General features: G+C 35.2%; 12 protein-coding genes and 2 pseudogenes across 15 annotated transcripts in view; 8 read left to right on the forward strand and 6 right to left on the reverse strand.

Annotated features, from left to right (window-relative positions):
* Nucleotides 1–482: 482 nt before the first annotated feature.
* LOC129880691 (uncharacterized) lies at nt 483–5,245 on the reverse strand. Its single transcript, XM_055954852.1, has 4 exons — nt 4,778–5,245; nt 3,844–4,072; nt 1,233–1,357; nt 483–860 (listed from the first exon to the last, which is right to left on the reverse strand). Exons 1-4 carry the CDS (start codon nt 5,105–5,107, stop codon nt 777–779), a joined length of 768 nt encoding a protein of 255 aa, XP_055810827.1. The 5' UTR covers nt 5,108–5,245; the 3' UTR covers nt 483–776.
* An 8,833-nt stretch (nt 5,246–14,078) lies between these two features.
* Nucleotides 14,079–14,554, forward strand: LOC129889898 (uncharacterized). The gene has a single exon (XM_055965375.1). It carries the CDS (start codon nt 14,095–14,097, stop codon nt 14,443–14,445), a length of 351 nt encoding a protein of 116 aa, XP_055821350.1. The 5' UTR covers nt 14,079–14,094; the 3' UTR covers nt 14,446–14,554.
* Nucleotides 14,555–17,340: 2,786 nt separating this feature from the next.
* LOC129880700 (uncharacterized) lies at nt 17,341–22,066 on the forward strand. 2 transcript variants are annotated; one of them, XM_055954865.1, is made up of 5 exons: nt 17,341–17,652; nt 18,153–18,267; nt 18,399–19,028; nt 19,394–19,577; nt 21,669–22,066. In XM_055954865.1, exons 1-5 carry the CDS (start codon nt 17,576–17,578, stop codon nt 21,689–21,691), a joined length of 1,029 nt encoding a protein of 342 aa, XP_055810840.1. In that variant the 5' UTR covers nt 17,341–17,575; the 3' UTR covers nt 21,692–22,066. The 2 variants fall into 2 exon arrangements, with proteins under 2 accessions (XP_055810840.1, XP_055810849.1); XM_055954874.1 differs by lacking the exon at nt 18,153–18,267.
* Nucleotides 22,067–22,650: 584 nt separating this feature from the next.
* LOC129880717 (uncharacterized) lies at nt 22,651–29,154 on the forward strand. Its single transcript, XM_055954894.1, has 4 exons — nt 22,651–22,977; nt 23,925–24,019; nt 25,341–25,615; nt 28,128–29,154. Exons 1-4 carry the CDS (start codon nt 22,945–22,947, stop codon nt 28,937–28,939), a joined length of 1,215 nt encoding a protein of 404 aa, XP_055810869.1. The 5' UTR covers nt 22,651–22,944; the 3' UTR covers nt 28,940–29,154.
* Nucleotides 29,155–29,553: 399 nt separating this feature from the next.
* LOC129880708 (cytochrome P450 81Q32-like) lies at nt 29,554–31,489 on the reverse strand (annotated as a pseudogene). Its single transcript, XR_008765482.1, has one exon. The product of XR_008765482.1 is annotated as a cytochrome P450 81Q32-like (transcript).
* Nucleotides 31,490–40,513: 9,024 nt separating this feature from the next.
* On the forward strand, nt 40,514–40,948 carry LOC129889908 (VQ motif-containing protein 31-like). The gene has a single exon (XM_055965382.1). It carries the CDS (start codon nt 40,514–40,516, stop codon nt 40,946–40,948), a length of 435 nt encoding a protein of 144 aa, XP_055821357.1.
* A 344-nt stretch (nt 40,949–41,292) lies between these two features.
* Nucleotides 41,293–45,433, reverse strand: LOC129889916 (uncharacterized). Its single transcript, XM_055965394.1, has 5 exons — nt 45,048–45,433; nt 43,619–43,858; nt 42,218–42,301; nt 41,905–42,034; nt 41,293–41,737 (listed from the first exon to the last, which is right to left on the reverse strand). Exons 1-5 carry the CDS (start codon nt 45,287–45,289, stop codon nt 41,597–41,599), a joined length of 837 nt encoding a protein of 278 aa, XP_055821369.1. The 5' UTR covers nt 45,290–45,433; the 3' UTR covers nt 41,293–41,596.
* A 3,743-nt stretch (nt 45,434–49,176) lies between these two features.
* On the reverse strand, nt 49,177–51,474 carry LOC129889926 (G2/mitotic-specific cyclin C13-1-like). The gene is made up of 7 exons (XM_055965405.1): nt 50,912–51,474; nt 50,363–50,595; nt 50,110–50,262; nt 49,986–50,019; nt 49,740–49,889; nt 49,521–49,655; nt 49,177–49,424 (listed from the first exon to the last, which is right to left on the reverse strand). Exons 1-7 carry the CDS (start codon nt 51,197–51,199, stop codon nt 49,353–49,355), a joined length of 1,065 nt encoding a protein of 354 aa, XP_055821380.1. The 5' UTR covers nt 51,200–51,474; the 3' UTR covers nt 49,177–49,352.
* Nucleotides 51,475–64,622: 13,148 nt separating this feature from the next.
* On the forward strand, nt 64,623–66,168 carry LOC129889936 (cytochrome P450 81Q32-like; annotated as a pseudogene).
* Nucleotides 66,169–70,770: 4,602 nt separating this feature from the next.
* LOC129895016 (G2/mitotic-specific cyclin C13-1-like) lies at nt 70,771–72,429 on the forward strand. Its single transcript, XM_055970644.1, has 6 exons — nt 70,771–70,889; nt 71,383–71,481; nt 71,582–71,768; nt 71,861–72,010; nt 72,104–72,238; nt 72,331–72,429. Exons 1-6 carry the CDS (start codon nt 70,771–70,773, stop codon nt 72,397–72,399), a joined length of 759 nt encoding a protein of 252 aa, XP_055826619.1. The 3' UTR covers nt 72,400–72,429.
* A 7,774-nt stretch (nt 72,430–80,203) lies between these two features.
* On the forward strand, nt 80,204–82,869 carry LOC129880739 (G2/mitotic-specific cyclin C13-1-like). Its single transcript, XM_055954920.1, has 7 exons — nt 80,204–80,719; nt 81,339–81,571; nt 81,656–81,808; nt 81,908–81,941; nt 82,039–82,188; nt 82,269–82,403; nt 82,503–82,869. Exons 1-7 carry the CDS (start codon nt 80,417–80,419, stop codon nt 82,569–82,571), a joined length of 1,077 nt encoding a protein of 358 aa, XP_055810895.1. The 5' UTR covers nt 80,204–80,416; the 3' UTR covers nt 82,572–82,869.
* Nucleotides 82,870–93,632: 10,763 nt separating this feature from the next.
* LOC129880724 (WD40 repeat-containing protein HOS15-like) lies at nt 93,633–115,947 on the reverse strand. 2 transcript variants are annotated; one of them, XM_055954903.1, is made up of 14 exons: nt 115,867–115,947; nt 113,856–114,001; nt 113,522–113,747; nt 98,880–99,073; nt 98,719–98,765; nt 97,800–97,950; nt 97,587–97,650; nt 97,081–97,239; nt 96,840–96,961; nt 96,387–96,461; nt 95,773–95,826; nt 95,582–95,655; nt 94,141–94,215; nt 93,633–94,035 (listed from the first exon to the last, which is right to left on the reverse strand). In XM_055954903.1, the coding sequence occupies exons 1-14, from the start codon at nt 115,925–115,927 to the stop codon at nt 93,816–93,818; spliced, it is 1,668 nt and encodes a 555-aa protein (XP_055810878.1). In that variant the 5' UTR covers nt 115,928–115,947; the 3' UTR covers nt 93,633–93,815. The 2 variants fall into 2 exon arrangements, with proteins under 2 accessions (XP_055810878.1, XP_055810884.1); XM_055954909.1 differs by lacking the exons at nt 113,522–113,747; nt 113,856–114,001; nt 115,867–115,947 and adding an exon at nt 99,775–100,003.
* A 4,691-nt stretch (nt 115,948–120,638) lies between these two features.
* LOC129889943 (cyclin-A3-1-like) lies at nt 120,639–122,053 on the forward strand. The gene is made up of 4 exons (XM_055965426.1): nt 120,639–120,865; nt 120,943–121,095; nt 121,195–121,228; nt 121,534–122,053. Exons 1-3 carry the CDS (start codon nt 120,699–120,701, stop codon nt 121,196–121,198), a joined length of 324 nt encoding a protein of 107 aa, XP_055821401.1. The 5' UTR covers nt 120,639–120,698; the 3' UTR covers nt 121,199–121,228; nt 121,534–122,053.
* A 21,037-nt stretch (nt 122,054–143,090) lies between these two features.
* Nucleotides 143,091–144,179, reverse strand: part of LOC129889952 (WD40 repeat-containing protein HOS15-like) — a 6,694-nt gene continuing 5,605 nt past the window's right edge. Inside the window, exons 13-14 of the mRNA XM_055965438.1 lie at nt 143,931–144,005; nt 143,091–143,625 (exon numbers count right to left, since the gene is read on the reverse strand). Of these exons, the coding sequence (XP_055821413.1) occupies nt 143,409–143,625; nt 143,931–144,005 (292 nt within the window). The 3' untranslated portion in view covers nt 143,091–143,408. The remainder of the gene's footprint in view (nt 143,626–143,930; nt 144,006–144,179) is intronic.

Consider the following 144,179-nt stretch of genomic DNA (forward strand, 5'->3'; position numbering starts at 1 on the left):
TAAGCTGCTTATAAATTGTTTTCAGCTTTTTTTGAGTGTTTGACTAGCCAACTTAAAGTCATTTTGTGCTTAAAATAAGTTTCAATAAATAATTGGGTTTATTTGGATGAACTTATTTTAAGCAGTTTAACAACTTATAAGCCAAAAAAAAATTTGGCCTGCACCTACTTTTTTTTTAACTTATAAACAGTTTTCAACTTATAAGTTGTTTAAAAATAAGTCAATCCAAACAGGCTACTAGTCATTTGTCATAGGCTTCTCCTGACATGTGAAACTAGAGAAACAATAGACAACTATGTCAAACAGTAGCTCAGTTGGTTGACTAACTAAACTTTCACCTTTCACCTTGGTGGTGAGCATTCGATTTCCCACTTTGTAATCCCCAACCCCATTTCCCCTTCCCCTAATAGACCACAGGAAAATGTTGAAATATCAACAGTCCTACAAGCTGCTTAGTCCATAAATACATGAGACCTGAATAGAAGCAGCATAATGTTTCTCTACAGCATTACAAAAGTTGAAAAACACTACGAGAAGTACAGCATTTAAACAATGTAGGCGAAGCATATTATCAACGACTCTTCTTTCGTCGATACACTGCAAATTGAAAATAAGGAAATATAAATGCAAGAATGAATCAAATTGTGACCCTTGAGTCAAGGGCCTTGACCTATTCTACACCATCCTGAGATCATTGTTGATCTCCTCCATATGTGCAGTACTGATCAGCAATAATTTGATCTCAATTCTATCCTTGACCGCTTTTGAGTAACAAACTAAACATCAACAGCTTTCTTTGAACTGGCCACATACGTCAAATATATCGTCCAGGCATATGCAAATGCACTATTGGCCAGTGGCTGCCAAAGAGCATTACCAAAAACATTAACCTCATGAGTGTTTAAAAGACCAGGTTCAGAATAATTGAAGAAGACGAATTGGCAATTTAAATAAATTTGAGATAGATGAAACTAGAGCAATAGATTATAGATGCTTCTCATAAGGGCTCGTACTCAGACCACAGAAGTTGTGGATCATCTGATAATTCTATGTTGCTAGAACTTTTCAAAAATATCACCGGATGCATGTTGGATCCTTCAAAAGTAGTATATTTTGGAGGACCCGACACGAGTGCACCACTATTTTTGGGAGAGTCCAAGCAAAATAAATCTCATTAAACATAACTCACTAGTTGTCCTTACAAAAAAAAAAAGACAAGTGTAACATAGTACCTGCAAATGTACCGGTATTACTTTATATGTCAAGAAATCACACAACGGCCAGTACATAAGGCCATTCATCATTGTTGGGAGCAGGTCACGCTTCAACCTTGCAATGATTTCCCCCCCATTCTCACCTGAATGTGAAAATAGAGTCGAACGATTAAATCATATTGCACCGATGAGACAGTAAATCAAAAGGCAAAGGCAATCATCAGACCTGATGAAGCTGACAAATAATCCTCTAGACCGCACAAGCAGATTTCTTATAGAGAACTTCTAACTCAACAAGGAAAAGAAAGCTACTTAGATAACGATTGCATTGTCATGAAACTCTTAAATTCTATTGATAATTACACTGGCAATATTGGCAGAGATTCACAAGAGGATAAAGCTAAGAAGAAACTGATCCTTAATGTAATATTCAGAACCTCAGCCATTGAATGCAGTAACTTTCCAACTATATCATTCAATCAGTCACACCAACTTAAACATCTCGATAGAAAAATGTTGCATGCAGTTAAGAAGATCATTTCAAGTATTTTACAGGCATCAACTCGTAAAAGCTTTATTTCCTGAGGTCTGGTAGAAAGACACACTAACAATAGGCAATAGCAGAAAAGAAATCACAACTAGAATCTAACATCCCCACCATGTCAATCAAGTTTTCGACCATAATAATGTGTCTTCTTAAGTTTCTCAAGATACAAGAGATCAAATCTGATGAATGAAGGACTTTTAAGAGTGATTGCGATAGCTTCTGTCTATTTACCAATCTATTTGATTGGCTGCCCACACTTCATTCAACACCCGAGGAATCAAGATTGAGAATCACAAGATACAAAATGAATTGACTTTCCTACTCAACCATCATGACCCCATTCCCCTAGCCCCAACCCTTAGCCACTCCATTCCGGCCAAAGAAGTCTCCTTGCAGGTATGCTTCAACTTCCTGCCCACCAACTCCCCATGACAATCGTCTCTAGGTCCCCTCAATCTTCTCCAGGACCTTAGTCCCAGCACCTCTTAGCCTACGTCAGTTTTCTTTTCCAGTCTCAAGACTTCGGTTATGAGGCAAAGTTGTTTACAATGTAATGAGGAAGAATATTAATGCATGCGTTCCTTTCAACCACTATTAAAGAGAGTTATAGTATGGATAATTGCACTTTTGATCCCTAAAATCCAAATTTGTTCCAGTGATGCCACATTTTTTATTACGGTGGTGTTCAAGCTAACTTGCATGTACCTCGGCTATCCAGGTACCCATTACCACCTACCAGCACATGCAATAGGTAACTTTGTTCACCAACGCTTAGACAGATGGGAAGAAATCCCAAAATAAGCATGTTTTACCTTCAATTAATCAAAGGGTGAACTTTTGGTCCTTCCACTTAATGAAAATCCACAACTTTAATGGATGAACTTTGAAAAATAAAGTACCAAATTAACTTTTTTTCATTTTGCAAATGTTTTACAATCCAAGTGACAGCTCCGCATTGACTGATTGATAGTTAATCACTCTTTTCCTAACTGAGACGGGAAGAGACCATGCTCTGTAGAAGAACACCACAAAAATAAAAGCAAGGTTTATTATATCATTACCATACCAGTGCTTGAAAGTTGAAACAATAGCAAGGCTCATCTTGTACTTTCGTGTTACACTAAATCAAGGTTTAAAAGAGTAAAAGACTTGGCGGATACAGATTAACTCATTAAATTACTCTAGGACAAGGCTGCCCGTTCTATTTCACAAATAATACATACCATTGCTTTCTCAAATTAAAAAAATAGATACATAAGGGAAGCATCTATGCAAAGACAAGAATGAAGCAGTTATTAAGCACACAAGAACTTTGAGATTGTGTATATGGTTGACTAAGATTAAACAATAGTTATGAAACATTAGCTTCTTTTTATGAGGTTCCCATATGTCAAATAGTCTTATTCCACTTCCACAACTAATCATTTTTATTGTTTGTTTTTTCCAAAGCTTTTAAGATTCTTGTCAAAAAAAATTGCTAAAACTCCCAGCGTTCAATAGTTCTTTAGTTGGATTTGTGATTGAATAATACTACCTAATGATTAATGTGTAATCATTTGGCAGAAAATAGAATCTATCATTTCTACTATAAGATGTATTATATATATTAAATAACCTTAATACGCCTCTGTAATTTTCCCTGGTGTTTTTGTATTTTGCTATATTTTGCCACGTTCTTTTTACCTTCGGGTATAAACAAAGCAAACATATTGCTTTATACCATACTGCAGGAAGAAGCAAGGTTAAATCCCTCACATAGAGGTGTAGTGCATATCAGTCGTCTAGTGTCCCAATGGTGTTTTCTGGACTCATCTGCGTTTTAAAACAATTTTCCACATGTTTTCCAGACTCAGTATACCTCAGTCCCCTCTGTCATCCTTTCAACCAACATTTCTCTTATCCAATTTCCCATTGGTGACCCCAGATACTGTCTCATACGCGTGTGGCATATCTACTACAAGTGCTTTGGAAGTCACCCACTTTCCAAATTTGTGACAAATAGCATAATTGAGAAACGAATTAGCAACCTAAAGCAAGACTAGACAGAAAGCAAATTGAAAGAGTGAAGAACCTAATGTGTACCTTGAAGAGCAGCATTGAAAGAGAAGAAAACAGAATTAATCAAAGGCCCAAAACCAAGCTGTCCCATCAACAGCTTCTTCAACGTACTAATGATATCCCGCTTTGGCAATACCCTTGCCACAAAGTTAAACCAAAGATGTTGGGCTGTTCCTAAAATCAATAGCCCAAAGCCAGCCATTCGCAGAGTCCTAATTATGTCTAAAGAATCTGAAGGTGACATCGTAATCATCTGGAAAATACAAATTACATAACTCACAAGTCACAAGTCATGTTTAATCAACTTTTATCACATCAAAAAATTCAAGCTTTACAGTTTGTTCGTCTAATCAAAGCAAAAATCACCAGTATATGTTGTGTTTTGGTATGGTGGAAACTGGAAACTGTTTTCCTTGAGTGAAATCATTTTCCAATTTGGTAATTTCGAATTGTTGAAAATATTTTCTCCCAAAAAAGGGAAAATGGAAGTCATTCTTTAAGAATATAACTATCTATTAATGCATCACACTTGCTTCCATCAACATTTAGCTAGCGTGAGAAAATTTTGAAAAGTTGTCTTCAAATATCTGTTTGGCCATGAAATTTGATCATCTTCCAATATTTTCAAGTTCCCAAAAACCAATGTCCACTCACAAAACTTAAAATGCATGTCCAAACACAACTTCAAATTCCAAAAATCACAACTTGCAAAAACTCAAATTTTCAAGTTTCAACTTCAAAATCTATGGTTGCTTAGACATTTACTTCAACTAACAAAAAAAAAACTATCTTGATCATAACCTCCACTTAGAACCATTATCATTAATACCTGATATTCAATCAACCACAAATGGTCCAGAAAATTACATCGCAATGTAAAACATTCTCCCTGGAAAAAAAATTATGCACACCAAAAGCACTTAAATTACAAAAATTAGCAATCGCAATGGAAAATTACCTGTGACGTTACATCAGAAGCAGCATAAATAATAGCCGAAGAAATACTCTTCGTGATAATTGGACGAGATTCTAGAGCTCCTAAATACCATGCCAAAAACCCCACTTGGGTTTTCGCAGATGAAGATGAAGATGAAGATGAATATGATTTTCGAAACAGAAACAAAAATGAAAAAGAAGGGGTTTTAGTAACAGTATTTGTATTGAAATTGTTACTATAAGATTTAGAACCTGTCCATATTCTGGAAATTGAATTCTTGGAAGTGAAACAACGTTTTGAATGTTGAATTTTAGGGCGTTTAGCTAAGCTTCTCAAGAAATTTAGTCCCATTTTTTGGGTTTCTCAATGAATTGAGATTTTTTTGAATGATTTTGGGGGGTTGTGCTGATGTTTTTAGGGCTTTTGATTTGATTCTTAATGATGGCGATTTGCCCCAAAAAGATTTGGGTAATTACACATAGGTCACTACGTTAAGTTTGTGCATACTTTATCATTTTCATATTATATTTAATAAAATTCACTAAATATATTATTTTTTAACATATCACTAATTTTTTTGCATGTATGTTCCTCTTTTTTTTATTTCTTTTAATTCCCTCTTCTTCTTTTTTGGGTCAAAAGAAGCAGATTTTATTTATTCATAACAAAATCTTACAAGGTCGTATTCTATGACTGCGCTACGGCCTCACCAGTTGCTGATGCACTATTTATAACATGTCGACTAGAAGTACTACTAAACATATTACAAATTAAATCTTCAATCTTGTCATCATGCAAAATATCTAATATGGATGGTGGAAATTCTCAAAACAGCTTAGTAGCAATATTATCGGCAAAAATAGTAGTCATGACACTAGTAGCTAAAGCATCAGCTAGTTGGGGATTTTAATTAAAAGAGACTTTTGAGTTATCTATTTGAGGATATAGGACACTAGTTTTAAAAATTGGGTAAAAGGGACTCTAGTATAATTAGGTATTAATGAGTTATGCTAATTTAAAAAAGAATATTTTTATACACCCCAAAGTTTTGTTATTTACAAATAGGTCTAACATATAAGAGGGTTGTAAAAAACACCTAAACAACTTAGGGTTGTTTAAATATCTTCTGGTTGTTTGAACTAAACAACTTTTGATTGTTTAAACAACTTCTGGTTGTTTGAACTAAACAACTTAGGGTTGTTTAAATATCTTCTGATTGTTTGAACTAAACAACTTTTGGTTGTTTAAATATTTTTTGGTTGTTTAAACGACTTTTGTTGTTTGAACTAAACAATTTAGGGTTGTTTAAATATCTTCTGGTTGTTTGAACTAAACAACTTTTGGTTGTTTAAATATCTTCTTGGTTGCTTGAACAACTCATGTTTATATAAACATTTACAACATATCCTCTCTTCTGTTCTCATCTCTTTTCATCAATTTTTTAATATAGTTTTCACAATCAAATCAGAGTGAAGAAAAAAATGAGAATGACAACATCCGAAGAAGAAGAAGATGAAAACACAAAAAGTTTAAACAGAAAGGGAAAAACAGAGAAGGAAAAAAGTAAAGAAGTTAAGGAAGAAGAAGATGAAAGAAAAAGAAACAAGAGCGTTAAAAAAATGAAGAAAAGAGAAGAGAAGAGAGGAGGAAAATGAAGAACAGAAGAGAGAAGAGAAGAGGGAAATAGAGAACATAAGATTAAAAAGTGGAGTAAATGAATGAAAGTTAGGGTTTTATTAAAAGTTTTTGATATTTTAATTTTTACCCTAAACTTTTAAATATTCTAATTCAACCCTATCTCTTCTTAATTAACATCTAATTAAAAATTTATAATAAAAAAAATAAAAAAAAATACAAATCCCCTATCCTTCATTTAACTCTCAAAGGTCCCTTTTACCTTATTTTCCCCAGCTAGTTTATTCTGCTCCCTATAAACATGACGTACGAGAAGGCACTTGCAATTAGCCAAAAGAGAAGAATTAGAATATACAGATGAAGTTAACTGATGAATAGTTGCATTGAATTAATTTGAACTTTCAATTGACAAATCGCATGCGTTTCAGATTTCAAGGATTGGGATCTATGATAAAGTCTCCTAAATCCTAGAATTCAATCACCAGTGCTATTTCTAAAGAGACCTCCTATGGAAGATAAATCCATGGTTATATTGAATCCACTATTCGCATTGAGCATAATTTTATTGCCTGCGTGAGAATTTTATTTCCCATAAAATTGTCAAGTAGATTTTGTGAACTTTGAATTTCTCGCGAGGAATCAGTAGTCAGTCATTGTACGAACAATAATCTTTACAGTAACTTGGAAAGGAATGCCCTTATAGATGAACTTAATCAAAAAGGAAAGAAGATGTTCGAAGATATGTGGTGGATAAAATTTTTGGGAAGTAAAGTCAAAAAGCTACACAATCAATTGAAAGGTTCCATAGATGAACTTACTATTGAAAGAATACGGTCAGTGATCCCTAACTGTAACTACATGAAAACTATTTTAAGACATAACAGAAATAGGTGAGCCAAAAATTCCTCTTCTCCGAAATCACAGAGCACACAGACAGGGGATTGAGTAATGTTGATATGTTGCAAGTCACTCGTGACTCATCTTTGATATGTTGAAGTTCGCTTCTAGACTCTTTTTTGGTAACTAACTTTTTCATTAATCACCAATGTAGATCATTACAGAATCATAGCAATATTTACACAGTTTCCTATCTCAAGAATTTAAACTCAATATAAGCAGCTAAGGGGTCTAAGAAACTAAAACATGAGTAGCTGAATTTTTGCTTTGATTCTTATCGTGTCTCTAACATTGCAAGTGTAAGTAATCTCCTTTGCAAGTTCCTCACATTGTCTTCTCTTGTCTTCAAAGATTCGTCTATTTCTTTCAGTTCATATCATGTACACAAGTTCTGCATAGACCATTTTGAATATTTGAGCATTTAATGATCTCTCCTTCGAATGGAATATAGCCCAGCCTAGGTGAGCCTCCCAAGTTGGTGCAGCCTTCCATTGCCACTTCAACCATGTCATGATTCTACTCCACACCCTTTGAGTAAGGGCATAGTGAACAAATATATGATTCCTTGATTCCAAATGTTGCTGACAGAGTTTGCAATTTTGATCAACAGTTATTCCCTAAGCAACCCGACATATCCTTTTTTAGAGCGTATAAGGGGAAAAGAGCTCTTGCATCCTTAGCCGCTTTTCAGCATTTTTTGCCTGGGTTGTTGACCATCACCTGACTTCACACGGGAGGTCCTGCGCCGAGTGATTCTCCCCCAAAAAAGTCTACATGTGATGTTTCGAAAATAGAAACATGTGATTTAGTAAATTAGAACCCATTGTGGGGTGCAACCAGGGAACAACTATCAACTAGTTTGAAAAGTTATTCCGTTCAATAATGGAAGTCATCCGTTGTCACTTTCTAAGGGTATGGTAGAGAGGCTTGAGAAGGTGGACAATCCTTCAGTGAAGACCTAACGAGAGGCTGAATTCAAACACACCCAAAATTCATAAGAATCGTACGAACATCTATGGAGCGTAGCAAGGAACCTTGTCTTCAGCTCTCGTGACCTCACTCAATCCTACAGCGGAAACTCGAGTCGAGGCGCTGCAAGAGAGCAAGTCTATCAGTGGTTTGTAACCTGTCTTATAATTGAAGTCACAGATTAAATCTCACATTTAGTTTAGCATTGTTGCCAAATAGCAAACACTTCCAGGCCACTCTTGGATTGTTACCTAATAGCTTTTGATAGATAGCTTTAATGTTGATTGTGCTTTGGTGCATTGTTTGAGTTTGTTTTTATGTACTTCGAGCTGCGATAATTTTCCTTATCATCCATGAGGCTTGCAGAGATCTAGGAGCGGAGAATACTGTGTTCGCCTTGCTATAGTATGTATGGATCCATGATTCATAGTTTATCTTGTTTCAGGCATCTAGGAATTTTTTGGTGATGATATTAGTGTCTGACCAAAGAAAGCTCCTGCAGTAAGAGTCAATAAGATTAAGAAGCTCAAATGGGATGAGGATGAGCTGAGACAAATAGGATTGGATACCAAACAAAATAGTTTGAATTAATTGAAATCTTCCAGAATGAGATAGCGTTCTAGTAGTCCATGAAGTGATCTTTGCAACAATTTTCTCTATCACGAGAGTCCATTAAATCAGTTATAGTTTCTTTGTAAGGGGGGAATGCCCAAGAATTTGAAAGGAAGTAGAGAATCCAGTTTGTTGGATGATCCTGTCACCTTCAACATTTGAGACTCCTCCAAAATTTGCTTGTAGTCCAGGGGCTTCAGAAAAGAACTTAAAACATTCAATCAATGTTGTAATAGACTTGAGATCACCTCTGACAAATAAGAGCAGATCATTAGCAAAGCATAAATGGGACACCCATACCTTAGCACATCTAGGGTGATAAGAGTAGTTTTTGTTATCCTTGTGAGTATAAAGTGATTTGCTAAGGTATTTCATGGCTATAGCAAACAAGAATAGAGATATAGTGCCTCTCTGCCTAAGACCTTTGGCAGCATTAAAAGGAGCAGTAGGTTCCCATTTATCACAATTTGGACACATTGCATAATCCAATGAATGAATTTAGCTGGGAAGCACAGTTCAGTTAGGACCTGTTTCAGGAAGGACCATTCTACTAAGTCATAGGCCTTTTGTAGATCTATCTTGATCATATATATTGGGAGATATGTAATAATAATTATATGTAATTCATTTCAATAGCAAAATATTTGGGATAAATCGTAACACGCATTTATATTATGATGCAATTATCAACTACATATCAGAATTTTTCTGTGACCTTATTATTTGGACAATGAAATTTAACTTTTTCGTATAAATTACCTTCTTCACTAATTACTTGGTAAAAAAAAAGTTAAAATGTATATATACAAACAACAATCTTATTTTTAAAATTGAAAAATGGTCTTAATATATGTTTTCTTTATTTAATTCTTTCCGACCAAAAATACCTCACCCTCTCTCAAATTTTCCCCCTTTCTTTATTTATTGTTTCGACAAAGTTATAGCTGTTAATAAAAATTAAATTTAAGTATTAGCGACAATTTAATCAGGTGATTCAAAAAAGAAAAAAAGAAGAAGAGATGAAGATCGTAAATATAGAAAATCACCATTATTGCAAAATAATAACAAGTATTAATATTATATAATGAATTTGTTATATTTGTTGTTATTTTGATAAATTGATAATTAGGTGTCTTTTATGATATGTGAAATTCATGTTTTGAATTTGAATTTGTTTAAAACATTTGAGTGTTAGATTGTTGAATTTTGAGAATAATTTGACCAAAAAAAATATATAACTAAAGTCTAGGTAAAAGTTCGTTCATCTAAATTTCATGCGAAAATATCTAAAGTTATTTAGCCAAATAATATTTGATCCCAATGCAAAAGTGTCTGAAGTTTAAACCTATCAATATTAACTTCAAGTCAAAAATATTTAAATTATAACTTTTCAAGGCCACAACTTCATACAAAAATATTTGAAGTTGGTCATCTAAAAGACTTACATATCGTCATATGTTCTCAATATATTCCCCCATGTCATCCCCCCTCTTCAAGGCTTTGACCTATAATTATAACTCATTTCCGTTTACTTGTGCAATTTCAGTATTTTCAACAAGATTCTCTTAATTAGTTAATCTAGCCAGTATCTTTTTAATTAGCTTGACCCTTTTAATTTTCTTTAATATTAAGATCAAACATTTTTATTGAAGATCTAATGTCATTAAAATTTGAAATTAGGCTTTAATATCATGATTTCATATAAAATGTTTGAAATTAATTTTGACAAATCATATCAAAATTTTAAGTAAAAATATTTGATATTTGATCTTTATAAAGTCATACTTGAAATATAAATAGCTGAAATAGACTTAGATTTTACAACTTCGGATATAAATATAATATAAATATATGAAGTTATGCAACAAGTAGCGAACTAAAAAAAAACACAAATATATATATATCTCTCTCTCTATATATATATATATATATAAAGTAAGATCATAGACAAGGTGATGTGACACCTCTCTATGGCCTCCATTCATATTTATTTTTTTCTCCTTTTTTGCCTTTTTTCTCTCATTTCTTTCAATTATTTTATTTTATAAAATCATCTCCTTAATACATGAATTCTACTCTTAATTAATATTAGTAATGTCCATAACTCCTAGAGTTTCATATTCATAATCCTCAAATAATTTAATAGACAAATTGATGACGCTTTAAAATCACTCTTATAAAAACTATTTTGAAACTTATATGATGATTATTTTATTTTCATTTCTTCTAATGATTCATCTTTTGTCTTTTTGGTTGGTCATTTTTTTATTTGATTTTGCAAGAGAGAGATCTATAATGAAGATTGTTAAATCAAACATGCATAATTTAATTTCATGAGGTAAAGTGACTTGATATGTCTAATATAATTATCCCTTTTTTCTCTATGAGATCTATAATAAAGATTGTTAGATCATAACATGCATAGTTCAATCTCATGAGGTAAAGTGATTTGATATGTCTAATATAATTACCTTTTTTCCTATTGCAATTATACATTTAGTATTATTATTTTCGTAACTTTAAATTCTTATTGAAATTATAGTATGTAATGCCAAAAAAAAAATCTTCATTTGCAGGCTTTAATTTAAAAGGACAAACAATAATTTCACATCAAATTTTTTTTATTAGTGATTTGATTGAATATTATTTAATTTGATAATGTTGGAGTGACTTCATTATATATGACGAATATATAAATTTAATTTTCAATGAGAAAAGGGAATCAAAATGATAAAGAAATAAGAAACAAAGTCATATATAAAATTGAACTACTATTGTATTAACAAAATTGCATATATTTCTCGTGTTTTATATATGTTATTATCATATGTTGAGGACTTTGACATAATTTTAGAGAGCGGAACATGGTGATGGATCTACTTGCAAAAGAAGGCCTAGAAGAAAACTTTTTCAAGTATAATTAAAAATTATTTTGGCTAGAAATTTTTTTACTTTGGCTTGTAATAGTAATTTCACTACACTTATTATATTATGAATGTAATAGTGTAGGTTATTTTTTTTTCTGTATGTCTTAACTACGTAATTATGAAAATTTATGTCTATGTATTATTTAATTATAATTTTTGAATAGTCACGTAGCACATCTCTTATGCAGACAAATCGTTTACCTTTTTTTTCGCTTTATTTAATTTCTTCCCTTATTTTTATGTTCTTTTATTTATTTTTACAAATGAAATCAATACATAATGATTAATGTATTTGATGTCTAATTATATTATACATTTAGATTGTCAGTAACTCATATCTCTTTATCTTCTTTGTAACTTCTACTCTTAAATATTATTCATAATTCCTTTTTTTTCATTTTCATAAATTTTAAGAATATTTATTTAATGTGTAAAAAAATATAGTAAGCACGTGTAATAATAAAGTCACAGTGTAAAAGTTCAAAAGTCTTTTTCTTAAGAAATCAGTGTTTGAATGAAGGATCGTACTCCTACAAAAAATAAAGAAACTTAAAATAAAAAATAATATTTTCAACTTAATACAGTAGATTATTATTTAAAAATATAACCTCTAATTATTTCATTTACTTCACCACTTATATATATATATTATTTTATTATGTACATATGAAAGGTTTGTACTTTAAAAAAAATTATATTTTACATATTGAAGAAAAATGAATGAACTATCATATCCAGGATGAAGACAAAGATCTATATTGTATTCTTTAACACTAACCTAAATATAAATATTACATAATACTTTATTTAAAATAAGAAACTATCAATATATAGAATTTATATATATAAACAATATAATATAGTAATATATTATTTTTTCTTCTAACCGCGCGAATCGCAAATAATTTCACTAATATAAAATAAATGAGCTCCAAAAATAGGTATGTATTCACTTCACCTTCTCAAATTGTGTCCATTTATAGATGTCACTTAATGCAAAATTGACGCAGGATACAATTTGGAGCTAATGTAACGTGACATAAATCATAGTCACCAACCATTTCTACATAAATTCTCTTCAAATTTCCAGCCATTAGTAGTTGCATTTTCTTTATGTGATACACATACAAAGATAAAATTTTAAAAAGAAGCAACTATTCAATTATTCAAATACTTATAATAACATCTGATGTTTATATTTTATTTGACTATTATAAATAAAAAATTTACCCTAAAAGTTATTAAGAATGATTTTGAATTATTATATATCATCTCATATTATTAGGAGAAATATTATATATGCATTAGATTCTGCATAAAGAATATCATGTTTTATAATTAGTTAAGACTATGTATAAAATTAAGATTGTAGTTGGTTAACAATTTAGAAATGTGTATAAATAATATTCCAATCTCCCTAAGAAAAATATTTAAGAAAAACTACTTTTCGCTATTATCCTTTTGATTATTTCCAAACTATTTTATTAGAAAATGCAAAGTAGTTAAGAATATCTTTAAATGAATGATAAATAATAGAAAAAAACCTCAATAATTTTCTTAAACTTTGAATAATTCACTTAATAAGAACTAGAAAGAGTACATGTATAAGTTATGAGGAAATTTATGTACAACTTTATGCAAGATATAAGATGGAATAAGTAACACATTAATAACTAAAATTAGCATAACCAATTTCTACATTAAGCATAATACATAAACATGTTTTTAACTTAGCCTCATCAGAAATCTATGCCCTCGAACTTTGGATGTGTACAAATAGAAACTTAAACTTATATAAGGTTGAACAAATAGATACATGTATTTTATTTGACATCCTACATAACAATTTGCGTCCTGCACAACATCTTACTTGGCGTCTTATGTATACAATACCACGTCTTATATCTACCTATTCAATTATATATAAGTTTAAGTATACATAAATGCCAGATAAATTAAAATTAAATAATATATTTATGCCAGATAAGGTCTGCGTACAATCTACCCTCCCCAGACCCCACGTTGTGGGATTTCACTGGGTTGTTGTTGTTGTTGTTGTTGTTGTTGTAATATATTTATGTATTATACCTGAAATAATACATAAATAATTTTATAACTAATTTATATATTGGTAATATATGCGTAACACTGACTGTAAAACCGCAAAAAAGTTATAACATTCATATGACACGTGCCAGTTGTCACCGACACCCCCTCACCTCCATTTTCCCCTAAATTCACACTCCCCACACTCACAAGCAACTAAACCCCCAAAACTCGTTTCAGAAGGGGGGAAAAATGGCGATTTCAGATAAAGTAACAGCGAATTTAACGACTTTATACCTAGCAATTATTGGTACAATGAAAGCTTACGGCTTAATTACCGGTCGAAACTTCACCGGTTGTTCCGTTCTCATTCTTTCTACGGCTGCCGTTGTTGCGGTGTTGATTGCGAGTTTAACATGGGATATATCCATCAAAGCTAGAAATATTAGGGTTCGTGATAATCCTGATCGGGTTAATAATTATCAGCAGCAGCAGCAGCATACTAGTCATGAATTTTGTCGAGGTGGTATATGCTGGCACGGCGTCGCTGTTAGTTCTCCGGCGTCTCAATTCCGGTTCCGACTTCCTCAGAATCATATTTAATTATGATTTTCAGAATTTAGACATGTGAGTTTTTCGATTAAGAACTGTTGTTTCTGAAATATATGTAAATACATATTTGATCTTTTTTTGTATATACTTAATTTTCATATTTTGGTCGGTAATTATAGTTTTGATTTGCTTTACATACTGCGTTCGTTCCGTGTTTTCGTACTTTTCGAGGGATTAACAGCGGCGGAGTAGGATCTTTAGGGCGTTTAATAGGATAACATGTTATTTCGAGATTAATATTGTTATCGCATTTTTAAATATGGATAAAAAATAATAGTATAACAGTTGGGATAATTAATTTAGCAATTTCATTTGGACCAGAAGTTTCATTGCAGAATCGAATTTTGAAAGTTTAACATTTGTTATCTACTTTATATTTAGTAAACGGCTGCTCCTAATGAATTATTTACTATATATATGAATGACTTGGATGTCTTGATTAATCTATGGTGATAAATTTTATAATGTTAGCCTCGAGAGTGGAGATTTAATTTTTATACGTGATTTTTCTAAAAGCTAATATGTTAAATATTAAACAAATTTATAACATATTTTGTCAAAAACATATTTTTGTTTACTACGTAGCGTATTGAAGTTTAATTTATCGGATGAAATTTTAAAAATTCAACATTTAATAACTAATTTTAATTATTAATTATCAAATTACTAAAATCGAATTTTAAAAATATCGAATACTTCCCCCCACCCTAGCGAGGGGGGTATCAATTTGTACAAGATAGCTCCGCCACTAGTGCTGCTCAAAGTTGTGATGTCTTTGTAAGCCATGATTAACTACTTGCCCTTTGTTAACTAAATTATGAATTTGTCAATGAATCAAAACTACAAAACTAGGATCTTTCTGAATCTCATGTAAATATAGGTTCATTTTGGCAAATGAAACGCTATAGATTCTGTTGTGTCTTTAAATTGATCAAATTTAAAACTTGTTAAAAATGTCTTCGACTTGGAAATTTGAACTCTTTCTAATAAGTTAAGCGCATTTTTTAATTCAGTAGATGAATGGAGGAATAAATTTGATTCAATAGGTGAAAGAAAGACATTTTAAAATCATTTTTAATACAAAATATCTTTTCAGAACCTTTCCCGGTTCTAAAATCAATAACATGAAGATGGAGTAATGGAGTATGGATTTGGTGGGGGTCAAGACTGATGTTCATTGTGTATTTAAAGGTCCCTTTGAGCTATAAAAGAGTACTGTCTTTTATTTAATTAATGTCAAACTTTAATTATAAGATGATTGGAAGGGTCACTAATTGGACATCAAACTTCTTATCTTGGTCCCAGGGAGGCTCTATTATCTCATGCAGGAGGCTCTACTAAAGCTCGACTAATTTTTTAGATATTCATTGCAGATACACAAGATTTATGATTAAAGATAAAAAAAATACTTATTACTTTATCATGAATCCTTATTAGTAAAAACACACTAATCTACTATGTCTACAAGCTAGAGCACAAGGCATCTTATTATGGAGGGCTTTTTAAGACATTAATCGGTATTATCTCTTTTTCTCTTAAAAAAAAGTCTTTTAATCAATGAATTTGACTTTACAGAGTCACTTTTGCTAAAACTCGACTAATATTTTGGAAATTTGCTTCAGATTCGTGAGATTATGGTTAATATTAAAAAATTACCGATCGCTTTATCATAAATTCTTATGCGTGAAAACACACTATTGTACTATGTTTTCAAACTAAAGCACAAGTCATCTTTATGGAGAGCTTTCCAAGTCATTAAGCACCTAACAGTCAATTTTAGAAAAGAAGAAAAAATGATTAATTCCTTGTCAATTGATTTTCACTATAGGTAACCACCACTAAGTGCCAAAAAGTCAGCATCGCATTGTTAAATGCATATGGTAGTCCAAACATCAAACACCATTTACAAATATCAACATCAACTGTATTGAAATGATTAAAATTCTCACTCCTCCTATAATATGAAAATTCAAATCTAATCGACTCTACCATAAATATCAAATATCGACTAAAACAACATTCAAATCTTGAAGTCAAACTTACTCGGACGCCTTATTTTTATGCATACTTATTTTGACCGCACGCGTAACTCCTACGGATAGGTCGTTCAAACTATGCTATTTTGTCGTCGGCTAGCTACAACCTATTGAAAACGTGTGAATCATCTTTTACACAAATTGAATTATTAAGGAATAATTTAATTTATTTATCTTAGAATTACTACATATTTTCTCACATAAAACCAAATCTTGTTTATGAAATAAGCTAAACACGTGGATTATTTTTTTAACGGAACAAAAGTCAACTCATTTTATTATCTACTCTAATATTAAATAGGGTAGTCCGATGCATTTAAGTTCCCGCTATGCACAAGATCCGAGGAAGGGTCCGATCACAAGGGTCTGACCCCGTGACCTCATGATCACATGACAACAACTTGTATTAAATTTTTCATTTATATGTTCAACATTAAATAAATAAAAAATTTATTTACTACTCTTTTTTTTGTACGCTCATATTTTATGTTACGACGTTTGATTAAATATAAAATATAAAATATTTATTTAACTATAACAGTACAAAACGCTTGGAAAATCTCCATTAAAAAAAGATAACAAGAATAATTACATCAACTCCTTAATAATTTGAAATAATTTAGATATTAGTGATGGTTTCAAATTTCGATCGAAATAAAAAATATTGAGCAATTTTAATATACATCTAAATATTGACTAATAGAATTATACCTTACTTGTACGTATATATAAATATAAAAATTATAAACTAAATAAAATAATCTATATGCTCTATTAGTCAGAACAGCACCTTATTATTAAAAAATAATAATTTATAATAAAGTACTTATGTATTTAAATACATCATGCGTTTGACGCAAACCGCTAACCATACCCACCTTACCAAATTGATTAAAAGAAAAAAAAAAGATTCTTCTACTTTAAATTTGATCCAAGCAAATGCAAATTGGTTCACTAACTTTCTTGAAGAATTTTCTGTAGCAATTGTTGATTTAATCAACGGAAATTTTGGGGTTTTCCCATTTGTTTGGGAAAATTTTGTAAAATTCGATTTGGGGCTTTGAAGGAAGTGATTTTTGGAAGATATGGGTTCGTATTTTGATCGATGGGAGAAAGATCCCTTCTTCTCTGCTGCAGAAGAGGTTCAGGAATCTGCCGACAGGTAATTTAATTTAATTTATTTTTTTTGTAATTTTTTTTCTGAAATTTTTGGCTAATTTGTTTTCTTAGGGTTTTTAAATCAATAGTTTGTCTTGAAAGTTCTAATTGTTTACTGGTATTGGAATGAAATGAGCTGTAGTAGAGTGGAATGGATATAGGTAATGGGTAATTAGTTGATTGATTTTTCATTTTGGTAGGTTTTGGATTAGTTTTGTTGAGTTTTTATTTTGATGACCCGTAGTGTTCGGATCAGCTTTCACACGGCCCGACTAATTTATACCTCCCACTACCAACAGGCACTAAGTAACTCTGTTTACCAAGACTAGACAGATAGGAAGAATCACCTAGTGATTTGTCTGATTCGAACTTGAGACCTCATGGATAAGGATTTGTGCGAATTTCTTTATGATTAGTGGTGTAAAGTTTGAAGCTTTTGTTGGTTTTGGTTTGTGGAGTTTTGCTCTTTTCATTGAAACATTTTTGTTTAATTTCCTTTTCAAGGATGGAATCAACTTATAGAACATGGATTCATGCGTTGAAGGATACTTCTGGTCGTTGGAATTCCGACGAGTTATGCAGAGACCTAAGGACTACCCTTGGTACTGCTAAATGGCAGGTACAACCCCCTCCCCTCCCCCCAGAGAAAGGCCAGAAAAGAATGATTAACGAACATGTGTACTCGCATATACGGTGTTGTTGTTGGATTTAAAAGAAAAATAAAAGTTGAATTTCTTAATGTTAATGCAGTTGGAGGAATTTGAACGGGCAGTTGGTTTGAGCTACAATAATACATCAACTGATGATGCTAAAGAAAGGCATGGTGAATTTGTTATTGCAATGGACAATCAGATTAAGAAAGTAGAGAAGAGTCTAAATGAATCAGCTTTTTCACAAGGCAATCAATGGGTGCGGTTAGATGAGAGGGAACTCGATGAACTAGCCGTGTTTCTCTCAGGACCGTCGGCATCTTCTTCATTTTCGGACAAATCCTCCGTAAAATTTGACGAGGTAGAGCAAAAACCTGCTTTGTGGGAAGAGGATTGTAATCAACGGATGCCAGAGAATTCAAAGAGTTTGTCTAACTTAGTGGACGGGAGTAAAGTTGAGACCAAGGATGAGGTGTATTCAGGGCACCGGAAGACGGCAAGTGCTTGTGGTGATATTGGTGCTTGGAAGATTGCAGTTGCTGATGATGTTTGTGGCAAACAACCTGCACCATCCCCTCGCAAGATACCCAGTATTCAAGGACTGTTGAATTGCGTTGAATCTGCCACGAAGTTGAAGTGGCCAAAGAATGGTTACAGGAAGCTGAGGTTCAACTCTGATGATCATCTAGAAGCTGATTGTACATTGCCGCAGTCTCAGCCGTTGACTAGGGTGTGTATTTATTCTGAAGTATCTTACATTGATAACTCCCTCTGTCCTATTTTATGTGACACACCAAGACTCTTTTTTCAATGTTTTTCAATTCTTGTTGATATTACATTAATTAATTCAAGTTTGGAAATAAAACTTGAACAATTAAAAACTAAATATCACCATAATGAATATAGCAAACGATATAATATAACATTTCTAAAGAATCGTGATCAAAATCATATAGTTTTAGTGTTTTACCTCTTGAGGTTAAATAAATTGGAAGAAAGGGATTTGATTTATCAATTGTTCTAAAAATACTTGTATATTTTCTTCATCAACTAAAAATGTTCTTAATTCTTGTTAAATTTGATTTTCTGATGTAGGGCATTAACACATGTTGTGAGAGGAGTAAAAGTTGCCTTGATTGTTGTGATGAAAGTTATCCGAAGCAACTCAATGGTTGGTATGGAGCAGTACAAAGACAGCTGCAAAGGTCTCAGTATTATATGAAATATAATCGACCTGTTCAAATGGTTTCTTCTGTGGTTCTTCTAATTTTCTTTATTGGTGAGTGCAAATCAAACTTGTTTATCCATAACAGCAGCTCTTGACCTTTCACAGTTTTGAAAGAAAATTTTAAAAGCTTATACCTTATTAAAGTAAGCAATAAAAGCTTGGCAGAGTTCATTCTGTTGTTTTAAAAGCTTATTCCTTATTAAAGTAAGCAATAAAAGCTTGGCAGAGTTCATTCTGTTGATTCTATGAGCCCGTTTGGATTGGCTTTAAGTTGGTCAAAACCAGCTTAAAGCCCCTTTTTAGCTTTTGGACGTGTTTGTCTAATGCTGACTTTAAGCCATAAAGTTCTTAAAGTCAGTCAAAAATAAAAAGTTAGAATTCCTAACTTTTTTTTCCAAAGTGCTTAAAGTCATTTTCTTTGACCATGGAAATTACTTTTATATCTCTTATATTATAACTAAATTCCCAAACTACCTTTTTTTATTCTTTTAACCCTAAAATTCACATCATAAGCATTTTTATCCAAACACTCAACTGCTTATTTATAAAAATAACTTTCAGCACTTCAAAGTTCTAAAAGCACTTCATACATAAAAGTTACTTTTTTTAAGCCCATCCAAACGGGCTCTATATATAGTTTCACCGCTGTTGAGGTTTTCTCTATTAATCTCTTTGAATTTGAAAAATTGTTGATAGAGATGGCTGAGTTTTCTTAATTGTAGGATTGTATTTCTGTAGCTACTCTAGATAGGGCTTTGTCAGTACAGCGGATGCCTTTTAGTTTTCTTTTTATTTGTTCTTGTTTTAGGAGGATGTGGAGGACCCACATTAGGGTAGAAGGCTAGTTCATAGTCTCGTTATTCTTCTCTATTCATAGGTGTAGTAGTGCATTACGATCTCTTGCGCTTTGACTTCTGATTTCTGTTATTTCTGTTATTATTTATTACTTTCTATGCTTTGATTACTCAATTTTACCTGTGACGCTTTCATTATTTATTTAATCGTTATTTGTTATTAGTATTTATTTATTTGTATTTATTTGTTATCTATTCGTTATTTGTTTGTTGTTTTTCTCATAAAGCTTTTAATTTTCTATTCTTATCTAACATTTTTTATGCATTTATGCTTTTACTGAGCCGAGGGTCTCCAGGAAACAGCCGTCCTACCTTGGTAGGAGTAAGGTCTGCGTACATTCTACCCTCCCCAGACCCCATGTTGTGGGATTTCACTGGGTTGTTGTTGTTGTTGTTGTTGTTGTTGTTGTTCTTGTTTTAGGCGTTTCTTTTCCTTTGTTTAACCTCACTGTTTTTATCTCCCTCTCTCTCTCTTGGGATGTCTTCTCTTATTTGTTATTCTCTAAAGATTGCAACTTTTTTAACAAACTTTCAATCTAGTCCGTGAGACATATTATCTATAAGTCTGCTTCCATTTATGCTTTTTGGTTGGGGTAATGATTCTTCTAATTTTCCTTTCTTTCTTCATTCTGCTAAATTGAATTTTTTTTACATAAGATATGGAAATAATAAAAGTAAAAGAAATTACTTGTGGCACCTGAATACAGTTGATTGGCCACAGAAAAGTGTCATTCCCCTCAAATAACATATTGAAATGGGTAACTGTTTGCAGCAAAATTCTTGGCAGGTGATAACATCAGCTTTCTTGTGTTCTCTCATCGTCTCTTTATCTTCTTACTTGTTGACATAGAAGCTTGAGTAAAAGCTTCAAGTAGATTTGATGTTTCCGTTCATTTCTTATGACCCATTTTTTATGCTGTCGAACTTTTCTCAATTATAATGATATACAATAGACCCGATGTGCTTCTGCCCTTCCCTTGTCCTGCACATAACCGGAGCTTAGTGCACGAGGCTGCCCTTTTTAGTGACTTACCATTTTCGTGATCTATGTTAAAGATTAACAATTAGCTAGTTTTTTATCCTCTATTTCCAATAATACTACTTGTCTATGATACTGATCTTACCTTTTAAACTTTTTTCTGGTTTGCATCGGGGGAACATTGTATTTCATCTTGCCTTTCACAACAAATGGGATTTTCTTGCAAGAGATAAACATTCATTGGAGTAATCTTTCTTTAATTGGAACTGGCAAATTTTGAAATCTTTTTTTTCCCTTCTTGCTCTGCAGTTTTATTGGGGTTCCATATTTGAATGATGAGCCTTTGTTCCTGCAAACGACGAAAGCTTGCAGGGTTTGAAAGATCAACAAACAACTGCCTGTCAACTGCACCGTATACAGGCAGGTGATTTTGTTGGAGTCGTATGAAGTGAAGCTGGAACTGATTGCACTAGAATTGTTGCAGTAAATACCTTAACCTCTATCCTGCCAATTTAAGTGCCACTAGTGGTGGCTAATTACTGTTGTATTGTAAGATGAATATTATGGATTGCAGGTAATGCTGTTCCAAACCTGCATCCACAGAAATGAACCATTTCAGGTCTATTTGACCCACGGAATCTTGTATAGTGTGCTATTATTCATTAATTGGATGGTAGTCTAAGCCGCCCGCGTCTTCTTCCTGTTCAGGCTTCTCTCACCATTCTTTTGTCAATTGCAGTAACACTTATGTATAACACGATTAGTTACACCAGCCTGGCTTATTTCTGTGTCCCTGGAATTCAATCCATCTTACGTTGGCACAAGTCCAATCCTAGGCCTTGTGTTCTTGTCGTGTCCCTGGAATTCGATCCATCTTACGTTGGCGCAAGTCCAATCCTAGGCCTTGTGGTCTTGTCTTTCACTTATAAAAGCAAGAAAATGTTCATTTTTTCTGTTCTTGTAATCACCATTATAATATCTTTTTCCATTTGGTGTTTTTTCCCCACTTTTCTATGCTTAAAAGACTTTATTACACCCAGAATTTTGGTTGCTATTTATTTTATCATTGCCTGAGATGAATTTTAAATGGAGTAAACATAGTTAGTGAGGAGTTGAATAACCAAAAAATTTGGTTGCTATTTCTCTAAGTCATACCCAACTTGCTTCAGAGCGAGAGCACTTGAAACGAATGTATATAATTAAAGCAAATGACATTATATATGATTAACTTAACTATATAATAAATGAATGACAATACACACATAAGAAATTTTAAAATTTTTAAAATTTTAATCGAAAATATCTAATTAGAAAACTTTATTAGAAGTTTTGAAGTATGATTTCAACAAATTTAGTACTATATCAGTCTAAATAAATATATGAAGGACCAAAATAAAGCAAACCCAATACCTCAAGGACCATTTTGATCATTTTCTCGATAAATATATATTAAAATTCAATAATCCAACTTGACCCCGTTTATTTCAATATATTACACAAACTTGCCAACATTTCTTTCATCAAATCAAATCAGATCAAATACTGCGCCGCAAATTTCAGTTGAAAGGAGCTCACCAGTTGCTCCATGGCCTCGTCCCTCTTCCAGAAATTTCAAGAGGTAACCTTTATTTCTCATATTGCTCAACTGAAACTTCTTTCCTATGTTTGATGTACTGTTCAAAGGTGTAATCTTGAAATTTGGACAAGTATTTTAATGGGCACAAAAGGTTCATATGTAAAAAAAAAAATCCATTTTTAATTCATATGGGGTTTAGGGGTTCTTCCTTCCTCAAAAAAAATTACAACTTTGTTGTTGGGAGAGTCAAAAAGTTTATCTTTAATTACGTCTAACTATAAAAATTGTGAACTTGTGATATATACACAGTATACTCCCTCAGTTTCAATCTGTTTATCTGGTTTTGAATCTTGGTATGGAGTTTAAGAAAGGAAAGAAAAATTCAAGTTCAAGACAGGCTAAGAGAGCTACGTCCAGCAGGGTTGGACTACTTTTAAATCTTATACTCTTAAACTAAAGATATCTGTTTTAATTTGTTTGTCTAGTTTTGACTTGAAACAAACTTGAAACGGACTGTAAGAAAGTAAAAGAAACTTTCAAATCTTGTGGTCTTAAACTAATGATATATAAAATGTATCAAAATATCATTTACTCTTGCGGTTTTAAACATGCCTCGTGGAAAGTTGAAATTAAAAGTTTGTCAAAAAAGGAAAAAAAACATTTTTTTTGAAACGGACTAAAAAGAAAAGTAAACAAACAAATTGAAATGCAGGGAATAGAATGTACTCAAATGTTCTTTAATCTTGCGGTCTTAAACATGCCACGTGGAAAGTTAAAATTAAAAAGTTGTCAAAAAAGGAACGAGACGATTTTTTTGAAATGGACTAAAAAGAAAAGTAAAACAAACAAATTGAAATAGAGGGAGCAATACTTTTTTTTTCTGGTATTTGTGATTATAAAATGCGGTAGGTACTCATTGTATTGTGTTGAATATTGATGTATTTAATCTCTTGAAGTTGAAGTACTTTGCTTCCTGACATGATTTTTAGGCCGTCAAAGTTCTTGCAAAAAGTCCCACATTTGCTAAAGATCCAAGGAGTCTTCAGTTTGAAGCTGATGTAAACCGCCTCTTCCTTTACACTAGGTAAGGATCAAACTCAACACTAAAAGGAAAAAGTAATGCTGTTGTCTAAGATGCTGGTGTTTCCTAGGTGATTCAACTACATCTTAGTTGCGTTTTATTTATAAATCAGTCGATCAACTCTGGGTTTTATCTGTGTTCTTTGAAACTTACTCCAAGAACATAGCTTTATCATTGATGCTTGTACTAAGAATTGGCAGAGCCAAGTTGTTTGGCTGCATTTTTGTACTTTTCCTTGTAAGCCATTTTTAGAAGGAAAAGATTGTCAGAGCCCGTTTGGATGGGCTTAAAAAAAGTAACTTTTATCTATGAAGTGCTTTTAGAACTTTGAAGTGCTGAAAGTTATTTTTATAAATAAGCAGTTGAGTGTTTGGATAAAAGTGCTTATGATGTGAATTTTAGGGTTAAAAGAATAAAAAAAGGTAGTTTGGGAATTTAGTTAAAATATAAGGGATATAAAGTAATTTCCATGGTCAAAGAAAATGACTTTAAGCACTTTGGAAAAAAAAGTTAGGAATCCTAACTTTTCATTTTTGACTGACTTTAAGAACTTTATGGCTTAAAGTCAGCATTAGGCAAACACGTCCAGAAGCTAAAAAGGGGCTTTAAGTTGGTTTTGACCAACTTAAAGCCAATCCAAACAGGCTCTCAGTTTGATTCAGCTTTCTGTATGAGTAATTTGACCAACCAGGATGGGCTCCTTCATGTTAATACAATCTTACAGGTTTGCTTTTCCATTTAAAACATAAATATACAACCTTATAAGATTTGTTTTAACAAGAGAAAGGCAAAGGGAAAGGGGTTACATATTCCATTGTTAATAGATGAAGTTATGAAAGCTTACCTTATTATTTGTGAAAGGAAAGAGGTTTTATTTGGATATTTTACATTTTTTTCTGGTTATCTCATATTTTGTTTGATGATGGAAGCTTAAATTATGTTTGAGTTGAGTAAGGTCTTGTTTCCGTGCTGACAAACATGTATGGGACTGGTTGAAGTACTGATGAATGTTTTCTGCTTTCAATTCTTTTAAGAGCTAGGATTTTGCTTGAGTCATCACCCAACACTCCTTATTCCACATTCTCATTTTTGTTTCTTCTTTAGAGAACTGTTGCTTTTAAGTCTTTAACACTAATTGCAATAGATACCAATCCAGAGGGAGGTTGCAATATATTACCGTCCTCTATGGCACTTGCCTGTAACTAATTTCTTTTCTGATGAATGGCTTTTATGAAACCTATGATGGTAAAATTGCATATATCTTTTGTGCTTTCAGTTTCACAACTTACAGTTTGAACTTTGCATGATTAACTTCACCTTTCAGTTACAATCGTTTGGGGAAAGATGTCGTTGAAGCTGATGCAGAGGAGATCATTGACATGGCTGGCAAGGCCTCCCTAGCTGATCAACAGAAGCAGGTCCAAGAAAATGTGCATTCCCAGATTACAAACTTTTGCAAGTATATGAATCACATATTACAACCTGATCTTAAGGTCAAGGAAAAGCAGGGCACATCATCTTCTGAAAATAATTCTTCTCCTCGTCGCAGTGGTCTCAGTCTTGCTATTGGTAGGACTGCTCCATCGAAGGACCACATCGGTAAGAATCTTAAGCTGAATTTCCATAACACCTTTTAAGTTTGTTACCTTTCTAAAATTTGTTTAGAAGTTTCATGAGTGCCAAACTTTAGCTTACACGCCCGCAACCCTTTGCTATCCTGCATTTGCTATGTTATCAGATTAGGAAGACAAATTTCAACTCCTAGCCATAAAAAACAAAAAAGGGACTCGATGTAATTCTGACTAGACTGGTTCGTGGAATGTAATGCCTGAAAATAGTTGTGTAAATTTATTGTGATCGTTTGCAAATTGATTAGGTGGATGAAATTTAATCCTCAGCTCAAGCCTCTTAGCATACTAGATTCACCAAACAGAGCTGTCTGTATGTAAATTGCTAAAATTTGAAGGAATTTCCCCCTTTTACCTTCCTAATATATGCTTATGTTGAGTTACCAAACAGAGCTGGCAAAAGTTGCAAAGATTGAAGCAGTTGTTCCCGTGAACATTCTAAATTTATGCTGGTGCTTTCTTTGTTAGCTTTCATAGTTTTTCCAATGCCTTCTTATTGTTTAAGCAAGAGCACTGAACACTCCTTTTGAGTAGATACTCTAGATCCGCCCTACCCTGGTGAGGCTAGTTATTATCAAGAGAAGTATTGTACTAATGAATAGCTACTTGCAAGGAATATAATGTTGTTAAATGCAAGGTTTTTGTTCTAATATATTTGCTCTTGTCAAGCTCTCATCTTTGAACATTGCAAGGTTGTTGTCCCACTGTCTGTAAGTGTATGGAACTGCCATGGAACTTTAAGTTTCTTTATGTCAAAATGTGTATTTTTACTTGTAACTTGTGTCTTCCACTATCTTGGATTGTTCAACATCAGTATCAGCTCTTAATATCGATTAGATTGTTATGAGGATCTTCACCCCAAGGTCTAATCATTAAAAAAAAAAAGGGGTTCTTCATCCCTAGGTTAGCTGTCTGATCTTGTAGGGATTCAGTTTACTAATGGCACATTCTTTTGATTTTATGCATTGCTCCCTAATATGGATGACTAATACTGGACTTTATCTAGGTTTAAATATTTTGGTTTCTTTGCTGGTTGATTGGTGATATCCCTACCCAATGACATTATATCTCTTTCTTTTGATGTTCTTATTTCTTGGATAAGCTTCTTATCTATATGACTCGGGTCTTTTGAAGGCCTGTTCCATGATTTAGTTCTCCTAGTTTATTTGCTGTATGAGACAGCTACAACCTTAGCATATACTCCTGTTTTTCTTTTCTAGGGAATCTTGATTTAAGCCTTTGATCATCCTTGTATAATTAAAACCTATCTGTAACAACCATCCTCTATAACTACATTTTGAGTTTTGTTTGGAACAATTGTTCATGTTATATTTTACTACTCTATAGCAGTATCCGACCTATAACAACAGAGGCTATCATTATACCAATACACTCTTTGTAAAATTACTTCAAAAATAAAAATCCCTACTCAAATGTTGATTGATTTTGCTTTCGCTAATAATGCTAATTCTGATTGACAGAAGGGAACCCTTAATGAAAGTTTAGATGAAATTTATTTTCTTTGGTAAGCAACCTGGTGATCTTAACTTGCTTGTTAAATTTATTCTTTGTTCTTGCTGTAATTAGACCATGACTCTTGTAGCCAAAAAGTTTAGTTAGCTTTTTTCTTAATAATAAATTACTAATAATTGAATGCAATATATGTTTGAAAAAAGTAAGTATAATTGTTATTTTCTCTGGTGCTAGATTCTTAAATCTTGTCCTTTATCCTATCCAAAATTGAAGAGAGAGAATCTTTAGTTATTAACAATTTCCTCATAAAGGACCCTAGATTATTTATCAAGAAAGAAAGAGGAAAGAAAACAAGAGAGACTATTAATATAAGTTCTTTCAGAATAACAACAATAGTAGTAGTGACAGTAACACCATATAGTCCTAGTAACTTGCTTATGTTCATTTGTTAATAGATCCACCTTGTACTACTATTTAATTTCTTCATTTTTCTATTCTTTTTTCTTTTAGATTTTGGTAGTCTAACAAGCATTATACTCTTCACATGTTGTTACTATAAATTTCAAATATAACCAGTGATATTGTTTTCATAACCTTTTGGATATGATCATACTTTCATTTTTGTTGTTTGGTTGTTCAGTATTGAGCTTGCGGTAAGTAGAAACAAAACAAATATAATGCTAATGATGCTTTTTTCAGACTTTCTTCAAATAAACTACTTAAATTTGTCATCTAAACATTTTGGTCATTCATAAAAGTTCATGTCCTGAAAATGTGGATCCATACATATTTGTTGGACAGTTCTCATAAGTTGTGTACAATAAACTCTTGAAAAGTGGGTTATGACATAAGATCATTGCTTCAATATCTTTTTGGTGTTCTCACATAGATTATATTCAAGCTTTCCAGTCATCTTGGACAAAACATTTTCTTTTTCCCTGCTAGTGTGGATGACTTGAATTAACTGCATTGCACCCTGGATTTTGATTACTGTTCTGCTTTCAGCACAGCTATACCTGAAAGCAAGCCATTGAAGCGCACAGAGGTTTCACAGAGTTTAAAGGATCTTATGGGCTACACTCTCGAGGTCAAACCTTCTCGAATTCCACACGAGGATGCTGGGCAAGGTTTATTCATACATGGCGAAGCTGATGTTGGTGCTGTGTTAGCATTCTATCCTGGTGTAATCTACTCCCCTGCATACTACCGCTATATTCCTGGATATCCACAAGTTGACTCCCAAAATTCATATTTGATCACACGGTATGATGGAGCTGTGATAAATGCACAGCCTTGGGGTGCTGGTGGTGAGTCTCGTGAAATATGGGATGGGTCGTCTCTTCCTGAACCTAATCACATCATGCAAGCTGATGGAAAGGGTTCTGAGCGAATTTGGAAAATGCTCAGTAAGCCATTGGATGGAACACGTCTAGGAGGCAACCATGAAGTGCTGGAAAGGAGAAACCCTCTAGCCTTTGCTCACTTTGCCAACCACCCAGCAAAAGACATGGTACCAAATGTAATGGTATGCCCTTATGACTTTCCTCTTCCAGAGAAGCACATGAGAGTCTATATACCAAATATTTCATTTGGAAATGATGAAGAAGCTAACATGAGGAGGTTTGGCACCTTTTGGTTCAAATCTTGGAAGTCTGGCAAGAATGGATTAGATGTCCCTGTTCTAAAGACGCTTGTTCTTGTGGCAACTAGAGCAATTAGTAATGAAGAAATTCTCCTGAACTACAGATTGAGCAACTCAAAGCGAAGACCACCATGGTACACTCCAGTGGATGAGGAAGAAGATCGAAGGAGGTGGAGCTAAAGATGATAATGATGAATGGTTCATGTTGAAGTGTACCAACCATGAAATCAAGTGCATTTCTGTATATGACGCCAGGAAAACAGTGAGAACATTTATTTTGGTGACTATAATCTAGTTCACTTTTGGTTTTCCATCTTTTTGAATGGTTTGCTTGTAGCAATTATGGCTGGTGGCCAAGCTAACCTCTTAAGAAAATGATTTGCTGAGCTGGACAACAGAGCTACTATGCTTTGGACTAACGTGAATTATTCTTACATAAGCTACATAATAAGCGGAAAAGGAATCCATCCATTTTATACAAAATATTAAATTTTATTTTGATTGCTTATGAAATTCTAGAGCCTTCATTTTCTTGTTGAAAGTTGGATGATTACTCCAGCTTCCTATGTTTTATATATGTTTCTTTATAAATGGTTTTCACTAATCTACTTTACAGCCACCAAACATTTGAAAGCAATGTTGATTTGATGCAGTCATCAAAACTTTGATGTACACTTAGACATTTGTTTTGTTTTTTAATATATTCTTTCCCTCCTATGATTGATCAAACATTACATACATGATGAATCATAACCACCATAGTATTGAGCTCTTGTTTGATGAATGCTCATAAGTGAGGATCAACTTCAATGCATAAATTGATATTTGTATTCAAGTATTGCACAGAAGGCGTAACATAAATTAGATGTTACTATTTATTAGCAACTAGAAGTTTGGGATTGATACGCAGTTGTTGTTCTGTTAGGAACTATAGAAGAGATGTGCTAGAACAATGAAGCCTGCCCTCTCCAATTATTACTGATCATGCCCTGCAAGCTGTGAACTATTAGCTGGCTACTTGAGATTAGATGTTATTTTGCCTATGTTTCTGTAGTAAGTGTTAATAGACAAATGTATCATTGTTTCTCTAAATTTATTAGTTCTGGCTGAAAAGGGAAAGTGCAGGAGAGCATTGTGATTACAAATGAGCAAGAAGGTTGTCAATATTTTGGCGTGGCCTACATTTTGCTAGCAATGGTATAGCCTTCGGCATATTGAGCCCAGGTCCTCCGGTCATGTCTACCAGCTCTTCACTTACTCTCTCCCATTCAAAGCACTGAATAAGTGATCCTAATGCCAAACCAGCCACATGCATTGCCAAATTTTCACCTGGACATCCTCTCCTTCCATATCCAAATGGCATTAGCCTGAACCCGTCTCGTTGCCCTTTGAAATTGATAAACCTTTCAGGCTTGAACTCATTTAGCCTATCCCACAATTTAGAATCATTTTGTATTGCCCACAAATTCACTAGCAACATTGTACCACGGGGTACACGAAAACCTCCAAGGACACACTCATCGGAGGACTCGTGTGGCACAAGTAATGGACCAGGTGGGCATATCCGGAGAGTTTCGTTTATGATTCCATGGAGATAAGGGAGTTGAGTAAGGTCTAAATCATCAATTAATCTTGATGACTCTCCGATGTGAGTGTCGATTTCATTTTGAGCTTTCTTTAGTGCCTCGGGATTGTTCAGAAGAAATGATAATGCCCATTCCATTGTGCTACCTGTAGTATCAGTCCCTTCTGTTAACATGACTATTCCCATGCCTCTTATCACTTCATCTGTGTAATAATCAGGCTCTGAATCTTGGAGTGATAGAAGAACATCAATCATGGTATTGTTCTTTTGCTCCAAAGAAGATCCCTTTCTGCTGTTCTTGTGCTCTTCAATCAATTCTTGCATGAATTTATCCCTCTTCTCCTTCACTAACTTCACCTTATCCTCAAGATTGTTTACTCCTATCCATTTAAGAAGTGGCACAAAATCTCCTATATTTGTTGCACTACTCACTTGGAAAGTTTCTATCACAATCTCTTTAAACCTCCTACATTCCTCCAATTTCCCAGCAGAACCACCATAGTATTTTTTTCCCAGCAATCATCATCATTAAAATATTCAATGTCATCTCAAAGAAAGCCGCTTTCATATCCACCACGTTTGTCTTATGATCTCCACCACTGGTTTTCCCCCTTACAAGGCGTTGGACCAGACCGCGAACCTCATCTCTATGGATATCAGCAAACATTTGAATTCTCTGAGTGGACAAGATTTCAATAGTAGCAATCCTTCTTAGGTTGCGCCAATGTTGGCCATAGGATGACCAAACAAGGCTGGTGTAGTTGTAACCAAGATGTTTTCCAGCAAGCAACCTCGGACGATTGGCAAAAACAACGTCGTTTTTGGTGAAACATTCCTCTGCAAGAGCAGGGGAAGAGATAAGCAGGACGGGACGCGATCCAAATCGGAGGAAAAGCAAAGGACCATGCTTTTCTGAGATGTTGGCTAATGTTTTATGAAGTGGTTTCTTGAGTAGATATAAATGACCTATTATGGGCAATGAGATATAGGGACTTGGTGGGAGATTTTGGAATTTTCCAAGGAACTGGTTCTTTAGCAAGTAAAGGAAGGTGAAGAAGAGTATGTAGTATGAAATTTCCATGGTTCATGCAAATACAATCAAATAAGACTTTTTACAGTAGCTATAAATAACTAAAAAAGTTCAGCTCCTCTCACTGGATTCCTTATTTTCTGGTTTGAGGCTTAATCATTGTCAGATGATTCACATTTACTACTCTCTTCGTTTTAAAAAGAATGACCTCTTTTCCTTTTTAGTTTGTTTCAAAAAAAAAATAACCCCCTTTTTTTTTTGTAAAACTTTAATTTCAACTTTTCATGTAGCATATTTAAGGCCACAAGATTAAATGGTATTTTGATACATTTGACATAACTTTAATTTAGGATCACAAGATGAATTTTTTTTTTTTTTTCTTAAACTTCATATAAAGTCAAATTAGATCATTCTTTTGAAAACGGAGGCAGCATGTATTTTAGGTATCATCTGTGGACAGTGAGGTGCCACAAATCTGTAAACAATGATGGGTCATAATTAATTGTTGAATTTGACTTATGTGCACTAATAGTGTAAAGTTTACACTATCATGTCAAGATAACTTGCAACAATAAATAACTCAATGATGGTTTGGCAAGGATAATACCAAATAGTTTTGAGATAAATTATAATGTCATTTAATTTGTTATTTGGTGGGTTAATTTAAAATAATTTATTTTATGATTAATAATTAATATCGAAATAAGTTATCCCATTTTGGGTGATATAGTAATTCTGGGATAAAATAGATAAAATGACAAATATATTCCTTTAAATCCTTTTTATTTATCATTTTTCATATTCATTCATGTATATTCACATTATTTTTAATACAATATATAATAATATTCAACTTTCACTATTCCATATTTTTATTATAATTCTTCATAGTTTTCTATTAAAAAATTATACTGTATAAATGTCATTTTAATTTATGAATTTATTTGACTAATTTTTATGTTTGTTTATATTTTAATTTCTCTACAATTGAATTAAATATTTTTAATGATATATATACTTGATGCCAATGCTGTACATGTCATTTTCTTCAATTGTGTGTGCTGCTTCGATAACTTTAACCTATGTGGAATTAATTCAAGATTGTAAGGAATTCTATTACAATAAACTAGAGACAAAAGAAAACAACAAAAATGTTTACTCTAACCAAGTGTTTGTAAGTTGCACGCTTTATTTTCTTTTGTTACTCCCTCAGTTCCTACTCATATGACACTTTCCATTTTGGGACGATCCAAAATATTCGACCATTCTACCTACTTATGTACAACTTTCAAAGTAGGTAGAATCTACATCGATTCAATAGTATATTTTTTGATTTATTCTCTTTAAGATACAATAATTCAACAACGTTGTACAACTCAAACAACTCTGGATTAGTTGAAGAGTCCAAAGCTCCACTACATGAACACCTTCCTTCAACATATAATACTCTCATTTTGTATAATGAATTAGTTGAAGACTTAGAAATATTTTTCTTTGTCTCAACTCTCTTTCACTACACTATCTTTAATATACAAACACAATATGAACTTTTCATATTTTTTCTTTTCTTGTACACTTTCCTTATCCTCAATATAATGTAAGACCACAATTATTTATAGATAAGGAATTCTTCCTTGTATTGAATATGAATAATGTATTAGAGGTTACAAGAGTTTAGAGGAAATTATAGCCACTTTCTACCACTAACTCATGAGGCATAAAATGCCACTACTCCCTCACGTAACTAAGGCAGAGGGAGCTACTATTGAAAACACCACTAACACTGTAGCAGAGGCGAAGGCGATTCTAGAAGCATGTAAACATAGCAGGTAGGAACAGCACAATAATATAATCATTCAAACAGACTCTATGCTATTGTACAAGATTCTAGAAGGAAAATGGTCATGTCCCTGGATAATCATAGAGACGGTGACAGAAATCAAAACATCCTTACAGAACAAACAACATACATTCTAACACATTCTCAAGGAAGGAAATCAACTAGCAGACTACTTGGCAAATATTGCAATTGATAAAGGAGGGTGCAACTATGAAGATTTCAGCAGTTTGAAAGTAGCAGGAAGAAAGATCATTAACAGTGATAAACTAAAATGTCCCTATTTGAGAGTAACTCCAGCAAAGGGATAGAGAGGACAGGGAGGTTCAAAGTGTGTTTTGTTTTTTGGTTGTTTGTTTATTTCTTTCCTAATCGATTGGACCATGTAATGAATAAGCTTTGCCCGAGGTAGTGTAAGGTGGTCTTTATACTCATTACTTCATTAATAAAATATCAAAATTTAAAATAAAATAAAAAAAAGCAGCAAATGAATGGCATTATTCTCAACATTCTGCTAAAAATTCAGTGCGACATTTACCTTTACAATCGAGGATTTGGCAAACAACTACTTGGTGATTCATCTTCCACCTGCATTGCGGCATTGGTTGAGACAATTTGTTGCTTTAGTTTTCATTGCAGCCTCCGTTTTCATTGAGGCCTTGGCAAGATTAACCTTTGGAATAGCCCTTTTTCGATCCTTGGTGAGCAAGTTGGTGTCACACTTCCTTTGAGACTTCGCAAGAGAGACACTTGGAGTACCTTTTTTTCCCACATAGCTCAAGCATGGAGAGAGAAATACTTGGTGTAGCCCCCTCAAACCTCAGCGAGCTAGTTTGCAGAAAATCTCATGCTTCAAGCTTCGACTTGGAATTTTGATCTCTTCCTTTCAATTTGGAGAATATCTTGGAGCAATATTCTAATGGAAACCTTAGCAAAAATATTTATTTTCTGGTGTAGGAGAGATGGAATTGTGAGTTGCTTGATCCAATAGAAATAGAATTTAACGTCCTGCGATATATCAAAATTTCAGTTCATAATTCCCTCCGGATTGTTCAGAATTAATTTCTGAAGTTGATTTCGAAATCTGATATGTCTGTTTCTTTTTTTTCGCTGGAAAGACTTTCAAGAACTGCAATCTATGAAAAATCACAGTCAAAACCTTTATAGATTTGTACACACCACGACCAAAACAGCTTTCAGCGGCAATAAATATGCACGTTAACAAAAAATGCTAAAGTCTTACCGACATTAGTTAATTGTCATTGGATCGAATGTCATTATAGATTTCAGGGACATTTACAAAGAGTACTAATTGCCTCTAAAAAAAATATATTTAGAGGCAATTAATCTATTACCATTAATCGCCGCTAACGATCATTTTTAGTGTGATGACAGATACGTCTTCAGAGTCAGCTGAGATTCTGACTAGGAGCACCATGAACAGTTAGCAGATACTTGAAATTAGATGTTACTTTGCTTATGTTTCTGTTTGTAGTAAGTGTTAATAGACCAATGCAGCATTGTTCTTCAATCGTTTATTAGTTCTGTCTGGGAAGAGAAGTGCAGGAGTGAATTGTGATTACAAATGAGCAAGAAGGTTGACATATTTGAATTTATGTTCATTCAATTTGAAATAATGATAAATTTAATTACATCGCCAATCCAATAAAAAGTAAACTTCTTTCCTCTTCGTATCGGTAAGGGTGCTTGCCAGCTTCCCACTTTTGAGTTGCAGCGGCTGATATTCCCCATCAAAAGCGTAAAGAAGAATGATTAGGACTTTTCATATACATTAAACAATCGATGAAACATTTATTCATTTCAACAGTTGATGATAGATTTGAGTCTCCTAGGATAACTCCATAGCAAAGCATCCACAAATGTTGGGCACTCCATAATCGGCCACATAATGTCGACATTTAAAATGTCCACTTGTGGTGTAGCAACTCTGTGGTGCAGTTTCAAATCCTTCATGTTGATTTCATTGCATTTGGAAAAACAAAGGGAAACTTGAGACGAAGAGGTCAAATTTAATAGAAATTTCCTCAACTTACTAAACCAAGTAGCATTTAAGAAGGATTTTTGAGTGCTTCAATTGTCTTGATTCACTTGCCATTTTAAGTTTAGGAATTTGACTTCCCAAGTGATACCAAATTTGAAGAATAAATATTCCTTATGCCCGGACAAAAATCAATCTTCAAGACTTGCAGGGATTGAGATTTAGAAATAAGGTTACGGAGATATACATCAGATTCTGACATTCAACAACATCCAATATTCCCAATGGACAACCAGAATAAGACAAGTGTTCAAGAGTTGGTGCTTGGATTTTAGTATATTTGTTTCCAATAGCCGTTATGGAAATTGACTTGAGCTCTTGAAGATTCAAAAGCTCAATCTTTCTCAACCCCCAACAATGTTCAAGGACTAAAGAGACAATCAAGGGACAACACCACTAGATAATGAATTAACATGCATAAGATAAGATCACAACCACTCAGAACCAATTCTCTTAAAGATTTTGCTTCCAAGACTTTGATAATAGGAAAAGGATATGATCGAATCAAGCGGTCATGAGGATCTTCATACACTATATCTTTTGCACCATTCTGAAGAGCCATGTCAAGCCACTTATCAATCCTAGGGAAAAATTGACCACTAGAATTGGATGTTGAACAATTTGAGAATTCAAACTTGTCCATAGGGATTTTTTCATCCCTATATCTCTCCAAGATTACGTCCACTATTTTTGCGCCTTCGAAATTATAAATTGTGAATTTTAAGTTGGGAAGAGTCAACCAGGCTTGTAGCCATTTTTTGGAGATAATTCTCATTCGAAAAGCTTCATCATAACTATGATAACAAAGTATTTTGTGAATGAGGCAAACAGACAATATGTCTGCTGTGGCACTCTTTCTTCTAGTTCTACCCATGTTTTGAATGATTGAAAGAACCCTAATGTGAATTATGACAATTTATAAGACACATATTATGAGAATCCTACTTCTAATATAAGGCGGGTTACATATTTTTGGACAAAAAGTGGTATCTTCGAATGTGGGGGCGGCTAACGTACATATTATAATTGGACTATGTTCGTCAAGGTAAAAGTTCAATTCAGAACCCATAGGTTATATCGTAAAAGACATAATGTCGATGGAGATAAAATTTCAGTTTAGAACCCACAAGTTATGATGCAAGGGACACAAATTAGTAAATTTTAGCTAAATCCCATGGTGATTCTCAATTACACTCTATCCCTGCTTTTTTATAAATTACCCAAAATTTCATCTTTTTTGGTCACTTTCGGATACATCACATATGTCTTGATACATCACGTAAAGTGATGTATCCGACTTCTCGATACATCATGTATAGTAGTGATATATCTGAGAATAGGAGAGAGTAGGAATTTTTTGTAATTTTTTCAAATGGTAGAGAATTTTAGTGAATATGGTAAAATAAGTTGTATATTTAGGTAATTTTTTCAATAAATTATTCTTACAAAAATTATGTCGAGGAAGGAAAATGTTCTCTAAACTTATACCGAGCGAATTAGATTCTACGTGCACAATTTATGCCATATAATTTAATTCCTACAAAACTTATGTCAGACAAGACAAAAGTTGTCTAAATTTATGTCGGGCGAAATTAGGTCATAAATAAGGGTACTTTGGCCCACAATTTTTCATTAAATGAGCAACAGAGACAAAAATTAAAGATCATCATATTTGAGGCCAAAAATTAAATACCGCCCCCGAAATAGGGATAGTCCATGCAAAAACTTATAGAAATAGCGCCTAGATATCACTTTTCAAACCAGTTTTCGAATAATAGCCACATTTACATGTGGAATTCAAAATTCTATGATAATGACTATTTTTCAATCGAAAAAGAATTAACATATCGTTAAACTATGTGAAATTAAATAAAAATGTCTTTCGTTAATTGTTTGATTTAGAAATATTCTTATCATTAATACTTTGATCCAAAAATGATCTTGTTGGAATGTATGCGTCCGCTATACTATGGGACCAGGTTCCAAAACAGAGTAATCAAGAAATGAACAGCGAATGCAAGTAATAACAAGACAAGAGTTTTACGTGGAAAAACTTCTTGCTCAAGGGAGAAACAACCACGACTTGTTCCACAGGATTTCCCAATCAATCTTCACTAGATGCAAGAGCAAAGATATCTATTACAACCTATGTAACTAGATACTAACCCTCTTCATCTCTCGGCTTGCAATACCTCTATTACAAGACTTAGAGCCTAACCAATATGACAATTGCCCACTACACAAACTACCCTTAGTTGATGTAGACTTTCACAACTTGATTCAAGGTTGACACCTAACCTGGAAACAAGCACTACAAATACACCCTGCTGATCAATATTTCTTTATAAATCAGAAACTGATCTTACAATGATTACAAGCTCAAATACAATAACACTTAAAGATAAGACTCTACTAGACGTGCTTGATCAGGTCCCTTAAGTGCAAATATTGTATGTTGCTCCTTGAGAGAAAATCTTGATAGATTCACTTTTTTTATCTCAAAAAACACACCTTTTGTTTGTGGAAAGGTTTCCTTTTAATTGCTTCAATGAGAGAAACCTCGGTATCTCTCATTAGTGCAGCAGTACACAATTTGCAGAGCCGGCAGACACCTTTTCACCAACCTTGTCAACATCACAGCGGACTTGCATTTCGGCAGGAATCAGTTGAAGTTGACGCGACTTGATTCCTCTATTAGGTCTCATGATTTGTTGATCATCAAAACACAAAACTACAACTCCTATTATTACTTGGGTCTAAAATATCATAATAAACATATTGTTATATATTTTTGGACTAAAAGTGCTAGCTCTAGAAAGTAAGATGACAGTACTATGGATTAATTTTCACATACCACTTTTGACCCTGTTTTCAAATAAAACCATATTTTGCTGTGGAATTCAAAACTCCATGCCCCGTATTCCTGACGATGATCGTGTTTAGTCGAACAAGCGTCATAAGTCCAAGTCATTAAAGTGATGAGCGAATAGAAGAGGGATAGAGTTTTTTCTATTTGGGTCGGGTCTGTAGGGTTAAAAAAAGGTGAGGTAATTTTTAAGATTAGTTTTAAGATTTTTCAAAATCAATAAATATAGTTTAATTTATTAACACAAAAGGTGAATATGCAAAATTTGTTAGACAATAAGGATATATGTACACCACATCTGAGAGGTATATTCTCTCTAAATCGCAAAGTTGGAGAGTATTTTGTCTTTTTCCATTTTCAGTTACAGATTTACATGGGATGAAAAGTTGATATTTCTATAAATTTTACATGGCAATACCACCTCTTCTATGAGGAAAAAAATGTAGAGTCAAACTTGATGTATCAATTTGTGCAGTTATTCTCAAAATATCTATTTCAAAACAAGAACCGTAATTTACTATTAATTAATAATTATAATAATTAAAGTATTGGCTTTAACTTTTAACACAGCCCCTTTGATACTATTAACTCAGTCCCTTTTCATTTAGATTACTGTTTTAACTCAACCCCTTTTCATTTTCCATTTAGGATACGGTTTACATTATAGTAATACTATACATACGTGTGCCTTAGTGGGATCACAATTCACACACCATAAAAAAATAGTAACAAATACTAGTCAAGTAATACTAGGTTGGTCGTCAAGTAATGAATAAAATTTGTGTCAAAGCTAACATGAAGATCACCATGCATGAAGCATGATCACCATGAAGGAGTGATCAAGCTAATTAGTGACCTAAAGTTAAAAATTAATTGGAGACCTTAAACTTTTAATTTTTTAAAGTTTTTATGGTCTTAAACTAATGATATCTATATATATATATATATTTATATATATCAAAATGTCTTTTAATCTTGAGGTCTTAAACATGTCAAGTAAAAAGTTAAGTTTAAAAATTGACAAAAAGGAAGGAAAAATTCTTTATTGTTTTGAAACGATCTATAAAAAGTAAGACAAATAAATTGAAACATATTTTTTTATGCAAATTTTTTTTATAATAATTCTATTATTACTGAAAAATGGGATCCCTCAAATTTGAGTTTGTGTGATGTATATAGCTTTGGAATTTGCTTGTGAGAAATGTACAGTTATTTAGACCCATAGTCTGAACGCATTCTCGTAGTAAAATCTCACATTAAATTTACAAGGTAATTACTCTCTTTTCATCAATTCGTCAGTTCATTAAAAACTTGATACATTATAAATATACATATACTAACAGTATAGCAAAGAACTGTGATACATATTTTATATGTCAACTCAAATTGAGTAATTGTTTAGAAAATTTCAGGATCGAAGGCCCGAGATATCAAAATGTTGTCCAACAGCATTATCAGCTATTAAGGAATGGAGGTGGGGGATGAGATCTCTTGACTTTTTGTAATTTGAATAGAAGAAAATAATTATTCGTAAAAATAAAGTTATCTCGTAAAAAGAACATAAAATTAATTGTTTTATTTTTTTTCGTAAAAGGCTAGAAAACAATTTATTAGGGAAAGCGGTCAAATATTCAACCGTTGAATGCTATATATATGTTGGAAGTAGACCATTTTAAGGTTCAAAATCAGTCAAACTCCTTGTTAGACGCTCTGAATTCAGTTTTTCCCTCCAAATATTCTATTTTTGTTTCGTATTTAAAAAGGTTTTCATCATTCATAATTCTTAAAACTCTTTTCATCGTCGTGTTATTGTCATGCTCGATTCCTCTCAGAAACTTAATTTGATGTCCATGTTCATAGCAAAGGTGCATTTGTTAATTCTTTTTCATTTTATATTCCATTTATAATTTTTTTAAAAATAAATTAGAATTTTATGAATTCTATCTGGTAATCTATATAACTAAAGTCCTATTGCTTTACACTTGTTCTAATTAAAGTTTTATTGAAATATGTTGTTTGAAACAATTTTCGAAAACCATTGTTATTAGTCTATTCTGTTTTGTCATATTTAGCCAAGATGATGTTTAAATTGTTCCCTGTCGAATTTGATATTAGTCACGCCTAAAATATCCCTGTTTTTTTATTTTCATACCTGAACTATCAGGTATGCGAGTTTTCCACCTGAAATATCACCATCATTAGGTAATAGTTCAGTAAGAAACTCAAATAACTGATAATTTAAGTATGTAGCTCAAAAGATCGAGATACTTCAGGTGTGATTTTTGATCTTTCTTTGACATATGTAAATGCTGTGACTGTCATTGGAAGCCTAACTAATTAGGAAAATTGTTTTGCAGATCAAAAATCAGTGAACACAATGGAAATGACAACGATTCGTACAGGCTTATCAAAGGAGATGACAACATTTGTACAGGCAGACTTAGCTTGCTTTCGAGAAGTTGTTCAACGATTAACTGGCACATCTGAATGTAGTGATGGAAATCTCAAAAGTGCAGCAACAACAAAGACTTCAAAAGCACAAAAGCAGTCTATATCAAAACTCCATCGTAGACAATGCCAAAGACCAGACATAGAGATCACTAATTCCCAATTTCAGCCCATCATCATCCCAAGTCCCTCAACTCGTCCGAATAAACGAGCTTCTCCATCCATTGAGATGATAAATAAAGTGGAAGAAGAGAAAGCCATCAAAGAAAGAAGGTTTTACTTGCACCATTCCCCCAGGTCAAAACATGGAAATGCTGCAGAACCAGAGTTACTCACCTTGTTTCCTTTAATTTCCCCTCGTTGAAACAATGGATCATGACCAATGAGTTGAATGATTTTGTTTCTTTAGCTAGAAACTACTTATTAATAAAGTTATTTTGCAGTTCTTGCTCTTAATTTCACATTTTTCAGCAAAGACATGCAAAGCATGTCTTTACTTGCAGTATCGAGAAAAAGGAAGAAACTTTTGCTCATGAATTCCATTCAAAGTTATAAACTTCTTCATGAGAAATGAACATCCAAGAATCAAGTGAAATTAGTATTGTGATACTACAGATGATTTTTAGAGGCAAGCAAAAACCTGTCGTATTTTTTCTTTTGTAGGATTCGAGGCAAAAGTAAGACTGTTAAGATAATGCTCAGTTATCATAATCAGTCAAACATAGATGCAAAATAACCACGAGCAAAATACAGGCTTTTCCCACCATTGAAATGCTTACAAAATGTTTATATCCAAACAAAAAAGATTGCTTACTCCTAAACCAAGCTGATTTAGTAATATATGCTTACATATAGGGCTCTTTCCCACTTTCAGTCTTTGTCAGGCAAAAATCATTCTTATCTTTTATCATTGTTTCACCCGTTGTCATCTTCTTGATCACAATATTCATCACCATCGTCAAAGTGTGTGTTCTCCCCCCTTCAAAGTTTTGTTATCATCAGTTTGAGAAGTTCAGAGAGTATTAGTGAACTCTCTGAATGGCATTACACTCTTTCTGGAAGGTGAATCTGCAGAGCTTAGATCTTCCTGGTCACTATGCATACGAGTTTTGACAAGGTAATGTGCCACAGATTTGTAACCAAGACGCAGTACCTGGAAACATGTTAACTTCCTTAGAATTGAATGCTGCAACCCCGAAAATCTCTCTCTCTCAAACTCAAACTTATATGCATAGAAAGAGAATTCTTCGTAATTATCAGGCAAGAGATCTAGCCTTTATGGTGGAATGAATCAACAATAAAAAGGCCAAAGATGTTCACCTTTCTGTAAATTGAACCAGTTGGTGCATACCCTTTTTCACGCCTGCATCGACTGCAATTGCATATTCCTCGGCACACAGGGCAAATCCAGTTTGCATTTTCATTTGTTTCAATGACATTCTCTCCATACCTACATAATGTGCAAGCTCAAATATTAGATCCTCGGACATTTCACATGGGAATGGGAATTAAGATCATTGGAAACTGTAGTTTTGAAGTAATTGCTATGGTCATATGAATTCAGGATAGAAAATTAGCAACTAAAGGGAATACTACAGAAAAAAAGGCTAAGAGGATATCAAAGAGTTATCACCTCATGTACAGACAATCTCCACAGAATTGTCCTTGACCCAGCTTGCAAGTGCTGCATGCAGTGTGTTGACCAAGAGTTTTCTGCCTGCAATTGTATTGAATATTATTAGGAATTCACCTCAAGTAATAAATTGAAACAACAGAAGGTTAGATAGACTGCAATTTGATTGTAGAAAGAAGGATGTTTTTCATGAAATTGGAACAGAACTTATTGTTTTACAAAATTTTAAGTGCTTATAGGAAAAAGTAAATGCAGAATCAGAGTAACACTGCAAAAATGCATTAATGATGAACACCTATTTTGCTATCTCTTTAAGACAAATATCATGAATAAAATGGTCTCAACTCTAGATGAATACAACACATTGGAATATTCAAGTTGATATACATGCTTGTGGACAAATTTCTTTAACGATATTCATGCCAGAAGTTCAAAAACGAAATTATATTCAATCTAAACTAACCACATGCTTTCAGCTAGCTTCCACAATGGCAAGAAAAGCTTCATTATTCATTCTAAACGGAGAAGAGATATTTTGATCAGACAACATAGGTTTGGTTGTCTTCATTATCCCATGAAAGGAGGCCTAAACTAGTGATGTATTTTCTAAGAAATTGTGCTCAGCAAACAGATATGACTAAATGATAATTCACCTTAGTAATCTTAAGCAGCAGAATCTGTCTATGTACTTGTGTATTTACTGAGAACTTTTTACTTTGAGAGCTTTTGCATTTGTAACGGAATCAAATCAATCAGAAAATAAGCCAATGAATATGAATTTAGATTCAATTTTCACCTGGAAAGCTTTCATGAACATGCTGTTAATCGAATAATTTCTCCACCCTAAATGTTTTTAGCTTCTCACATAATGTTGACAGTATGAGTGTCCAAGACAGTGATTTATTTTGGAAGCACATGAGAACTTATAAAACTACTTCAAAGATACCCCATTAGATGCAATTTTTTCGTGACTTACACATTGCTACATGCAAAAAAGGTCCACAATTCGCCAAATATTTTTAAGAAGTTAAGATGCATAACTTCTTACTGTTGGGATAGAAATTACATGTTACAAAATGCTCTTAAACTAGAATATCACTGAAGGGTGAACACTGCTGACTTAGGTTATCGCCTCGGGTGAACAAAGACCGGGAATGCTATATAATCCACATATAGGCAATAAGATATTTCCTGTTCTTTTTTTCCTTGAAGCACATTTCCCCCGCTTTTATACAATACACACTCAATAAAACTCCAAATTATCTTCAGGAAAATCCTATCTCATCTTCAAATACATCACAAATGCAAATTGTTTTCTATGTATTGCGTAAATAGGCACCTTAAGAAAGAAATAAGCAATAAAACTGCATAAAACAAACGGTGAGAACAGATGTTTTAGACCTGCACTGATGGCATGACTTGCCATTATCAGGATCATATATACGCTGGCCATCTTCATCATAACCATCAACATAGAGAATCCAAGCATTCTGGCAATCACCTAAAAGCTTTTCATGTTCCTCTGTGTAGAATTCAGGGTTTTCACCTTCTCCTATATTAATCTCCACATCCTCTGTTGATATCTTATCCGTCTTGGGAATCCTCTTCTCTGTGTAACTAACTGCAGGCTTATCCTTCAACCTAAAAACATGTAAACACCATTTGATAAAGAACATCTTTCACAATTAGGAAAAGAAAGATTTTACTACAATGAAAGACCATCTCCACGAGCACATTCCATGAAAAAGGTGAGTATAGTTAAAAACAAACCATACACAAACTTAGCATAAGCAAGCATTTGTTTGGTTTCATGGAATATAAACAGAAAGTTTAAGAAAAATACAGAACTTTGCAATTTTTTTCCTTTTTCTCGATGAGTTGAATATATCTATTGTATTTCGATATGCTTAGGAGTGTATACCTTTATCACATCCTAATCAGACCTCAATGGCAAAACTATCACTGGTTAGTAAGTACGAAATATTTTCCTCAGAGAACTATTTCACCATGAAAAGGAAACATTTTCTTCACAAGTATCACAATCTTTTTCCACCTTTCACATAAAGAATATGGTCAACCTTTGATACTCAAAACCTATGTTGCTCGGACTCTTTAAAAAATATTGACAAGTGCGTGTCAGATAATCTAAAAGTAGTGCATTTTGGAAAATCTGACACAGGTGTGGCCAGGGGCGGACCCAAGGCAAGTTCAGGGGGTTCCCTTTTATTAAAAAATTATATTGTATATATAAGATAAAAATTTTAATTTATGTGTATATATTTAACATTGAACCCCTGAGCATAAGACAAAGGACTAGCTCAGAGTTCAATATTTTGAACTTAGTTTGTATCAGCTCGCGGGTTCGAATACGAATAAGCACATTTTTTTCTGATTAGCGTATTTAATTTTTTTTGAAGCCACTTCATAAAATTAATGGGTCCACCACTGGATGTGGCAATAATTTTGAAGAGTCCGAGCAACATATCTCAAAACTACCACCAACACCGCCCCTGCTCATACCATATCTGGAATTAAGAGTTGTTATTTACATTTATTCCCAGTCAAACTCAAACAGCAAAATATCTATGACTAAACATTCTTCAGCTTATAGAAAATATTTTATGTTACCCAACACATTCTTTTCTCCTACTTTTTTGAAAAATCAAAATCAGGGCCGACCGGCCAGAGGGTCAAGCCACTAAAGCAAGCCCTTTTTTGGGGTCCCAATTTTTTTTCATCAGGTGTTCGATACATCACTTAACTTCGATATTGAGACACCCAAGGCCGATTATAGAACTAGGAAGATTTCTTTCATTTTGAGAGTGAATACCTAAAAGAGCGGCGAGGTGGGTCGTCAGTTGACAACGCCGAGCGGCTGATTCGGGGAGTGATGAGTTTCTTGGAAGGGGCATTGTTGAGATTCTTGGTGAGTTCGAGAATGCCAAGTTTGTGTAGTCTCTCCTTGTTCTCTTTAATTCTCTCGGCTCTTTGCTTCTCATAATCTACTGCTACTGCTGCTGCTCCCGCTCCCTCATTGGCTGCTGCAACTCTCTTCCTTCCCGCCTTCACCATTGTTAGCTTTTACGGCCCTTTTGTGTTACTGAGAAGATTTTATTGGATCGAACCCAAAATAGGGAATGGTGAAATGGCACGCCTGACCATTTTATTTTGTATTGAAATCTTACGAAAATATTATTGCTCCCTCCATTTTGAGTTTCCCTCTCTTTTTTTTCCGTTTTTGGGGTACTAGGGCTACACTTGGAAAATCACACTCTAATTTAACGGTGGGCATTCGATTCTTTGATTTTCAATTTTGAAAAAGTGTGCATTGAATATTGAATTCGGTTTGATATTTTAAATTTTTTTGTCGATGTGAATAAAAAATAAAATGAGGACAAAATTAAAGTATAAGACACTTAAAAATTTAACGAAAAATGGTCAAAATTATCCTCGAACTATTTGAAATAACTTAAATATACTCTTCAACTATTTTTGGGATCAAATGTACCCTCATCGTTACCAAAAGAGACCATAAATACCCTTCAACTTAATGGTTGACCATTAAAGATGACGTGGCAGTACCACATGGTAAAAAATATAAACTTGGTTGGCCACGTCAGCCTCTCTCCCTCTTCCACTTTAGTTCAGGGTATTTTTGACCTATTTTTTTATAATTTATTTTCTAAATTTTCTACACCACCACATACCCCCTCCCTCTACAACCCCACCCATTTTTTTTAATTATTATTTTTTAAAATTTTCTACAACACCACATACCCTCAACACCCCTTCCCCCGCCCTCCCCCCGCCCAAATTTGTTTTAATATTTTTAATTTTTTATGAATTTTCTAAACCACCACATACCCTGCCCCTCACCCCAAAACAATTTCTTTAAAAAAGTTTTAAAAGTTGTTATTTTGAATTTTTACGCCACCCACCCCCATGACCCCCTCCCCCTCCCACACCCGACCATGCTTTCCAAAATTTTAAATTTTTAACCACTCCAACTTTTAATTTTTATAGCTTTTTTTATAAAAGTTAAATTAAATATGAAGTAAATTGAATTTTTATTTTATTTTTTACCCCACGACCCCCTTCCTCCACAATCGATACCCACCGCCCCTCCAAAAACAACGTTGAGAAGTTTTCGTTTTTGATTCTCTATACCCACTTTCTGGAAAAAAAAATGTAAAACTTTAAAAAACAGTTTTTTTTGCGGGGAGGATTGAGGGTTGGGGGCGGAGGGGGGGAGTATGTGATGTTGTAGAATTTTTTTTTTTAAAAAATAATTAATAATTAAAAAAGTGGATGGGGTTGTGGAGGGAGGGGGTATGTGGTGGTGTGGGAAAATTAGAAAAAAAAATTAAATTATAAAAAAATGGGTCAAAAATACTCTTGAACTAAAGAGGAAGAAGGAGAGAGGCTCAAGTGACCGTCCATGTGGTTATCTTTTTTATTTGGCACTTTGACGTCAGCTTTAACAGTCAACCGTCAAGTGGAAGGGTATTTGTGATCTCTTTTGGTAACAGTAAGGATATATTTGATCCTAAAAATAGTTTAAGGGTATATTTGAGCTATTTCGAATAGTTCGAGTGTAATTTTGACCCTTTTTCAAAAATTTAAAACTATATTTGTCCCTGTCAAGAACATTATGTCTCAACTATTGCTGATGAAAACAAAGACGAAGACGGGTTCTTTATCATGACATACATCAGCAAAAATACGTTTGGGTTATATATATAATTTTTATTTTTAAAAAAATAACAAAAGTTCGATTATTTGGCGCACTGAACCAAAAAATTGAACTTTAAAAAAAACGAAACTGAAGAACCGATTTAGAGCCCATTTGGATTGGATTATAAGTTACCGAAAAGCTTTTTTGAGTGTTTTGCGGGTCAATTTAAAGTCATTTTGTACTTAAAATAAGCCCAAAAAATAATTAGATTTATTTGGCTTAGCTCATCTAAAAGAACTTATAAGCCAAAAAAAAAAAAACTAAATCAATGCACCATAAAAGCAAAATAATTACAAATAAATACTCATTTACAATTCATATCCCCCAAATCATGAGATTCGAGACCACAATACAGTCGCAGTATTAATATACTGATATGGTATCATTAAGGTTGTTTCATTCCTTGATTATACCACCATAGTATATCTATATACTGTCATGATATCTTGATGTCTACTTCAATCCTTCAGCTACATCTCCATGAAACCATTATATACTGACATGGTACCATTAAGGATCATTTCATACAAATGCTGAATGATACCATCACGGTATATATATACAGTGATAGTATCACAAAGATTTTTCCAAGTCATTCGATATTAAATGAATGATACTACTACATTATATTCGTATATTATCATAGTATTAAAAATTCTTAATGAGACACTTTTAAAATCCTCAATGATACCATAACAATATATTGATATCTTGTCGGTATCATATAAGATTGAACTCTTTTTTAACAAATAAAAATAAAATAATTGAGAAGAAATTATTAAAATCACAATCTTATTTATTCAACTAATTAGTAAATATATTTTTTGTGATACTCCGTCGGTATGTTAATACCATATCGGTATCCTATAGGACTGAGCTTAATTCTCTGTGATATTCTATCGATATATTGATACCCTATCAGTATCATGTAGGATGGGCGCTGACGTCATGCTAGCGTCAGTGCACAAATTTAAAAATAATTAAATGGGCTACAGGGATAATTATTTGGGCCGAATTGGTATTGGAAGGAATTACTTTGGAGTGGGGTATGAGGTGGTAAATAGTTTGTTTAAAGGGTCCATTTTGTGTAGTTTTTCCAAAAAAATAAGTTGAGATAGGTTAAGTCAAACAGAGACTTAGTTCGATTCAGTTCGATATTTTGATTTTTCGATATTAATACTCATCCCTACACCCTATAATTAGATAAAATCTTGTATATTATTTTCTATGTATCAATTTGTTTGTCTAATTTTGATTTTGACACCAAGTTTAAAAAGTAGATCTGTATGTGCACCACATTTCTAGACATTATTTTTCATCCAAAATTGTTTTTTTTCCTTCACTCAAAAATTCAATATGTTTCCATCTTCATCAACTCCCATTGTTATTGAGTTAACTAAAGATGTGTAAGAATGTTCCAAAATACCTTTTAATTTTGTATTTTTAAATATATCATATAGAAAGTTAAAATTAAAAAGTTGTCAAAAAAGAAAATAGACATTTTTCTTAAATTGAATTTTAATTGAATAATTTGAATAATTTTTTTAAACACCCGGTGACCATCTATTGGTTACAATTTAATTATTTAAAATTAATTATTAATTAAAATTTATTACGAAAAATGGCCTAAAATACCCTCAAATTATTGAAAATGATACAAAAATGTCCTCATGCCCTTTTCCATAAAAGAAAAGGTTATTTTTAAACCTAAAGATGAATATCAAGGACATTTTAAACCCAATAAATGGATGAAGAATATTTTTATACCGCTTTCAATTATTCAAGAACATTTTAGGCCCTTTTCCAAAAAAGAACATAGGACAATGATTTGAAATGGAAGGAATTCTAGTTATTGGCTTATTGCCCGATTTCATCTATATTCTTCTAGTTTATTTTGTTTTAACTTTCGAGTTCCAATTTAGCAAAAAGTTTGTCCTCTTCGTTGTTGGATTGGAAGAGTACATCTTAAAAGGGTGTTGCGATTGTCAAAATCACTCCAAAAGCTGAGGAAGAAGACAGATATTCAAGCCTTCATAGACTGCATTTGCATATTCCTCAGCAGATGGGGCAAATGAAGTGTTGTACATAATTTGTTTACTCAGAGATTAAACAATTTTTATAATCATTGCCTCAGTTGATTTTTTTTTCAATCAATAAAATCTATAATCTTGGTTAAGATCAACAATATCTCAAGAAAGATTGCAGGATTTCAATGCATTGCCAATTCATTGAGCAAGCTTTCCAATATGAAGAAACCAAAAATGCAGTTAGTCTAACTGCTTCAGTGCTTGAAAATGTACATAGTTTGGTCATTAATAAAATATACTGTTAACCAAAAACAAAAACAAAAAGAGCCAAGAATGCAGTCCTATTCTGATTCCCAAACATATTGCCAAGTAGTCATTGTCTTGTATCTTCAAAGAATGAATCCGGTATTTCCAGAGGAGAAGACAATGTTGAGACACTTTTGAACTGTTACAGGAAAATCATACATTTCACATCAGATTACTGAACTAAGCAGGTATTTACAACAAAATCACCAATTATCAACAATACACAGATTGATACCTTATGCAGCTTGTATTTTTCCCTCACAGCTGCCAAAGTACTTCCTCTTCTACTTAATTGCAAGTCGTGAATGATACAAACACATTCCTTTAATTCTGATGCTCTATATCCCGAGCAACGTTGAAGGGCCAGACTCTACAAAATGGATAGACTTAATTCAGCACTTCGATGTATATCAATGAACCATATATAGAGTGAACATTGGATCAAAATCCTCACCCAAGGATGTGACTTTGGCTGTATTGTGAACCTTGAAAGGAATACCACAGCAGCAGCTACCAAAGAAGGCAAGAATTTCACACAGTTGTAATCCAATAAACTTAACTCTGCTAGGTAGTAGCTGAGAAACTCTAACTGCAAATGGTCTTTCTGAAAAAGAGAGGAAAAAAATAAAATAAGCAAACATTTAACAGAAACACAATTGAATTGAAAATCATAATGTTCATGTCATATTCGTACACTTACTTTGTAATTTTCTTGAGCAATTTTGGTAAATTGTCTGCATACCAAAGAAAAAAGAACGGTCATATCAGTCGAGAAACTTCTTTAACAAATGCACGTCTAGTTATTTTGCAAAACAGCTACCTACCCGAGAAATGTTTTGATTGTGGGATTTCCCATTTCAAATTTGAGGCATTTTAGCACATCAGCCTCCATCTTTACCATCTCTTTCTTTGAATATGTATTGTCTGTAATATAACAAAAATCCCCAACATCTGGAGGGCTGATTTCCTCATACTTCCTGATCATAATCAACAGATTATATTAGATTCGCAAGCAAAATTACACAAAAAGCACATTGCCAGGGGGAAATAAAACCAGTTGTTGGCTCAGGTACTTACGCAGCAATGAGCATTGAAGAAACACCTAAAAGCTGAAGTTTTTGCCTAGGGATGACATTCACTGATAAGAATCTGTCAATGTAGGAAACGGTATGATACAATGTGTCCGAAAGAAGCTTGTATTCATCAGTAACTTCGACGAGCCAGTCAACTAAAACCCCTCTCATATTTGCACTCACATCCTTCTGAACCTTCTCAAGGTAATCAGGCAATGGTCTTCTCTTTTTCTCAATCTGATATGAAAATCCACAGAGTTGGTCAAAAACCCAAATATCAAATCCAATCAAGATTTGATAATTCAATGATATTAACCACAACCCAGTTGCCAAAAATTCAATCTTTAGAGTTCCCATTTGCAAAATCATCCATAAGAAAGCAAATCAAGCTCTATTAGGTAAGACCCAATTAAATCAACTAACTTGCTAGCAATATATAAAACACTTCCTAATTCATCAAATGCACTTAATCATTAAGATCTAAATCTTTAAAATTCAGACAACACACAAAAATCATTGGAAAAGAGTAAAATAAAAAAAAATATGAACTAACCTCCATTTGATGAAGATAATCATATATATCAGAAACATAAGCACTACACATCTGTGGGTCATCAGACTTTTTCACCTTCCTCTTAGTAGTCAGCTTAGTTTTGGGTTTCAGAGGCTTAGAACCAAATACCTTGTCCTCAATCTGATTGATACCCACATTGGACAAATCTTGAATCTCACTCAACACAACTCTCTTCTTGTTGGGCTGTTGCAGGTGCTGAACCATTGCTTCTGCTTCCCTTTTCTTGGCCAATCGAGTTACTCTAACAAAAATTTCTTGGTCTGCCATTGCTTGCTTGCTACTCTCTTTCTCTCCCGTTTACTCTCTGTGTGTGTGTTGGTGGGGGAGAGAGTGAGTTGAGGAAGGGAAAGAGAGATGGGTGTATGTATATATATGGCGCCATATTCAGCAGGAAAAAAATTCAGTTTGGCGCTGAATGGGTGGCGTTTGGTCTTTGAGTTTGAGATTTGGGAATTGTTGGCTAATTGTTTTTTCAGATTGAATTTTGAAAAGTGAGATTTGGATTTCCCTCCATTACACTCCATCTTTGGGAAATCAGTGTTAAAGAGAGAGGTGGGCTTTTTGTTCACTTGGGCCAGTGTTTCTGTCCTACATAATTTTGGAAAACATTCCTACTATAAATACTAGTGGAATTTTCATAAATAACTTAATCCTAAAACTTAATAGGCCGAAATAGCTACCGTTTAGGTAGTTACATTTCGTAACTGTAGTTATAGCAGTTGTTTGTATAATTCGCTGTCAATATACAAATTTGTTTGTATAATTCGCTGGCAATATACAAACAGGGTAAGTATATACAAATTCTGTATTTATATATTTTAGGAATTTTTCAAAACTTATATAAATCAAATGTATCAATATTATAATTATATACATGATAGGGTAAACATATACAACTTCTGAATATATTCAATTAGGAAATTCTGAATTTATACAAATAAATTCTGAATTTATATAATTGGAGCTTAATTATACAAATTCCGGATGTGCCCCTAGCAACTATAGCTATGTATATTAATTACTGGAAAAGGTTAGTGGTGAGTAGGAATTAACTTAAACTATGAGCCCGTTTGGATGGGCTTAAAAAAAATAACTTTTATGTATAAAGTGTTTTTAGAACTTTGAAGTGCTGAAAGTTATTTTTATAAATAAGCAGTTGAGTGTTTGGATAAAAGTGCGTAAATGAGGAAAATGAGGTGAATTTTAGGGTTAAAAGAATAAAAAGGGTAGTTTGGAAATTTAGTTAAAATATAAGGGATCTAAAAGTAATTTCCATGGTCAAAGTAAATGACTTTAAGCACTTGGAATTTTTTTTTAGGAATCCTAACTTTTCATTTTTGACTGACTTTAAGAACTTTATGGCTTAAAGTTAGCATTAGGCAAACACATCCAAAAGCTAAAAAGAGGCTTTAAGTTGGTTTTGACCAACTTAAAGCCCATCCAAAAAGGCTCTATAACTATGTATATTAATTGACTAGTATATGTTTCCTAGTCCGTGTGATTTTCCCTAAATACTATTCTACTCTATAATTTGAAATAATTAAATGTTATCTCACTAATTAATAATTTTGTAGCACCACATTTTCAAATTTCAAGTCTTCAGATTTTCCCTAGTTTATTGCTTTCATAGAATAATCAACATACCACTAGAGGTAAAGAATAGAGTAGAGGTCTTCTCCTTTCTTCTCATTCTTGGATGTGCAGGTAGGCGCAGATATACAATAGACCATCCAGCAATTGGAGGCCCATTCATGGTTGCAACACACATGCAACATCCCACAACAAGATCACCAACAACCAACAACCTATAACACCTTGATGAATCACACAACACCAACAACAACCAATAGGAATCTGCAGAACACCATCAACCAATGGAGTGCAAGCCTACTGTTTGTTTTGTTGATTGTTTCTTGTTTGATTATTTTTGTGCAGGTGTAAAAAATCCATCAACTTCCAACAGTCAGCACTCACTATGGCTGTTTCTCAACAATGCAACTACAGCAGATGAGGAAACCAAACAACCCTTGCTGGAGCAACTGTTGGAACCAACAAGAGCTCACTACTCTTGGACCTCCCCTTTGTGTTTGCTTGTTTGTTTATGCAGGTTGCTGGAGCATCAGAAGCTGCAAACTCTAACAAGCTGCAGTTGCACAAGCCATGTACTATAGCAGCAGCAGCTGACCTGGAAGATCTTCAACCATTTCCAGCACACAACAACAACCACCCTAAATCCCTTGCAGATACCAGAGCAACAACAGTAGTACTTGTTTGTGGTCCAACTGATTCTGCAGGTCACACAGAAGCTCCATATGCATCAACCATTCAACAGCATCAGCAACAACACAAGCCAAAAGCAACACACAGTTCAGCAACAATCAGCAAAATCTCAACAATATGCATCATGCAACATCAAACTGATCCCACATGTTATAGTATGATAGCATATGTAGCAACTATAGACCTCAAGAAGTCACAACCCAAACGAATAACTGGAGACGTTAGTCGAGCGACCTTGAAAAAGTTAGCCGACTGAAGACTCATCAAATAAAATACATCCATATGTCACCAAATATGCAACACCATGCACTGACATTGCATGAAGCACTCGCATCTCATGGACAAGCTCGGTATGAAAAAGATTAAGAAGGTGAAAATGAAATGAATGATCTCGATCCATGGAAATTGGAAGTTTCATATACTTGTTCTTCAATTTAGCTATGTTTTAATGTAGCTTAGTTGAATAGGACTAGTATAGGTTTTCTTCTTGTATTGACATGGAAGGGGAGAGTCTCCCTCATTTACGTTTTTCTTAGTTTTATTGTATTGAGAGGAGTCCTCTCATAGGTTTATCGCTTTCCATCTACCAATGGAGATGAGCTGGCCGATCTTAGTAGGCCGGCTGACTTATGAACCATCTTAAGTTCGGAGGTAAGGTTTATGTCCCCCTCCGTGTATTTTTATTTTTTTTTATTATTTTATTTATGTTAAGGCTTGGGGGTGTTGCTCAACCCCTGACTGTGCACGAGAGGTGGGAGCCTCGTGTAGGGTCTATTCCCCCCCTCCCCCCCCAAAAAAAGTCTTCAGATTTCAAGTCAGACACATATATTAAAGATACTAGGTAGATATATCAAAGATACCAACTACATAGGGAGAGAGTAAGAGAGGGTCATTGTATCTCAGATACATGCAAGTTACACTAGTTACATGTATTTGGGATACCAGATACATTTTAGATACATTCTAAAAATACAGATATATAGAGAGAGAGGTGAGGAGGGAGGGAAAGAGGCGACAAAAAGAGAGGAGAGAGGGTTGAATGAGATAGGAGTGAGACGAGTGAGAGAGGAGAGATACAAGTGACGATAGGAGAGAGGTGAACGAGAGAGTTAGTGTAGCCCAAATACATATGAATCACATTTGGATATAATGTATTTGGGACAAATTACACATAATTTGACCTAAATGTATCTGAGATACATGTATTTAGCGAATAAAATATGATACGGAAGGTAATTTTGAAAATTGAACGCACGTAATTAGGCCCTAAACTAGATATCAAATGTTTGAGCTATTAGATATAAAAAAAATGAATGTGAGATTTTTTATGCCAAAGTTTAGGCCACGTTATGATGACAAAATTCCTATTTTTTTTAATGTGGTTTTATTTTTCTTTCTATCTTTTGTTATACATCTTGTTTAAAATATATTTTCCTCTTTCATATATTTTATGACTCATTAATTATTAATTCTCCTAATCTTATTGCAACCTCCGAGTCTAACAATCTAGTTTTCTAGACTTTTAGCTTTTAGAATCCTCGTGGTATTATTGGATTCGCTTGCAAACAACACTTCTCTTCTCGCCTATTCCTTTCCATTAACTATTGAAATATATCACCATTTGCAATTTCTTGCGGTGTACATCTCACCCAAAACAAAATACCAGAAAACATACGTTGTTAGCTCATATCTATCTCCGCCCCTCTATTGAACAAAAGCCTTTACTGGAGCGGAGCGTAGACGAGTGAGAAGAGCCAAGAAAAGAGGAAAGCCCATCATAGAGCAGTCGACTAGAAGTAGAAGACTGTTGGCCTGAGAGAAGGTGATTTCGTTTTCCTTTTGTTAGTTTATCAGTCAGGGTTAAATCTTTCTCCCTAAAAATTCCTTATTTTCTTTCCTCGGCGAGTGAAGTTTCTGTCTCCATATTGGATCAAGAACAGTATCAAAAACCGCTAATTCAAAACATGAATGTTTTTTTCTCATCCGAGAGTTTTATCTCCTTACTCCTTACTGCTTTTCAAAGAAAAAGATAAGGGGGTCAATTTAGGGATGTTCAGATGATCCTAATCAGAGCCAACAAGTAGGTCGAACTGACATAGGAGGGAATTTGAACCCTTTTTGAATGGAAGGCCGGGTCAAAAGGACCTACGATCCGTATTATGTAGAATAGCCCGTCCCTTGAACGCGGAGCCCTTGATCTATTCCGCTCTCTTTAATATCCTTTAATTTATTTATTTTGTTTATCATAATTTAAGTAAAATTTATATAAGGTAAAAATATTGCTTGCAAATTCTTAAATGTTAGGATTTTTAATAAAGTTCAAATAAGGTGATATTTAAGAAGAAAAAATTTAGTCAATTTTAAAATACTAAATATTAAATGTTCTTAGCTATCACAAATAAGTAAAATTTAATAGCTATATCTTTATTTAATTTTAAAGTCCTAAATATTCGAATAGATTAAATAGCTAGTTTAGTGTATGTTATATCCCAAAACTTTTTAAGCTAAGACCCAAGCCATTCTTCTTATGCATATAGGACTGAGCCCGATGACTTCTAATTGTATATGTTTTAGAATCAATTCCTAGGTATTTGAGGTGTATTAAAGGTGAATTAGGGTCATAAGAAACCTCTAGTACTAAGTCGAGTTCAAAAATCCTTTACCGATTGAGTTTTCATATAAGATCATATGAGGGTCAACTTCAAATGACCATATCTCTCAGAATATTAAGAGTTAGGTGGACCTTCACCTATCAAATTAAAGATCTATGTGTCCTCTTTTCAAAGCCGCAAAGTTTGCATCATTTCGAGTTTGGAGTAGAAAATTATGACTATTTTACTAAAGCATGTCCAGATAGGATAATTTGGCGAGCTCACCAGCCAATTTGGCAATTTGCCGAATGGTTCAGCGACCAGCCAATTTAGCTCACCGAATCTGCTCAAAACCCTCCAGAAACTGCTATTTTAGGTGATCTAAAGTGCCCTTTTGGCGACTCACAGAATAGCTCGATGAGGAGACCTCCAGCTCGCCGATTTGATGAACGAGACTCATTAAAAGGTCATTTTTCTCAATCTTACAACCAAATAACATTCTTATACGTATAGATTGTCACGCCCCAGGAGGGTACCCTAGGCGTGGCCGGCACTCGAAGGCCATTTCTGACCTTCGAGCGAACCACCTGGTCCAGTCACACCTTCATTCAATCATATTTTCTTAGCGGAAAACTCAAATAATGGAATACTGATCATATATATATATATAGGGGCCGGAGACCAAACATTTACAACCCAACAAGACAATAAAACAAGACTCCTCAAAATAACAGTTCGACCTCCCCACACTCCAATCTATGAAGCCTCTATCAAAGTCTAAGAGGTGCCAATGACAAGTCCATGGCTACCAATAATCAAAATAAGAGAAAGGGTAACAGACTGTACATGAAGGCTCAACATCCTCCGGAAACTAGGAGGACTCACCAACTAGCTGAGGGTGTATGTAGATCTTCAATGGAGCGCCGGTTGATAATCTCTAGCACCTGTTTCTGCATCATGAAATGATACAGGCCAAATGGCGTCAGTACATGGAATGTACGAGTATGTAAAATGGCTGAATACAACGAATATCAAGGAAGAATCAAATCAACTCGGAAGCTCAACTCAAGAGGGATACCAACTCAATCAAATGTCCTAAGTCTAAACAAGAATATGATTTAGACGGGACCAATCATATACAATTCAACTCAATCTGACTCAGAGTACTATCAAGACCTATTTGTGAGTTTCTTTTATCCGATAACCATCACTTATGAGCCAGTGAAGGTACAACAAAACGACGTTGTTGTCGCGCCCATTCATACTTTGCCAGGGTATGAATGAATTAAACACTCATGGATACAATCCAACCAAGTCCTATAATGTCAAGACAAATCTCTCGAGGAAGCATCCGACTTTAACGGTTCAATCCCCCCTACGTTTGGCAACATAGGTATTGGGTTCGAGTATGGACTATACTCTTGCCCAATTCGGTACTCGATACTCCTCCCAAGACTCAATGCTCATAAAACTCCATCCAATCATCTCAATCAACTCATATCGACAAGTCTCATTACAACCTTGTCATCTCATCAACTCTATCACAATCAAATCTCTCTCAATCATACTATCCGATCAATCTCAAGCATATCATTCAAAAGAAATTAAATGCACATATATAGCATCGTCTAGATATAATCAATCATTTCTTTCATCCATTTGAGAAATCTTTGAGGCTTATCCCAATTTCAAGACTTTAAATTGACATTTCATATTGAGCAACATTCTCAAGAAAATAACATCCTTTATCATAATCTACATAGTAAGAAGATAAATAGAACATATTTCACAACTCATTTCTTCATCACTCATACTCAACTAAGGGCTCATTTTTGGAACCTCTTAGCTCAACAACATTGACACCTATAGAATCAAATAGATAGGCGTGACACCCCAAAAATTTTTTCACAAAGACTCGAACATTTCTTCATGTGTGGGTAGACTCGGACTGGAGGACTTGTAATTCTACACATGAGTTAGGATTAATTCCTAAGTATTTGAAGTGTGTTAGATGTGTTTAGGGGTCATAAGGGATCTCTAACACTAAGTCGAGTCCAAAGAACTCCAATCGATTAAGTTTTTGGACGAGTTAGTTTAAAGGTCAACTTAAAACGACCATATCTCCTAGGATATAAAGAACTAGGTGTCCCACGACCTACCAAATTAAAGGTCTTTGAGTCTTCTTTCCAACGCCACCAAGATTGAAATTTTTGGAGTTCGGAGTCAAACATTATGGCCATTTTACTACGGACTAGTACTGCAGGAATATTCAAGCCTGGGCGAAATTCAAGCTTGGCGCTCCAGTGGCGCCCCACGCCACTATAGCGCCAGAAAACAGCCTCAGTAGTTTGGGGCTTGGCGCAACACACCACTATTAGGTGTGCAGGGTTTTAAGCCTATTTTGGCTTGGCGCTGCAGTGGCGCGATGCGCCACTATAGCGCCAGCAAGACTTTTGCCCAAATTTCCAGATTTTTGGAAGAGGAGCAACTTGGACTTTTTCCAAATTATATATACACCATCCTTGAGCATTTTGGACAATTATTTTCAGCTCCTCTATCTCTCTAAAAATCCCTAAATATTTTCCTTCTCTTCTTCTTCTTCTTCTTCTTCTTCTTCTCCAAATCCATCTCCAACAAAGGGTGCCTTCAAGAGTTTCAAGGATTCAAGTCTTCCATTGAAGACCTAACATCAAGTTCCTTCAAAGTCTTCAAACAAGGTATGTAAGGCTAACCTAAAATATGGATTGAGTTCTTCCATATGCCCATAGATGTGTTGGTTAGGAGTTGTGAAAGAGTTGCACCTTCTAGAAAGGTTTAAACTATGGAATGTTTTTAGATACAAATGGTTGATTGATGATTTTAATGACTTGAGTTACTAAATAGTTATTTTTCATATTATTAACTACAAATGTATCTTTGTATATAGATTTATAGGTATTGACGATATTTTTGGAGTTGAGTTTTGTTGAGAGTATGAGTTCATGTTTCATTCACATGAACCCAAGATGAGATTTCTTGTCATAAATGTCTTGAGGTTGAGATGAATAGTTGTGTGTATATATGTATTGATTGGAATGAAAAGAACGAATTGGTTAGTTAAGAATGTCCCTTTGCTTCTATAAAATGAACATAGGACAAAAATAAGGACTTTGGAGTAGATGTTAGATGATTGATGTGATGATGATACTTGACAATGATGTGATGATAATGTTTGATGATGATGTAAATGATAATATATGATGATGATGTGATGATGATGTTGTGATGACGATGTGAGTGATGACGTGAATGGTGCTTATTTAATATGTGTAGAATGATTGATGTAGAGGTATATTGATGAGGATGTTATGTGATGAAGTGGATTGGAGTCTAATGTGATTATGTGATATGTGATTTACCTAATTTGATGTGGTTGGAGTCTTATGAGCATTTTGAAAATAAATGATTTTGAAACTATTTTTGCATAAACTATTTATACACTATTTTGAGTTTAAAGGGTAATTATTTTTATCTATGATTTGAAAAGAGTTTAAGCATGAGTTGAGTTTGAGAAGTCTTTTAATTATTTTTGAACACGAGTATTTTGAGTATAAGTGAGTTGAGTATTTTTACTTTAAAACGTCGATTTTTGAGATTGTATAGATTTTAAAGAGAAGAGTTTGATGATTTGAGATGAGTCGATTTGAAAGAAGGTCCAATGAGGCCAGATTTGATTGAGTTTTGAAAAGAGTCCAATGAGACTAAATGAGTTGATTTGAAAGAGTCCAATGAGACTGAATGAGCATTTTGAGTATTTTACTCATTTGATAGATATGAGCATATTGAGTCTTGGGAGGAGTATCGAGCACCGAATTGGGTAAGAGTATAGTCCATACTCGAACAAATAAACTACGTCGCCAAACGTAGGAGGGGATTGAACCGTTAAAGTCGAATGCTTCCCCAAAATGTTTTTCCTGACATTATAGGACTCGGTTGGATTGGATCCATGATTGGTTGATGCGTTCATACCCTAGCAAGGTATGAATGGACGCGGCAACAACGTCGGCTTGTTGTACTATCACTCGCTCATATGGTGATGGTTGTCGGTTAGAAAAACTCCCAATTGAATGGATTGTGCTTGATCTGATTGGTTTGATTGTGATTGTAGATGATTGAGTTGAATTGTAAGACATTGCATAACTTAATTTGCATATTTATTGAGTTGAGCCCTTTGAGTTGATTGTGAGTTGATTGCATTGATCGGATTTAATTAGATGAATTGTGATTTGATAGTGTACGATTGGACTAGATTGGATTAGATGATAGGTTGATTGGGTTGAATGGAAGGATATATGATTAGATTGGATCGGATCGTATATGACCGGGTTGAACCGATTGTATACGATTGGATTGAATCGGATGATATATGATTTGATTGAACTGTATCGTGTATGATTGGATTGGATTGTATGATGTGTGATTGGTCTTTGTCTAGAAATGTATTCTTACTTTAGACTTATGACGTCTTATGTGAGTCTCTCCTACCTTTCTGATTCGAGATAGTTGATCCGATGTTATTCTTCTTTGAGGTATATTTCATTCTGCCATATTACATACTCGTACATTCCACGTACTGACGTCCATTTGGACTTGCATCGTTTCATGATGCAGAGACAGGTTTAAGAGATCGTCAATAAGAGCACCATTGAGGATCTATACACACTCAGCGTATTGGTGAGTCCTCCCCTACATTCGGAGGACACCGCTTATGTAATCTTGCATCGAGTTAGCCCTTTCCATTTTTATTTGAGGTAGCCATGAACTTGTCATCGGCACCAATTAGATAGTAGTGATAGAGGCTTCATAGACTAGATAGTGATGAGTCGATTGAGTATTTTTATCCTTGAGTTATTCTTGTCAAACTACTTTTAAATGACAAATATTTTAGTTGATCTGTCGGCCCATGGCCTTTATTCTTTGAGTTGGATGGGTGATTTGAGTTGCCCGCTAATTTATTCTTTATTGTTAAACTTTCCACTGAATGAATGAATGAACGGATGTGTGATCAGGATATGTGGTTCGCTTGGGAGCCAGAAATGATTTTTGAGTGTCGGTTACGTCTAGGGTACCCTCCCGGGGCATGACAATAGGGAACAAAACTCATTCAACCATAAACCATACCAAAGAACTCCATTTTTATGAACATCTAACCTCAAGCAAGAGTAGGGCACATGGGTGGACTTAACCCATGTTTTGGATAGCCTTACATACCTTAGTGAAGACTTGAAGAGAGCCTTGTGGTTGGGTCTTCAATGGAGAACTCAAACCTTGAAGCTCTTGGAACTCTTTTTGTTGGAAATGGAGAAGAAGAAGAAGAGAGATAGAGAAGCTCCTAGGGCTTTTAGAGAGAGAGTGAGGGATTGAAAATGATCCCAAAATGTGTTAGGGCTGATACATATATAATTTGGGGAATTCCCAAATTTCCCCTTCTCAAAAGTTCTGAAAGATAGGCAAAAATGCACCTGGCGCGATAGTGGCGCGTCGCGCTATTGCAGCGCCAGACTGATTACGCCTAAAACCTACACACCTTGTAGTGGCACGCCGCGCCAGAGACCAAACTACTGAGGCATGTTTCTGACGCGATAGTGGCGCATCGCGCCCTTATAGCGCCAGGGCCAAAGTTTCTGGGTTCTGGAAATTTGGCCTGAAAAACCCTGCACAACTTTTAATGGCGCGTCGCGCCAAGGACCAAACTACTGAGGCATGTTTCTAGCGCGATAGTGGTGCGTCGCGCCCTTATAGCGCCAAGGCCATTTCCCCAACAGTTGCAACCCAGGCCAAAAATGAAATTCATGCCGCGCTAGTTCGTCTTAGGAGCGTCATATCTTTCGACTTCAAACTCCAAAATTTGCATTCTTGGTGGCGTTGGAAAGAAGACTCAACGACCTTTGATTTAATAGATCGTGGGCCATCCAGATCGTCATCTATCAAAAGATAGGGTCGTTGGAAGTCAACCCCTCAAGCGAACTCCTCCTCAAACTTAGTCACGACGAATCTTTGGATTAAATTTGGTCCTAGGGGTCCTTCATGACCCCACATCACCTCCAATGCGGCAACGTTTCTCAACAACTCATCTTACTCACGCGAAGGCTCCACAATACTCGAGTCCGACCCTACCCGAACACAAGAAGGGTCCGAATCTTAGGGAAAATATTTGGGGGGTGTTACATAGATACTCTCAAAATCCCTAATTCTCCTTCTGCCAAAGATCAAGAACTTCAAGAAAGAGATTTCTCCAATATTGGAAGATCTAAAGACTTCAAGTTCAAGATCTTCTTCACAAATCCATAGAAGGGTTTCTCAACTTCAAGCTACAAGGTTCCAAGCTCAACACTTTTATCCAATAAGTCATAAGATTCAGGTATGTAAGGCTAATTAAGCATGGTTTAAGTTCTCTCATGTGCCCTAAGTATATGATTGGTTGAGTAGTGAGTGATATGAGTCTCATACGAATAAATCTTTGAAAGATCACTTTAAATCCTAGTATATTTTTGCATAACTTTGCATGATTGATACTTTTTCATGAATTAAACACTTGAAATAAATGATTATGTTTCTCCTTACATGAACCCTACTTGAGTATTAAATTTCGATGTTTTACACAATGATTGAGTTAAAAAGTTTGATTGGTGAATGTTGAATGAGAAAGACCGAACTTGAGTAAGATAATAGAAGTCTAAATGATTGTTGATTTGGAGTCTTAATGAGTCATGAATGAGTCTTGGAAAAAAGTCTTAATGAAAGGATTGACGAATGAGATAAGGAGTGGATTGGAGTCCAATGTGACTACATGATATGATTTTCATAATTCGATTTGATTGGAGTCTTATGAGCATATTGAGTTTTGGGAGGAGTATTGAGCACCAAACTGGGTAAGAGTAGTAATAACTCGAATCCCATGAACTACATAGCAACGTAGGATGGAGGGTTAAACCTCTTAAGTCCCAAAATGATGGATTTTGATTGATTGTGGATCCAATGATAGTGATTCGTCATTTACCCTGGCAAGGTATCGAACGGGTGTGGCAATTACACCGCTTCATTTTACATCATCGGCTCATAAGTGACGGTTGTCGATTAGAGAAACTCCCAGATAGGTCATGACAGTACTCTAATAATTGAATTGGATTGTATATGATTTGTCTCTGTCTAAATCTTATTCTTACTTTAGACTTATGACATCCTGATTGAGTCTCTCATCTGTCTGATTTGAGATATTTGAACTGATATTATTCTACCTTGATGCATATTTCATTTTACCATATTATATACTTGTACATTCCACGTAATGACGTCCATTTGGGCCTGCATCCTCAATGGTGCACCTGTTGATGATCTGTCCACATTCCGTTGATTGGTGAGTCCTCCCCTTCATTTGGAGGATACCATTTATGTCATTCTTGCTTTGAGATTAGTCTTTTCATTTTGATTTGAGGTAGCCTTGAACCTGTCATTGGTACCATTTAGACAGTAGTGATAGAGGCTTCATAGACTAGATAGAGATGAGTTCATTGAGTATTTTTATTCTTTGAATTGTTCTTGTCAGACTATTCTCATAACATAGATTGGAGTTTGATTTGTTGGGTGATGGTTTTTCTTCCTGGAGGTAGATTGTTGATTGGATTTGCCCACCTATTTGTCTCTTTATTTTAAGTCTTCCACTGATTGAATGAATGAACGGATGTGTGACAAGGCCAAGTGGTTCGCTTGGGAGCCAATAATGATTTCCGAGTGCCGGCCACGTCTAGGGTATCCTCCCAGAGCGTGAAAGTGTATGTGCATTGCATGGGTATATACACTTAGAAGCTATAAGTCACAAACTTATTAAAATAACGGGAAAGATGAATCCTGAAATCTGGATTCAAAGTTGTTGTTGATAACTAGCACATTAAAACACATTATTGAATAAGCAACAGAGAAAAAGGATGATAATTTATAATTATGAGCATAAGGATATACAAATTTTAATACAAGCTAATGAATTTTATTAGGTCATGAATGAATTTCTTACTTGTAATAATAACATAAAGGATCTCAATACTTGGCATTATAATGCTAAATATTTAGAAGAAAAAAATATTTGTGCTATTAGATACCAAAAATAAAATGTGGGCTATTTTATGCCAAACTTTAGTCCACATTTTATTGCCATCAAAATATTCCTAAAAAAAATATATTTGAGCTACTAGATACCAAAAAAAAAAAAACATGGGCTTTTTTATGCCAAATTTTAGCCACTTTATGATGGCAAAATTCCAAATTTTTCTAACTATCTTTCGCGATGCATCTTGTTTAAAACATATTTTTTCTCTTACCAAATATTATAGGCCTCTTTAATTGTTAGTTCTCCTAATATCGTTTATTATATATTTTAGAACTCCTCAATTTATAAAATATATTTTTCTCTTTTCATATATTTTAAGTTTCTTTAATTTTAAATGTTATAAAGATAATTAAAGAATAATTAGAGAATAATAGTAAATGATAATTTTATCTATTGCATAGTCTTTTAATGAAGGGCAAAAAGTCCAATAAATTTTTCTAAAGACCTTCAGACTTTAAAAGTAACATAGATGGTGATGATGATCAATACACTATGAAAACTCAAGTAAGGGTACTATGGCCCTAACCACCCATAACGACTGGACGGGTCGTTACAAAGACCTTGCACAAAATTTGCACTGATCCGCCAAACTTTTGCCTAAGAACCAATTAAAAAGTGAGCAATTTTTTTGTATTTCAAGTTATTTATAGTTACTGTGAAAAGCATTTCTTTGATTGTATTTGCATCAACCATGGAAATTTCATACTACATACTCATCTTCACTTTCCTTTACTTGCTAAAGAACCAGTTCCTTAGAAAATTCCAAAATCTCCCACCAAGTCCCTATATTTCTTTGCCCATAATAGGTCATTTATATCTACTCAAGAAACCACTTCATAAAACATTAGCCAACATCTCAGAAAATCATGTTCCTTTGCTTTTCCTCCGATTTGGATCGCGTCCCGTCTTGCTTGTCTCTTCCCCTTCTCTTACAGAGGAATGTTTCACCAAAAACAACATTGTTTTTGCCAATCGTCCGAGGTTGCTTGCTGGAAAACATCTTGGTTACAACTACACCAGCCTTGTTTGGTCATCCTATGGCCAACATTGGCGCAACCTAAGAAGGATTGCTACTATTGAAATCTTGTCCACTCAGAGAATTCAAATGTTTGCTGATATCCATAGAGATGAGGTTCGCGGTCTGGTCCAACGCCTTGTAAGGGGGAAAACCAGTGGTGGAGATCATAAGACAAACGTGGTGGATATGAAAGCGGCTTTCTTTGAGATGACATTGAATATTTTAATGATGATGATTGCTGGGAAAAAAATACTATGGTGGTTCTGCTGGGAAATTGGAGGAATCTAGGAGGTTTAAAGAGATTGTGATAGAAACTTTCCAAGTGAGTAGTGCAACAAATATAGGAGATTTTGTGCCACTTCTTAAATGGATAGGAGTAAACAATCTTGAGGATAAGGTGAAGTTAGTGAAGGAGAAGAGGGATAAATTCATGCAAGAATTGATTGAAGAGCACAAGAACAGCAGAAAGGGATCTTCTTTGGAGCAAAAGAACAATACTATGATTGATGTTCTTCTATCACTCCAAGATTCAGAGCCTGATTATTACACAGATGAAGTGATAAGAGGCATGGGAATAGTCATGTTAACAGAAGGGACTGATACTACAGGTAGCACAATGGAATGGGCATTATCATTTCTTCTGAACAATCCCGAGGCACTAAAGAAAGCTCAAAATGAAATCGACACTCACATCGGAGAGTCATCAAGATTAATTGATGATTTAGACCTTACTCAACTCCCTTATCTCCATGGAATCATAAACGAAACTCTCCGGATATGCCCACCTGGTCCATTACTTGTGCCACACGAGTCCTCCGATGAGTGTGTCCTTGGAGGTTTTCGTGTACCCCGTGGTACAATGTTGCTAGTGAATTTGTGGGCAATACAAAATGATTCTAAATTGTGGGATAGGCCAAATGAGTTCAAGCCTGAAAGGTTTATCAATTTCAAAGGGCAACGAGACGGGTTCAGGCTAATGCCATTTGGATATGGAAGGAGAGGATGTCCAGGTGAAAATTTGGCAATGCATGTGGCTGGTTTGGCATTAGGATCACTTATTCAGTGCTTTGAATGGGAGAGAGTAAGTGAAGAGCTGGTAGACATGACCGGAGGACCTGGGCTCAATATGCCGAAGGCTATACCATTGCTAGCAAAATGTAGGCCACGCCAAAATATTGCCAACTTCCTTCTTACTCATATGTAATCACAATTCTCCCCTGCACTTTCTCTTTCAGACATAATGAATAAACACAGAAAAGCAATGCTACATTTGTCTAATAACATCTTACTAAGCAAAAACTAAAGCAAAAGTAACATGTATTTCCAAGTAGCATGCAAGGAATGATCAGAAATTATGCTACATTTGTCTAATAACATCTTCCTTTGTAGCTAATCTTTTCTTTGGTTGCTAATAAACCTAATACTAAGTCACTGTCCCAAACATTTAGTAGCTAATGAATAGTAGTAACATCTTATTTCTGTTTTGGGGGTTTCCTTAATTTTGTGTAGTAAGTGTTAACAGAACAAATTATAAGAGAGGTAACTTCAAATTTCACAAGAAAGGATATCACGTGCAATACTTGATTACAAATACTGTTCAACTCCACTTTAACATCATAAGAATGCATTGATGAGGTAACTTCACAAGAAAAGATGGTTAACAGGAATGAAGTCATCCATTCTGCTCTCATTTCCTTCTAATGTTTATGATATTTTGTACACTCTAGGGGCACAATTGGAAGGGTTGAGTCAAGTTTGGGTGGATCATAATGGGTTAAGACAATAATTGGGTAAAGACCTAATCCAACCCAAATTTTTTTGGGTTAAAATGGGTTATATAACGGGTCAAGACCTAACCTAGCCCAATTTTTACTAAGCTTAATTGTTTTATTTATTTTTTAAAACTATTTTAGTACATAATAAAATTATTTTTTCTTTGTTATGGCTATATATAACATATCAAATTGGAAAAAAAAAATTAAAAATTTTTTAACAAGATTTCTCATGAACCAATTCGGGTTACATATCAACCCAATTTTTAATGGGTTGAAATAGGTTGAGCTAATGAATGCAGGGGTCAATAACTAACCTAAATTTAAACGGATTGGACGGGTTGAACGGATTGAATTTGATTTTGCCACCCCTAGTACATTAGTATTTCTTCTATGAAACAGGTCAAGTTACGTGTTTCTCTGTAATCTAACCATAAAAGTAATGCAATGGAAAAATAACGAACACAGTAATTTTTACGTGGAAAACATGAGGATCACAAAGGTTAAGAACCACAACCTCCATCTATGTAGAATTTCTCCAAACTTCACTAAAACAACGAGCCTCAACAAATTCAAATACAAGAATTGCAATCCTAGGAACTAACTCTAATTCCTAACTTTCAATCGTCTCCCAAACCATTGAACCTCAGTTCAAGTTAACCGCAACTTAAAGTTTACACAACGCAATATTGTTCCCTAAATTAAACACAATTCTCGAAAAGCAATAAATTACAACTCAATTGAATTTTCTAATAGATAGTGTTAAAGATATTGTCAAAGAGTATTTTAACTATTAAATTGTATGTAAGATAATAGTCAAATATAGTAGGTAAATGTGTAAGATAATAGTGAAAAATTGTAGGTAAAATGCATGATCTCGGGGATATGCTCTTGACCTTTCTTTGTGTATATATTCTAGGTGTAATCTATCATTTTAAAGCATGATAGTTCTTTCATATCAGCTGCACTTTAATCTTCAGTCAGAACTCTCTCAATTATTGCCTTTGCTTATGTGATTGTGTTCTGCATTTCTCTCTCAATGTAAAGTGTGTAAGTCTCGTTGAAGAAGACCTGGTGTATTTATAGCTCTTAGTAGTACCTCCCAGAATGAAGGTAACTCAAGTACTCAACCCTTTAGCAACGTTCAATCAGTGGTGAAGCCAGAATTTTTGTAAAAAGTGTTCATATTTTAGAATAAGTAAAAAAATAAACTGAAACTAAAAAAAATTAAACAAAACACCTAAGTCTAGGCTCAAACCCAAGCCACTAAAGCAACCTTGTACAGTCTTAACCATTGAGCTATCTTTTTTTACTATGTCAAAGTTGTTCAACAATTAATATATATATCCAAAAATATCGATATTTAACATATATACTTACAAAAAAATTTCGACGACGACCACCCTTGCTAAGGTATATCTCTGCCCCAGCGTCCAATGCAAGTTGAATAATAGTATCCAAAGACAGCTTCTTCATTGTGTATTTGGGAAGATAGGAAAGTGAAGAGTACCTCCACCAACATATTCTACAACAATGCAACATCCATTTAATTACTACACCTTTTTGACATTTCATTTTTATCTCTGACATATTGTTTCTTTTTATAGCTCCAATAAACTGCAGTCCAAAAATAATATATTTAATAGTGATCAACTAATTTTGCATTACATAGATGGAAACTTTAATTTACTTTGCAAATAAACGAATAATATTATAAGGAAAAAGAGAAATTAATTATGGAGTATCAGTATGTACGTACCTTGGCGATATTGGAGTGTTGAAGAGTGCACCAAATAGATACTTCTTGTATGAATACCTGTTACGTTCCATCAATTTCTTTTTTCCTTCTGTTCATGAATTCTTCTTTTCATCTCCCACGTCAAATATTATAACTGAAATTCATTGAAAGAATAAGTATTAATTAAGTCACCAAAATTTTGATAAATGCATAGTATTACTTTTTAAACCGACAATTCTAAAAATATAATGACAACAATGGTAAAATCGTAAAGATTAAGGGTCTGTTTGGAAAGCCACCTAGTAATTAGAATTGGTGTAATTACCAGCCTAGTAATTACGATGACCTGTTTGTTTGTCACAATGTAATTATAGTGTAATTACAATTGTACTGTTTCGTTGCACAAGTGTAATTACAACGTTATATTAAATTTTAAAAATAAAAATTAATTATCTAAACTTAAAATTTATATTAGACAAATAAGGGCCTTTATAAATGATATTAAATTAAATATTTAATATATAAATTGTTTTTTGAAAATATATTAATTAATAAACATACGTTCTTACTAATATTATAAAAAATAATTGATTTATATTTTTTTAAAATTAGTATATTTTAATTAATTAATCATAGAAACTAAAAATACAAGATTTCTTTGAGCATCATGAAATGCACTTTTAATAAAAATATTAATATTATAAATATAATGCCATAAAATTATTAGAACATTTGACAAAAAGATGATCTATTAAGTCTAACTAAAAAATAAATGACTTGCAATGTGAAATATCAAATCAATACTAATAAAATAAATGAAACTGAAAATACAACATAAGTTCTAAATTCAAAATAAAATTTTAAACACAATTCTACTCTTATGTCAAATTTCAACATAGCGTACATAAATATGATTTAAAAGAAAAGAAAAACGTAAATTTGTAACTTTATTCAATATTGACTTCTACTTTAATTTAAAAATTAGATTACCAGCAAAATTATGCTAATGAAAATAATAAATATAGAATTAAAAAAAGTAATACAAAAAATTGCATAAAATCACATGAAGTAAAAGTCGAGAATGAGAAGGAAATGAAATTTAAATAATAAAAAGTATATTTTTAGAAAATATTAAAATAATAAGAATTTAAAAAATATTAATAAAAAATAAATTAAAATAGAAAATAATAAAAATAGAAATAAAAGGAAGAAATTAAAAAGTAATCAGCTTGTAATTACACTATGTAATTACACCAATTCACAGCCTCCCTGAAAATTATAGAGTGTAATTACTCCCTGCCAATTACACTTAATTAGCTGCTGACCAAGTAATTACATGGTCAACCAAACATGTTAGACAGTGTAATTACATTCAATTACACCAAATCTAATTATCATGATGGCTTTCCAAACATGCCCTAACTGAACCCATGATCAGAATGTACTTAGATAGGGTTAGAACTAATTTTTTTTGGTTATCAACATATGGAAACTTTAAAAACAAACTCTAAGGGATCGTTTGGTAGAGTGTATAAGAATAATGCTGAATAAAGTGTATTAGTAATGCAGCATTAGTTATGCTTGCATTAATTATTTCTTATGTATTGTTTGATTTGGTGTATTAAAAATAACACGCATTGCATAATTTTTTTTAAAATTACTTATTTACAAAAATACCCTCCACAAATGTGGTGGAAAAGATGTAAAAAAGCTTTTAAGGGGCAATCCATGCTGCATGCATTAAATCTCATTGCATTACTAATGCCTAGAAATTCATGGTATTAGTAATACACACTTTAATACACAATAGAGTGTATAAGCATTAGTTATACATAACATGAAAAAGTGTATCAAATAAGATGCTACTAATACACTAAATTAATGCATGCATTATATTTGATAATGCACTCTACCAAACGACCTCTAACTTCATGACGTAATTGTTATCTTAGTTACGTACGAAGAAGCTTCTCGAATGAGAATTTTCCATAATTCACATTAGGGTTAAATCAATCATTCAAAAACATGGCTACAAGCCTGGTTAACGCTTCCTAACTTAAACTATACAGTTTAATATTATTTCGAAGACACGAAATAGTGGACGCAATTAGTGGTGAAGCAAATTTTTTTTAAGAGTGTTCAAGATTTAATATATACCTACGAAAAATAATTTTTGGCCTATATATATATTTCGTATAATTTTTTATATATAATATAATTTTTTGACGAAAGATGTTCGACTGACCAACCTTTACTACAGGTGGCTACGCCACTAGACGCAATCTTGGAGAGATACATGGATGACATAGACAAGTTTGAATTCTCAAATTGTTCAAGATCCAATTCTAGTGATCAATTTGGTCGGATCGATAAGTGGCTTGGCATCACTCTTCAGACTGTTGTAAAAAATATAGCGTATGAAGATCCTCATGACTTGTTCAATGTTTCAATATCTTGTTCAATGATGAAAATTTAAAAATATGTGTTAGAATATATGGTAATATATTCTGACAGATTTGTAACAAATTGTATATATTTAGTTTCCATATATAGATAGTTAGTTTACTTGTATTAGACGCTTGTATTAGGTGTATATATACTTATTATGTTAATAAAATAAAGCAAGGGGATCAATTTCTTTCATGGTATCAGCTGTCTAGGCAAATTCTCTCCTTCTTCTTCTAGGTCTCCCGCCGCCGCAGTTCCCCTCGCCTTCCTCGTCCTCGCTTTTTCACCATGTCTACCTCCAAATCTTCTTTTCATCCTGCTCTTGCGGTCTCTAACATCAAGAACCATGTTCCCATTACTCTTGAGATGGAGAATGTCCAATATTCCACTTGGGCGGAACTATTTAAGATTCATGCACGATCCCATCGGGTAATTGATCATATTATTCCTCTGACGGCAGGAACGGAGAAACGGCCTCAACAGGAGGAGGACAAAGAACTGTGGTCCACCCTAGGCAAAAACTTCAGCTTTTAGGTGTTTCTTCAATGCTCATTGCTGTGTAAGTACCTGAGCCAACAACTGGTTTTATTTCCCCCTGGCAATGTGCTTTTTGTGTAATTTTGCTTGTGAATCTAATATAATCTGTTGATTATGATCAGGAAGTATGAGGAAATCAGCCCTCCAGATGTTGGGGACTTTTGTTATATTACAGACAATACATACTCAAAGAAGGAGATGGTAAAGATGGAGGCTGATGTGCTAAAATGCCTCAAATTTGAATTGGGAAATCCCACTACCAAAACATTTCTCAGTAGATTTACTAGGATTGCTCAAGAAGATTACGAAGTAAGTGCAAATATGACATGAACGTTATGATTTTCAACTCAACTTTGTTTCCGGTAACTGTTTGCTTATGCTATCTTTTCTGCTTTCCATAGAACCTCGATTTGCAGTTAAAGTTTTTGGGCTACTACCTAGCAGAGTTAAGTTTGTTAGATTACAACTGCGTGAAATTCTTGCCTCCTTTGGTAGCCGCTGCTGTGATGTTCCTTTCAAGGTTCACATTACAGCCAAAGCCACATCCTTGGGTGAGTATTTTGATCCAATGTTCACTTATAGTCATAGTTCATTGATATGTATATATCAAAGGGCTGAATTAACTCTATATATCCATTTTGTAGAGTCTGGCCCTTCAACGTTGCTCGGGATATAGACCAATGGATCTAAAGGATTGTGTTCTTATCATACATGACTTGCAATTAAGTGGAAGAGGAAATACTCTGGCAGCTGTGAGGGACAAATACAAGCTGCATAAGGTATCAATCCGCGCAATTGGTGATTTTGTTATAAACACCTTCATAATTCACTTCAGTAATCTGATACAAGCTGTATGATTTTCATGTAACAGTTCAAATGTGTGTCAACATTGTCTTCTCCTCTGGAAATACCGGATTCTTTCTTTGAAGATACAATCTAATGATTTATCAGGGCTGGTTTATACTGATTTGAGGGCATCATTAACCTTAGTGTTCATTTTTATAGATTTGTCTATAACATGTATGAAAGTTATAACAGGTAAGCTAGTAAGATAAAATCTTGAAATTTTGTAGCCTAGTATAAATGATGATTCTTTACATGGTTGTATTGAGTGATGTTTAGAATTTAATACAGATACATTACATTATACTTGTAATAAGATGGAAACAACTACCCGATACTAGTGGCAATAAAAAGTTGTGAATTTATAGAGTATGTCCTTTAAATATTGTGTCAAGTCAAATGGTGACATGTAAATAAAACAGAGTAAGTAGTATTTTGAATCAATAAGTCAAATGGACTCTATATCATAAGTATTAGTAGTAAATAATGGAGAATTACTTAATCTCATAATTTGTAGGGTAATTTATTATTTTGGTACAAATTTGATTAGACTAGTTTAGAGTACGTGTTTTGCACGTGTGTCTCACTTCAATCAATAAAATTGTACATATTTTTTTCTTTCATATTTTATCCTCAACATTAACTACTTATCCTCCAAATCATTTTCAAGACCTAAAACCATACATTAATTAATATATACATATTCAGAATCAAAATAATGACTTTCAGATGTCAAGAATTAAATTTTACCATATTAGTACTATTTTTGAGCGCCAACCAGGGGTGAATTTAATTAATTTCAAAGTCCTAAAATATTAGGATAATAATTAAATAATAATTATTTGAGTAAAATAGTAAATGAAGATTTTAATTATGGTAAAAAATTAAAGTAAACCTTAACAAAAAAACTCCTAAAACTTGGAAAAAGAACAAAAGGTCAAGAGACTCCTAAATCAACATGGTACAACAAAATAAATAAATATGTTTCTAAAGTACGTCCTATGCCTATTAAATAATATGATGACTATTCTTAAAATTAGAATTAAATAAAATTAAATACTATTTCTATATATTAGAAAAATAGTAAAATACGATTTTGTTTAAAGCGGAGTCTTTTAATGAATATAACAACGTCAGAGGAAATCTCAACAATATTAAGATCAAGATTGTAATATAGTCAAGTCTTTTTGTTTATGAGTTTAGACTATAAATTTGACTTTACAATAGCTTTGAATTGGAAATGGAATTTGTAAGACCATGATTTCACATTGATAAAATTCTTTAAGGCAAAGGCATGCCTGAAACTATCTTCTAAGCTGCAGCAATGTCTTTTAAAGCAAATGTCATATTCTTAATGAGTGATTTGGTTAATATCCAATGTTTTTTGCAGCGTAGAATAGTCTCTCTTTTTGGTCATGCTGCTTAAGTTTTTGTGAATTTTACTTATAGACATCTTCCAGATCTTTAAATGGCCAAGTAACTAGTGAAGAGTTAAAATATAAGTCAGCCCACACCTATACAAACTTAAAAGCTCCTAATTTGAATCCTAAAACAAAGAAAAACCTAAACAAAGAATCATAAACAAAAACATCTAAACAATCTAATGTAACGACCCGTTAGGTAATTTCAAAAAAAAAAAAAACTAGCCCTTCCTTTTTTATAAAAGACCTTTTTCGTATATTTAAGTTGAAAATTTTGGACCTTTAGGTAACTTTGGTTAATTAGTTGAGGGTAACTTTAGGTAACTAATCTAATTGATGGACTAACTTATTAATTTAGTTAATATATTATACCATTTATCCCATATTTATGAAAATTAATTTGTGGTAAACGGAGGTTACAATATTATTTTCATACTCACGGCGCCGCAGCAGAGCTCTCTCGACAACAGGTTCTCCTTTACATAATTTATTCCTACGATTTATCAATACCAACGAGAGGGTGATTGGAAGTTAGGCTGTGGGAGTCGTGTGCCTTGTTTATTCTTTCAAGTGTCTTTAAAAGTTAATAGGAATTTGGATAAGAATGATTGTCATATGTGATAAAATTGTTTATGGCCATTAATCAAGGAAACAATACTGATTGTAGCGCATGCCTGCAATGGTATTAATTTTCGTGCTAAAGGTTTTGTACATTAGTTCATAATAGTAGTTTCAGTTTTAAATTTTTGTTCTTTCTAATTATCACATTATAATTCAAGTTTTAATATGTTGAGATAAGTAATTAAATAGTAGGTGTATTGTACTATATGAATACCATTAAATTTATGTTATTGGAGGAACTAAGACTTAACCCTAGGCTTGAGATTTAGGGAATGAAGTATAGATTTGGATGAGTTTTTGGTACTAGGCTAGACATATAGTAATATAGGTGTTGTTAGTTTTGAAACCTTATTGTAATTATCTATTTGACTAGATTACATTGATTTGGAGGCTCAACGAAAAGGGAAGGCTCAAGTCCCGCAGTAATTGCTTGATTAATTAAGGCAAGTGAATTTCTAAACCTCAGTTTAAGCTTATAGATGCTTGTATTTCCGTGTCATATATACTAGGAAGTAATGAGAATTGGACTGGATTATTGACTGTATGATTGACCTTAAAAAACGGAGATGAGGGGTATAAAATGGTGATCTAATGACATGTATTGGTGGAATTGATATGTTGTGATTTTGGGCATGTGAAATGACTAGGTTGATGTGAGATAGGAAAAATTATTGTTGTTGTCATGTTATTATCGTGAATTATATGAACATGAATTGATTGCATTGGTTCTGACATATTGTGTTGAGATTGAAAATGATATGAAACAAAAGGGGTCGGGCCACACGCTCCGTGGCAAGTATTATGAAATAAAGGGGTCGGGCCACACGCTCCGTGGCAAGATATATATGTTGAGGGGACGGGCCACACGTTCCGTGGCAGGTTACATGGACAGAAATGTCCCCCATGGGTTCCGGACTGTGATTCAGCGGATGTGTACCGATAGGACAGACATGCATCATTTCATTGCATTGCATTGCACCTTTCTGACATTTGTGAATTTGTATTTACCCCTATATTGCTCTGTGTATGTTGAACTTGACTTGGTATGATTCATTGATGAGAATTTGTGGACTGTATTACTGTTGTTATCGCACAAGTGTAGAGTTAGGCTGATTTTATGCAGGTTGTAGTTAAGGAGGTTCGGATGGGAGGACAGGAGTACTTGTATCTATTAAGCTTTGCTTAGTTTTAGTTATCCACTTGCTGAGTACCGTGTTGTTTGGTACTCACCCCTTGCTTCCACACTTGTGTAGGTTGTGAGGCCGGACTTGTTTGATCTCCTAGTGTTTCCACCACATCTGAGGCTATCATTTCGAGTGTTGAGATAGCTGTTACATCCATCTAGCGGACACCTCTTACTCTTTTATTATGTTTTAGTCCTACTCTAGTGACAAAGACATTGTGACTGTATTTTCTTTCGTACTTCGGTAATTTATTAGTGGCTTGTATACGTGACAACCAGTCTTGGGGGATTTTGGAGATTATTTATTTGTTTTTGACTAATTTAAACCTTATTTTATCTCAATTACTTCCGCATTTACTTTTCATTGAGTTTTAGGCTGACTTGTCTCGGTGGGTTGAGATGAGTGCCATCACACCCGGATTCGGATCGTGACATCTAAACACGATAGGATAACTAATTACAACAACTTAGTGCAATTAAATAATAATTTAAAAAAATAGTAAATGATAATTTTGTCTATTGTACAATCTAAGAACAAAAAAGTTCAACCAATAATTTTAACAAATAAATATGTAGTGTCTATAAAGTAATAAGGTTTAATAGTTAAAATTGTAATTGATTTTAAAATACTAAATGAAAACCTAACCTTAAATCACATGTAAATTTATCTCTACTATCAAGATTTCAAAAAAAATAATAATTCTCAATTAACAATTGTCTATCAAAAACATGATATTCTATTATTGTAATTTCAAGAATATTCTAAAATTTTAGAAAAAATACCTCAAATCACAGGCAAATCTCTTTAATCAAAGATACTATCAAGATTTCAATTGATAAAAAAAATTTATATACGTGAACTTATTTTTCATTAAAAAAATTTCAATTAACAATTCTCTATTAAGAATAGATGACAATTTATTATTACAAACATCAAGAACATATTAAGATTTTAGAAAACTTACCTTAAATCACAAGCAAATTTGTCTCTTGAAGCATCGATACTATCAAGATTTCACAAAAACACTTCTCAATTAGTAATTGTCTATCAAGAATACAAGATAGTTTATTATTGTATACTATGAGAACATACAAAATTTAGAAAACTTACCTCAAATCACAAGCAAATCTATCCCTTTAATCATAGATACTATCAAAATTTTAATTGGTAAGAAAAATTTATATCTAAACTTGTTTTTCACAAAAAACTTCTCAATTAACAATTGTCTATAAAATATTCATGATAATTTATTATTATAAACTTCAAGATTATACAAAACCACAAAAACTTTTCAATGAATAATTATCTATCAACTATACATGATAATTACTATTTAAATATCAAGAACATAGTAAAATTAATAAGTAGAAGCAAAAGAAGTTGTCCAAAGTCCTAACTCCCCTTTTCAGACGTTCAACATTATTGTTTTCGTTTGTTTCTTCTTTTATTTTATATTTTACGTGTACTCTTTTTCGTTTGCGGAACAACATATATAGGTTGTTAATAATTATTTATTTTTTTTAAAAAATGAAAAATCACATTCTTTTGCAAGATAGATGTAACAACTTTTGAACTATCATAATTATTAATTTTCTTAATAATTCTTATCATATATTTTATTGTTAATTGTTATTATATTCACAGACATTTTTAGTTCTAAACCTCTCCTTATATAATTAGGATTCATGAAATTTTTCATTATTTTAGGATACCCTAATAAGCAAATAAGAATTTTAGTTAATTTTAAGGTCCTACATGTATTCGGATATCAATTAAATGATAATAATTGGAGGAAAATAATAAAAAGATGATATTGTATAAAACAAAGTCTTTTAATGAAGGACAAAAAATTCAATCAACATTTTAAGGTTTTTCATGCTTTTAATATAGTATAGATTAACTTAGTGTTTTAAAATTAATATTTAGTTATTAATATTAATATAGTGATGAAAAAATATATAATTTAAAATATTGATCAAAGTTTATATTGTTTGAATTTTAAAAAATAAAAAAGTACCATGTATATTGGGACAAAGAAAGTATTAGTTATATCTAAAAAAAATTATACGACCAATCAAATACTACGTTATGCGACATTGGTCAAAAACGTATTTAGGTTATCAACTTTTTGCGAGTTACCTTCCTAAATTATCATTTTATTTGTATTAAACACACTTTGCTTCTAAATTGACTTACGCGGTTATTATAGATTGAAAATAAATATTTAACCAACTTAGTTTTGAAATGTGTTTAATATTGAAAAAATAATTTAAATCCAAAAAGAAGAGTTTATATTTTTGACTAGATTCGTTCTTTTAAGATCATATTCATGAAGTCTTTGATAACTATATTATTACATTGTAGTGTCTTTTATCAGAGGTGTAACGACTCCTTTATGTGAATTAAAACCCTTTTATTAGCCATTAATTACTCCTTAAATACAAAAAAATGTATAATAAACTTTTTATAGCAATTAACAATAAAATATATGATAAGAATTATTAAGTTCTCCTCCGATAAATACTTTTAGGATTGTTTGGTACATTGTATTTAAAAAAAAAATAATATATGCATTAGCTTTGTTTGATATATCAACATTATTAATACACTATATTCAAAACTAGGCTTACACAACATACCAAATGACGACCCCTTGGTCTTTCCATATGGTGGAAGAAGAGAAGATAAATGAACACAAATTCTTCCTCTCATATGATATTGTGTTGGGTTTTCTTCCTTCAAGAATCTTTGTTAGTTTTTGTGTTCCTAGTTTTATACTAGAAGAATTTATTGAATTCTGGAGAATATACCTATATTCGGTGAAATATACTTGAGAGCAACATCATTAACACGCCTCAAACTATGAGAATTCTCCGCATGTTTCGTGATATAATATTTTACGTAAGATTTGCAATATTTAGTTCAAAGAAAGTGATAGTTTAGATAGATAAATGGAATAGTGAGTATTTAAGGTATGAAATTCATGAAAAAAATGATAGTTTAAATGTATTTTTAACTATTAATTACACTCTACTTTGTGACACATTATTTCACAGTATGTCGTATTGTATTGTATCATACTATATTATTTTTATGAATACAACATTCGAATAGATTGTATCATTTTTTGTCATTACATAATGCCATACACAATAATTTGAGGATAATCATACAAGAAAAGTAGGATATAGTAAGCTATTATAAAATACAATTAAGATAAGGGATAGTATGATTATTAAATAATAAGCAAAGATAAACCGAGGAAAAAAAAAGGTAAGACACATTCACACCAAATTGATCATTATATAAATGAGACTTTTTCACCGTTTTCTAATATATATTTACACAAACTCTTTCTCTCATATGATATTGTGTTTTTTTTTTCTTACAAAATCTTTGTTAATTTTTGTGCTTCTACTTTTATACCAGAAGAATTTGTTAAATCCTGAAGGATGCACCTATACCATGTAAGATATTCTTATGGTCAGTGTCATTAACACACCTCAAAATATAAGAATTCTTTATAGGTTTCGTGGTGAAATATTTTTCGCATTTGCAACATTCAATACAAAGAGAATGGTAATCTAGGTAGATAAAGTAAACATAGGTAAGATATGAAAATTGTAGGTTTTGACCATTAATTACACTTTACTTCGATGGTTGTTACACATTATTTCATAACATATCGTATTATATTGTATTGTATTGTATTATATCATATTCTATTGTTTTAGTGAATACAACATTTGAATAAATTGTATCATTTTTTCTTGTTAAATAATGTCATACATCAACAATAAGGATGAACTTACAAGAAAACTAAGGTACGACGTAGAACTACTATAAAAGATAGGATAAAGAATAACATCGTTATTAAATTCGAAGTAAAGACTAAATGAGAAAACAACGATAACGGCAGTCAACATGATCATGCCAAATCGATCATTACATTAAATGAGACTTTTTCGTCATTATCTAACGATACAATAAAATAAAATTCAAATAACAATCAAAACAAATATTGTTATATCAAACTAACACAACACACAACAATCCAATAGGTAACAACCAACTAAACATAATGTAAAGACATAAGCTCAGGGGATTGTGAAGATGTTCTACTAAAAATATTCTTGTTATTGCTTCGACTTATATTCCACAAAAAGTGGATTTCGCGCTCTAATAGCTCCGAATAAATTAAATACGTGCATTAAGATACGAAGCCTTCATATTCTACAATCGCAAATACATAAATGTGTCATTTAACTAGGCTGTAACTATCATCTATATAATCCGACTTTGAGTATACACAACTAAACACTTAAACTTATATAAAATTGAACAAGTAGCTAGACACATGCGTCCTACATGATATCATATGTGGCAATTCACATTCGATATGGTGTCCTACGTGTAATATGCTTCGTAAATTATATGTGTCTACTTGTTCAATTTTTCAATTTTATACAAAGTTAAATATCTATTTGTGCACACTCAAATTAAAATTAAAAAAAACATAAATATTAGCTAAAACCAAATTAAATGACACATTAAGTAAGAAAATAACCTTTTAAGTTAGAGGATAGCGAAATATAATTAAAGAAGCGGGTATATATGGAGGGAACCTAAAACTCACTTTTTTGAAATTCAATGTGAATAAATATCTAACAAAAAATTTGCCGCAACAAGACGACCCCTTAAAACAAAAATTCCCAAAATCTCAAACCCAAAATCTGAAAATTTCCCTCAAAAACTCTCTGCTGAATATGGCGCCATATATATACATACACCCATCTCTCTTTCCCTTCCTCAGCTTACTCTCCTTCTCTTACCCCCTACCCCCTTCCCCCCTCCCCCCCCCACACAGAGGGAGAGAAAGTAGCAAGCAATGGCAGATCAAGAAAGTTTTGTTAGAGTTACAAGATTGGCCAAGAAAAGGGCAGCAGAAGCAATGGTTCAGCACCTGCAACAGCCCAACAAGAAGAGAGTTGTGTTGGGTGAGATTCAAGATTTGTCTAATGAGGGTATCAATCAGAAGAAGGTCAAATCTAAGCAGACTATTAAGAGGAAGGTGAAAAGATCTGTTACTGAGAAAGATAAGGAATTTGACGTTGATGCTAAATTGGATGATGACCCACAGATGTGTAGTGCTTATGCTTCTGATATATATGAATATTTTCATCAATTGGAGGTTAGTATTTTTGCTCATTTCAATAAATTTTGTTGGGTTGTACTGGAGTAAATGAATTAAGAAGTCAAATGTTTAATTGTATGTTGCTTAATAGAGTGTTTCTTATTGATGATTTTGCAAATGGGCACACTAAAGATTGGATTTTGGCAACTGGGTTGTGGTTAATATCATTGAATTATCAAATCTTGATTAATTGGGTGTTATTTAATAGAGCTTGATTTGGTTTCTAATTGATGATTTTGCAAATAGGCACTCTAAAGATTAGATTTTGGCAACTTGGGTGTGGTTGATATCCTTGAATTATCAAATCCTGATTAATTGGGTGTTACCTAATAGAGCTTGATGTGGTTTCTTATTGATGGTTTTGCAAATAGGCACTCTAAAGATTGGATTTTGGCAACTGGGTTGTGGTTAATATCATTGAATTATCAAATCTTGTTTAATTGGGTGTTACCTAATAGAGCTTGATTTGGTTTCTTATTGATGATTTTGCAAATGGGCACACTAAAGATTGAATTTTGGCAACTGGGTTGTAGTTAATATCATTGAATTATCAAATCTTGATTGGATTTGATATTTGGATTTTTTGAGTTTGACTCTCTGCTGTTTTTCGAATCAGATTGAGAAAAAGAGAAGGCCATTGCCTGATTACCTTGAAAAGGTTCAGAAGGATGTGAGTGCAAACATGAGAGGGGTTTTGGTTGACTGGCTGGTCGAAGTTGCAGAGGAATACAAGCTTCTTTCGGACACATTGTATCTTACTGTTTCCCACATTGACAGATTCTTATCAGTGAATGTCATCTCTAGGCAAAGACTTCAGCTTTTAGGTGTTTCCTCAATGCTCATTGCTGCGTAAGTAGCAGAGCCAAGAACTGGTTTTATTCCCCTGGTATTGTGTGTGTTATGAATCTAATATAATCTGTTGATTATGATCAGGAAGTATGAGGAAATCAAGCCTCCACATGTCAAGGAATTTTGTTACATTACAGCCAATACATTTACAAAGAAAGATGTTGTGAAGATGGAGGCTAGTGTGTTACAATCTCTCAAATTTGAAATGGGTAGTCCCACAACCAAAACATTTCTCCGGTAGGTCTCATGTTTCATGAGAAAGTAGATGTGCACTTGTTAACGGACAATTAAGGTTCCTCGACTGATATGTCTGTCCCTTTTCTCCTTTATATGCAGACGATTTACTAGAGTTGCTCAAGAAGATGTTAAAGTAAGTGCATCAAAAGGAAAATGAACATTACGATTTTCTATTCAGCCGTGTTTCTGTTAAGTGGTTGCTTATTTTATATTCTTTCTGCTTTTTACAGAACCCTGATTTGCAGTTTGAGTTTCTCGGCTACTACCTAGCCGAATTAAGTTTATTGGATTACAACTGTGTGAGATTCTTGCCTTCTTTGGTAGCTGCTGCTGTGATATTCCTTTCAAGGTTCACATTACAGCCAAAGTCACATCCTTGGGTGAGGATCTTGATCCAATGTTCACTTATATTTAGTATCTTGATATATGGTGTACTGAATTAACTCTTTCCATTTTGTAGAGTCTGGCCCTTCACCGTTGCTCGGGATATAGAGCAGCAGATCTGAAAGAATGTATCCTTATCATACATGACCTGCAATTAAGTAGACGAGGAAGTACTTTAGCAGCTGTGAGGGACAAATACAAGCTGCACAAGGTATCAATCCGCGAGTTGTTGATAATTGGTGATCTTATTGTAAACACCTGCATAGTTAAGTATTCTGATGTGAACATTTCTATGATTTTCTTGTAACAGTTCAAATGTGTATCAACATTGTCTTCTCCTCTGGAAATACCGGATTCATTCTTCGAAGATACTATATAATGATTTATTGCTCATGCTTGGAAATTGGTATGAGAGTTACAATGATACCTGGAAGAGATGGAACTGCCTTCTGTATGCTGGCTATTGCTGCTTAAAAGGACGTCATTTTATTTGATTTGGTACAGTCCTCATGATGTATAAAAGTTATTGATATAATCTTGAAATGTCTCTGCTTGTCTAGCTTAAAGATATGGATAGTAAAAATAAATGTTTCTTGTAATAAGCTGGAAATAACTTAAGATTACTATATTATATGAAAAGGTATGAATTTATACAGTATTACTACCTTCATTTGCAAGTACTAAACCCCTATTGCATTTCTATTTGGTTGCCTAGTTTGAAATGTTTCTAGTATGTATTTGTAACACTTTTGTGTAACAGCCTTGTTTGTTTAAGAGCTTTGGTGCCTTTCATAGCGATTGGTTATTGTACATCTTGAACAACATTTGACATTTAGATTTTTTTTCCTTTTTGTTATGCACGGGGAGAGGAAATGGGAGGAATTTACAATGTGGGTAACCTTCACCAACAGGTGAAACATTAGGTAGTCAACAAATTAAACTACTAATATCCCTCGACATTTAGATATCATTTGATTGTTCTACCAAAAAAAAAACCAAAAGTCATTTTTTCATTTTGTTTATGTTATAAACGATAATTAACATTGACTAATTTTTTATTTGTCTCATACAACATTAATAAGATGGAATGAAACATGACAGAATACAAAAAGTCCCCAACGTTATCTTTTAATTAGTGTGCAACACTAAATTGGTCCAATAATCATTGAAACGAGTCGATGCTTGTAAAAAACATTTAGTGGAGGGATCATGGGCTACATGTATCATTGCGCCTGTAGTTGATGAAGTTAATTTGCTCAAAGTAGTTAGGTCGGCTGTCTACGACATATTTTTGGGGTGCAGTTTTTCCTTAAACTATGCTAATATGAGATTATTACTTTTTTGTTTGGTTAGTTTATGCGTATCTCAATTAATTTCACAAGATACATGTTATCTCTCATTAGCAACAAGAATCAAATAACTCTAACCATCAATAATAGAACAGATAAAAAAAATTGAACTCGAAACCTCAAACCTCATGGTGCTCAATTCTCGACTCTCGGCATTGATTACTAGGCCACACTTTGACTCTCGGCATTGATTACTAGGCCACACTTTGAGTGCAATTACATGGCCTTACTGTGTGCCGACGGTTGCCACCGTCGACACCTTCCTTAACACTATCTGTACCATTTCCAACAAATAGATCCTCTTTCACCAAAGCTAGTGGCTCCTCCTTGATAGACCTCTTCACCACCACTTTCGGTATCGAAGGTTTTTCCGGTGAACTCCCCATCGGAGCTTCAGAAGGCTTATTATCCTCCAGAGTGAAAGACGCCGTGACACTGTTGGTCAGCAGTCGCCGTCGACGTCTTCGCAGCTTGGAGACAGGTTGCTGGTCTCAGATAGAGAGGTAAGTAGTGTCGAGGATCTGGATCTGAACTCCACACTGAGAATGTAGTTGTGCATCTGGAGAGCACACTTCTGAAGTTCGATTGTGGAGCCTAATTTTGCTATCAGATCCAAACAGCGCAGCAAGGAGATCAAGCTCACCTTCATCAGATCTAGTGGCATATAGGTTTCCGGCGTGATACGGAGAAAGCTGTGGCGGCAGAGCTCGTCACACTACCGCAAGATTAGGGCTGCATATTTTGGTATATTTTCTTTGTTGCTACTTTTATGATATCTGTTATCTTGTAACATTTTGTTTTATCTGTTTGTTGGGTTTTGGCTTGAGGAGTTGTAAGCTATTTAGCCTTGTTGATTAAGCCATCATGGCCGTAGCCACCGCCGGTGGAACTACCCCACCGGAGGAATTTCCACCCTTACCTCTGAAAAGCAATCCAGATCCACAAAATACTAAACCTAATGAACCAAATAAAGCCTAGTTTGCCAATAAATCAAAATTGACCATCACACCACATATTAGTGTTCCCCCAAACCTGTAGTAATGATTCATGAAGAACCAAATATCACTTGGAAAGCATCGGAAGTCAGATTTCTTATCATTCAGGAAAACCTACAATTTGCCATTATTGGCAAATTCTCGTATGGTAAACCTGACATAATGGAGTTGAGGCGAACAATACCGAGTCAATGTGAAATTAAAAGTGAATGCACGATTGGCGTTTTGTACACAAGACATATCTTAATCAGACTCACAAGTTTGGAGGACTATGTGCATCTGCTTTCAACATCAACCTTCTATGTGAAAGTGAGAGAGAATTATTGGCAGATGAGAACACTAAAATGGACCCTTGGTTTGAACTAGATGTTGAAACAACGATAGGAGTAGCATGGATATCCTTTCCAGATTTTCCACCTAACTTTTTTGCGAAGGAGACAATTTTCTCTATAGCTGCAGCAATAGGTAAGCCACTAACGGTAACGAGGAATCAGAAGAGACCTAGTTTTGCTAAAGTCAAAATAGAGGTAGATCTGACTACGAAGTTGCCACAAAGGGTTAGAATAACGGAAGAAGATGATGTGATAGGGGTTATAAAGTTTAAGTGGATTAAAATGCAATATGACTACCTGTCCAAATACTGTAAGAAATATTGCTTACAAGGACATGACGAACACAGTTGCTGGAAAATCCATCCAGAATTGTATGATTCAAAGATTGAACAAGAGTAGAATCAAGAAGAAAAAGAACTTAATAATAAACAAGGAGCGAAAGGGGAAGAATGAAGAACTTTGACGAGTGGAAAGATTGTGGGACCACAACACAACAAACATGAGTGGATGGTTCGAAGGAGGAACAAATATAAAAGAGATAAATATGGACATATAAAAGGGAGGAAGGACGTACAAGATGACAATATTTTTGCGGCATTGAGAGAAGACGAAGAACAATATGAGAAAACTGATAACACAAATAAGTTTGACGGAAGCACGAAAGAATGGGTGACAAGGAATTTTGGGAGACAAGAAGAGAGGCAATAGGTGATAATTGTAAAGGAACAAGAGGAAGGAGAATCTGATACACGGGAAACTCAGACACAACCAGAAAACCAAAATGGCAAGGTGACAATTGCAGAGGAACAAGAGGAAGGGGAAGTTGATGCAAAACAAAATAAAGAAGAACAAGATCTAAAAGAGGGACAAAACAATGAAGAAGAGGAAAAGGCTGGAACCATTGTGATTTATGAACCAAGTAATGAGGAAGTAATTCCCCTAGCAATCCAGAAGGTTAATCAAGAGGGACGTATTGAATCAAAAGGGTTGAATAATAAAAAGGAAGATATGACACAAAACGTAGAGAAGGTAGCTATAGAAGGGGATTTATCCTCTAAACAGATAAGCAGGCTAAAAGGATCACATACCAAGCCAAAGAAGCAAGGGGGAGGAGAACTCAATGCGGCATAAGCTTCTTCAAGGTCTAAGAGAACGATTATCAAAAATACTAAATATCAGTGAGAGCTTTAATTTGAAATATTAGATCAGTAAACACTCAAAAGACAATTAGTAGGCTTATTAATCTTTATAAAAGAAATCAATTTTACTTTGTGGGTCTTTCAGAACCGTTTGAGAAGAAGCAAGAACTATAGATTTTCAGAAGGAAGCTAGGGATGAAACATGCAGTGGCAAATGTGAATGGCAAAATTTGGGCATTTATTGATGAAGCACTGAAATACTTTATAAAAGGAGATGAAGAGCAGATACTAGCACTCAAACTTCAGAATCAAGGGTTGGGCACAAAAGTGATAGTATCAATTGTAAATGCTAAATATACGCAAGGTGAAACACAAAGGCTATGGGAATCCATGGAGGAGTTGATAGATAGTATCAATGACCCTTGGCTGATGGGGGAGATTTCAATGTAATAAGCAATGAAGATGAGAAGCTAGGGGGTCTACCAGTATTCGAAAGGGAAGTCAGGGACTTCAATCATTGTATTAATGTGTGTAATCTGGAGGATAAGGGATTTAAAGGAGGTAAATACACTTGGTGTAATAGTAGAACAGGTGCAAAATGCATTTTTAAAAGGCTAGATGGGGTGATGGGCAATGACAAATTACAAGATCTCTTCCTAGTACTAGAGGTGGAGCACTTAGTGAGAAATGGATCAGATCATACACCTCTTCTAATTACCTTCAAAACCACTGAGAAGATAATAGTGAGACTATTTAAATTTTGTAATTTCTAGTTAAGAGAAAGTTCTTTTAAGAAGGTGGTAAAACAACACTGGAAAGCAGTTTTTGAAGGAGATCCTTTTTTATTCCATTATAAGCTAAAAAGATTAAAGAAAGCTTTGGCCAAATGGAGTAAAGATACTTTTGGGAATATATTTTAGGAGATAATCACTTTGGAGGAAGTCATTAAAGTTCAGGAAACTCAATTTCCTCAATTTTGAGATAGACCCATCAGAAGCCAACAGGGAAAAGCTTTACAAAACTCAAGCGGAGCTTAAAAAATAACTTTCTAAGAAGGAGAAATTCTGGAAACAGAAAGCAGAAATGGAATGGTTCAAGGACGGGGAGAGAAACACAAAGTTCTTCTATACAATAGTCAAGGGGAAAAGGAACAGACTTAGAGTGAAAAAAAATCCAGAATGATGATGGGGAATGGTTAGAGGATCAAAAAGACATTGCAAAGGCAGCTGAAGAGTTCTACATAAAGCAGTTTACAAAACAAGCAGATAGGGATGAATTTGAAATGCTGAATGAACTACCAGTGGTGATTAGTAAGGAAGAAAAATAGCAACTTCAGGGAATGCCTTTAGTAGACGAAGTCAAAGAAATAGTCATGGGACTAAATAAGGATAGTGTAGGAGGGCCGGATGGAATGACTGAAGTTTTCTATCAGCAAACATGAGACATTACTGGAGAGGACATTTACAGTATGGTCAGGGCTTTCTTTGGAGGGGCTGAGCTGCCGAAGTTTATAACCCATACGAATTTAGTGCTTATTCCTAAGAAAGTTAATGTGAATACTTTCTCAGATCTTAGACCTATTTTTCTTAGTAATTTCGTGAATAAAATCTTTTCAAGAATTATTCATGAACGACTTAAGGCAGTGTTACTTAAGATTATTTCTCTGGAACAAGCATGATTTGTTCAAGGAAGGAGTATAACAAAGAATGTGATATTAGTGCAAGAAGTCATTGCTGAAATCAGAAAGAGAGAAAAGCCACCAAATCTAGTTATAAAACTAGATATGATGAAAGCTTATGACAGGGTAGAATGGATATTCATGACTAAGGTATTAAGAAGAATAGGTTTTGGGTAAAAGGGTTTTTGATATGGTGTTTAGATTAATTAGTAACAACTGGTACTCGATTCTACTAAATGGACAGCCAAAGGGATTATTTAAATCATCTAGAGGACTTAAACAGGGTGATCCTCTCTCACCTACCCTGTTTATATTGGCAGTTGAAGTTATGTTTAGATCCCTAAATGCTCTTATGGAGAAGAAGGACTTTAAGAGGTTTGGAATGCCAAACGGTAGTCTCAAAGTGAATCATTTAGAATTTGCAGATGATATAATTATAATGTGCAAGACAGAAGTGAGAACAGTGCAGATGATTACATATATTTTTAAGAGATATGAGGATACTTTTGGACAGAAAATAAATAATGAGAAGAGTGCTATTTATATGCATCATTCTGTAGTAGGAGGAGAAACAGTGATAGTTGAGGTAGCAACAGGAATCCTAAGAAAGAAATTCCCTTTCACTTACTTGAGATGCCCTATGTTCTATAAAAGGAAGCAAAAAACATATTATCAGCAGATCTTACAAAGGATTGGTTCAAAAATTCAGGCATGGAAAGAAAAATTACTATCATATGGAGGAAGAGCTATTCTAATAAAATATGTGCTCCAAAACACTCCCATTCATTGCCTGTCAGTCATGAATCCTCACATGAATGTACTGAATCAACCTCAAAAAATGATGGCACAATTTTTTTGGAGCAGCTGTGTTGAAGGAAGAGGAAGACATTGGACAAAGTTGAGCAATTTATGCTTGCCAGAGAAGGAACGGGGACTAGGATTCAGACTAATGGAAGATGTATCAATGGACCTATTTTGCAAACTTTGATGGAATTTTCGAACAAAACCATCAATATGGAGTGAGTATATGAGGAATAAGTATTATCGAAAGGAGCATGCAAATGAAGTGGTGTGGAGAATAGGGAATGTAGGATCACAAGTATGGAAGAAAATGCTACAGGCTAGAGATCTTATTGAGCATCAAATCTTTTGGCTTCTAAAAAAGGGATCAGCATCAGTGTGGCATGATAACTGGACGAGAATGGAGAACTTGTATACCATTACAGGAGAAGAATATGAATGGGAAAATAACTACAAAAGAGTTGATGAATTAGTAAAGATGGGAAAATGGGACATAGACGTTTTGAATGATATACTGCCACAGGAGATAGTAGAGTATATCAGTCATAATATTCAACCTCCTGGACAAATGATTGAGTCAGATAAGCCAGTATGGAGATGGACAATAAAAGAACCTTTTATGTGAAATCAACTTGGCAGTATATAAGGCATAAAAAAGGAGAAAATAAAATTTAGAAGTGGATCTGGAAAAAAGGCATCCCCTTTAAAGTGGCATTTACAATATGGAGATTATGAAAATTAAAAATACCTGTAGATGATAGAGTGACAAGATGGGGACTGGAAGGTCCATCTAGGTGCTGGTGTTGTGAAAAACCTACTCAGGAGACACTTGCTTATGTGTTCCTGAGATGTTTTTTTAGCTAATGGGACTTAGTCCTATTTTTATTCTTTTGCAGGTTTTAACATTGAAGGACTGCACTTGAGGGAAGTGACAAAGCTATGGTGGGAGACGGATGTTAAAAAAGGAATGAGACCATACTATAGAGCTATCCCTAGCTTTATAATAGGGGAACTTTGGAGAAGGACGAATATAATGAAGCATGAGGAAAGTAAGACATCAATTCAGAGAGTTATTGATAATATTACTAGGAACATTTTGATGATGGATACAAATGAGGAATCCTAATATGAAATGTCCTAGTAATTAGCCAGATATGATTAAAGAATTGGAAGGTTACAGTCCTAAGATAAAGGTAACATGATTATTGTGGATTTCCACCAGTAGGCTGGCTAAAATACAATACAGATGGGGCTTCGAGGAGAAATCCAGGTATAAGTTCCTATGCCTTTTGTTTGAGGAATGAAATAGGGGATTTACTGTATGCAGATGGAGCTACTATTGAAAACACCACTAACACTGTAGCAGATGCGAAGACGATTCTAGAAGCATGTAAACATAGCAGGCAGGAATAACACAATAATATAATCATTCAAACAGACTCTATGCTATTGTACAAGATTTTAGAAGAAAAATGGTCATGTCCCTAGATAATCACAAAAATGGTGATAGAAATCAAAACATGCTTACAGGACAAACAAAATACATTCCAACACATTCTTAGGGAAGGAAATCAACTAGCAGACTACTTGGCAAATATTGCAATCGATAAAGGAGGGTGCAACTACCAAGATTTCAGCAGTTTGAAAGTTGCAGGAAGAAAGATCATTAACAGTGATAAACTAAAATGTGTCCCTATTTGAGAGTAACTCCAACTAAGGAATAGATGGGACATGGATGTTCAAAGTGTTGGGTGTTTTATTTTTGATTGTTTGTTTATTTCTTTTCTAGTCGATTGGGCAATATAGAGAATGGGCTTTGCCCGAAGTGATGTAAGGTGGTGTTTATACTTATTACTTCATCAATAAAATACTAAAATTTACCAAAAAAAAGAAGAGTGCAATTACATACATTAAACTATCATGGGATATTTTGTTTACTGAGTTGTTCTTAATTGATCTTATATATCATTATTTTTTTAATTATATATATGTACTTTAATTGACGGTTTGAAAAATGACTGCCAATTTTTCCGAATCAACTTCACCACCTTAGTCGGTCATGTACTACAATGGCAAAACTTTTCTTCTTTAAAATGTTCTTATTGTTGGGTCAGAAAAAGCAGGCTTAATACATAGTTAACTTGTTAAATTTTTGAGGATACTCTATTTAGACACTTGAATTAAGTTTTGTTTTAATTGAACACTTCAGCTCCTGATAAAATATTTCAATTACATACTTTCGATTTAAATTTTGAAAAAAATTATGTGTGTGTTTTCAATTGTCTATTAGAGTCTAGAGAGTTAAGTTAATCACACAAAATATGTCATCTCTTTTAATTATAAACATCAACCTCAAGTATGAAATATTTGGGACTTACTGCTTATTATATGTGGTTAATTTAACTATTTAATAAACGAATGAAAACATGCACAAACAATTTCCAAGAATTGAAAGTCTCTAATTGAGACACTTTATTAGGAGTTGAAGTGTTCGATTGAAACATAACTTAGAGTGATTGTCTAAATGAAATATTTTGACATATTTAAAGAGGTTGATTACGTATTAAGCCGAAAAAAGCCTAGCCCTGCCCCCTTTCCATAAGTAAATTCTCCTTCTAGTCTCTGACTACCTGATTCATTAGCGTACAAAAGGTTGCTGGCGCCATATAATTGATAAAGCAATGAAAGAAATCATGATATCACACAAAGTCTTACACCACATGTCCAAATTGAAAATGTTTGGTAAGAAGAAAAATGATTTCTTAGAAAATGTCTTTTGAAAAATTAGTTGGTTTCTAGCATATTTTTTCATGTTTGGTTGGTGAGTAGAAAATATTTTATAGTATATGAGTGGTGAATGAAAAATATTTTTTAGAAAATATCTTTATTTTTGGCTAGAAAGTAGAAAATACTTTTTTGAAAACTAGTTTCTGACCTGAAAATCAGCCCCCAATAATTGATTCGGCACCCGACCCCGACACCCAATTCAGGTCTTGACCCCTACTCCCGACACGAGACCTAATATTCAAACAAGACCCGACCCTTACAATGACCCGAATCGAAACACGATCTTAAGACCTAACTCAGGACCTAACCCCGGCTTCTAACTCGAGACCCGACATTCGAACTGAAGTATGATCCGATACTCAAACCTGGTCCGAGACTTGATCCCAACTCCTGACCCCAACATCCAACTTAGGATATAAATTTTGAATCAAAATTTGATCTCGATATTTGATTCGAGACCCGACCCCAACTCGGGATCTGACCTCGATCCGACCTTGACTCCCGACCCTAATATCAAATTCAGGATCCAACTTTTGAATCAGGATTCGACCTTGTGACCCGACCCAAGACCCGACCTTGACTCCTCACTCCCTACCCCAATATCTGATTCAGATCCAATTTTTGAACTGGAATTCTTCCCCGACACTCGATCTCGATACCCGACCCCAACATCCGATTCAGAATTCAACTTTTGAATCAGAATCCCACCTTAATATCCGATCTGAGATTCGACCCCGACACCCAAATTTGACCCTACCTCGAGAATAGATCCTGAGCTAAAACCAACCCCGACCTAAGACCCCACCTTAAGATTCGACTCGAGACCCCTACCCCAATCCGACACTCGATACCCAACTTTGAACCGATACCCGATCCTATCCCCACCCGAGACTCAACCCTAACCACGACACACTATCCTGACCCCGACTCTGACCCGACCACGATTCGATCCCAACATTCGAATCGACCCGAGACTCTAGACTTGATACCCAATTCAAGACCCCGACCTGAGAACCAACCCTAACCCAAGACCCCGACCTCAATTCTAACCTAAGACCCAACCCCGACTCTTGATCTAGTTCTCGGTATCCAAATTAGGACTTGACTTTCGAATTGGGACCAGACCCCGGTACCCGGCTAGAGACCTGATTGCCCAACCTTAATCCAACCTTGACATTAACACCCGACTTCCAATTTTCCAACCTTGATTCGACACTGACACCCAAATCTAGACCCAACATTGAAATCGAGACTTTATTTCAAATAGGGACCTGAATCCAACACCTGACTTGGGACCCAACTTTCGAAATGAGATCAGACTTCGACATGCGACCTTGACAATCAATTCGAGACCCAAATCCAACACCTGACATGAGATACGACCTCGATTTTCAACCCAAAACCCGACTCAAAACCCCATCCGAACAGCTGATTCGGGTCCCGACCCCAAAACCCTACCTGATATTCTACCTCTAATCTTAACTCAAGATCTGACCCCGACTCAATCCAGAACTCGAGAGTTGGGTCTCGAATCGAGGTCGAGAGCCTGGTCTTGAATCGAAGATCAGGAGTCGGATCCAAGATTAGTATCGGGAATCGATACCCGAGACTTAAGTTAGGATGAAAAGTTGAGGTGTGAGGTTAAAAATGATTTTGAAAAATGTTTTTCTTACTTTTTAAAGGGAAGTCATTTCCTTAAATTTGAGGAAAATAAATTGATTTGGAAAATATTTTCCATAACATTTAAGCCAACCAAATATGAGAAAATTGCAAAACATTTTCCTTCATGCCAAACACACTCAAAAGGAAAAATTGGTATTGGTAATTGAATAGAAACGTAAGTTAGAATATCTACTTGAAGGGACAAACTTTGTACTCTTCAAAAGGAGATTATTACACCCATATAGATGATTTGAGCAAAAATTACAAATGTAAGATCTAAAAAAATGGAGAAAAGGTTATAAATTCTTCTCTTTCATGCTTTCTAAATTTGTTATTTTGTATAGCAAAGGTATCTTTTTCTAACTCGCCTTACTTAAAGAACTTCAACACATTCGAAAAAAGATAGGCTTAAAAATGAGTAGAGAAGCTTTCTTATTTATTTTGTTTTCTTTATTATTGTTCATGTAAAGATATAGAAGATACGAAACGATAAAACCAGGCATGGACCTTATATAAAATACAAAAAGAAACTAAAGTAAGATACTATAAATACCTATATTATAATCCAGCATAACCTGTTTGCAAAAAACGATCCCTAAGATTTTTGGGTTCAATTTCAAGAAAGGAAATGACATTGTGGCTAAATTACATCTAATCAGAATAATCACAGCGGAACAACTATACTAGTAGTACCGCAGCCTTAAGTTTAGATCAATGCCATAATGATTTAGTCGGCCCCAGTGTGGGTAACCGGACACCAGATGAGAAATCAAAAAAAGCATATCTACAATCTGCATTTCTACAAAGTAAGGTAGAGTTTCCTGAATTGTGAAATTCCCGCCTCTGTATTTCCAAGTCCTTTACATCTATTCATCAACCTCTACAGTCGAATATCAAACACACAAACCTTCTTGTTTGCAAAAGAAGCTGCAACCTTGTTGCCTTCCTTGTTCCAACACACTTCAAAAATACCGCCATCGCCATTGAAAGTTTTTACAATCTTGGCCTCCTTCACTGACCATATATTCATGCATTTATCCCATGACCCACTTGCCAAGTACTCACCGTTCGGACTAAATGCAATAGAGTAAACAGGTTTCCTGGATTCAAAATGGGAGAGAAGCTACTCAGTCAAAAACAAAAACATTCAAACAAGAATGATACACAGTTACCTCCATTAGACATAATGAGTTCACATCCATTACCTGTGACCGTTCAAGCTGTGAAGAAGACACCCTAGTTCAACATCCCATAGCTTGACGGTAGAGTCGAATGAAGCACTACACAGACAAACAATAAAACAAAAGTAATAAGCTCAAAAGTTCGTTGGGCCTTTAAGCGCAAAGCAAATGGAGAAAACAAAATAAAAATAAGTGTGTTGAGTTCAAGACTAATAATTATAAGTATGAATAACAAATATCAATTGCTTAGTCTTGCCTCTTTAGGAGAGGTTCATTGGCAAGGAAAAGTATGTCTTAGAGACTTCAAGATGACATTGAAAGTGCAGGTTAAGCGAGGCGAAACACTCACCACATTTAGAGCCTCGCTTCAAGGCTTTATGGTACACAAGATTGATACATCTAGAAGCCTAAAGTGCAAATAGAGCAGGGGCTTGCAAAGATAAAACAAAAATAGCATCGTATAAAATGAAATTGGATGATTTGACAAACTTAGGAAACAGATAGAGGACCTGGTCCCTTTGAGGACTTCTTGCTGATAACGACAACAGACAAATAGTACATAACATATCCTACCAAGTCTGCAGGTCTATGTGTATGCGGCCGAGTCCCTGTGCAGAAGACCAATTATCTAACCAATACAAATCGTCCAGCACATGGTATATCAGTGATATATACATTCTTTACAACATTTTCTCATTTGGCTTTTCGGAATCAAAAAAGGGAATATCCATTAAAGCTCATGTTCTCAAGTATTGAAAATTTGCTCTTGAAGAAGACCAAGGATCTGATAGAGTTATCAGTGTTTTGTTCTTGTTTTTAGAGTTGTAATTTCTTGTTCTTAATCTTGTAAGGTCTACTTCCTAATCTGTAAAGGAAGTTGGATCATTTCTCATTTCTTATTTCCTTTGTTCATCTTGTCGAAGCAACTAGAGCTAATTATGGAGACCACCTGAACTCTAAATCATCTAAGAGGTTAGTGATTTAGGAAGCAATAGAGTTATTGTTTCAAAGTCTGTAACAGAGTTGTTACAAGGAGTGGAGAGGGATTGTGAGTACAATTCCTAGATTACAATAGCTTGTAATCTGAATCCTTGGCTCAGTTGTTCTAGTGAAGATTTGAGCTGAAATCCTGTGGGACAGGTTGTGGTTTTTCTTCCTTGAGTAAGGAGTTTTTACGTAAAAATCTTGTGTCTATTTTATCTTTTTGTTCTTTAAGTTTCTGCACTAATTTCTGATAAGGGACCCGGTCCTTTTTATTCTGGTGGAAGCATTCATTCTAACAGAAATGGTGGGAGATTTTCTTATAAACAGTGAAAACTGTGTCTGGCAAAATATAGAACCTTTATCGCTTTGCTATGAACAATGATCCAATCATAATCTACGGCACTGATGTGTAGTATATAATCGAGACCACCACCATGTGAAAGAATACTGTAAACATGACCGGTAGCAAGAGATAGAATACCTTGCCAGCAACAACTGTTTATTCGGATTGCTTGTACCAGCGCCAGTTGGACTCCATTTGATGGTATATATCTCCTAATGAAACATAATTGTCAGCAGCTGATGTCTGATTTGATTAAATGAATCAACAAAGACCACAAAGAAAAAGAAAGAACAAAAACAGAAGACTTTAAGATGAAATCATTATGATACTTTGCAATGTTCTCTGAAATCATGCAAGCAGATATCCTGTGTCACGCTCCATATCTGCACAAAACGAATGAATTATTGACCAATTTTATTTTATACCACACAATAAAGCAGATTTCTTTTTCTGTTAACCGAGAAATCCCCGAAGGCCAGTGGCACACCACACCGCCTCTCTACCCTATTCCATTTTAAAATACCAAGCTTATGTCTGCGGCACGGTTTGAAACATGACGTGCACCTAACCCACACATCATGATTTGTGCTCTTACCCCATTAACAAAGGTGAAACTAAGAGTTATATACTATCTGCCGGACCTAATTAAGCAGATCTTGCTTTTGGAGCAACATTTGCAAGTTCCAATATTTCATAACAAAGACATAAATAAGGGACTTTCTGACAAGATAAAAATAAAATGGCAAGGATTGACCAGAGGAAAAAGACAATAAGATGCATTAACACAACTAATACATAAATTCAGTTAATATCCAAGGATACTTAGAAGAACGTAAAAAGCAATTTTATGAAACATGTGAAGGCGAGGGTCTACTTTAGCTGCTGCTGCTGCTTCTTTTTTCCGGATACTTAACCTGCTTTAGAAGGACAAGAAGGGAATTACCTTAGCTGTGGTATCATCAGAGCATGAAGCCAGCAAGAAACCTGAGGGGTCCCACTTGATAGCATTGATTTCATTCTGCAATGGAGAAGTCAACAACCCTATAAGACTATTCACAAAGCATACATCAATGTTCCAATCAAGCATAGCATGCTAAACTTCAGTGTTCAAACAGTTTCACATAGAAACGTGCATAAAACATTTCGAACTGGAATTGTTGTGATAAAAACAAAATGAGAAAGTAAAAGCATGATTATTTGAGATGTTCTCGTGTGTTGTAAATCGGTGCCTTGTTTTATTTGATCAAACAAAATACAGTGGAAATGACAACATAAGACCAATTGTATTGTGACCAAGAAAAATGAATTATTTAGCACATCATTTAGTTAATCTGTACTAATCAGTGCACATACATCAAAGAGATTTTCCCACAAAACAACAACAACTGGACCACACCTGATGTCCTGAGAATGTTTTGACTGGATTATTCTCCCCAATTTTACAAACGTAAATCATGTTGTCAGCGGAGCTGCTCGCGAAAGAATCATTGTTTTGCCAAGCAACATCAATCAATGGGCCTGAATGGGGTTGTATAACAAGAGTGAGAAAATATGCAAAATAAAACAAAATCTACCCTTGCCAAGATATGAGGTAAAATATAAAGCAAAATTAAGATAGAGCAAGGACAACAAAACACCTGAATGAAAATCAAATTGCTGCTTCAATTCTCCAGATTTCACATTCCAAACAACGGCAGTTGTATCAATACTACCGCTAAGGAGATAATCACCTTTTTTGTTCCACTTCAAAGACATGATTGGCCCTTTATGTTTTTTAAGAGTACTAACCAATTCCCCTGGATGAAAAGTCAGTTATAGGATTGGTCATGGATATCAGTAAGAGAAAACAATCCAGTTTGATCACACGATGACAACACGAGTATTTGAACAACTGCAAGACTGAATAACATGGGAAAACAATGGGAAGGACTCAACATTCTTTAAAAGAAAAATCTTTCCTGGGGAAACTTTTCTCTACAAAAGGAAGCTAACGAAATATAATTGAAAACATTGGTTAAATGCCAATCAATTTCCCAACAAGAGTATGGATTGTTTCTTGGTGCCTTTTAGTTTCAATGATATAAACAGGACATGAAAATTGTGGCATAATCCAAAGAACAAATTTCCAAACCACGCTCCTTACCAGATCGGTTCCAGATTCTGGCTTGGCCATCATAAGACCCTGTCGCAAGCAGGGTACCCTCTCTCTGTAGAAGAAAAAGACATAAATAAAAGATCGAATAATAACAAGAAAATAAAATTGGTAACAACAAGCAATGCAGTCTAATTTCAGAAAGTCCACCAAAAAAGTATAGATCAACGAAAGTCATCCCAAAACAAGCAGTAGAAAACTCACATTCCAATCAAGTGATGTAACATCCATGTTTTTCTCAGTTGCTTGACTTTCCAAATGCTTCAAAACCAAAACATTTGGAGGCCTCCTTTGGACAGTAGAATAACATGGACCATCTCCAATAGTCCAAATTCTAGCAGTAGAGTCTCCAGACCTAACATGATATTACACATGGTTAGCTATAAGAGACATGGTTCCTTAGACGAGTCTAAAACTACTCTCAAACTTTTAACTAAGGAAAAACCACTTCAAAGAATTTGACCTTTTAGAACATATTGGAAAGCAGGGAGCTAAGGGCAATAGATGCACCCAATTAGTTAAAACAAAATCCAGTAATCAAAAGACATAAGTTTCATTATAACCACATGCTACTATCATGATATCATCGACCAACATTCCAGCAGCAAGGTAGATAAAACTGAACCTAACAAAGCAAATTACTGCAGTTGATAAGGACACATCAAAAACAACAAGACTGGAAGAAGTAGTTATACTTATCCTTTCACATACTGGAGAACTGATAAATTCTCGGTGATGTGTCTCCACTCTTCAGCAGAATAGTTCTTGTTGAATTATTATTTCCATTCATTTTCCTTTTTTGTAGTGTGGTGTTCTCTTTATTGCAAAAGAAAAAATATTTTTCCTAGAATGAAAATCTGCTTTGTCTATCACATTTCCCTAAAAAATAAGAGAATTGAGTACATAGAAACATCTAGTGCATACTATTAAGATGAAGTAACTATCCTTGAACAGATAGCTGTCACAAGAGAATAAGCAGCATAATATTCAAAGTCCCGGTGCTAATGATGATTATTTCCAAAATCTTAAAATCACATGAGAATTAGAAACAGAAGTATGAATATAAATATGAGTTGATTCATAGACGAGATCAACAAAAGAAAGTAATGTTACTAATGCTTACCCAGATGCAAGAAGTGACCCTTCTGGACTCCAAGCACAGACAAAAACCTGGCATGAGTTTAGGAACAAAAGAAAATTGTAATGTTAATATAGAAGACAGAAAAGAGAAGATATATATCTATTGAGAAATCATGACAGACTAGAAGAACTTTATAGTCAAACCTCAGATGTATGTCCTTCCAAAACCATTACATCACTACTAGGAATTTCACACGGCAAAGAGGTTGAGACTGTGCTGATATCCATACCCTTTTGCACAAATTTAACAAGAGCACCATGAGGAACTAGATTTCCATCTATTGTGCTCTTATTGATCCCTGCCTCGTATCCAAAAGCAAATGTTGAATGTGAGAATCCTGAAAAAATACATCAGCAAAACCAGTAGACCGATTAGCTACTACCATACTAGTCCATCACAATCAAAGTCAAGGTGTCAGCCAGGGTATTAGCAAACCATATTCAATGAAGCAACAACTGATATTATAAAGGACCAACGATAGTGTCTTGTCCACCATGGAAGATCACTAAAAGTAACTGAAATATTGGTTGTTCAATCAAGTAAGAGAAGGTGAGTGTCTTTTTCTTTTTATTTTCTGAAAATTCAGGAGCGACTGTTCCAATGCCCCCATACAGCATGCAAAAACTAAAACAACAATTGAAATGAGCATGAAAGTGGAAGCTTCTAAACCTCCTTTTATAGATTAGGAAGCCCATGAAACTGAAAATAAACCAGAAAACACATGACATGGAATAACTTTCTAGCTATTATTTTAATACTTTAATCATATAAGTCAAACACCATCCTACTCTCCCCGGACCCCACTTGTGGGATTACACAGGCTATGCTAATACTCCTTTTATCCTTTTCTGTCATATTCTTTGATGATCAACAATTAGATTCTTTATTTAACTAACCAGACTAGCCAACTTCTTTGCTACTATTCATTCTTTTTAATCATTGAAATATATTCCCTTCACAATTGTTATATTCCTGTTATGCGTAATCAATAAAATTTTTACGAAATATTGGAAAGTTTGAAAGAACCGGAATTCTTACGTTTCGAGTAGCCTATTTGGCCAGGCTTCTTGGAGGCTAAAAACACAAAAAAGGCACTCCTCTTTACATTTGAGGTGATTGGCCAAAAAAAGAAGGTGCTTTTGAGCAGCGACAACACAAAACACAAATTGTTTTTCTCCATGTTAGACCGTGTCCATCCCAGTCCGAGTTCGGATAGGTTTCAACTATTATTACTTGTATCCTAGTGCTACTGCAACTTTATCAGTTGTATAACCTGTGTATATATATTATATTGAATGGCAGCCGATGAATGTAGAGAGAAATAATATACAAAGTAGACAGCTTCAGCTCTTCTCTGTCTCTTAATTTTATATGATATCAAAGCCATGACGATCTCTTCTTATGCCTCGAGCACTTCTCAATCTTCAGCCGCGACCCAATCTACCTCTCCTTTCTCTTCTCCGACGTCACTTAATCATGCCCACCACTTTATCTCTATAAAACTAACTACCACAAATTATCTATTTTGGCGCACACAATTGTTGCCTTTTCTTCGTGGCCAGAATCTTCATGGATTTGTCGATGGTAGTCACCCTTGCCCAGCATCCCATGTCTCAGTTGCCAACACTACAGGTGAAGAATCCCTTACGTTAACTATTAATCCTAATTATGCACTATGGATCCAGCAAGATCAATTTATCTTGAGTCTACTCATATTTTCTCTATCGGAAGAAACAATTCCCATTGTCACTGGACTAAACACTTTGAAGGCAGTTTGGGACGCACTTGAGGCAGCATTATCTTCTCCCTCTAATACACGGATTATGAGCCTTCATATGCAGCTTCAAAACTTAAAGGAAGGTGATCTAACTATCACACAATATCTACACAAGGCAAAACTGATTTCGGATGAGTTGACGGCTGCTGGACATCCTTTATGTCTCGCAGACCAAAACATATATATACTCAAGGGTTTGCGTTCAGAATTTAAAGATATTGTCACCACCTTATCTGTTAAAATTCAAACCGACTTCAACAAAGTCAAAATTGGCAAGATTAAAAAGTAGGAGGAATTCAATTTGGAGAAGTAAAGTAAAGATAGAGGAATTCAATTTGGAGAAGTAAACTAAAGATGGAGGAATTCAACTTGGAGAAGTAAACTAAAGTAGGAAGAATTCAACTTGGAGAAGTAAACTAAAGTAGGAGAAATTCAACTTGGAGAAGTCTTCTATATGGAGGTGTAGGTTAACTATAAATAGATACTTGTATGCATGTAATTTTATGTTTTTAAAAAAAAGGAGAAGCAAAACTTCTTAGAGAGTTAGTGAGGAAGAATGCTCTTATGATAAAGTGAAGTGCCGTATTGTGAGAAAGTTGTAGAAGTTTTATTTTGTGTGTGTACTATTTTGCTCCTTGTGTAATAAAAATATTACTTTGGTCCACTACGCTTCCAACAAGTGGTATTAGAGCTTTGATTTTATACATGCCACGATGTCAAATATGTTCCAATTTCAAGTCCCAAAATTAACAAAATCTAATTATGGCATTTGGAGAATCCAGATGAAAGTCCTACTTGGTGCAATAGATTGTTGGGTTATGGTTGAAGATGGTTATGATATGGAAGCAAATGCAGTAGTTGAAGCGGCTCTGTCAAATGAAGAAAAAAGAGTGTTGAGGAAAAATTGAGAAAGAGATAGCAAGGCACTAAATGCAATTCATCAAAGTATTGATGAATCAACATTTGAAAAAATCTCTGGAGCAAAAACATCAAGGGAGGCGTGGGAGATTTTGCAAAAATCTCTTCAAGGAGCAGAAAAGGCGAAAAGGGTACATTTGCAAACCCTTAGAGCTGAATTTGAGACATTGAAAATGAAAACGTCAGAAAGCATGGATGATTATGTCACCCGAGTTAAATCGGTGGCAAACGAAATGAAAAGGAATGGAGAAGTTCTTGATGATGTTAGAATCATGGAAAAGATTTTGCGGTCATTGGCATGCAAATTCAATTATGTGGTTGTCGCCATCGAAGAATCAAAGGATCTATCACAGATATCCTTTGATGAGCTTGTGGGTTCTCTTCAAGCCCATGAGCAAAAAGGTGAAGCAAAGTGATGATTCTAAAAGTTTGGATCAAGCTTTGCAAAGCAAGTTGTCTGTAAACGAAGGTGGAATGAGCAATAGCTCATAACAAAGTTCAAACAACCATGAAAGATACCGTGGAGAATATAGAGGTAGCAGCAGAGGTGGAAATCGACAACGTGGATGAGGAAATCAATCATATGGCAGAGGACAATCAAGTGAAGATTATTATGCTACAAGTCGTGGATGAGGATCTCGAGGCAGATCTCAACAGGGATATAAATCTCAGGTACAATGCTATAATTATCACGCCCCGGGAGGGTACCCTAGATGTGGCCGGCACTCAAAAATCATTACTGGCTCCCAAGTGAACCACTTGTCCTAATCACACATCCGTTCATTCATTCAATCAGCGGAAGACTTAAAATAAAGAGGTAATTAAGTGGGCAACTTAAATCAACAATCTAGCTCAAGGAAGAAAGGCCATGGGCCAACAAATCGAACTCCAATCTATGTAGTTAAATAGTTTGACAAGAACAATTCAAGAAAATAAAATACTCAATCGACCCATCACTATCTAGTATATGAAGCCTCTCTCACTTTTATCTAATTGGTGCCAATGACAGGTTCATGGTGTCACGCCCCGGGAGGGTACCCTAGACGTAACCGGCACTCAGAAATCGTTTCTGGCTCCCAAGCGAACCACATAGCCTGATCACACATCCGTTCATTCATTCGATCAGCGGAAGACAAAAGAATAAAGAGAATATTCAGTGGGCAACTCAAACCTCAGTCTAACTCAAAGAATAAAGGCCATGGGCCAACAAATTCGACTCTAATATTTGTCATTATAAATAGTTTGACAAGAATAACTCGATCGACTCATCACTATCTAGTCTATGAAGCCTCTATCACTACTATCTAATTGGTGCCAATGACATGTTCATGGCTACCTTAAATCAAAATAAAAAGGGATAACTCAATGCAAGAATACACAGACGGTGTCCTCCGAATGTAGGGGAGGACTCACCAACACGCTGAGTGCGAATAGATCCCCAACGATGCTCCTAATGACGATCTATTAAACCTGTCTCTGCATCATGAAACGATGCAGGTCCAAATGGACGTCAGTACGTGGAATATACTGGTATGTAATATGGCAGAATGAAGCATACCTCAAGGAAGAATAGCAGCGGTCCAAATATCTCAAATTGAAAAGATGAGAGAGACTCAACAAGGCATCATGAGTCTAAAGTAATAATACATTTTTAGACAAAGACCAATCATATACCATACGGTCCAATCTAATCATACACAATACAGTTCAATCAAATCATTTACAATTCGATCCCTTTCAATCATGTACACTCCGATTATATACACTCAACTCAACAATCAACTCAAAGGACTCAACTCGGTAAATATGCAAATTAAATTATGCAACGTTTTACAATTCAACTCAAAGGACTCAACTCAATAAATATGTAACAACTCACTCAAGTGTCCTAAGTCTAACAAGAAATAGTGTAGACCGGACTAACTCATAAGCATATAGCAACTCACTCAACTCAACTGACTCAGAGTACTATCAAGACCTAAATGGGAGTTTCTCTTAACCGACAACCAACACTTATGAGCCAGTGAAGGTACAACGAAACGACGTCATTGCCACGCCCGTTCGTACCTTGCCAGGGCATGAACGACAAACCTCATGGATCCAATCCAACCAAGTCCTATAATGTCAGGACAAATCTCTCGGGGAAGCATCCGACTTAACGGTTCAATCCCCCCTACGTTTGGCAACACAGGTATTGGGTTCGAGTATGGACTGTACTCTTGCTCAATTCGGTGCTCGATACTCCTCCCATGACTCCATGCTCATAAAACTCCTTCAATCATCTCAAACAAGCCCTCACGGCTAGTTTCATGTGGAACATTGCCACCTCATCAACTCTGTTCTCATTTCAACTCAATTAACTCATAATGACAAGTCTCATTGGACCTTCTTTCAAATCGACTCATCTCAAATCATCAAACTCTTCTCTTTAAAAATTTATACAATCTCGACTCAATGAATGTAGAAAATGTTATGTACATCAAAATATAATTTCAACTCCTCAACTCAAACTCAAAATAAATACTTTAATGTAAAGATACTCAACTCATTTAAAGGCTCTTCATACTCAACTCATACTTAAACTCCTTTCTAAATCAAAGATGAAACTAATAATTCTTTAGACTCAAAATAGTGTATAAATAGGTTATGCAAAAAGGTTCACAAATACTTTATTTAAAGCTCCTCCTCAAGAGATAATTTATTTTTAAAATATTCCTAAGACTCCAATCAACTCAAATTATGCACATCATATACCACAAAATCACATTAGACTCCAATCCACTTCATCACATAACATCCTCATCAATATACCTCTTCATCAATCATTCTACACATATTAAATAAGCACCATTCACGTCATCCCTCACATCGTCATCAAAACATCATCATCACATCATCATCATATATTATCATTTACATCATCATCAAACATTTACTCTAAAATCCTTATTTTTTTGTCCTATGTTCATTTTATAGAAGCAAAGGGACATTCTTAACTAACCAATTCATTCTTTTCATTCCAATCAATACATATATACACACAACTATCCATCTCAACCTCAAGACATTTATAACAAGAAATTTCATCTTGGGTTCATGTGAATGAAACATGAACCCATACTCTCAACAAAACTCAACTCAAGAGAATCGTCAATACCTATAAATCTATTACAAAGATACATTTGTAGTCAATAATATGAAAATTAACTATTTAGTAACTCAAGTCATTAAAAACATCAATCAACTAATAGTACTTAAAAACATTCCATAGTTTAGAAAAACTTTAAAGAAAACCTTCTTAGAAGGTTCAACTCTTTCACAACTTCTATCCAACACATATATGGGCATATGGAAGAACTAAATCCATATTTTAGGTTAGCCTTACATACCTTGTTTGAAGACTTCGAAGGAACTTGATGTTAGGTCTTCAATGGAAGACTTGAATCTTTGAAGCTCTTGAAGGCACCCTTTGTTGGAGATGGATTTGGGGAAGAAGAAGAAGAGAGAGAGAGAGAAGCTCCTAGGGCTTTTAGAGAGAGAGTGGGGGCTGAAAAATGGTCCCAAAACGTTCAAGGATAGGGTATATGTAATTAGAGAAAAAGTCCAATTTGTCCCTCTTCAAAAATCTGAAAAATGGGCAAAAATCTTGTTGGCGCTATAGTGGCGCGTCGCGCCACTGCAGCGCCAAGCCAAAATAGGCTTAAAAACCTGCACATCTAATAGTGGCGCGTCGCGCCAAGCCCCAAACTACTGAGGCTATTTTCTGGCGCTATAGTGGCGTGGGGCGCCACTAGAGCGCCAAGCCCAAATTTCGCCCAGGCTTGAAATTCCTGCAGTACTAGTTTGTAGTAAAATGGCCATAACTTTGGATTCCGAACTCTAAAAATTTCAATCTTGGTGGCATTGGAAAGAAGACTCAAAGACCTTTAATTTGGTAGGTCGTGGTCCACCCAGTTCTTTATATCCTAGGAGATATGGTCGTTTGAAGTTGAACCTTATACCAACTCGTCCGAAAACTTAATCGATTGGAGTTCTTTGGACTCGACTTGGTGTTAGAGATCACTTATGACCCCTAAACACATCTAACACACTAAAAATACTTAGGAATTAATCCTAACTCACATGTAGAATTACAAGTCCTCTGGCCCGAGTCTACCCACACGTGAAGAAATGTTCGAGTCTTTGCGGAAAAATTTCTGGGGTGTCACACATGGCTACCTCAAATCAGAATGAAAAAACTAAACTTAACGCAAGAATAACATAAGTGGTGTCCTCTGAACGTAGGGGAGGACTCACCAATAAGCTAAGTGTGAACAAATTCTTAACGGTGCGCCTATTGATGATCTCTTAAACCTGTCTCTACATCATGAAATGATGCAAGTCAAAATGGACGTCAGTACGTGGATTGTATGAGTATGTAATATGGCAGAATGAAACATGTGTCAAAATAGAACAATACCGGTTCAAATATCTCAAGTCATAAAGATAGAGAGACTCAATCAAGGTGTCATAAGTCTAAAGTAAGAACACAGTTTAGACAGAGACCAATCATATACAATCCGATCCAATCCAATCATATACAATCCGATCCAATCCAATCCAATCATATACAATCCGATCCAATCATGTACAATCTAATTCAATCCAATCATTTACAATTCGATCACATACCATCCAATCCAATCCAATCCAATCATATTCAATCCAATCATGTACAACCCAATTTAATCCAATCCAATCGTTTACAATCCAATCACATACCATCCAATCCAATCATATACAATCAACTCAACAACAAAGTCAAAGGACTCAACTCAATAGATATGCAAATTAGAATTTAGCAATGTTTTACAATTCGACTCAATCATCTACAATCTCAATCAAACCAATCATAGCATGCACAATCCACTCAATTTGGGAGTTTCTCTAACCGACAAACATCACCTATGAGCCAGTGATGTACAACAAGCCGACGTTGTTGCCACGTCCGTCCATACTTTGCCAGGGTATGAACGAATCAACCAATCACGGATCCATCAATCAATCAAGTTCTATCATTTCAGGACAATGAAATGGGAAACATTTGACTTTAACGGTCCAATCCTTACCTACATTGTCTACGTAGTTCATGGGATTCGAGTATGGACTATACTCTTACTCAATTCGGTGCTCAATACTCCTCCCAGGACTCAATATGCTCATATCTATCAAGTAGGTAAAATACTCAAAATACTCATTTAGTCTCTTTGGACTTAGTTTCAAATCAACTCATTTAATCTCATTGGAATCTTTTCAAAACTCAATCAATCTGGTCTCATTGGACCTTCTTTCACAATCAACTCATCTCAATCATCAAACTCTTCTCTTTAAATTTGATACAATCTCAAGTCAATGAATGCAGTAAATATTAAATGCATTTAAAACATAATTTTAACTCCTCAACTCAATCTCAAAATAGACGTTTTAATGTAAAAATGCTCAACTCGTTTATACTCAAAATACTCATGTTCAAAGTAATAATTAACAGACTTCTCAAACTCAACTCATGCTTAAACTCTTTCTATATCAAAGATGAAAATAATCCTTCTTTAAACTCAAAATAGTGCATAAATAATTTATGCAAAAACGTTCACAAATCATTTTTAAAACTCCTTCTCAAACAATCATTTCTACTCAAGATCCTCATATGACTCCAATCAAATCAAATTATGCAAATCATATCATGTAGTCACATTAGATTCCAATCCATTTCATCTCAAAACATCATCATCAACATAACCTCTTCATCAATCATTTTACCTTTGTTAAAGATAACCATCATTCACATCATCATCAAACATCTTGCTCCAAAATCCTCATATAATTCTATATTCAATTTCATTAAACTCCGTAAAAAAATACGTCATTTCACTTTGAAAGCAATATTGTTTTTATTTTACATAAAAACCATCAATCTCAACCTCAAGCCAAATTATGACAAAAATGAAATCTCATCTTGGTTTCATGTGAATGAATACATGAATCCATACTCTCAACAAAACTCAACTCAAGAACATCATTAATGAAGATGTAGGACACGTGAATGAAATCAATACAACGTTGTGAGTAGCCTTACATACCTGGAATGAAGATTATCTCACAGGAAATAAAAGGCATGGCTTGAAGATATTGAATCCTAACTCTTCCTCTCCTCCAATTCTTGTTCTCAATGCTCTTGGATGTTTTTTTGGAGAGAAAATCCTTAGAAACTGATATGGGGGCGGAAAATGGTGATCCCTAATGCAGTATTTTAGATATAGGATGGGTGGGAAAGGTCCAGAATTCCCTTTTCTCAAGAAAAATCTGAAAAACGGGTCCAGGACCCTGCTGGAGCGATAGTGGCGCACCACTCCAACACCCAAACTACTGAGGCTAGTTTCGGGCGCTCTGCTGGCGCACCGCGCCAAGCCCTAAACTGGTGCAGCGGTAGTCTTTGGTAAAACGGTCATAATATTTTTCTCCAAACTCGGAATGAGGCAAACTCAGCGGCATTGGAAAGAGGATTCAAAAAGGTCTTGGGACACCTAACTCTTAATATGCTGAAAGTTATGATCATTTGAAGTTGACCCTTATACGAACTTATCCGAAAACTTAGCCGATAGGAATTCTTTGGACTTGGCTTGGTGTTAGAGATCCCTCATTAACCTAAACCACATATAATACTCTTCAAATACTTAGGAATTGATCCTAACTCATATATAAAATTACAAGTCATTCGGTTTGAGTCTATACACATATGAAAAATGGTTCGAGTCTTGGCAAAAAAATTCGGGGTGTTACAAAATATGGCTACTGTAGCTATGAGTGTAGATCAACTCCTAAACAAGAATAAAAATACCATGTAGTAGCTATTGAAGATCAAAATAGAGAATCTCGCATATTCCTCACCTACAAGAAAGATGAAAAATCCAAAAAGAATTTTTGGTATTTGGATAGTTGTGCCAACAACCATATGTTTGGCCAAAAAGAGTTGTTTTCTGAACTGGATGAATCTATTAATGGTAAAGTAACCTTTGGCGATGAATCACAAGTTTTTGTCAAAGGAAATGGCAAAATTAGAATTACTCAGAAAAATGGGGAATTTTTTTTATTCCTGATGTTTACTATGTACCAGCTTTGAAAAGCAACATCATCATCCTTGGCCAGCTTTCTGAAATAGGATATAAAGTGTAGATAAAGGATTTCTCAATGACCTTGAGAAACCAAAATAAAGAATTTGTTTCCAAGGATAATATGATGCAAAATTGCCTATTCACTATTGATATCGAGTCTGGAGATATAAAGTGCATGAAAACATCTATAAAAGATGACTCGTGGCTTTGACACTTCAGATATGGACATCTTGGATTTTCTGGTCTAAATCTGCTAGCAAAAGAAAAGATGGTGAATAGTCTGCTAGAATTAAATTCACCTGATCAACTATGTGGAGCCTGCATCAAAGGAAAACAACGCCGACAAAGTTTTGAAGTTGGAAAATCTAGAAGAGCTAGAAGACCATTCGAGATTGTGCACTCGAATTTAGCTAGTCCGTTTGGCATACCATCACTTGGTAGAAACAAGTATTACCTAACTTTTATTAATGATAATAGTAGAAAAAGTTGGGTATATATTCTTAAAGAAAAGCCAGAAACTCTTGAAAGATTCAAAGAGTTTAAAGCGATGGTGGAAAAACAAAGTGGGTATTATCTGAAGATACTCAGATCAGATAGAGAAGGTGAATACACTGCAAATCTATTTGAGATTTCGTTAAAAACATGGGATTATTCATCAGTTGAAAGTCAGATATATACTTCAACAAAATAGAGTCGCGGAAAGAAAAAATCGTACCATTCTCAATATGGCAAGGAGTATGGTGAAAGATAAGAATTTACCAAGAAATTTCTGGGTTGAAGTTGTTCGATGTGCAATTTATTTGTTGAATCATTGTCCAACAAGGAGTGTACGATATATAACACCAAATGAAGCATGAAGTTGTCAAAAGCCTGGAGTTGGACATCTCAAGATATTTGGATGTATTGCATATGCTCATGTTCCTGAACAGTTAAGAAAGTAGCTCGATGATAGAGGAGAAAAGTGCATCTTCATTGGATATGATAAAAGAAGCAAAGCTTACAGGTTGTATAATCCTCTCATGAAGAAGGTGATTATCTCAAGAGATGTTGAATTTGATGAAGGTTATTATTGGAAATGGAGTGAAGAAGAAAAGAAAGTTGAAGGATTATTCTTCCGTTATGAATATGATGATGATTTTGTTGATCAAAATGAATAAGGTGACGGACAGAGTCCACCACAAAGCCCTGTTGCAACAACTCCTTCAACATCTGCATCACCAAGTAGCAGCAACTCAAGTGAAGCTCCAACAAAAATGCGTAGTCTCCGTGAGGTCTATGATGATACTGAACCCATAAAGACAACTCTCGACTATTCCTTATTTTGTTTAATGGCTGAATGTGACCCGGTAACATATGAAGAGGCAACTGGAGATGTTAAATGGAAGAAGGCAACGAACGAAGAAATTGTTGCCATCACTAGAAATGACACATGGAAGATAACAAGTCTGCTAGAAGGACATAGTCCTATTAGAGTCAAATAGGTGTAAAAGACGAAAACCAACAAAGAAGGAGAAGTGGACAAGTACAAAGCAAGACTCATTGCAAAAGGCTACAAACAAAAATATGGAGTAGATAATGATGAAGTATTTGCTCCGGTGGCAAGGATTGATACCGTAAGGTTTCTCACAACAATTGCAGCACAAAATCAATGGAAGATTTATCAAATGGATGAGAAGTCAGCATTTCTAAATGGCTACTTGGAAGAAGAAGTTTATATCGAGCAGCCGCCAAGATATATAAAGCAATGACATGAAGACAAAGTCTACCGTCTGAATAAAGCTTTGTATGGATTAAAGCAAGCTCCGCGAACATGGAATACCAGGATTGATGACTATTTTCAGAAGAATGGATTCATGAAAAGCCCATACGAGCATGCATTATACACACAAAAAAATAAGGCTGGTGACATCATGATCGTGTGTCTATATGTGGATGATATGATTTTCACCGGAAACAATCCAGGTATGTTCAATGAATTTAAGAAAGCTATGACTAAAGAATTTGAAATGATAGACATTGGTGAAATGTCATACTTTCTTGGAGTCGAAGTGAAACAAATGAGAGATGGCATATTTATGTCTCAAAAGAAATATGCGGAGCAAATTCTGAAAAATTTAAGAATGCAAGATTGTAAGCCTGTAGCCACGCCAGCAGAACCAGGCATGAAGTTAAGTGTTGACTCAATAAGCGAGCCAGTTAATCCAACTTTCTTTAAAAACGTAATTGGAAGTTTAAGGTATTTGACTATCTCGCGGCCAGATATTATGTATGCAGTTGGACTGGTTAGCAGATTTACGGAAAAGCTAAAACAAGATCATTGGATTGCCACAAAGAGAGTTTTGAGATACATCAAAGGTACGGTGGATCATGGTCTCTTTATACATACTTTGAAAAATCGAAATTAGTTGGTTACTCAGACAGTGATTATGGGGGAGACTTGGATGATCGAAAAAGCACATCCGGATATTTATTCCATCTTGGCTCAACAGCATTTTCATGGTCATCAAAGAAACAACAAAATGTTGCTCTTTCAACCTGTGAAGCAGAATATATAGCCGCGACAGCATGTACCTGTCAAGAAATTTGGTTGAAGAATATTTTGGAAGAATTATTTTTTGCTCAAGAAGATCCGATCACAATTTATTTTGACAACAAGTCTACCATATCACTCGCGAAGAATACGGTGTCGCACCATCGAAGCAAGCACATCGATACAAAGCATCATTTTATCCGAGAACAAGTGAAGAATAAGACAGTGGAGTTAGTCTATTGTTGCATAGAAGACCAATTGGCAGATATATTTACGAAGCCATTGAAAGCAGACATATTCCACATACTAAAAGAAAAGCTTGGAATGAAAAATTCGGTTTGAGGGGGAGTGTTAAAATTCAAACCGACTTCAACAAAGTCAAAATTGGCAAAGATTAAAAAGTAAGAGGAATTCAATTTGGAGAAGTAAACTAAAGATGGAGGAATTCAATTTGGAGAAGTAAACTAAAGTAGGAAGAAGTCAACTTGGAGGAGTAAACTAAAGTAGGAAGAATTCAACTTGGAGAAGTAAACTAAAGTAGGAGAAATTCAACTTGGAGAAATCTTCTATATGGAGGTGTAGGTTAGCTATAAATAGATGCTTGTATGCATGTAATTGTATGTTTTTTTTAAAAAAAGAAGCAAAGCTTCTTAGAGAGTTAGAGAGGAAGAAATAGAGAGCAAAGCTCTTATGATATAGTGAAGTGCCGAAGTACTTATTGTGAGAAAGTTGTAAAAGTTTTATTTTGTGTGTGTACTATTTTGCTCCTTGTATAATAAAAATATTACTTTGGTCCGCTAAGCTTCCAACATTATCGGCACGCCCTCAACCAGTTACTTTTACCGAATTGCATAGCCTTCTCCTGAACCATGAGTTCATTTATGGCTCGTCATTTTCCAATCTCTCAATTTCTAGTACTCCGCAGCAACCTGCAGATTCAGTCCAACATCCCCCAGCAAACTTGACCCACAGGAATACACAATCTGATCATTCCTACAACAACAATACTAACCGAGGTCGTGGAAGGTCTAATCGAGGTTGTGGTGGTCGCTTTAATTCCAGAAATGATTCCACCTATAGTCAACCTTGGCAATCCACTGACCAGCGACAAAAGTGTCAAATTTGTAATGACCATAACCACATTGCCCCAAATTGCTTCCAATGTTACAGCCAAAACACTAATCCAGTAGCTTATCTATCACATTCAACTCCAAACGCGGCATCTCAACAATGGTTCCCTGACACCGGAGTGACGAACCACATCAGCCCCGATCTCACCACATTTCACCAGATTGAGGATTATAAAGGACCTGATCAGGTTCATGTTGGTAATGGTAATTGCGTCCCCGTAGACAGCTTCAGTTCTTCTCTGGCTCTTAATCTTATACTCCCGATGTACTTTTTTGTAAAAGTTGTTTACAAAAAACTAAGAACTGAATAGTTTTTCTTTAACAGAAAAACTAAGAAAATACAGGAAAACCTTATCTGCCTTGTCAAAGCAGCAAAAGAAACAACATTTTCTGCTAATGCAAATTGCCAACCAATCCTAGACACTATCAGATGAAGTCAATTTTATTCTCGATAATGTTTATGCACTAGAATACAACAACAACACACCCAGTGTAATCCCACAAGTGGAGTATGGGGAGGGTAGGATTTACGCAGACTAACCCCTACCTTTGAGGTAGAGAGGTTGTTTCTGATAGAACCCTCGGCTCAAAAGAACGCTTATGCACTAGAATGGTTACAGGTAAATGTTTACTTTGCCGAATTTAATTCGTCCAACAACAACAACATACCCAATGGGGTCTGGGGAGGGCGGATTGCCGGAGGTTATAAAGACCATTGTTTGTGAATCGCCGGCGGCATAAACAGACATATAGGTTAGGCTAATACTACTCCCTCTGATATATATACGGAGGCACGATATTAATATATGAGACGTTAGAATTAGAAGTGTTTTCATTCCAAAAGGCATTTCGAATGAAGTGTTGTCTGTTGAATGACTAATGTACCCTCCAGATCGAACTATTACTTCCTCATGGAGAGACGGATTCAGAATTTAAATGAGATGTTTATTTTGGTAATATATCACAACACATTCAATTTACTGAATTCAAAATTTATTATTTAATTCAGATGATCCATAAACTAAATGATGAAAAGTTATTTCTGTCCTTAACCCCTATCAAACTTGGAGGGTGTTTTCAATAGATCCTTGGCTCATAAGAACTCTTATGCAGTAGAATGGTTACAGAAAATGTTTACTTTGCAGAATTTAACATACCCAGTGTGGGGGGTTCAGAATTAACACACCCTCGACTCAAGTAAAGCATATCAAAGCAATTAAACTCATCTAACAGAAACACAACATCAAATTCTCTGTTCAGAAGAGGAAAATTAAATTACCTGATTCATGGAGGTACCGGAAAACAATGTAATTGAGGAAGTCGGGGGTTAAACAGGCCATTGCTGTGAATTGTCGGTCAGCATTCGCTTTATCCTTCCGCCTATGTTTATCTTTCTGAAGCTTTTCCGTTTTCTCTTTTTTTATATTTTGCAGCTCATATACATTCTTCGTAATGAGATGCAAAGGTTGCAGAAGCTGGAAGTCTTTGTCCATATTGGTATTATCCTGCATTCCATTGGTTAGTTCAGAGTTATCAAAAGAGCTAAACTTTAGAGTTATCAAAAGAGCTAAACTTCAAATACAAAAATGAGAATATCAAAATGTTTGCATTACATTGCTCCAACTTGTTTCCAGTTCAAGATACTGAATACACTTTTGCACAAATTTAACAAGAGCACCAGGAGGAACTAGATTTCCATCCATTGTGCTCTTATTGATCCCTACCTCGTATCCAAAAGCAAATGTTGAATGTGAGAATCCTGAAAAAATATATCAGCAAAACCAGTAGACTGATTAGATACTAACGTACTAGTCCATCACGATCAAAGTCAAGGTGTCAGCCAACCTATTAGCAAGTCATATTTAATGAAGCAACAACTGGTATTATAAAGGACCAACCATAAACTAGAGTGTCTTGGAAGATCACTAAAAGTAACTGAAATTTTGGCTGTTCAATCAAGCAAGAGAGCTGCGTACAACAGACCCTTGTGGTCGGGCCCTTCCCCGGACCCTGCGCATAGCGGGAGCTTAAGTGCACCGGGCTGCCCTTTTTTTTTTTTTTAATCAAGCAAGAGAGCTGAGTGTCTTTTTCTTTTTTCTTTTCTGAAAAACCAGGAGCAATGCCCCCATACAGCGGCAAAGAAAGGACATTTTCTGCTAATGCAAATTGCCCAAGCAGTCCTAGCCACTACCAGATGAAGTCAATTTTATTCTCGACCATATTTATGCACTTTTTTTTTCCGGTTAAATTTTGGTATTTTATTGATGAAGTAATGAGTGTAAAACACCACCTTACACCACCTAGGGCAAAGCCATTCCCTACATGGCCCAATCGACTAGGAAAAAATAAATAAACAACCAAAAACAAAACACCTAACACTTTGAACCTCCCTGTCCCCTCTATCCATTTGTTGGAGTTACTCTCAAATAGGTGTTTTGAACTTCCAAACTGCTGAAATCTTGGTAGTTGCGCCCTCCTTTATCAATTGCAATATTTGCCAAGTAGTCCGCTAGTTGATTTTCTTCCCTGAAAATGTGTTGGAATGTATGTTGTTTGTCCTGTAAGCATGTTTTAATTTCTGTCACTATCTCTGTAGTTATCCAGGGGCATGACCATTTTTCTTCTAGAATCTTGTACAATAGCATAGAATCTGTTTGAATGATTATATTATTGTGCTTCTCCTACTTGTTATGTTTACATGCTTCTAGAATCGCTTTCACCTCTGCTACAGAGTTAGTGCTGTTTTCAATAGTAGCTCCCTCTGCATATAGTAAATCCCCTCTTTCATTCCTCAAACAAAAGGCATAGGAACTTATACCTGGATTTTCCCTCGAAGCCCCATCTGTATTGTATTTTAGCCAACCTACTGGTGGAAAATCCAACAATACTCTTGTTACCTTCATCTTGAGACAATTTATGCACTAGAATACAACAACAACAACAACATACCCAGTGTAATCCTACAAGTGGAGTATGGGAGGGTAGAATGTACATAGACCTTAATCCCTACCTTTGAGGTAAAGAAATTGTTTCTGATAGACCCTCGGCTTATGCACTAGAATGGTTATAGGTAAATGTTTACTTTGACGAATTTAACTCGTCTAAACGGACATGTAGGCTAGGCTACTACTATTCCCTCTTATATATAGAGAGTGAAACAATGGTAAGAGGGAATTTTGGGACACACGATATTAATAAATGAGACATTAGAATTAGAAATGTTTTCGTTCCAAAAAGCATCTGTTGAATGAATAATGTACCCTCCAGCTCCAGCTATTACTTCCTCATGGGGAAGAGTTGAAAGGTTACATTTATTTAATCCTATCTAAAACTGAAGAGACGGATTCCAAATTTAAATGAGATGTTTTAATTTGGTACTATATCACAACACATTCAATTTACTGAATTCAAAATTTAAATGATGAAAAAATATTTTTGTCCTTAACTCCTCTGTTTTCGATAGATCCTTGGTTCATAACAACTCTTATGGTTACAAAAAGATGTTTACTTTGCAGAATTTAACATCATCTAACAACAACAACACTCTCGATTCAAGTAAAGCATATCAAAGCAATTAAACTCAAATTCTCTGTAAGAAGATAGAAGAGGTTCGGATTGAGTTACCTGATTCATGGAGATACAGGAAAACAATGTAATTGAGGAAATCGGAGGTTAAAGAGGCCATTGTTGTGAATTGTCGGCGGCTTAAAGTAAACAGACAAATAGGCTTAAACTAAACAGACATAGATTACTACGACCTCTCATATATATATAGAGGCAAAATATGATAAGTGGGAATTTATATATGATACGTTAGTTTTACAAAGGTTTTCGTTCCAAAAAGGGAATTTCGAATTAAGTGTTGACTGTTCAATGACTAAACTACCCTTCAGCCTCCAATAAAAAATGTTTTTTTTTTAAAAACATTAACACCTGGTTAAAACAAAAATTTTGTTGGCAAGAGTTGAATCGTTATATTTATTTAATCCTATTTAGCTACATTCTATTACCAGTTAGACACTACTTTGAAAAACTTTGATTTTGATTATTGCTTGTTAAATTTCGTTAGTTTTTTTTTTCAAATACTAACTAATTTTTAATCCATATTCTGTGGGGGTCTAACTTTGGTTGTTCTATTCTTCGAGCTAAGATAAAAAAGAAAGAAAGAGGGTCTAAAATTGGGCTCTCTTCACAGAAAAATCTATCAAGACATAAAACAAAGGATACCATATCCCACAAAGTCTTTGAACCCATCGGTGACCCATAAAATTAGAATCAATTTTCACTTATACACTTCAACTAAGCTTTGTTCATTTTAAACACCTCATGTCAGGCTCCGCTATATATGTCATTTTGACACTTTTTGCTTACATGACATAGTGTGTGTCAAACACTCGCTGACCGCAAGTAAATGGCTTATTTAGCCAATTTTTAGTTATTTTTTTTTCCTTCTTCTTTCCCGTTTTTCAGCCACCATTTTTCCAAAAGCTTAAACTTCAAATATGGTGAATGAAGATAGTTACAACAAAATTATGGAAAATGATGAAAAACGTTTTAGAAATTTAGGAATAGACCTATTTCAAGATTTAAATATTGAAAAGATTGACAATTTTAATTTTAAATAAAATGTGATTTGGTAGAATAGAGGGAGGGAGAGAGAAAGAGAGTGGCAGCGGTGGGGGATCTCCATTTTTTCCGATGAGCATGGTGATAATGATATTTTCAAGATCTGAAAAAAATAAAGAAAATGGTGATTGAAAAATATATTTAACTCACAAATAATTTTTAAGTAAATAATTTAAAAAATAAAAGAATAAACCAAAAAAATAAAAAAGCACCCGTCGGAATTGTTTGGGTTTACTTTGGAATTTTTCTGCAAAATGGGTTATTTTAGAGAAGACAATCAGCAGGGGAGGGTGGGGGGTGCTTCTGCAATTTTTTTTTTTGATCAAATCTCTTTTTTTGAAAATTATTTGGGCAAAAATGCCAAGTGTCATCGATTCATTGGCCATTTTTAAATTTTTAGTTAAAATTCATTATTTAATAATTATTTTGGATAAAAATGACACATGTCGTTATTTAATTCATTACTTTACACGTTATTCGCGAGTATAACACACACATATTATATATTTTGGCCGATTGTGCAAAAAGTGTCAAAATGACACAGCTGGGCCTGACATGAGGTGTCTAAAATGAACAAAGTCTAGTTGAGGTGTCTAAGTGAAAATTGGTGCCAACTTTAAAGGGTCACCGACGGGTTTAGCCTTTTTATTTTGCATGTTTTGAATTTCGAATTCTCCACACATATTTCTATAATGATTTTCTCTTCGACACAAATTCAAAATTTAAACGAGATGTTTAAATTTGGTAATTGCTGTCATGTGATCAGGAAGTCACAAATCCAAGTCTTGGAAATAACCTCTGCCAGAAATGCAAGGTAAGACTGCGTACAATTGACCCTTATGATTGGACCCTTCCCCAGACCTTGCGCATGGCAGAAGCTTAGTGCACTGGACTGCCCTTTTTATTTTTATTTTTATCACACTACATTCAATTTAATGAAGGTGAAATTTATTATTCATACTATTTTAGTGGATGAATAGAGCAAAACTATTTAATTCAGATGAATCAGTAAATTAAATGGTAAAAAGTGGTTTGCATCCTATATATATTTACACTAACTCATAGTTGTGTGTGTATTAGCCGAAATATTGAATGAATTAGCTTTGTATATTAGTAGTACCTTGTTTTGTATATTTTTTTAACATATTTATAAATAATGTTTGTATTATGTATTGAGGAGTGTATTATTAAATACACGAAAATCCATGATATTAGTAATCCAAAGAGGTTTAATGCATACATTAACATGGTTAAAGACACAATTGCCCCTCAATTTTTGTTTTACATCTTTCCACCAGATTTGTGGAGGGTATCTTGTAAATAAATATGTTCCAAACAATTATGCAATGCAAGTCAATTTTAATACGCCAAACCAAACAATGCATAAGAAATAATGCAAGCATAATTAATGTAAGTATAACTTAATTGCTAAAGAATTAGCAAGCCGACAAGGCTGCAACTGAAATCATATATAAAATAAGTAGACTAGGATACTATCGAAAAGCTGAAAAGACCCAAGAAAGTATGTCTAAAAGTCTTTAAAAATACTATAGATCAACTGGTCAGTACAAAGCCCTGAAAATGCTCAACAACTATACACAAAATTCTAGTATACAAAACCTACAAATGACCAACAGCTCCAGAAAGAATGTAGCTTATCAATTCTCAGTTGAGATAGCCCTCTAATGCAAAGGCCAATCTAGACCTATGTCTAAACATGCAACATGAAATGCAGCGTTTCAGGCAACGGGACGTCAATATGAATAATATGTTTTGGTATATAAGATGGAAGGTAGAATCATAAATAGTTGCAGTAAAAAAAGATAATAGAGATACCACCTAAAACTGAAACCCTGCTAGCCATAACAGGAAGATAGCTAAATCCAGAACACAACTCTGTAAAAAATGGTCGTATATATAGGTGCAGATGCATGAATGCTTATCCGATCAACTGCTAGCAATGATGGTATGTCCGGTAGCTAATTGTATCATCTCTGCCATCTATATTGTATACATCTATATAGGCAAATAGGTCCCATTTCTTCGATTATGGCTCTGTAATGAATGCATATAACACGCCTTGATATGAACTCTGAATGCATATGCTATGTACATATATGGCTCTTTCGTGCTTAAAATCTCCATGTGACTTCATTTAATTTTCATGGGACAATTTAGGCCTATAATATTCATTTTTGACTTGACACTCTTGTCTTGACTTTAACTTAGCAAATTAATTATTTAGAAATTCAAAAGGAGACAGAGACATAACTTGATTTATTACAAACGACTCCAAGTTGCTAATAGTATGATTTTCTTTAGAAATAAGGTTGCTTGACAAGTATAAAATCCAAATAATCTAGTACAAGATTTATTATTAATATCGTTTTCCAAAGTATTTTCGTAAAACTTCTAATAAGAAAGAATGACTTAATGACTTTTTTAGTTGCAACATACTAATCCTCCAACTTTTCAGTTTCACTCTTAGAATAATAGCTTAGTAATAGACATAAGGAATAAAAAATTTAATGGAGAATAACTTTAATCGTCAAACATACTTCACAATATTACAAGTACGATAACGATATGATGAAGTCTAAGGAATAAAATCACCAGACATTTCAATGCCCTTTACAGAGAATCTTCCTAGTGATAAAATAATAAAAATGACTCATTCGATGATTTGTAATTTTTAAGATTCATGCGATATGAAGAAGAGAGTTTTGTCTTAACATATCTTTGAGGATGACAAAATAATTAAAGAAGCGGTATATGTGGAGGGAATCCCAAAACATACTTTTCAAAATTCAATCTGAATAAACAACTAACCAAAAAGACATCCCTTCTCTCTTTCCCTTAAAACAAAAATTCCCAAAATCTCAAACCCAAAATCTGAAAATTTCCCTCAAAAACTCTCTGCTGAATATGGTGCCATATATATACATACACCCATCTCTCCTTCTAGCTTCCTCTCCCTCTCTTACCCCCTATTCCCCCCACACAGAGAGGAAAAATAGCAAGCAATGGCAGATCAAGAAAGTTTTGTTAGAATTATAAGATTGGCCAAGAAAAGGGCAGCAGAAGCAATGGTTCAGCACTTGCAACAGCCCAACAAGAAGAGAGTTGTGTTGGGAGAGATTAAAGATTTGTCCAATGAGGGTATCAATCAGAAGAAGGTCAAATCTAAGCAGACTATTAAGAGGAAGGTGAAAAGATCTGTTACTGAGAAAGACAAGGAATTTGATGTTGATGCTAAATTGGATGATGACCCTCAGATGTGTAGTGCTTATGCTTCTGATGTATATGACTATCTTCATCAATTGGAGGTTAGTGTTTTTGCTCATTTCAATAAATTTTGTTGTGTTGTGTACTTATGAATATCTGAATCTTAATTATTTAGATCTTAGTGATTAAGTCTGTTTTGCATTTCATGTATTGGAGTAAATGAATTAAGAAGTCAAATGTTTAATTGCTTAATAGAGCTTGATTTGGTTTCTTATGGATGTTTTTGCAAATGGGCACTCTAAAGATTGAATTTTGGAAACTGGGGTGTGGTTAATATCATTGAATTATCAAATCTTGTTTAATTGGGTGTTACCTATTAGAGCTTAATGTGGTTTCTAATTGATGATTTTGCAAATGGGCACTCTAAAGATTGGATTTTGGCAACTGAGTTGTGGTTAATATCATTGAATTATCAAATCTTGTTTGGATTTGATATTTAGGCTTTTGAGTTTTTGGCTTACTCTGGTTTTTCAAATCACATTGAGAAAAAGAGAAGACCATTGCCTGATTACCTTGAGAAAATCCAGAAGGATGTGAGTGCAAACATGAGAGGGATTTTGGTTGACTGGCTCGTCGAAGTTTCAGACGAATACAAGCTTCTTTCGGACACATTGTATCTTACTGTTTCCTACATTGACAAATTCTTATCAGTGAATGTCATCCCTAGGCAAAGACTTCAGCTTTTGGGTGTTTCTTCTATGCTCATTGCTGCGTAGGTATCTGAGCCAAGAATTGGTTATACTTGTTATTTTGCTTATGAATCTAATATAATCTGTTTATTATGATCAGGAAGTATGAGGAAATCAAGCCTCCACATGTCAAGGATTTTTCATACATTACAGCCAATACATTTACGAACAAAGATGTCGTGAAGATGGAGGCTAGTGTGTTACAATCTCTCAAATTTGAAATGGATAGTCCCACATACAAAACATTTCTTCAGTAGGTCTCACTGTTTCATGAATAAGTAGATGTGCACTTGTTAACGGACAATTAAGATTCCTCGACTGATATGTCTGTCCTTTTCTCCTTTATATGCAGATGATTTACTAGAGTTGCTCAAGAAGATGTTAAAGTAAGTGCACCAAAAGGAAAATGAACATTATGATTTTCAATTCAACCGTGTTTCTGTTAAGTGGTTGTTATTTTATGTTCTTTCCGCCTTCTACAAAAACCTGATTTGCAGTTTGAGTTTCTCGGCTACTACCTAGCCGAATTAAGTTTATTGGATTGTGAGATTCTTGCCTTCTTTGGTAGCTGCTGCTGTGATATTCCTTTCAAGGTTCACATTACAGCCAAAGTCACATCCTTGGGTGAGGGTTTTGATCCAATGTTTGATATATGGCACGCTGAATTAACTCTTTCCATTTAATTTTGTAGAGTCTGGCCCTTCAACGTTGCTCGGGATATAGACCAGTGGATCTAAAGGAATGTGTTCTTATCATACATGACTTGCAATTAAGTAGAAGAGGTAGTACTTTAGCAGCTGTGAGGGACAAATATAAGCTGCATAGGGTATCAATCTGCATGTTGTTGATAATTGGTGATTTTATTGTAAACACCCTGCATAATTAAGTAATCTGATGTGAGCATTTCTTTGATTTTCTTGTAACAGTTCAAATGTGTATCAACATTGTCTTCTTCTCTGGAAATACCAGATTCATTCTTCTAAGACACTATATAATGATTTATTGGTCATATGCTTAGAAATTGGTATGAGAAGTTATGATGATACCTGGAAGAGATGGAACTCCCTTCTTGATGCTGGCTCATGATCTTTATGATGTATGAAAGTTACAGATTGTCTCAAAATAAATGTTTCTTGTAATAAGCTGGAAAATAACACCAGAATACTATATTATATGAAAAGATATGAATGCATACAGTATTACTACCTTTATTTGCAAGTACTAAACCCCTATTGCATTTCTATTTGGTTGCCTAATTTGAAATGGTTCTAGTATGTATTGATAACACCTCTTTGTAACAGGCTTGTCTATTTAAGACTTTTGGTGCCTTTTATAGCGATTGGTTATTATACATCCTGAATAGCATTTGACATTTAGATCTTTTCTTAAAAATACTTTTTTGTTACGCATGGGAAGAGGGAACGGGGAAGAAAATTACAAGTTGGGAACCTTCACCAACAAGTGAAAGATTAGATAGCCAACAAACTAAGCTTTTAAGATCCTCGGACATTTAGGTATTAATTGATTGTTCTAGATTTAAAAAAACAAATAACCCAAAGTCATCTTTTTTCAATTTGTTTATGCTGTAAAAGATAATTAACATTGATGAAATTTTCTTAAGAATCTCATACAACATTAATAAGATGGAATGAAACATGACAGAATTCAAAAAGTCTCCAACTTTATCTTTTAATTAGTGTGCAACATTATCTTGTAAAAAAAATTAGTGGAGGGATCATGGGTTACTACATATATCATCATTGCACCGGTAATTGATGAAATTAATTTGCTAAAAGAAGTTAGGTTGACTGTCTACAACATATTCTTTGAGGTGCGTTTCTTTCATGAACTATGCTAATATGAATTTTCAATTATTTTTTTCGATAATTGTGTTAGTTTGTACGCATTTTGACTAATTCCATGAGATACATGTCATCTTCTATCAGCAATAAGTATTGGGTAACTCTATCCACCAACGATAGAACATATGAAAAGAATTCATCTAGTTTTTTTTTTCTATTAGGAATTAAACCTGAAACTGCATGGTGCTCAACCTACGTGAATGATTACTAGGCTACACCCTTAAATACAAATTACATAAATTAAACTAACACGGGATATTTTGTTCACTAAGTTGTTCTTAATTGATCTTATGTATTAATATTTTATTATTATGTTTATAATATGGATAATGGATGTATTATACATACTTTAATTAGCGGTTTGAAAAAATCTTCCTGATTAACTTCACCTTGGTCCAACAAAGAGTCCATTCTAGTCGTTCAAGTACTACAACGGCAAAACTTTTCTTCTTTAGAATGTTCTTACTAAATTTTGTGGATATTCTATTTTGACATTCGAACTAAGTTTTGTTTTAATTGAACATCTCAACTTTTCATAAAATATTTCAATGGATGGAGGAAAAAAAACACCTAAACTATTCTAATTTTTTGAGTTTGACATCAACTATTGAGAGAGTGAGTTTCCTAATTGAACTATCAACCGATGATTAGTGTATAACTCCTCGTAAATTCTATGGTAAAGATCTAAACCATTCGTCGTAAGCATGTAAGCTTGGACCAAGTGATATCCTACTTGTACATGTGTTTTAAGGTCCATTCCTAAGTGTAGGAAGTGTATCAGATGTGGTTTAGGGTCATAAGTGACCTCTAACACTAAGTCGAGTTCATAGCTTTCCTATCGACTAAGTTTTTTGCATTAGTTCATACAAAGGTCAACTTTAAATGATCATATCTCTCTGAATATGAAGAATTAGGTGACCCATTACCTACAAAATTAAAGGTCTATGAGTCTTCTTTCCAACACCACTAAGTTTGCATCAATCCGAGTTTGGAGTAAAAAGTTATGACTGTTTTACGAGAGACACTCACAGTAGAGAATTTCATACCTCGGATTTACGGGTCAATTTTACAGTCCGCAAAATAAAGTACGGTCCGTAGTTCAAGCTCGTGAATCAACTTATGAAACTGAATTTCTGGCCAGATTTTCACAGATCCAACTACAGGCCATAATTTGAGCTTGTAGAATAAAGTCCTGAAACTTGTTTTCTTATCTGATTTTCACAGATTCAAACCACAGGCCCTAATTAGGGCTCGCAGAATGAACTTCCGAGGCTCATATTTTAGGCCCAAATTCCACGAATGGAATCCACAGGCCGTAGATCAAACCATGGTCTGTTGATTTTCCTCATAGAATGTTTTGACAAATTTTTAATTGAATTTTTTTTGTTCTTTTCCCATTCTTTGTAAGCCTAAACCTGAACATTTTAGTATCTGAATGGGGATTGTATCATAGTATTACCTCAGAATACTATCATATTGTCACGCCCCGGGAGGGTACCCTAGACGTGGCCGGCACTCAGAAACCATTACTGGCTCCCAAACGAACCACTTGACCTGATCACACATCCGTTCATTCATTCAATCAGCGGAAGACTTAAAATAAAGAGATAATTAGGTGGACAATCCCAATCAACAATCTAACTCAATAAAGAAAGGCCAAGGGCCAATAAATCGAACTTCAATCTATGTCATTAAATAGTCTGACAAGAACAATTCAAGAACATAAAATACTCAATCGATCCATCACTATCTAGTCTATGAAGCCTCTATCACTACTATCTAATTAGTGCCAATGAAAGGTTCATGGCTAACTCAAATCAGAATGAAAAGACTAAACTCAACGCAAGAATAACATAAGTGGTGTCCTCCGAATGTAGGAGAGGACTCACCAATAAGCTGAGTGTGAACAGATCCTTAACGGTGCGCCTATTCATGATCTCTTAAACCTGTCTCTACATCATGAAACGATGTAGGTACAAATGGACGTCGGTACGTGGAATGTACGAGTATGTAATATGGAAGAATGAAACATGTGTCAAGATAGAACAATATCAGTTTAAATATCTCAAGTCATAAAGATAAGAGAGACTCAATCAAGGTGTCGTAAGTCTAAAGTAAGAACACAGTTTAGACAGAGACTAATCATATACAATTCAACTCAGTCCAATCATATACGATTCGATCCAATCCAATCATATACAATCCGATCTAATCCAATCATATACAATCCAATCACATACTATCCAATCCAATCATATATCATCCAATCCAATCACAATAAAGTCAAAGGACTCAACTCAATAGATATGCAAATTAGAATTTAGCAATGTTTTACAATTCGACTCAATCATCTACAATCACAATCAAACCAATCATATCATGCACAATCCACTCAATTTGGGAGTTTCTCTAACCGATAAACATCACCTATGAGCCAATGATGTACAACAAGCCGACGTTGTTACCACATCCGTCCATACTTTGCCAGGGTATGAACGAATCAACCAATCATGGATCCATTAATCAATCAAGTCCTTTCATTTTAGGATAATGAAATGGGAAACATCTAACTTTAACGGTCCAATCCTTACCTGTGTTGGCTACGTAGTTCATGGGATTAGAGTATGGACTATACATGTGACACCCCGGAATTTTTTTCGCAAAGACTCGAACATTTCTCCACGTGTGTGTAGACTCGAACCGAAGGAATAGTAATTTTATACATGAGTTAGGATTAATTCCTAAGTATTTGAAGTATTTAGATGTGTTTAGGGGTCATAAGGGATCTCTAACACCAAGTCGAGTCCAAAGAACTCCAATCAATTATGTTTTCGGACGAGTTAGTATAAGGGTAAACTTCAAATGAACATATCTCCTAGCGTATAATGAATTGGGTGGACCATGACCTACCAAATTAAAGGTCTTTGAGTCTTCTTTCCAACTACACCAAGATTTCAATTTTTGGAGTTCGGATTCAAAAGTTATGGCCATTTTACTATAGACTAGTACTGCAGGAATTTCAAGCCTGGGCGAAATTTGGGCTTGGCGCTCCAGTGGCGTCCCACGCCACTATAGCGCCAGAAAATGGCCTCAGTAGTTTGGTCCTTGGCGCGATGCGCCACTATTAGATGTGCAGGGTTTTGAGCCTATTTTGGCTTGGCGCTGCAGTGGCGCGACGCGCCACTATAGCGCCAGCAAGACTTTTGCCCAATTTTCCAGATTTTTGAAGAGGGGCAACTTGGAATTTTTCCAAATTATATATACACCATCCTTAAGCATTTTGGACCATTATTTTCAGCTTCTCTCTCTCTCTAAAAAGCCCTAAAATTTTTCCTCTCTTCTTCTTCTCCAAATCCATCTCCAACAAAGGGTGCCTTCAAGAGTTTCAAGGATTCAAGCCTTCCATTGAAGACCTAACATCAAGGTTTCTTCAAAGTATTCAAACAAGGTATGTAAGGCTAAACTAAAATATGGATTGAGTTCTTCCATATGCCCATATATGTGTTGGTTAGGAGTTGTGAAAGAGTTGCACCTTCTAGAAAGGTTTTCTTGAAAGTTTTCCCTAAACTAAGGAATGTTTTTAGATACAAATGGTTGATTGATGATTTTAATGACTTGAGTTACTAAATAGTTATCTTTCATATTTTTGGCTACAAATGTATCTTTGTATATAGATTTATAGGTATTGACGATATTCTTGAGTTGAGTTTTGTTGAGAGTATGGGTCCATGTTTCATTCACATGAACTCAAGATGAGATTTCTTGTCATAAATGTCTTGAGGTTGAGATGGATAGTTGTGTGTATATATATGTATTGATTGGAATGAAAAGAATGAATTGGTTAGTTAAGAATGTCCCTTTTCTTCTATAAAATGAACATAGGACTAAAATAAGGATTTTGGAGTAGATGTTTGATGATTGATGTGATGGTGATACTTGACAATGATGTGATAATAATGTTTGATGATGATGTAAATGATAATATATGATGATGATGTGATGATGATGTTTTGATGACGATGTGAGTGATGACGTGAATGGTGCTTATTTAATATGTGTAGAATGATTGATGAAGAGGTATATTAATGAGAATGTTATGTGGTGAAGTGGATTGGAGTCTAATGTGATATGTGATTTACCTAATTTGATGTGGTTGGAGTCTTATGAGCATTTTGAAAATAAATGATTTTGAAACCATTTTTGCATAAACTATTTATACACTATTTTGAGTTTAAAGAGTAATTATTTTCATCTATGATTTGAAAAGAGTTTAAGCATGAGTTGAGTTTGAGAAATCTTTTAATTATTTTTGAACACGAGTATTTTGAGTATAAGTGAGTTGAGTATTTTTACTTTAAAATGTCGATTTTTGAGATTGTATAGATTTTAAAGAGAAGAGTTTGATGATTTGAGATGAGTCGATTTGAAAGAAGGTCCAATGAGGCCAGATTTGATTGAGTTTTGAAAAGAGTCCAATGAGACTAAATGAGTTGATTTGAAAGAGTCCGATGAGACTAAATGAGCATTTTGAGTATTTTACTCACTTGATAGATATGAGCATATTGAGTCTTGGGAGGAGTATCGAGCACCGAATTGGGTAAGAGTATAGTCCATACTCGAACCAATAAACTACGTCGCCAAACGTAGGAGAGAATTGAACCGTTAAAGTCGGATGCTTCCCCAAAATGTTTTTCCTGACATTATAGGACTCGGTTGGATTGGATCCATGATTGGTTGATGCGTTCATACCCTAGCAAGGTATGAACGGACGCGGCAACAACGTCGGCTTGTTGTACTATCACTCGCTCATATGGTGATGGTTGTCGGTTAGAGAAACTCCCAATTGAATGGATTGTGCTTGATCTGATTGATTTGATTGTGATTGTAGATGATTGAGTTGAATTGTAAGACATTGCATAACTTAATTTGCATATTTATTGAGTTGAGCCCCTTTGAGTTAATTGTGAGTTGATTGCGTTGATCATATTGGATTAGATGAATTGTGATTTGATAGTGTACGATTGGACTGGATTGGATTAGATGATAGGTTGATTGGGTTGAATGAAAGGATATATGATTGGATTGGATCGGATCGTATATGACCGGGTTGAACCGATTGTATACGATTGGATTGAATCGGATGATATATGATTTGATTGAACTGTATTGTGTATGATTGGATTGGATTGTATGATGTGTGATTGGTCTTTGTCTAGAAAAATATTCTTACTTTAGACTTATGACATCTTATGTGAGTCTCTCCTACCTTTCTGATTCGATATAGTTGATCCGATGTTATTCTTCCTTGAGGTATGTTTTATTCTGCCATATTACATACTCGTACATTCCACGTACTGACGTCTATTTGGACCTGCATCGTTTCATGATGCAGAGACAGGTTTAAGAGATCGTCAATAGGATCACCATTGAGGATCTATACACACTCAGCGTACTAGTGAGTCCTTCCCTACATTCGGAGGACACCGCTTATGTAATCTTGCGTCGAGTTAGCCCTTTCCATTTTTATTTGAGGTAGCCATAAACATGTCATTGGCACCAATTAGATAGTAGTGATAAAGGCTTCATAGACTAGATAGTGAAGGGTCGATTGAGTATTTCTTTCCTTAAATTATTCTTGTCAAACTATTTTTTTATGACAAATATTAGAGTTGATTTGTTGGCCCATGGACTTTATTCTTTGAGTTAGATTGATGTTTTGAGTTGTCCACCAAATATTCTCTTTATTGTTTTTTGTCTTCCGCTAATTGAATGAATGAACAGATGTGTGATCAGGCTATGTGGTTCGCTTGGGAGCCAGAAATGGTTTCTGAGTGCCGGTTTCTGAGTGCCGGTTACCATATCTTCTAGAATATATCAAATTAAAGGTGTTTGAGTCTTCTTTCCAAATCCACCAAGATTGCATTTTTTGGAGTTTGGAGTCAAAAGTTATGACCATTTTACTTTAGACTATCACTGCAGGGTTTTTAGCCATTTTTCAGATTTTTGATGAAAGGCAATTTGGACATTTTCCCCAAACATTTATACACGGACTTGGAACATTTTTGGGGTCAAATTCTGCACATTTTCACCTCCAAAGAACCCTAACTTTCACTCTCTTCTCTCTCAATTCATCTTCAACAAGATTTTCCCTCAAACAAAATTCAAGGATTCAAGCTTCTCCTTTGAAGACCTAACATCAAGGTTTCTTCAAAGTCTACACTAAAGTATGTAAGGCTACTAAAAACATGGATTGAATTCACCATGTGCCCTACATCTTCTTTGAAATTGAATGTTCATATGAATTGGGTTTTCTTGATAGATTTATGTCCTAAGGAGTTTATACATCTATTAACTTGATTTTGTTATGTTGATATTGATAAGTTGAGAAATTGATAGGTGATTCATGTTTGATATGAGTTGATTGATATGTGTTGTTATACATATTTTGTTATGTCTAAGAGTTGATTAATATGAGTGGTTAAATATTTTTTTTGTTATAAACTAACATTTTGAGTCTCCTTAATTGATGATTTGGAGTCTTGATGTGTCACGCCCCGGGAGGGTACTCCAGACGTGACCGGCACTTGAAAGCCATTTCTGACCTTCAAGCGAACCACCTGATTTAGTCACCTCATCATTCAATCACACTCACCCAAAAGAGGGGTCAATCATAGCATACTATTCACATTTCAGGGCCGAAGGCCAAACATATTCAACCCAGCAAGACAAGAAAAAAATAGAACTCCTCAAAATAACAGTCCAACCTTCCCACACCCTAGTCTATGAAGCCTCTATCCAAGTCTAGAAGGTGCCAATGACAAGTCCATGGCTACCAACAATTAAAATAAAAGAAATGACAACAAAACTGTACAAGAAGGCTCAATATCCTCCGGGAACTAGGAGGACTCACCAACTAGCTGGGAGTGTAAGTGGATCTTCAACGGAGCGCCGGTTGATGATCTCTGGTACCTGTCGCTGCATCATGAAACGATGCAGGCCAAATGGCATCAGTACATGGAATGTACGAGTATGTAAAATGGTCGGAGGAAACAACATCAAGAAGGCATCAATATCAACTTAGGATATTAACTCATATATATATACATAACCACTCACTCAAATGTCCTAAGTCCAACAAGAATAGTTTAGATAGGACTAACTCATAAGCCACTTAACTCAACTGACTCGGAGCACTATCAAGGCCTAAAGTCGACCCTTATACGAACTCATCCTGAACTTAGCCACGACGGATCTTTTGGACTTATCTCGGTCCTAGGGTCCATGGTGACCCCACATCACCCCTAACACTGCTCAGTCCCTTAGAGACTCGTCTTAACTCACGAATATACTTCTAGATACTCGGGTTCGACCCCTCCCGAATATAAGAAGGGTTCGAATCTTTGGAAAAAAATTTGAGGGGTGTTACATTATCTTCCCCTTGGGATCATTCGTCCTCGAATGACGAGAAATCAAGAATAGACTCGAGGTGCAAATCACTGTCAAAACTCAGCCATTCAATCAGTCAAATTCTCAATCAATTATCAATCAAGACTCAAGAAGGCACAAATGAATTCAAGTCAAGGAAATGGACATTACCTTCAACATTCTCCTCGGTAGGCACGAATAGATGGGGATATTTAGATTTCATGGCTTCCTCCGCTTCCCATGTGGCTTCCTCAACAAATTGGTTTCTCCACAGGACTTTGACTGAGGCGACTTCTTTGTTCCTCAGTTTGCGAACTTGGCGATCAAGAATTTGGACCGGAACCTCTTCATAAGACAAGCTATCCTTAATTCCAATGCTATCAATGGGGACTACCAATGAGGGATCGCCCAAGCCCTTTTTCAACATCGAAACATAGAATACCGGATGAATAGAGGCTAGCTCCGACGGCAACTCCAACTCATAAGCAACACTCCCAATCCATCTCAAGATCTGGTAAGGACCAATATATCGAGGACTAAGCTTCCCCTTCTTTCCAAACCTCATGACACCCTTCATGGGTGACACTTTCAAATACACCCAATCATCCACCTCAAACTCTAAGTCTCTCCTTCTCACATTGGTGTATGATTTTTGGCGGCTTTGGGCTGTCTTTAGCCTCTCTCGAATAACTTACACCTTCTCCATGGCTTGATGAACAAGGTCAGGCCCAATCAACTCTGCTTCACCAACTTCAAACCACCCAATGGGCGATCTACACCTCCTCCCATACAAAGCTTCATAAGGATCCATTTGAATGCTTGCATGATAGCTATTATTGAATGCAAACTCTATGAGAGGTAAGTGATCATCCCAATTTCTCTTGAAATCAAGAACACATGCCCTCAACATATCTTCCAATGTCTAGATGGTGCGCTCTGCTTGGCCATCTGTCTGGGGATGGAAGGCTTTGCTCAAGTTCACCCTCGAACCTAATCCCTTCTAAAAGGATTTCCAAAATTGGGAAGTGAATTGGGCTCCTCTGTCTGAGATAATAGACAAGGGAACCCCATGTAATCTGACGATCTCCTGGATGTACAACTTTGCATAATCTTCTACGGTATCAGTAGTCTTAACCGCCAAAAAGTGAGCTGATTTCGTCATTCTATCCACAATCACCCAAACAGAATCATGTTGCTTTCGGGACTTCGGCAAGCCTGTAATAAAGTCCATGTTGATCATCTCCCACTTCCATTCTGGAATTTCTATGTTTTGGGCTAAACCACATGGCCTTTGATGCTCAACCTTCACCTGTTGGCAATTCGGGCACTTGGAAACAAATTCTGCAATATCCCTCTTCATCCCACTCCACCAATAGATTTCCCTCAAGTCACGATACATTTTCGTGGAGCCTGGATGAATGGAGTACCGGGAACTATGTGCTTCGGCCATAATCCTCTCTCGAACATCATCAACATCCGGCACACACAATCTATTTTGGTACCTCAACACACTATCTCCCCCTTTGGTGAAAACCATTACCTCTTGTTTGTGAACAACTCCCTTCAATTGGAGAAGGATGGGATCTTGGTCTTGCTTCTCTTTTACCTCTGCCACAAGTGAGGACGTAGACCCATCCTGAACAGTAACTCCGCCTTCATTGTTCTCTTCCAGATGAACTCCCAATCGGGCTAATCTGTGTACCTCCTTCGCCAATTCTCTTCTTCCTTCCTCCACGTGGGCAGTGCTACCCATAGACAACCTGCTAAGAGCATCAGCAACTACATTAGCTTTACCTGGATGATAGAGGATGCTCATATCATAGTCCTTGAGTAGCTCAAGCCATCTCCTTTGCCTCAGGTTGAGTTCCTTCTGGCTAAAGACGTATTGTAAGCTCTTGTGATCGGTGAATACATCAATATGCACTCCATACAAGTAGTGGCGCCAGATTTTAAGCGCAAACACCATAGCTGCCAACTCAAGGTCATGAGTTGGGTAATTTCGCTCATGAACCTTAAGCTGTCTCGAAGCATAGGCTATCACCTTCCCCCTTTGCATCAACACACAACCCAAACAAATTCTAGATGCATCACAATAGATCACAAAGCCCTCTGTACCATCGGGCAAGGTTAGAACAGGGGCAGTGGTTAGCTTAGTCTTCAATTTCTAGAAACTCTCCTCACAAGCCTCGGACCATTGGAACTTAGCCTTCTTTTGAGTCAGCTTAGTCAATGGTGATGATATGGAGGAGAATCCCTCTACGAACCTTCGATAATATCCAGCCAAACCCAAGAAGCTCCTTATCTCTATCGGGGATGTGGGTCTGGGCCAACTCTTCACTGCCTCAATTTTCTGAGCATCAACCTGTATACCATCTCCAGATATAGTGTGGCCTAGGAAGGCCACTGATGCAAGCCAAAATTCACATTTGGAGAACTTTGCATACAATACCTGGTTTCTCAAAGTTTGCAAGACGACTCTAAGATGATGGGCATGCTCCTCCTCATTCTTGGAGTAAACCAGAATATCATCTATGAACACAATCACAAACATATCAAGGTATGGCTTGAATACTCGGTTTATGAGATCCATAAAAGCGGCGGGGGCATTAGTCAAACCAAAGGACATGACCAAAAATTCAAAGTGGCCATAACGAGTTCGGAAAGCAGTCTTCGAAATATCACATTCTCTCACCTTCAACTGGTGGTAACCGGATCTCAAGTCTATCTTTGAGAAACACGTGGCACTCTGAAGTTGATCAAATAAATCATCTATCCTGGGGAGAGGGTATTTGTTCTTTACGGTGACCTTATTCAGTTGCCTGTAGTCAATACACATTCTAAGAGACCCATCTTTCTTCCGAACAAATAGGACCGGAGCTCCCCATGGCGAGACACTCGGCCTAATAAATCCCTTATCTAACAAGTCCTTCAACTGCTCCTTCAACTCTCTCAACTCAGCTGGGGCCATTCTATATGGAGGAATTGAGATAGGCTGGGTATCAAGAAGAACATCAATCCCAAAGTCAATCTCCCTATCAAGAGGGACTCCAGGCAGATCTTCAGGAAAGACATCTGGAAACTCGTTGACAATCGGAACCGACTCAAGGGATGGAGACTCAATGCTGTCATCTTTCACTCGGACAATGTGATAAACACACCCCTTTGAGATTAGCTTCCTGGCCCTAAGGTATGAAATAAACTTACCCTTAGGCGCAATAGGACTACCCTTCCACTCTATGACAGCCTCATTCGGGAATTTGAATGTGACAATCTAAGTTCTACAATCAATAGAGGCATAACAGACATAGAGCCAGTCCATGCCAAGGATCACGTCAAAATCAACCATGTCCAACTCAACTAGGTCGGCCAAGATATCCCTGTGATAAATGGACACAGTGCAATCTCTATAGACTCTCTCAGCTAAGACAGAATCACCGACAGGAGTGGCCACACTAAAAGGCTCAAGAAGACGTTCAGGAATTTTATTGAATTTACTAGCCACATAAGGAGTCACAAAAGATAGGGTGGCACCCGGATCCATCAATACATAACAATCAAAAGAAGAGACTCAAATCATACCCGTCACGACGTTTGGAGAGTTCTCCTGATCTTGGCAACTACCCATGGCATATAGGCGGTTTGTACCTCCACTCGTACCTGAAGTAGTGCCTCTCTGATTACCTCTAGCCGGCAGTGCGGTGGCAGAATGCTGGATGCTATTTCCCCCTGTTGGACACTCCCTCTGAAAATGGCCCATTTGGCCGCATTTATAACAACCAACCCTTCCCGCTCTGCATTCTACTAAGTTGAGCCTACCACACTTACTGCATGATGGCTTCCCCCTCGCACCTTGACTTACACTGGCCTGGGATTGATAACCCTGGGGCCTGAAATTCTGGCGGCCTTGTCCCTGCCGATCATACCTGTTCTGCGGCATTGGTGCACTGGCGGTAGATGAGGCATAGTTGGAAGGCCTCTTCTGGACGAAGGACCTGTTGCCCTTGCCTTGCCTCTGCTCATTATCATGGCCCGCTGATTTTGCCTTCTTGCTCAGGTGCTCTTCTCTGTCCTTTCTTTTCTCATCCTCCACCTGTTGAGCATATACCATTAGTCTCGAAATATCCATGTCCGAGATCAACAATGCTGCTTTGCACTCCTTCTTCACATGCCTCCCTAATACGGAGACGAACTTCCTCATCTTTGACCTCACATCAGGAATCATTTCTGGAGCATACCTGGACAGCTGGATGAACTTCAAGCCATACTCCTTAACTGTCATCCCCTCCTGTTTCAGATTAACAAATTCCTCCACCTTCGCTTCCCTCAATTCTCGGAGAAATAAGTGGTCAAGAAAAGCTCCCTCAAATTCATCCCACCTAGCAGGTTCAGCATCCTCGCCCCTACCTTGTTCCCATTGGTTATACCAAACGTTTGCCATATCTCTGAGTTGATAAGACACCAACTCAACTCCCTCAATTTCTGTAGCATGCATAGCTTTCAGAATCTTCCACATCTCATCAATAAAGTTTTGGGATCTTCATCGACCTTAGAACCCGTGAATGCAGGTGGATTCATCCTCAGAAAGTCTCTAATTCTAGTGGCAGCAGATGGCTCTTGGGAGCTAGAGCTAAGAGCCGGCGAACTCTGATTACCACTTCGGGCAGCCATTAGTTGCGTGAGCATTGCAATAGCCCCTTGAAACTCTGCCTCTGATGTGGGTGCAGGTGGGGTAGCTGGCACTTGGGGTGCCTCGGAGTATCTCGCAGGTCGGCCTCTAGCCCTTGCCGGGCGTGCCTCGGACTGGGGCATCCCGGCGTTATCAACATTCCTCTGGCTAGCAGTACGTTTTGGAGGCATTATCTGTAACGTACAAACGCACGAATTAGAAAGGAGTCTTGTAGAGTTTTAACTCTATCGCACGAAGTCAGAGTATGAAAAAAGTGAAATCATTCCTAATGTCCCTTAGCCTCTTGATTATAAGTGTGGTGCACAACACACCCATAAGCAAGACTCTACTTGTCACGCCTCGGGAGGGTACCCTAGACGTAACCGGCACCCGAATGCCATTTCTGACCTCCGAGAGAACCACCTGGTACAGTCACTCCTTCATTCAAGCACATTCTCTTAGCAGGAACTCAATTTAAAGAAATACTTTTCATAATATAAGGGCCGAAGGCCAAACATTTACAATCAAAAGAAGACAATAAAAATAGGACTCCTCAAGATGACCGCTCGACCTCCCACACTCCAGTCTATGAAGCCTCTACTCATGTCAAAAAGGTGCCAATGACAAGCCCATGGCTACCAACAATCTAAATAAAAGGAAGAACAACAAAACTGTACAAGAAGGCCCAATATCCTCCGGGAACTAGGAGGACTCGCCGACTGGCTGGAAGTGTATGTGGATCTTCAACGGAGCGCCGGTTGATGATCTCTAGTACCTGTCTCTGTATCATGAAACGATGCAGGCCAAATGGCGTCAGTACATGGAATGTACGAGTATGTAAAATGGCCGAATACAACGAACATCAAGGAAGAATAAATCAACTCGGGAGCTCAACTCAAAAGGGATGACAACTCAGTCAAATGTCCTAAGTCTAAACAAGGATATGATTTAGACTGGACCAATCATATACAATTCAACTCAATCTGACTCAGAGTACTATCAACACCTATTTGGGAGTTTCTCTTAACCGACAACCAACACTTACGAGCCAGTGAAGGTACAACGAAACGACGTCATTGTCACGCCCGTTCATACCTTGCCAGGGCATGAACGATGAACACTCATGGATCCAATCCAACCAGGTCCTATAATGTCAGGACAAAAGCTCTCGGGGAAGCATCCGACTTTAACGGTTCAATCCCCCCTACGTTTGGCAACACAGGTATTGGGTTCGAGTATGGACTATACTCTTGCCCAATTCGGTGCTCGATACTCCTCCCAAGACTCAATGCTCATAAAACTCCATCCAATCAACTCAATCAACTCATATCAACAAGTCTCATTACAACCTTGTCAACTCATCAACTCTATCACAATCAAATCTCTTCCAAGCATACTAATTGCTCAATCTCAATCATATCTTCAAAGAAAATTTAAATGCACATGTATAACATCATCTAGATATAATCAATCATTACCTTCATCCATTTGAGAAAATCCTCATGACTCACCACATCTTCAAGACTTCAAATCGACATTTTTATAATAGGCAACATTTTTAAGAAAATAATATACTTTATCAAATCTACATAATTAAGAAGATCAATAAAACATATTTAGCAACTCATTCCTTCATCATCTCATACTCACATAAGGGCTCATTTTAGGAACCTCTTAGCTCAACAACATTGGCACATAAATAATTAAATAAAATGGAGACAAAGCTCATTCAAACATGTACCATACCAAGAAACTTCATTTTCATGAATATCTAACCTCAAAACAAGAATAGGGCACATGGATGGACTCAACCCATGTTTTGGATAGCCTTACATACCTTAGTGAAGACTTGAAGAAAACCTTGTAGTTGGGTCTTCAATGGAGGACTCAAATCTTGAAGTTCTTGGACTCCTTTTTGGTTGGAAATGGAGAAGAAGAGAAGAGAGAAGGGAGAGGAGCTAGGGCTTTTCTTTAGAGAGAGAGTGGGGGCTGAATAAATGCCCCCAAAATACACAAGGCTTGTGTATATATAATTTGGGAAATTTCCCAAATTGCCCTTCCTCCAATTTCTGAAAATCAGGCAAAAACGCCCTTGGCGCGATAGTGGCGCGTCGCGCCCTTACAGCGCCAAGGCCAATTACGCCTAAAACCTGCACAACTTTTAGTGGCGCGTCGCGCCAGGGACCAAACTACTGAGGCATGTTTCTGGCGCGATAGTGGCGCGTCGCGCCCTTACAGCGCCAAAGCCATTTCCCCAGCAGTTGCAACCCAGGCCAAAAAATGAAATTCCTGTCGTGCTAGTTCGTCTTCGGATCGTCATATCTTTTGACTCCGAACTCCAAAATTTACGTTCTTGGTGGCGTTGGAAAGAAGAGTCGACGACCTTTAATTTGATAGGTCGTGGGCCACCCAGATTGACGTCCTTCAAAAGATAGGGTCGTTAAAAGTCGACCCTTACATGAACTCGTCCTAAACTTAGCCACGACGGATCTTTTGGACTTAGCTCGGTCCTAGGGGTTCTCAATGACCCCACATCACCTCCAACGCTCTTAAATTCCTCAGGGACTCATCTTAACTCGAGCACATACTTCGAAATAAATACGATGGGCCCCACACGTGTACAAAGAAAGCCCGAATCTTAGGAAGAAATTTTGAGGGGTGTTACACTATTAGACACAGCTTCATAGACTCCCTAGGACACTTGAACTCTGGGCTTTGATAAAATGTTTGTCACGCCCCGGGAGGGTACTCCAGACGTGACCGGCACTTGAAAGCCATTTCTGACCTTCAAGCGAACCACCTGATTTAGTCACCTCATCATTCAATCACACTCACCCAAAAGAGGGGTCAATCATAGCATACTATTCACATTTCAGGGCCGAAGGCCAAACATATTCAACCCAGCAAGACAAGAAAAAAATAGAACTCCTCAAAATAACAGTCCAACCTTCCCACACCCTAGTCTATGAAGCCTCTATCCAAGTCTAGAAGGTGCCAATGACAAGTCCATGGCTACCAACAATTAAAATAAAAGAAATGACAACAAAACTGTACAAGAAGGCTCAATATCCTCCGGGAACTAGGAGGACTCACCAACTAGCTGGAAGTGTGTGTGGATCTTCAACGGAGCGCCGGTTGATGATCTCTAGTACCTGCCTCTGCATCATGAAACGATGCAGGCCAAATGGCGTCAGTACATGGAATGTACGAGTATGTAAAATGGCCGGAGGAAACAACATCAAGAAGGCATCAATATCAACTTAGGATATTAACTCATATATATATACATAACCACTCACTCAAATGTCCTAAGTCCAACAAGAATAGTTTAGACAGGACTAACTCATAAGCCACTTAACTCAACTGACTCGGAGCACTATCAAGGCCTAAATGGGAGTTTCTCTTAACCGACAACCATCACCTATGAGTCGGTGATAGTACAACAATCAGACGTTGTTGCCACGTCCGTCCATACCTTGCCAGGGCATGAACGCCTCCCTAATCATAGATACCATCAATTAGTCAGGTCCTATCATTTTAGGACAGTAAAATAGGAAACATCCGACTTTAACGGTTCGATCCCATGGGAAGCATCCGACTTTAACGGTTCCATCCCTATCTACGTTGGCGGCGTAGTTTCTGGGGTTCGAGTATGGACTATACTCTTGCCCTCTTTGGTGCTCGATACTCCTCCCATGACTCTATGCTCATAAGACTCCCTCCAATCATCTCAAACAAGCCCTCACGGCTAGTCTCATGTGGAACATTTCCCACTTATCAACTCTATCCTCATTCTTAACTCAATTTGAGTCATGATGGCAAGTCTCATTTAGGACCTTATCCACTCCTCAATTCTATCCTCAAATCAACTCAATCAAGCCTCATTTACCCAAACATTTATGACATCTCCTCAAGATTCGGCACAACTCTATGACTTCAACTCAACAATTCAAGTAGAATAACACATTTAAGGAAATTGACTTAAGCAACATAGTCACATGGCTAAAGAGATCAACAAGACGTAACAACAAGTCATCTCCATCAACTCATAATAACATGAAGGATTTTAGGGACTTCTTAGCTCAACAACATCAACACATATAGCATCAAATAAATAGGAGACAAAGTTCATACAAACATAAACCATACCAAGAAACTCTATTTTCATGAACATCTAACTTCAAGGCAAGAGTAGGACACATAGGTGGACTCAACCCATGTTTTGGATAGCCTTACATACCTTAGTGAAGACTTGAAGAAAACCTTGTGGTTGGGTCTTCAATGGAGGACTCAAATCTTGAAGCTCTTGGACTCTTTTGTTAGAAATGGAGAAGAAGAAGAAGAGAAAGAGAGAGAAGCTCCTAGGACTTTTTAGAGAGAGAGTGGGGGCTGAAGAAAATGATCCCAAAATAGTCTAGGGTGATACATATATAATTTGGGGTAATTCCCAAATTGCCCCTTCTCAAAGTTCTGAAAAATAGGCAAAAATGCACCTGGCGCGATAGTGGCGCATCGCGCCATTGCAGCGCCAGGCCGAAATACGCCTAAAACCTGCACACCTCGTAGTGGCGCGCCGCGCCAGAGACCAAACTACTGAGGCATGTTTCTGGCGCGATAGTGGTGCGTCGCGCCCTTACAGTGCCAAGGCCATTCCCCCCAGCAGTTGCAACTCAGGCCAAAAATGAAATTCCTACCGTGCTAGCTCATCTTAGGATCGTCATATCTTTTGACTCCGAACTCCAAAATTTACGTTCTTGGTGGCGTTGGAAAGAAGACTCGACGACCTTTAATTTGATAGGTCGTGGGCCACCCAGATTGACGTCCTTCAAAAGATAGGGTCGTTAAAAGTCGACCCTTATACGAACTCATCCTGAACTTAGCCACGACGGATCTTTCGGACTTATCTCGATCCTAGGGTCCATGGTGACCCCACATCACCCCTAACACTGCTCAGTCCCTCAGAGACTCGTCTTAACTCACGAATATACTTCTAGATACTCGGGTTCGACCCCTCCCGAATACAAGAAGGGTCCGAATCTTTGGAAAATTTTTGAGGGGTGTTACATGATGAGTCCCCAAAAGATTTGCTAAATGAATGGAGAAATGATTGGATAGGATTACATGTTGTCATAAATACATATTTAAACTACTCTCGGAAAAATATGATTGGGGTTGATTGGATAATATGATTGGTCAAGAGGCTTGATTTGTGATAAAATTAATGATTTGACAAGGGTCCAAATGAGACTTGTCAATATGATTGGATTAAATTGATTGGATAGGGTTTTATGAGCATTGAGTCTTGGGAGGAGTATCGAGCACCGAATTGGGTAAGAGTAAGTAATAACTCAAATCCTATAACTACGTCGCCAAACGTGGGATGGGATTGGACCGTTAAAGTCGGATGTTTCCCAAATTACTGTCCTGAAATGATAGGACTTGATTGGTTATGGATCCATGATTTGTTGATTCGTTCTTACCCTGGCAAGGTATGAACGGACGTGGCAACAACGTCGGCTTGTTGTACTATCACTGGCTCATAAGTGATAGTTGTCGGATAAGAAAAACTCCCATGTAGGTCTTGATAGTACTCTGAGTCGGATTGGAATGGATTGGATTGGGTAGTATGTGATTGGTCTTTTCTAAATCATATTTTGTTTAGACTCAGGACATCTTGATGGAGTTGTTCCTTCTTCTAAGTTGAGATTCCGAGTTGATTTGATTCTACTTTGAGGTCTGTTTCATTTTGCCATTTTACATACTCGTACATTCCACGTACTAACGCCATTTGGCCTGCATCATTTCATGATGCAGAGACAGGTACTAGAGATCATCGATAGGCGTACCATTGAAGATCTATTCACTTCTAACTAGTTGGTGAGTCCTCTCTGTTTCTGGAGAATATCGCAGTTCTCTTTTCGGCTTTGAGTTAGTTTTCCTTTATTTTGATTTGTGGTAGCCATGACTCTGTCATTGGCACCTCTTATATTGTTGATAGAGACTTCATAGACTAGAGTGTGGATGATGTTGGATGGTTTCGTTTTGAGTAGTTTTGTTCTTACTAGTTGTTGACTGGATATATGGTTGGCCTTCGGTCGTAATTATGAATAGTATTCTTGTGAGTTGAGTTTTTCGCTGATAGAATATGACTGAATGGAAGAGTGATTGGACCAAGTGGTTCGCTTGAAGGCCAAAAATGGTTTTCGAGTGCCGGCCACGTCTAGGGTACCCTCCTGGGGCGTGACAGAAGATTCAAGCCTTTCATAATTTTCATCCAACACATCTATGGGGCATATGGAAGAACTCAATCCATATTTTAGGTTAGCCTTACATACCTGAAATGAAGATTGTCTCACCAAAATCAAAAACATGGCTTGAAGATTTTGAATCTTTGCTCTTCTTCTCCTTTGTAGTCTCTTCTCTCAAATCTCCTAAGGTGAAGAAGAGGAAAACTCTTTGGATCTTGTGATGGAACTGATATGAGGCAGAATTTTGCCCTAAAATGCATCTAAGATCATATATATATATATATATATATATATTATTAGGTAATTTTCCCAAGATGTTCCTACAAAATCTGGAAAACTAGACAAGTCTGTGGTACGGACTTGTCGCGCACCTTTTTGGTCGACAAATTTTTTTTTGGAAAAATTGGGCAAGTCCGCGACAGGTCCGCGTCGCGGACTTATCGCGCACCTCTCTGTTCGGCTGGGCATAACTTTTTACTCTGAACTCCAAAAAATGCAATCTTGATAGAGTTGGAAAGAAGACTCAAAGACCTTTAATTTGATAGGTTATGGTCCACCCAATTAGTTATATTATAGGAGATATGATCGTTTGAAGTTGACCCTTATATGAACTCAAACGAAAACTTAGCCGATAGAAATTCTTTGGACTCGGCTTGGTGTTAGAGATCCCTTATGACCCTAAAACACATCTAATACACTTAAATTACTTAGGAATTGATCCTAACTCATATATACAACTAGAAGTCACTGAGTTCGATCCTACATGCACGTGAAGAATGGTTAGAGTCTTGGCGGAAAAAAAATTGGGGTGTTACACATATTGTCTCCCCAAGCTTAAAGCAAGGATCAAGAAAAAATAACTTAGGGTTCTAAGTTTCTCAATCAAGCTTTCTTACCCCAAGCTTTCTTCCTCACTCTGTACATCTATGATTTCAGTTAGCAAGATTAAAACTAGGATTTTTACCCCAAAGTTCTATATGTTTGAAATTCTCTCTATATTCCTATTGTTTATTCTTATTTCATAATAGAGAATTTGATACTTCATATTATTAATGACATTTAATTGTTGTTTATGCTTAATATACCACATGAACCCTTTTAAGTTGAGAGTTATTTGAAAACCTTGACATACTATTTCCTATGCATTGTTTTCATGAGTAAGGTGAATTACAAGTCTTAAAGTAGTATTTCAGAAAGAGTTTCAAGAAAGCATGAATTGCTTCTAGTGCATTATTTACCGAAAGAAAAGCATAGTTAAGTTTGAAGAGAGCATGTCTTAGATTCGAGAAAGTACAATCAGTTTCGTAAAAGCATAGTATTTTAAAGCAAGTTCAGTATAATTATAAAGAAGCATTTTTGAATATTAACTCAACTCATAGATTATTAGTTTTCTCCTAAAGTGGGACCTTTTTCCTTAAGGGACATCATACACTTATTGACCATTATTGCATTGTGTTAGGACTAGTATTGAGCATCGAATTGGATAAGGATTCAGGTAATCCAAACCCCAAAACCGGCCTCCAGCGTAGGATAGGATCGTATTATTTGTTCGGGCGACCTCAGAAAGTCCCTGGTAAGGGCTTAGAGATTGGATCCATAGTTCAGTTTGTTCTTTACCTTGGCAAGGTATTGAATGACTCTGACAATATGCGTAAGACATTGTATTATCACAATCCTCAAAGTGATGGTTGTCGGTTAGAGAAACTCCCCAAGAAAAGTTACTTATATTATTTTCAGTATTTGCTACTATTGGATTCTTTTTCAGTTGTAAAGCTTGGTTGTTAAAATACACATGCATGCTTCACTTTTAAATTAGCTATTTTACATTTTACTTTCAAATTTACTCTTATCGGTTCAGTATATTTAGTTTAACCTGTTATTTCACTCAACTATTTTACATACTATACATTTGAAAAAGATAGGCTTAGAAATGAGTAAAGATATGAAACGATAAAACCATGCATAATCTATTTTCAAAGTAAGATACTATAAATACCTATATTATAATCCAGCATAATCTGTTTGCAAATCAAACGATCCTTAGGTTTTTGGGTTCAATTTCAAGAAAGGAATTGACAATGTGGCTAAATGACACCTAATCAGAATAATCACAGCCATGTCAATCTCCTCACAAGCAACAAAAAGAAGAATAGCGGAACAACTATACTAGTAGTACCGCAACCTCTAAGTTTAGAACAATGCCATAATGATTTAGTCGAGGCCCAATGTGGGTAATTGGACACCGATAGAGAATTTAAAAAAAGCTTATCTACAATGTGACTTTAGTTTGAGACTCAATTGTTCTGCATTTCTACAAAGTTTCTTGAATTGTGAAATTCCTGCATCTGTTTTCATTCCTCAACCACTACAATCGAATATCAAACACACAAACCTTGTTTGCAAAAGAAGCTGCAACCTTGTTGCCTTCCTTGTTCCAACACACTTCAAAAAAACCGCCATCGCCATTGTAAGTTTTTACAATCTTGGCTTCCTTCACTGACCATATATTCATGCACTTATCCAATGACCCACTTGCCAAGTATTCACCGTTCGGACTAAATGCAACAGAGTAAATAGGTTCCCTGGATTCAAAATGGAAGAGAAACTACTCAGTTAAGAACAAAAACATTCAACAAGAACGATACAAAGATTTGATGATCTAAAAGAAAGATACAAAGTTACCTCATTCTTACTCCACTCTCTCCCATCCCCCTACATCTCCACCCAAATAAAAGGAATAGGTATCGATAGTTCAATTGAGTATGGTTTAAACAAACCCCATAATACTCGAGACTGTCATTTGACAGTTACAAAGTGTAATTTTATTAAGTGACTTAATATTTCCTGTGTCCGTTCCAAGTAGACATAATGAGTTCACATCCATTACCTGTGACTGTTCAAGCTGTGAAGAAGGCGCCCTAGTTCAACATCCCATAGCTTCACGGTAGAGTCATTTGAAGCACTACACAGACAAACAATAAAACAAAACCAATAAGCTCAAAGAACTAAATGGTTAGGTGCAATACATTAGATCTCTTTCTGGAGTCAGCCCACACCAAGAATCCATTTGCTGGACGGTTAAAGTGAAACTGTATCTCTCTGGATTATTTTTACTCGCAAGGGTTATTACAGGCCA

The sequence above is a fragment of the Solanum dulcamara genome, chromosome 1, assembly GCF_947179165.1.
Source record: "Solanum dulcamara chromosome 1, daSolDulc1.2, whole genome shotgun sequence".
Classification (NCBI taxonomy): Eukaryota; Viridiplantae; Streptophyta; class Magnoliopsida; order Solanales; family Solanaceae; genus Solanum; species Solanum dulcamara.

Excerpts from the sequence above, each read along its gene's own strand:
- LOC129889926 (XM_055965405.1), bottom strand. The coding sequence starts at position 51,199 with ATGGCAGACCAAGAAATTTTTGTTAGAGTAACTCGATTGGCCAAGAAA. Across the intron at positions 50,020-50,109 it reads ACAATCAAAACATTTCTCGG|ACAATTTACCAAAATTGCTC; the intron begins GTAGGTAGCTGT and ends TTTGGTATGCAG. Across the intron at positions 49,425-49,520 it reads AAAAATACAAGCTGCATAAG|TTCAAAAGTGTCTCAACATT; the intron begins GTATCAATCTGT and ends TTCCTGTAACAG.
- LOC129880717 (XM_055954894.1), top strand. The coding sequence starts at position 22,945 with ATGGCCTCGTCCCTCTTCCAGAAATTTCAAGAG. Across the intron at positions 22,978-23,924 it reads TCTTCCAGAAATTTCAAGAG|GCCGTCAAAGTTCTTGCAAA; the intron begins GTAACCTTTATT and ends CATGATTTTTAG. Across the intron at positions 24,020-25,340 it reads CGCCTCTTCCTTTACACTAG|TTACAATCGTTTGGGGAAAG; the intron begins GTAAGGATCAAA and ends TTCACCTTTCAG.
- LOC129889908 (XM_055965382.1), top strand. The coding sequence starts at position 40,514 with ATGGAAATGACAACGATTCGTACAGGCTTATCAAAGGAGATGACAACA.
- LOC129880724 (XM_055954903.1), bottom strand. The coding sequence starts at position 115,927 with ATGGCCTCTTTAACCTCCGATTTCCTCAATTACATTGTTTTCCTGTAT. Across the intron at positions 113,748-113,855 it reads TGGAAACAAGTTGGAGCAAT|GATAATACCAATATGGACAA; the intron begins GTAATGCAAACA and ends AATGGAATGCAG. Across the intron at positions 97,951-98,718 it reads GGGTCACTTCTTGCATCTGG|GTCTGGAGACTCTACTGCTA; the intron begins GTAAGCATTAGT and ends ATATCATGTTAG.
- LOC129889943 (XM_055965426.1), top strand. The coding sequence starts at position 120,699 with ATGAGAGGGATTTTGGTTGACTGGCTCGTCGAAGTTTCAGACGAATAC. Across the intron at positions 120,866-120,942 it reads TCTTCTATGCTCATTGCTGC|GAAGTATGAGGAAATCAAGC; the intron begins GTAGGTATCTGA and ends TATTATGATCAG.
- LOC129889916 (XM_055965394.1), bottom strand. The coding sequence starts at position 45,289 with ATGGTGAAGGCGGGAAGGAAGAGAGTTGCAGCAGCCAATGAGGGAGCG. Across the intron at positions 43,859-45,047 it reads CCACCTCGCCGCTCTTTTAG|GTTGAAGGATAAGCCTGCAG; the intron begins GTATTCACTCTC and ends ACATGTTTTTAG. Across the intron at positions 42,302-43,618 it reads AAGTCATGCCATCAGTGCAG|GCAGAAAACTCTTGGTCAAC; the intron begins GTCTAAAACATC and ends ATACAATTGCAG.
- LOC129880739 (XM_055954920.1), top strand. The coding sequence starts at position 80,417 with ATGGCAGATCAAGAAAGTTTTGTTAGAGTTACAAGATTGGCCAAGAAA. Across the intron at positions 81,942-82,038 it reads TTGCTCAAGAAGATGTTAAA|AACCCTGATTTGCAGTTTGA; the intron begins GTAAGTGCATCA and ends TGCTTTTTACAG. Across the intron at positions 82,189-82,268 it reads AGCCAAAGTCACATCCTTGG|AGTCTGGCCCTTCACCGTTG; the intron begins GTGAGGATCTTG and ends TCCATTTTGTAG.
- LOC129889898 (XM_055965375.1), top strand. The coding sequence starts at position 14,095 with ATGGCGATTTCAGATAAAGTAACAGCGAATTTAACGACTTTATACCTA.
- LOC129880691 (XM_055954852.1), bottom strand. The coding sequence starts at position 5,107 with ATGGGACTAAATTTCTTGAGAAGCTTAGCTAAACGCCCTAAAATTCAA. Across the intron at positions 1,358-3,843 it reads TTTCAATGCTGCTCTTCAAG|GTGAGAATGGGGGGGAAATC; the intron begins GTACACATTAGG and ends TTTCACATTCAG. Across the intron at positions 861-1,232 it reads TAATACCGGTACATTTGCAG|CCACTGGCCAATAGTGCATT; the intron begins GTACTATGTTAC and ends GCTCTTTGGCAG.
- LOC129880700 (XM_055954865.1), top strand. The coding sequence starts at position 17,576 with ATGGGTTCGTATTTTGATCGATGGGAGAAAGATCCCTTCTTCTCTGCT. Across the intron at positions 17,653-18,152 it reads GTTCAGGAATCTGCCGACAG|GATGGAATCAACTTATAGAA; the intron begins GTAATTTAATTT and ends TTCCTTTTCAAG. Across the intron at positions 19,578-21,668 it reads TCTTCTAATTTTCTTTATTG|TTTTATTGGGGTTCCATATT; the intron begins GTGAGTGCAAAT and ends CTTGCTCTGCAG.
- LOC129895016 (XM_055970644.1), top strand. The coding sequence starts at position 70,771 with ATGGATGACATAGACAAGTTTGAATTCTCAAATTGTTCAAGATCCAAT. Across the intron at positions 70,890-71,382 it reads ACTGTTGTAAAAAATATAGC|GAACGGAGAAACGGCCTCAA; the intron begins GTATGAAGATCC and ends CTCTGACGGCAG. Across the intron at positions 71,482-71,581 it reads TCTTCAATGCTCATTGCTGT|GAAGTATGAGGAAATCAGCC; the intron begins GTAAGTACCTGA and ends GATTATGATCAG.